Raw genomic sequence first — 144179 nt, 5'->3', positions numbered from 1 at the left:
AATGGGGCTGTAAATGCCATCTTTGGCTACTGCTACCTGACCATGCGAATCCCTTCAGATTGCCCCCTCTTCCTTCTCCTACCGTTTAGCACTGCGCTCTCATGATCTTGTTTAATCTCTGTTCTCAGTTCTTTCTGCTTTCTTTCTGATTGTTAGGCTTCTCCCGTGCCACTCACCTGGACCTCCTATCAGTATTTACTTCTCCTACTCTCTTCTTGGTACCTTCTTCCACGAGACTTCTTCCTCTATGCTTATTTGCCACATGATCTACTCTCCATTCAAATCACTCTATAAAATGCAGGCCTATGAAATCTTTAAATGATGATCCACAAAGTACTGAAATGTCATACTATGGCCCTTATGGATATAGCCTTAAAATATGGCTTGTCTTTACGCAGTACATAATGGGCCAAATCTTATGCCCATTGAAATCAAATGGCAAAATTCTCCTGGCCTTCCAGGGGAGCAGAAGTGGCTCAAATCTGAAATTTGTCCAATAGCCTTTGAGACTGTATGTATTCATGACATGCAGCTGGATAAAGGAATTTGTGCAAAAAGTTACAGTAGTGGCAGGAGCATGACATTTCAACTACAACCGTTATGGCACTCTTCCTCTGTTCTTTAATCAACACAGCAGCTGGCAGAACAGGTTTGTAGTGGAATAGACTGTGTTCAGAAAAGCAATAATGTATCTTGCATTAGGTATGATCACAAATTTAAAAAAAACACTTCAACACCAGGCTACCATTGACCTCCAAATTTTAATTGCACTACTTACCTTCCTTGTAACATTATATTTGGGAATAAAACATCCTAAAAAGGTGGTGTTATAATGAGATTTATCCTAGTGGGACACAACATTGTTGGGGCCAAGGTACAAGAGCCTTATATTAGACAGAAAAAGAGCGAGCATCTCTTTTTTGCCTTTATAATGAGGGTGAAATTCAATTTATCCATTGTGTAACCTCATTTAACCATAGAAAATGTTGTTGAGACCTAAAAGATAAAATATAGATCTACTGTTCTCCCCCCCCACACACTTGATCTTTTGTGTTTGATCATAAATGCACATTGTGAAAAGATGTCTTATACCTCCAAGCTAACACTGTTTGCTACTCATTAGTGATTTATAAATGATATTTTCTCCCTGGTGACATATCTTTTGATATGATTCTCTAATAATAACATCCACCAATATTAAAATAAGAACATCCCCATGTATTGTGATCACCTTCAACCACATTTCCTCACTAAAATTAAATTTTAGCATACCAACTGATATTGTATGCATATATTTGTCTACCATCATTATAAATCTCCTAAGGGTCTCTATAAAATGATAGTTTTGCCTCTTTGCAGTAATTCTACCTAATGCTCCAAAGCAAGAAACTAATTACATGCTGACTTTTCACTAACTTTGATCTTTCAAATACCATACTATGGAGTTTCTATAGGTAATCATATAATTACAATACACTAAGTGGGATGAAATTAGCCATCAACCTTTTTTATTATTATTTAAATTGCATTAACTACTTTTTATAAAAACATTTAATTTAAAAAGTATATTAATCATTTCTTCAGTAGTTTGCTATTTATGATGCCCTACGATATAAGTTTGCTGATATAAGGTTTCAACCTAAAATCTAATTATATGCACTAATGTTTATAACAAATGTCTCATTATAACACAAAGAGCTTTAATGGAAGAGACTATGGTAAGAATTCTTTAAAAATATGCTTAAGGAAGGGCAAGGATAAACGATAGTGGTGTTAGGAAATTACTAAGATTACTCAAGGGAATCTTTGAGTCTGTAGGAAAAAAATTACTTCATTTGTATTTTCCCAATGACTTGGTATGATATTTCCTGTAAGAAAAATGGAAACCAATAGTTGCTTTCAGTTGAACTCTGTTACTGTATAAAAAAATCTTGGATTTCCTCTTTACAAAATATGAGTTTCTTACTTCCCAAATTCAGATGTATTGGTAAGAAAGTTGGATTTTAAAGAAAACAAACTACTTTCAGTCTCTTTATGTTGTCTCAGAAATAACAGTGCTATTCCAGCGTCATACCCTTTGCATTTGAGTTGCTGTGTAAGTTCAGTAGTAAAGCCATAAAATCATCCCATCGAAAATACTGTGAGCTACCATCCTCCACTCTGACTGTATTTCTTTCACACAAACGCAAATGTGCAATGACAATACAGCTCTCTCGCTCTCGCTCTCTCATTAGGTTCCAGGCCGACATGTCCTGCACACCTAAACATCCCCTTGATTTCAATGAAAAGTCTAGGGGTGAAATCCTGGCCCCACTGCAGTGTCAAAGCTCCCATTGACTTCAGAATTTCATTCTACACATGCAGGGAAGGCAGAGTTAATTGCATTTTATACCATGCCTATATCTATTTTATATCTTCTTGGAGTAAAGTGCTACTCAGCATGAATAAGCGTGGCAGAATCAAGTTCTACATAAAAACAGCTGATTTCATGAGACAGCGTGAAGCATTTACAGTTACAGAAGGAGAAATCCAAAACGGTCTCTGGTATAAGGGATGGGTACATGGTCAGGGCAGAAATAGATACTAGTGAACAGTTAATACATAAATTCAGTAAAAAATTGTAACTTTAGGCCCAGCTTTGTATGAGGTGGCCTATAAGTTGCACCACTCCAGGGATAGCTCTAGCAGACATTGTGCTTGGGTGGTGCAATTCACTCATGACTCCCCCTGCTCTGAAGGAAGGAGGGGTAGTAATTTGTACCTGTACCAGCACGAAATTATAACACCCTCTGCTTTGAATGCAGCTGCACTGACTGGTGTATTGGAATGAGAGTGCCAATGATCTGCCCCTGGGTTGAGTAACCGGGCACCCACTTACTCCTGTGTGCTCAGACCCAAGGTCAAGGTACCCTATGCAGGGCCACAAGGAGGTGTTCTTACTCTCTGGTGTGGGTCACAATCTACCTCTTTGGGAATGCTTGATCTTAAACTCCCAAACCAGTGGAATATAATATGCCGTATTCTTATTGCCATGAAGTTCCTTGCCAATGCCTCAACGGTACGGAAAGGAAACGTTGTTTGGGAAACAGAGCTTTACCTTTCCCACATCCCATATGTGTACCTTGTTTGTCTAATAACATTCAAAACCACAGAAAAATCTGAGTACCACATTCACTTTAAAGCTGAATAAACAAAATTTGTTTTGACTTAGCATCAATCATGTCATGTGATCCCAGGGCATAGTGTGTGCAAACGGCAGTTGTTTTATCTGGAGCTTCCACCTTTAAAAAATTCAAAACAGTAAAGTTGTTTATTTGACCCAGGTCCTGACCCTCAGACTTCGGCACTGTATTCTGACAAAGTGAAAGAAAGAAAACACATTTTGCTTCTTAACTGTTGTGACATAAAGGAAACCTGGTTTCTTGAGAGACTTTTAACATATTCCTTGCATTTAAAATGTTACAATGGGAACCTTATTTTATTTTTAATTTTTTTACAGCTACTAAAGGAAGAAAAGTGCTTACTTGGTATTACACATGATAGTAACTCTCATTCTGAGGAGTTGCAGACACGGTATGTGCTTTCAACTTTGGGAATTGCATCACTTAAGAGCCCCGTGGTTAGAAAGATGAAGTCAGACAGACAATAAGGAATAACAGTGTGAAAGCGATGTATAAAAGACATTTGCACAGATCCTGTTAACAAATGATGGGCTTACGAATATTCTTTTCATGCACTGACATGAAAATTTATGACAACATGGTTTTTTTTTCACAGAGCACAACTTTTAAAAAAAAAAAAAATTCTTCCAGAGATAAATAGATGATGTGAACAATGTCCCAAAATAACACCACTTCACTTTGTATTTATACCCGTACAGATGTGGATCTTTGGTGCATTTTTATTTTCAAACATCAGGAATGTGGAAGCACACTTGATTGGGTGCCTAAATAACTTCAAGGATTCGGGCCTGAGAGATTGGGATTATTAAGCATCGTCATGAAAAATTCCTTTTTTAAAGCATGTATGTGTAATGTTCTGGAAAAAATTATTGTTCATCAGGAACTCCACTCTGCATACACATTTTTCTTTCATAAACTTACGGTTGTGATGACTTAACTTCATAATGTTGAGGACAAACTTTCCAAATTCAGCACCTATCCAGGAAGTCATAGGCTGGCTTTATGGCTAAGGTTGAGGCCTGGAAGTCAGGAGATATGGATTTTATTCCTAGCTCTGGCACAGAATTCCTCTTCATTTTGTGCAACTCATTAAATCTCTGTTTCCTCATATATTAAAGGAGATGATAATAATAACCTCATATCTAAAGATGGTGTGAAGCTAACCAACCTAATGTTATTAAAGTGCTTTGCAATCTACAGGCACAGAAACATAGGCACTGCCTTAATGAATCAGAGTTGCACGGTTTATCCAATCTAGTTCCCTGTTTCTGACAGTGACCGGTTCCAGATGCTTCAGAGGAAGGTGCAAGATTCCATGTCATGGACAATTTTGGAATAATGGGCCGAAAAGACAAAGGTTCTTCCTAACTGCTGTCATTTAGTGGTTGATTTAAGCAGGCTCATTTGAAATCTCTCCTCATAAATGTCAATGGCTCTATTCATTTGCTCTTCAAATTTCCTCTCAGTCTTTCAGTTTATCTTTTACCTGCCATTGTTTATACTCTCTTCAGTGGGAGTTAGATCTTCATTTTCGGAAAGATGACTGGATAGCTCCAATAACCTCTATCCATATGGTTTTGTTCTTGCCTTCCTGCTTCCTTGCTTTTATTTAGTAGTATGTGTGCCCTCTGTGATTCTGTTTTCATACCAAGTAGCTGCAACAGAAACAGAGCCTACCTATAATGAGAACACTGATAGGACATCATCAAGAAGTATACAGAAAGGACCCACATGAAAATGGGATGAGTGAAGACCCCCAGAAAAAAAATGGGGTCCATTTTCCTCAAGATCAAAGTGGATCTTAACTTCTTCCTTCCTGGTTTACATAGGGCTGGGAGGCTCATCTCTGCTATAGGTCGGAAGTAACGCCATTCACATTAATGGCGTGTCGTGGGTGTAAATTAGCTCAGGATCAGCCTGACGGAGTCTCTCCACCCCACCGATTGGTGTGCAGTTAATTATATTTGGATGAAGAATTCTAATAAAGCTGTGACCTTTAATGCCAATTGGTGGTTTTAATTTTGATTCAGTCACCTCGCTGTGAGCCCTTCTCATGTGCGAGCATCAAGCGAGGTCACTGTGCATATTTACACACAAAAAACAAATATGGGCACAGGGAAGCTTCCCGTGGGGTGAATGCATATATTGTAGATCTTAAAAAGAGATTTGTACATTACTGGATTCTGAAGTGAATAAAAGTGCATAAATTCCTAAGAATCAAAGATATGTCAAAGGGGAAAAAAAAAGGCATTCAGAAGTAGAAAGCAACCCCCACAGCTCATGAATAGCCTAATTATGTGAGAGCCCCACAGGCAAATGCAAAGTTACCAACACAATTGCCTTTGGAGCTCACGGAGGGGTCAGATGCTACCCTCAGAATATTATCTTCTGTAGCAAAACACCTGGGTCCTGTTCTTAGGGGTGCCATTCAAAAAACACAACAAGGGATAGTCCGAGGCAGTGAGAGCGCACAGGAGCTCCATGTGGATTTTTTTTAATGTTGGTATGTTTGAGACTCTTCTGTCTTTTCTCATTGTAACACTTCTGTTCTTAGCACAAACACGTTCTCGAAACTGATAGGACCACTTTGCCTTAACTCGCCACTCTCTGCATAGCTGTAAGAACTCCCTGTAGCTCCTGCATTCTTGTAGGATTAGAGACTAAATGTGAGAGGCACGGTGCTGAGACAGGAAACATTTATTAAAAATAGAAATAGTTCATGTAACGCGCTGGCCCGATGTGTCTGCGTCTTCTGCTTTGTGGCCCAGCGACAAAAAATAGCTGCCTGCCACTGTGTGCAGCTAACAAATCTAGTCCTCAAAGAGAACAGGAGGACTTGTGGCACCTTAGAGACTAACCCATTTATTTGAGCCTAAGCTTCCGTGGGCTACGGGTGCCACAAGTCCTCCTTTTCTTTTTGCGGATACAGACTAACACGGCTGCTGCTCTGAAACCTAGTCCTTTAACTCAAGTAATAGAGGTCTCTTTCTGGAGCTAGAAGGTCCAGGTTCAATCGACCCAATAGAGGGGTCACTAGCTTTAAGAAGATAGCCATGCTGTCCTGTGCTGCAATCCAGTCATATCTCACATGACATTTAGGGTTAGCTTAGGAAGGCAACTGGATAGGATTTTTCTGTATGCAGCCATCTTTCATCCGCTTGTTGTCTGTGAGGTAGAGACCTTGTCTTCTCATGTGTGTGTACAATGCCTAGTGTTTTCTTAGGTGCTATAAATACAGAGCACCACCAGGGCTAGAATCACAAGGGACTCAGCCATTGCAAGGTTCAGTGTTTAGGCACCTGTCCACCCAGTGGTAGCTATAAAGCCTGCGTTAGGCACATAGGCTCCCTATACAATGTATAGGAAGAGATAGGCACCTAAGGATGGGAGACACGAAAGCCAGCATGCTGAGTGGGGAGCCAATAGCAGACACCAAGGAGAGTGGGTCCTAAGCCCCACATTTCTCAGAGAGTTGGGTGCCTAGTTTCACTTGGGCTTTACAGCAGGGAAAACGTTCCTGGAGTCAGGGGCCTATGGTGTTTCTTGCAAGAAAGGCAGCAGCGAACGCCTAACTGCATATGAAAGGGCCAGAGGAGGATGTCTCCCTTATAACCTTTAGCCCATTGGTTAGGGCACTCAGCTGGAATGTGGCAGAACCCCCGTTCAATCCTCTGTTGCCTGTTAAAAAGGGATGTGAACATGGGACACCCACTTCTCAGGTGAGTGCCCTAACCACTGGACTATAGAGTTGTTCTCACCTACTTTGGCCTAGTGCATACTTACTGATTTAGGTATTTCACACACAGTGGAACAACTTCAACAGGAGAGACTGAAAACCCCACACCAAAATATCATAGACTCATGTAGGGCTAGGACAGACCTCAAGAGATAATCTAGTGTAGCCCACCGTGTTGAAGCATTACCACGTAAACCTGGACAGGTGATGTCCCAACTGTTCTAAAATACCTCCAGTGATCGGGGTTTCACAACTTCCTTTGGAAGCCTATCCCAGAGCTTAACTATCCTTCTAGTTAGAAAGTTTCCACCTAATAGCTAATCTAAATCTCCCTTGCTGCAGATTACTTTGGGTCCTATCTTCAGTGGACATGGAGAACAAGTGATCACAGTCCTCTTTATAACAGCCTTTGCCATATTTGAAGCCTAGCATTTCCCCCAACACCTCCCATGCTTCTTTTCTCAAGACTAAACATATGCAGCTTTTTTAACCTTTCCTCATAGGTCAGGTATTTTTAAACCTTTGATCATTTTTGTTGCACTTCTCTGGACTCTCTCCAATTTATACGCATCTTTCCTAAAGTATGGCACCCTGATTTGGACACAATAACCCATCTGAGACCTACCAGTGCCAAGTAAAGCGGGACAGTTACCTTCTGTGTGTTACATACAGCACTGCTGTTAATGCTAGTAGCCTTTTTAGCAACTGCATCACATTGTTGACTCGTATTCAATTTGTGCTCCACTATAACTACGTTTTAGTCACGTGTATTTTTAGTAAAAGTCATGGACAGGTCATCAGCTGTAAACAGAAATTTACGACCTGTGACCTGTCCATGACTTGTACTATATACCCCTGACTAAATCTTGGGTGCTTGGGGGGAGTGGCCAGATGCTGGAGGTGCTCTGGGAGCTGCCTGGGGGGGCCCCACGGGTATCTGGGGGCAGCCCGGGGATGCCATGGGTGCTCTGGGGGGAGGGGGTGGTGCGCGGCCTGGATGTGCCGAGGGTGTGGGGGAGGAGGGTGACGTACGGCCTGGGAGTGCTGTGGGTTCTGGGGTGGGAGGGAGGCCGGGTGGCGCCGTGCTGCCCAGGACCCCCACGGGTGCTTGGGGGGGGCGGGCCCGCGGGTGCTGGGGAGGGGGAGGCCAGGCGGTGGCACGCGGCCCAGGATGCTAGGGTGCTAGGAAAAGGGGAGGGGCAGGGTGGCGGCATGCAGCCAAGGACCCCACACAGGTACTGGGGGTGGGGAGCGGGCAGTGGCATGCAGCCTGGGACCCACGCAGCTGCTGCTGGGGAGTGGGGGTGTGCGGCAGCCCGAGACTTTTCCACCTGTGGCCCAGAGCCAGCCACACTGGCTGCTGAAGAAGTCAGGGAGGTCCCAGAAAGTCATGGAATCCATGTCCTCTGTGACAGACATGGAGCCTTAACTATAAACCCCAGATCCCTTTCAGTGGTACTACTGCCTAGCCACTTAATCCCTGTTTTGTTGCTTTGTATTTGATTTTTCCTTCTTAAATCAAGTACTTTGCACTTATCTTTATTGAATTTCGTCATGTTGATTTCACACCAATTCTCTAATTTGTCAAGGTCATTGTCCTCCAAAGTGCTTGCAGCCCCTGACATAGCTTAGGGGTTAGGGCACACACCTGAGGGATAATGGACCCTTGTTCAAATCTCTTATCCTCATTAGGCAAATGGGGGCAACTGAAATGGGGTCTCCCACATCCTGGTGAGTGAGTGTCCTAGCCACTAGGCTAAAGGTTATAAGGGAGGCTGGTTTGTGTGGAGCTGGGTAGACTCTGAGAACACCTACTGGATTGAGCCCCAGAAGCATGATAGTCCAGGGAATGCCTTGTCTGAGGATCCAGCTGGGGCTTTGGTGTGAGCCAGGCTGGGCGGGTAGCTATGTGTATGTGTACTCCGTGAAACATAGGCACCTTCAGGCTCAGACAGGTGTTTTGTGAATGCCCGTGCTGGTGCCTAAATTTGGGACTTGGGTGCCTTTGTTCCCTTCTCTTCATCCTTTCAAGTCTTGCTCTTCCATGTGGCTTCAATTCCCATCTCTACATGGCTGACCTGTCTCGCTCCATCTAAGACTGTATCTCAGCCTCTCTCTGTGGGTCTCTGTCTCTTCCTTTCCTTATCTTAACCAAACTGACCACCTTGTGCTGAATCCTCAGGTAGTGTAAATCAGCCTTATTCTCCTGAAGTCAATGGGGCTATCCTGATCTACACCAGCTGAGGATCTGGCTCCATGTCTTCCCACCATGCTCTCCCCATCTCCCTTTTATGTTGATAACACCACCATCTTCCCCATCAATCAAGCCTATAACCTGGGAGGAAACTTGATATCTTCTCACTCTTCACCCACATATCCAAGCTGTAGCTATACTTCCTCCTCCACAACATTTCTAAGTATCCAAAGAGCCAAAATTATTGTTCAGACCCCTATCATCTCCTGTAATAACTACTGCAGCATTCTCTCTCGCCTCAGACATGCACATTGTGCTATTCCATTCAAATGCTGGGGCTAAGATTATCTTCCTGGACCCTCATTCTGACCATTTCATTCTCCTGCTCTGAATCGTTTCACTGGCTTCCCCTGAACCACTGAATCAAGTTCAAAGCAATTTAACGTCCTCACCTTCAAAGCCATCCAGAGCTCTTGACTTACCCATTCTTCTCACTTACCTTATTGGCCTCCATATTGCTGCCCACTCTGCTCTGCTAATGAGGCTAATCTTGTCTATCCGCTTGGAAGCATCTCCGCCAAGCATATTGTTCCTTCTTCTATACTATCCTCCCTAAGTGTGGAACCATCCTCCCTAGATGCATATGTAAAGCCAAAATACTTCTTGAAAATCACTCTTCAAGACCCATTTCTTGTATGATGCCTACTAGTAATTAACAGCTAATTAAGGGTAGGTTATGAGATAGACAGATATGGCTGATGACCATTTGTTTATATTTTATAAAACAATGTCCAAAATACGTAATGGGTGTATATAATATTTAAGCTCCTTCAGTTTACACCGATTTTTACTGAAAAATGTCCAGATATTACAAAAAGTATTTCAGTTTTTTGTATCATTCAAATAGAAAAAAAATGTTTTATTAGGAAAACACAATACAGTGCATGAGATATATGTATTACGATAATACATTAATACATTAATCTGTGTGTATATGCAAAGCTGCCTGTTGAAATAAGGCGATGATACACACACACACAAGATACACACAATAAACAAACAGGCACGCACACAAGCTCTGAAGTGCATGCACATCTGAAGGTACTGATGAATCTCACACCTACCATGTACACATCTCAAGCTATATGACATACTAAAATGGGAAGAAAACGAAAATCTGTATCATAATACATTTCAGCAAACAAGGAAGTATTGGAAAGTTTAAAAAAAACAAAATCAGGAGAAAAGGAAGAAGTTGAGGGTATGCGCTGCAAATAGTGTGGCCCAATTATTAAATGTAAATATTTATAGGTTTATATACAGGGAACTGTTTATTCAAATGCAAAGTTTTATTTGGGGATTAGAGATATATTGTTTTCTTAAACTGAGAAGTGGCATTGTGTTTTGAGTTCTGTTTTAGTTCTTCAGCAAATCACACTGATGAACAGAATTCAAAGCATTAATCTACTGAATACTTTCCCCCCAGTCTTTCTGTCCACCAAAATAAGCCCTGGTATTTACCCAGAAAAATTATTAATAGTTGTTTGCACTGATTTTCACCTGTTTTTGTTGTTGTGGCAATAAACACAGATAAATTCCAAGGGAAAAATAAAATAAAAAACTGAAAACACAGGGCCCTATGAATATTGTGTAGATATCCCACTCCATATGGAATCTTCCCCAGTCCTGGTGGTGGTGTTGCTCATTGTCGGAGACTATGAGCGCCTTAGAACAAAGAGCGTCTCTTCTATTTGCTAATTCATGCCCTGAGCTTCATGTCGAAGCAGGAACACAAAGAGGAGCAACAACTCCCCATCCATCCCTATGTGAGCGAAACAGTTCTGTGTGCCCACTACTCCTGGGCAGGAGTGAACAGGGAATGCGTCTCCTGCTAGCTCCAGACTTCCCGTTCACTGATCAGTGTAGCTCCCCCAACACTAAGGGAGTAGTCATTTGTTGCTGGAGGAGGCCTCTAGAGAGAGAAGGGTGGAAATTGTGGCTCACTGATTGTGATACTCCTGGGGCAGTACAGCAACGTGCTGACCTTACTTTGGGATAGTAAAAAAAATGCACTGGGTAGATCTATATGTTTGTACAGCACCCGGAACAATGCTGATTGTGGTCTGTGGGCACTACCACAACAGAAATAACATGCTGAATAACGTAAGTGCAAAGTTGTCATCTTATTATTACTTAATAAAGAAGAGCCATTTATCCTATTAGACAGTAGCCTGTTTTTGTGTTTGCTGTGCTGGGATCTATGAATATCATATGGTTTTAGAATTTACAGTCTAATTTGATTCAAAATTCATTTCTCTCTGACAGAATCTAAAGTGATTCAGTATATGTGGTTTTAACTAAAATAATATTGTGTTAGACTCTAATATGATGTTAATACCCATATGAGACAGGGTAATACCATTCAGTGTTCATCTTAATTAACTAACATTAACTATCATTAGACTTTTATATGGTACAATGCACATTACTTCATAACTTCAACACAGATCACATGCAGCTAGATTATAATGCATAATATCAATCATGGCTTTCTCCAGGCTTTCCTAGCACCTAGCTTTCATTTTAAAAGTTAAGGTCAATCTTAAGTGTTACACTTCAGCTGAAAAAGTTAAAATCAATGTTAATTAACAATGTTAATTAAATGTTAATCAGTTAAATGAAAGCATTTTTCATCCATTTCCCCAATAAACTATGGCCAGGTAATCTTGCATACGTTGTGTGAGATGCCATATAAATATGTCATCACCCTTGGGATCCTAGTAGGATTGCTTCATATGCAAAATTATCTGTGCAACTGCCAGTCACAGAGTTAATCAGGCCTTATGGTCATTCAGGCCTTGTAACATTTTGGTTGGTTCATGTTAAAGTTTTACACTTCACATTGACTTCTTAGAATACCATATGAATGTATTACCTTCTTTAATACAGAACAAATAGCTTATATGTCTATATCTATTTACACACACACACACACACGCACACACACACACATCTTTGTTAAGATTAGTTGTATATATGTATATCTTAACCTTATGATACTGCATCCAATAGTTCAGGTTGATTTTCTATATCTCTATTACAAATGAATAGATGTACAGCATATAAAATAGAAGAAAAAGGTAAAAGAGGAAGTTACTTCACAACTTAGCAAGTGTTTGTGCTTAAGCTTAGCAAGTTAGCTGTAGTAGTTACTCAGCCTATGTGAAACACAGAAACAGCATCTGCTTTTTCATAGATTTTTAAGGCTCAAACCTAAATTATGCCAGGAATTCTGGGCTATGTGTGGATGTCTGTGACATTATTGTTGTTAATAAGCTCCATATTTTCTGTATCACCGCTAAATGTGTATAGGCTGGGCATTTCTCCATCCACCCAATGTAGGGATATTCATCTCATTCATAGATTGTCTGGAATATAGCTTTATGCTACACCCTACCCCAGGACCTGTACAATCAGAGTAGCATCAGGCTAAAATGCAAATGTGTACAATCTAAAGAGTATTGCTAAAGCTTATTCTCCCTCAAGTTCAGAAATGTTTTACGAGCTACAGGGTGTGCTGTGTCTCCTTGGCAGGTTGGGAGGTTTTTAAACAAGAGACAATTCTTCTAATTCTTTAAAAGTATTGCTTACAATCAATTATATCTGTAACCTATGCTCAAGCTGGCATTTGGTCAAAGCCATACTTCCTGGCATGTTACTGAGATGGTTCTTTTGGCTGAATGTTAGATACCTCTCCTGCCATGTAGAACGTCTATTAACAAAAATAAAATATAACAACACAGAGACATAATAGGCCTGGGGGAAGAGCATCCCACATGCTCATCTACTTTGAAAAGCGTCCATGTAAAAATGGCACCCTTCCTAGTCAACAGATCTGCCTGTGCGTGTATTCAGAGCCACAGCTACTGCTTTTATTGACAAAAATAAGTTATTTTCCTACCTTTTACTCTTCTTAGCACTGCAGGGCCAACTCAGCTCGGGGAGAGTGAGCTAGATTCTATACCAGTTTGTGCAGCATCAATAGTCTAATCAGTTACACTTATGCAAACGCATTGAGGGCAACGGTTCTTTATATATTACCAAGCACTTAACGTGACCTGCAGAAATTCTGTTACAGGTGTAAGGGTCAACAAGCAAAGCGCCCACATTGACTCTCAGATCCTAGGTTGAGTTTGCGGGGCTGGCAGCTCATATAAACATCTTACTTGTAAATGTGAGCATGGGTGATATGGAAATCCATGAGACACACTAAGTGCAGATGTCCACAGTGCCATTTTCACAGACGCAGAGAACTGCCGTTCCAGGGCTGAAGAAGCAGCTTCATTATTGAATGGATTTGCAGAGCGCCACAGAATAATCCCAACAGCATCTGAATGGGGTGAGGAGGGGTGGAGCCATAGCTCTGTCCCACCTACGTGCTGGCCAACAGAGCTGGTTGGCCACAGTGGAGGAGAGGAGAACTATTCTGGAGCCATGAAGATATTGCTTCATGCAGTTTGTGTTCTTATGTTAGCAGGTGTCCAGGTTGAGTCTCTTGGGCACCATGCAATGGGAAAGTGGTTCTTCAGCTCTCCCTTCCCATCTGTCTTCTGTCAGAGACTGGCTTCTCCTCTTCAGCTCTCCTCCCTTTTTGGTCTCCCAGACACCAGTCTGTCCAGAGAGGGAGAAGACATCTCTCTATTCCACGGTCTCCTTCTCTTGCTGAATCCTGCATGGAAAGTGCAGGAAATTGAAAGAGTAGTTCTCCTTTCTCCGGACGTGATTCTCCACTATCTTGTACTTTGTTACATTCGTTTAACCCCATAGAATGTGAGTGCATATGGTGCATGTCAAATGCTACCAACTCAAAATGGCAGGTGTAAATGGACTACACAAGGTGCAAGCAATGAAAGATCAAGCCTTCTGTCTCCTATTCCTCTTCTAACAAGTGCTGGGAATGACTCCAGAATGGCTTTTCACCTTCCCCTTGCTCAGGATTTGGGGAAGAATGAATCTCAGAGCAGCTCCTACACAACTGATTGGTGAATTTGCTCAGTGCTTCCTGTGTTGAATCAGGGCATTCTGGGAAAAGATCTTTGGACCAGCCTCTGCCTTGCAAAAAAGTACCTCAGAGCCATAGTTTCAGGATTACTACTTTATACAGCAATGCGTTTAAAAGCTTTGAACACCCAGAGTAGTTTTAATAAACCAGCCATTATAAATAATGGGTTGACCAGTATATCATGCAGTCAGAAAATGTGAGAAAGTATTTATAATCTATATAATCATTTCTAAACTGTCTTTAACATTGAATTATGCAGCATATACATGACTAAACATTAGGGAGTACAAAACAAGGTAATGCAATAAAATTATGGGACTTCTAATGCATTATTAGACTAAAAATACACCTTATAAAGTGCCAGCGCACTTTTGCTCATGAGTCTTCATAATAATCAAGACACACTTTTGGCCCAATCCTGCACAGATGCAGATGAGGGGGGGAAATTCACCTCAGTGCTGAGGGCCAGCCCAATGCCTGTGAATCTCTTAAAATCTGCTTAAACCCTCAAAATGAGGATTAAGGCACACCCTAGCACTTGCACTAGCCCCTTTGCACAGGGGTCAACTGCACCCTGTGAGAGAGCAATGCAAGTGCTGCTGGACGTGATTCTTTGCCATTCCCCATTTAATGAGGTGAAGAAAGTTGAGGGTAGCTGGTGCTGCCAGCTGGCGAGCTCCCGAGAGCACGGTGCCTAGCTGATATCATGAGGCACTGAGCAGCTGCCTGCAAGAGGCTCCTTTTGGTTAAAAATCACTGAAAGCATTTTTTGTGACTGTAGCTGGACCTTAATTATTGGGCCAGATTACAGCTGTGGGATTGGCCCTTAAAAATGGGAGGTCCGTAAGATGAACCAGAGTTGGTTGGAAAAGTTCTCATGAAACTCTGCTCCTTGAAGTCTTTAAACCACAATTTGAGGACTTCAATAGCTCAGACACAGGTGAGCGGTTTTTCGCAGGAGTGGTGGGTGAAATTCTGTGGCCTGCGTTGTGCAGGAGGTCAGACTAGATGATCCTAGTGGTCCCTTCTGACCTAAATATCTATGAATGGAATTTGCCCATTTGGCAAAATCAGAAACTTTTGCAGAGCGGTTCCAATGTTGCGAATTTCTAACAGAACCCAGGCAGTAAATGGCCAACTCCCATGCCTAGCTCCTTGACAGCCTGAGCTTCCCTGATCTGCAGACTGCCCTAGAGGGAGGCAGTGGGGATGGGGAGGGAGACCCCAGAGTTTCCCTGGTCCCTGGCTCTGAGTTAGCCAGCTAGGTGGATTGTCCCAGAGCTGGGACTCCATTCCCTTTCATAGAACATTTCGGAATTTTTGGTTTTCACTCCTAATCTCAATGAAGCCAAATTTCAAAATATTGGAATCCTCTGCAAAATGGAATCGCCTTTGTCCACACAGTTCTAAGAGGCAACACCCCAGAAATAACACCAGCAGACACTGTTCCTCAGATGCATCCCTCTGAGGGCACGTCTACACTGCAAAGAAAAACCTGCAGTTCTGAGTCTCAAAGCCCATGTAACCGGACTCGGACTCGGGCTTGAGGGGCTTGGGCTGCGGCGCTAAACATAGCAGTGTAGACATTCCGGTAGCGAGTATAAGGCTTGCAAATCTGTGTAGCCATTACAGGAGCCATCAAGGCTTCTTATTCCTGCACCTCCACTTCACTGTGCACCTGCCTTTGGACCTCAGTAATTAATAATAATGATGACTGAAAGTGTAACTACTACCAAATAATGAGAGACTTTAAGCTTTAAGACCAGCTTCTGAAAATGCATCCTTGAAAGTCAATCTGATTTAATCTTTGAACACATTTGAGTTTCCTCATTGTTACTCCTAGACCCGTAACGAGCTGTTCACCAGAATCCTGAACTCAACTAAGGGAGCCCCTTTAGCGTTCCAGTTCCTCACCACTGGGTGAGGGCGAAGGAATTTGTCGAGGGCTGGAACGAAGGAACAATCATTGAAATAGGGCAGGGGTGCTGGGCGGGGAGCTAGCGTTCTGATTGGTTATATGAGATGCATTCACTGGAGACAGCAGGAATGGGAGCTGTGTATTGCTTCTGGGAGTAGGGAGAAAAAAGGACGAGCAGGATCTGTAGTTTTAAATCATTTTGTTAACTGGGGATCTGAAGCTGTAAGAGGTGGGGAATGGTCAAGTAAAACAGCATTTTGTGTTTAAATTAGTGTATTAATCGGGGATCAGCATGGAATAATGCAGCTGGGACATGGAAGGCCAAAGGGAGAACAAGCTTTTTTTGGATCATCAATTTATAACATGCCTGTTTCAGAGTTCCTTTGGTTGAGACCAGTAAGGAGGGCATTTTTAAGACACAGCAAGTCAAAGCTGCTGTTAGGTTTAAGATGAACTTTTTGGTGCTTTAAGAACTGTTAAAATAAAGTGGACATCTTGCTCCTGGGGGGAAATTTTTTGAGGGAGGTGGGTTTTTTTTTCATTACATCCTCTTCCTCTCCGTACTGATGTACCATTGTATGATCTGTTACATTTGTCTCTTCATTTTGGAAATCTCCATCCTCTTTGATGGCAAAAGCTGTCATGTTCTCACATCCAGAGGGATAGGCATGGCAAATGAACTATCAATCCTCAAACCAGATAAAAATGGGGGTGAGTCAGTAAGAAGAAATTTAGTAGAAATGATAACATTTTGCAAAAATGAAAAAATTACGTTTACTATACATGATAACAGTAAAACAAAAACAACCCACATCTCTTTTATTGCTCTTGCAATTGAATAAGGAAGAGCTAACATTTTCACAATAGTATACAATATAATTCTTTGGACAGTTTGTTTTCCTTTTAAATGCAATTTGTTTTATATGTCTAAGAAATATATCAATATTTCTATCAAAGCCTTTGCATGGCCATTAGAACAATACCAATGTTTATTTTTATGTCTTTTCAAAACTGTTATACTCCACCATTCAGAGTTACCTTGTTTCTTTAAGGAAACTCTTAAACTTACTGCCTAACAGTAGCTGGCAGATTCTATTTTGCAATAATAAAATAAAATAAACAACAATAATAATAACATAAATAATAATAAAACATGGAAAATATATACAAAGTGTCTCAAACATCTTTTATGGTTGAGAATATACAAGACAGGATTTTTCTCCATTCAAGAAAACATATCTTAGTAATGTCCCTGTTTAAGACATCAAAGTTTAGTGTGTTAAATATAGGATTTCCCAATCCCAGTCTCAGCAGAACATACAAGGATGATGCATACAGCAAAAAATGCAGTTACCTTCACTTTAGTGTACTTTTTCATCTGTGGATTAAGTTGTCTTCTTGACTGTTTTTGCTATTTGATATGACTGGCATGCTGATGAAACCTATTTTTGGGTTACAGTGCATGAAACTTTTGGCTGCAGATATGGAGCTTTTCTATCTGATGCCACAATCTCAGCTAAAATAACAAAGAGATTCAGTAATATACTGGGTCAGTAATACCAAGGATCTCAGGGTAAAATTCACCCTTGGTCTGTAGAGGGCCAGCAAGGCCTATGTAACAATTCATAGTTTCAAAGATTTAAGGCCAGAAGTGACCAGTGTGATCACACAGCCTGACCGCCTGCATAACACAGCCTTTAGAATTTCACCCAGTCGTTCCAGCATCAAGGCCAATACTGTGTGATGGGGCTTACGTGGGGTTTAGGCCTTGTTTTGACACTCTGCGCAGATGAGAAACTCCCTCGCCCCCCTGAACTCAAACCCAAGGTCTATGAGTAAATCCAGTCATTGAGAAGGCTAAGCTTTCAATTTTTCTTCACTGGCAGGGAAACTCCACTCTTCAGATGTGCTACTTCCACACAAAAAATGTTGTGTTCCTTTTCATCAATGTAAATCACAAATCCAAGATGGCAAAACGTTTTGACTAAGGTTATGGAAGAATTTATTTCTGTAAAACAAATTAATCCTGAATCAAGATCAAGCTTTTTTCCTCATTTTTTTCTCCCCTTCCCAACCCCCACATTGGGACTTTCTCGTGCAATTTTTAAGGTCAGTGTCCAAGCTGCAAGCTCACTATTGATGGTGAACTTTACATGAGAAGATAAGATTTCCCATACTGAGTCATATCAGTGCTCCATCTAGCCCACTATCCTGTCTTCTGACAGTGGCCAGTGTGAGATTCTTCAGAGGGAATGAACAGAACTGTGAAATTTATTAAGTGATCCATCCCCTGTCATCCAGTCACAGCTTCTGGCAGTCAGATGTATAAGGACACCCAGAGGTGGGGTTGTCTCCCTGACCATCCTGGCTAATAGCCATTAATAGGCCTATCCTCCATGAACTTATCTAATTCTTTTTTTTTCCACCCAGTTATACTTTTGGCCTTCACAACATCCCCGGCAATGAGTTCCACAGACTGACTGTGTGTTGTGTGAAGAAATAGTTCCTTATATTTGTTTTAAACCAGCTGCCTATTAATTTCATTGAGTGACCCCTGTCTTTTGTGTTATGTGAATGGGCAAATAACTCTTCCCTTATTCTCTTTCTCCACAGCATTTTATAGACCTTTCTCATATTCCTATGTAGTCATCACTTTTCTAAGATGAACAGTCCCAGTCGTTCTAAGCTCTCCTCATACACAAGCTGTCCCATCGCCCTAATCATTTTTGTTGCCCTTCTCTGTACCTTGTCCAATTCTAATATATCTTTTTAAAGATGAGGTGTCCAAAACGGCACAGAGTATTCAAGATGTGGGCATATCATGGATTTGTACAGTGGCATTATGATATTTTCTGTCTTATTATCTATCCCTTTTCCAATGGTTCCTAACATTCTCTCAGCTTTCTTGGCTGCTGCTGCACATTGAACCGATGTTTTCAAAGAACCCTGCACAATGACTCCAAGATCTCTTTTTTGAGTGGCAAGAGGTAATTTAGACTCCATGTCTCTTTAGACTCTTCATTTATAGTAAGGCCCTCATGTTAAGGAGTATCCAGGATGAGAGCTGGCCATGCATTAGAATGGCATGTTCTGCTCTGCTGCCATGGAATAATGATGGGATTGTGGAGCAGTAGGGTCTAGCTTGGCAGAAGACTCAGAAGCATGGTGTGCTCAGAGTGATACAACAGATTTTAAATAATGTTGTGTAATCTCCTTTTGCCACATAAAGAGATGATCCTTCAGAAATGGTACCATTAAGAAAGGGGGAACATCTGGAATGGCGAGATTCCTTTCTGAGTAAACACAATCCTTAGGACAATGGCCCATTGACCAAGTCTCGTCTTATAGAAAATGTTTACAGTGGTATTGCATGACTCCCAGAAAGAAAGGAAACTACGAAGGGCAGAGAGTGATGATTTAAGGGACTAGTTAATCAAGCAAAAATATATGTCTAGGCTTTTCATTCTACCATTTGTTTTTCCTTTGCAGTGTTTTAATGGCATTTATTTCCCATAAATGAGTTCTGCAGAAGTTTAATTTTCAAATGGCAGAAACTGAACACACAAGTCAGAATTACTGCAAATAAGGGCCAGCTCCAGTGTGCAAGATACATTATAACATGTGAAAAGGGAGTGTTTGTTTTTAAAAGGTTTAAAATATTGTTTCTTTATTTTCCCCTCTAACTCTTGAGAACTTTGGCATTTGACTAATTTACCGTGCACTTAAGGCTGGTAGCAATATTGGAAAAGAAATATGATAATCACATGCTGCCACAAAGCATTCTATACCTCTCTCTGTTTTCCAGCTCTAGTTTCACATGTGTTGGTTCAATGGAATATTCAATAGACATTTATAGGAAATAAATTGAGAGATGAATGTAAACCATATGGCATCTGGAGGTTTATTTGTAAAGCCCCTGCATCAAAGCTCTCTCCAGATCACACCATATTAGCTATGTTTTTCCAGTCCAGCAGAATCAGGAAGGTAACCACAGACTTCCTTGATGGAAAACACATGAAAAACAGAGCAAATCTTAATATGTAGCTAGAGCAACTGTTCAAGTAGCATCATTTTAAAAAAATTTATTACTAATATGTAAGGAGTATTGTTTGGCAATGGATTCTAAACCAAAACCAAAAGTAAGTTAATTTGCTCAGCTTCCCCACCCACTCAATTTGTACAACACATAGACTATTAAGATGTACCAAACAATATATACCGGGGTAATTAGTGTTTGTATTTTTAAGGTATTTAGGGCAATTAGAACCTTTCTTGAAGCTGAAATGCTGCATTGGATTTATATAGAGAAACTTTTTCCACAGAAAACATTTTATAGGCACTCACATTTGTATAAGTAATAAAAGCTATTGATTCAACAGAATGAAAAATTTATTCTCAACCTTATTTATTTTTGAAGAAAAAAATTTCAACCTCGAATGCTCTCTGTTTTCTCAAGTTTGACACCAGCCAGCATTACATTTGAAATTAAATTAAATTGTATTCTCATACAATATGTTATATAAATCATTATGAAGTGCCAAGAGCGTGCACATATATTTTTTAAAAGTTTTCACTTACTTTCCAAAATAGTTTTCATTTTTCATTGTCAACCTTTTTCAGCCAGTCAGTTCAGCTGTAATGATTTTTGTGTTAAACTTCCTTGTCATTTGACTTTTTTAAAAAAAAATCACTCGTTTAATATTAAACCTTACACCTACTGGGCAGGTAAAGTACATGTAAGGTGCAATGCAAAGTACGCTTTAGCGCCCCCACTCCTGCTAACATCTATGCAAATGCTGACCTTGCTGCACTTCTCACAGTTCATGAAGCTTAGCACATGCCTAAGTCTCTGCAGCATGGTGGCCTTACATCAGTGATGGGTAACGTGCGGCCCGTGGCCCGCAGGTTGCCCACCACTGCCTTACGTTGTTCAATACAAGGTCCAGTTCAGGAAAACAACCCTGTTCAGGACAGCACTTAAGCTTAAACTTACCTTTGAAGTCAAAGGGACTTTAAGAACATGCTAAAAGTTAAACACTGAATCGAGGCCTCAGGGCCTGATTCAAAATGCATTGGTGTCAATATAAGTCTTTCCATTGACTTCAGTTGGCTTTGGATGACACTAACACCCAAGCTCAGGACAGCCTATTATTAGAATAATACATTACTTATAAAACCATTCCAGTCTTTTAAATCTCCTCCTTTGAATACACACATTTACACAATGACTACTTTAAAAATATGACGTTACAAAAGCACACCTTCGAGATAGTTCTTATCTTTATTCATAGCATTTAGTGAGAGATTTTCAGCCAGATATCTCAAAATCGCTATACAAATGTGGTTAAAAATTATTATCCACATTTTACAGCTGCGATAAATGAGGTATAGAGAGGCAATGGGCCTACTCCAATGCCCAGTTAGTCAGACTTTGATGGGCATTGGATCAGATGCTAAGAAACTTGCCCAGTGTTACACAGTGTGTAACATGAACTAGAACTGACATCTCCAATGCCGTTTCAATAGGGTCATTCTTCCTCTTTGTCCATTTAGTTATCTTGGTATGGAGAAGTGATTATATTCTAACATCTTAGTTCATGCTAGAAATGAGGTCAAGCACCCAGATTTAGAGCCACATCCAAATTTCAAATGCACCAAAGTTTTGGGAAGAAAACTGTAGCGTTTTTGTTTGATCCATTCCAAAGACAGATTTTAGGGAGCTGGGGGTTAATAGGCAGAGGGATTGGAGACTGATGGATGACTTAAATAGGACCTTATGATATAATGTGGTTAGGCAAAGTCTACTCACTTCTTTGATGGAAGCCTATTAACTGGAGAATTTGTAACTCGAAAATTGACGATCAAAACGGTTGTACTAATTGGGTGTTTTAAATTTGGTACTAAGCTCAGAATTCCAGATAGGCACCAGTGAAATCAGAAATAAAAAAATAATTTGTAAAATCCAAATTTAGAGGTTTGAATGTCAAATACCTTAACAGACCAGGAGTGCTTAGATCTCAGGTTTTAGTCTGAGCACTTTTCTATTTAAAACTTTCTTCTTCTCATCAATTTCTTTCATTCATCAATATACAGGTTAGCCTTTAAAGATATGGAAGTCAATGAATGCCACTCACAAACCTTAGAAAATAAGTATGCAAGCAACATCAGTTTAAAAATATGCAGCTAACTGCTGGAAGCTATTAAAACCCAAATAAACAAAAGAGATTATACTTCAAAGAAATGTCAACAGTTTTTCCTCTCTTAGAACAGAGCAGTTTTCTTTACTTCTATCCATAGCCACATCTGGAAAGTGCTTACTGCTTTACACATATCTAACAGTAAAATGCATTTATTGATTTTTTAAAAAAAATTCCTGACAGATTTAAGCAATTTCCAAAACAAAGGTAAACTCCTGTCCCAGCTAAAAAAATATTCTGGTAATAACAATAGAGAATTCATGAAATCATAAGATCATGATACTTATTTAGGCAAGCAAAAGCAGTCACTTGCCAAATAACATATCACCTTTGAGAGTCTTTTTAGGTAGCAAGAAATTGCCATTTAAATTACATCCTTCTAAGGAAATGAAAATAGATGTTGATTTCTTATGCCCTATTTCAAACAAGAACAGCCAATTCTCAGTAAAAAAAAAAAAAAAGGTGTGTAAGGCTGACATGAAGCTTGGATATTTTCTCCAAATGATCAGCAACAGACTTCAAAAGAAAACCAGCAGATTTCTATATAAAGGTTTCACAATAATTAAACAGACATAGAGTATGTCTACAGATTTTAGAGATTCCATACAAAATATTTAAATTATAGAGGTAGCTGGAGCTTCTATTGCTTTGAAATACTACCTGATTTTCATTATAGCTAAAGGGAGTCAGTTTAGGTGGTCCAAATACTGAATTTATAATTTGTTTAAGATTCCACATTTGTAGCAGCCAAAGCCTGCAAAGGCTGTTAATTTGATTTTGGTTTACAATTAACTAGGCAGTAGCAACTTGGCCCGTGCAGAAGACTGCCAAGAAAAATGCTATCTTTGGTAAATTCCCAAGTATCAAAATGTGGACAACAGATTTTTTCCCCCTGTTACAAACTATTTTTAACTAACAACAATGGTTTTGATATAGTAGCAGCATTTAATAGAAAATATAACAACAAGGTGCAAAATTTGAAAACCAGTCTATGATGATATAAAGAGCAGAATATGTTTAATATTAGACAAAAATACAATTTAAGCATTAAGCCTACAGTAAGCGCTCTGTAGTCAAATGAAAAGAAAATAAACTAACGGGACTGCTGCAGAATGGGAAAGCAGGTCCAGTTTGTTTATTTATAAATGGGTAACAAGCAGATTCTTTCACACTAACTAAACCAGACAGTAATTATAAACACAGATTGGTTAAATTCCCTGCACCCTATCAAAGGAAATGAGTTCCTCTCTTTTCCAAACATTGTCATTTGTTTATTGAGCCTCTTTTGGGCTTGATTTCATTAAAAACGATGTAAAAATCCACATCTGCAGTCCCCCCCCTCAAAAAAAAAACAACAAAAAAACCAATGTCAAGCTTGTTAAGCCAATCCAGAGTCCTCATTACACAAAAATTTGCAAGCAACATAACCAAAAGTAGCCACTGGAATACAGAGCAAAGAATTTGGATTATTTTTGTTCCATTACTTATATTACTGTGCAATAGAACAGGAAGCAAACAGTAACCGCCTCAGTAGTTCTGGATAATTAGTTACCTAAATTCTCTGAGGTGAACACAATGTACTTAGATGGGGGAACATTACTGCTTGTATTCTGAAATAACGGAATAATCTTAGTTAAAATGAAAATTATAAATATAGGCATAAAAAGTCACGTTTAAAATCATTAGACTTTATCAGCAGAGTACAACTGAGTTCCTCATTAAAGTAACAGTTTTATTAAAAAAGGGGATGATACTGCTTATATTAGCTAGTGTCAGATATCAGATTTCAACAAACTTTAACACAGTCAACGCTATTAAAATATAATTATTAGAGTTGTTATGCTTGGATGGTTTAACTAAAGTGAATTTCATGTATTTGTTGGAAGACAGCACTAATAAATCCTGGAGCTTGTAAGAACTGACTTAGAGTTTGCAGGGCTAAAGTTAAAGGAGTTTTGCCACCAAACTTCAGCAGAAACTAGATTAGTGAAATTCAGCCCTGTGCAGAGGGCCCAGGCAAGGCCTAAGCAGCATTGAAACCCTGTTTTAAGGGATTAAATAAGATTTAGGTGGTGTGGTCATGCTGCACAGGGGTAAATAAGCCATTAACACGACTTATGGTCTTCAGGTGAGAGTGGATTGGTGCAAAAGAGATATTGGGGGTATAACCTATTATAACAGAGTATAACATAATAGGATCCTTTCTAAGTGTGAGAAGTACTCACTGAGATCAGTTGGGGATACAGTCCAGGCATATATCAATTTGGGAATAAGCTAATGAGAAAGGGAGGAAGATCCAAAAGGGAAGAGGAACCAAAAGACAAGGGTGAATCAGCTAAAATGTTGCAGGGAAAGCAGAAGAACGTGAAAGTCCATAAAGGCTCTTCTGTGAAAAGATCAAGAGGCAATGGGAGGTATGTCAGGAGCAGCAGGAACAAGAGCATTTCTATCTCTCTAGCATTTATAGCTATATACCCCTATTTCATCCTGCTTTAATACCTTTTGGGTGTGTATAATAGCCCATGTGCACAGCAGGGCAAAAAAGGCAAGCAGTGGGCCTGAAGGAACCAGGAAGAGTGGGACTGCACATGGTAAACTTGCAAGTTTACTTCAATTTTTCAGAAAGCCTTTGACAAGGTCTCTCACCAAAGGCTCTTAAGCAAAGTAAGCTATCAGGGGATAAGAGGGAAGTTTCTCTTATGGATCAGTAACTGGTTAAAAGATAGGAAATAAAGGGTAGGAATAAATGGTCAGTTTTCAGAATGGAGAGAGAGGTAAAAAGTGGTGTCCCGCATGGGTTTGTACTGGGACCCAGTACTATTCCACATATTCATAAATCATCTGGAAAAAGGGGTAAACAGTGAGGTGGCAAAATTTGCAGATGATACAAAACTACTCAAGATAGTTAAGTCCAAAGACTGTGAAGAGTTACAAAGGGATCTCACAAAACTGGGTGACTGGGCAACAAAATGACAGATGAAATTCAGTGTTGATAAATGCAAAGTAATGCACATTGGAAAACATAATTCCAACTATACATATAAAATGATGGGGTCCTAATTAGCTGTTACCACTCAAGAAAGAGATCTTAGACTCATTGTGGTGGATAGTTCTCTGAAAACATTCACTCAATGTGCAGCAGCAGTCAAAATAAGCTAACAGTATGTTGGGAATCATTAAGAAAGAGAGAGATAATAAGACAGAAAATATCATATTGCCTCTGTTTAAATCCATGGTACGCCTACATCTTCAATATTGCGTACAGATGTGGTCGCCCCATCTCAAAAAAGATATATTGGAATTGGAAAAGGTTCAGAAAAGAGCAACAAAAATGATTAGGAGCATGGAATGGCTTCCGTCTGAGGAGAGATTAATAAAATTGGGACTTTTCAGCTTGGAAAACAAACAACAAAGGGGGGATATGATAGAGGCCTATAAAATCATGACTGGTGTAGAGTAAGTAAATAAGGAAGTGTTATTTACTCCTTCTCATACCATAAGAACTAGGAGTCACCAACTGAAATTAATAGGCAGCAGGTTTAAAACAAACAAAAGGAAGTATTTTTTCACACAATGCACAGTCAACCTGTGGAACTCTTTGCCAGAGGAGGTTGTGAAGGCCAAGACTATAACAGGGTTCAAAAAAGAACTAGATAAGTTCATGGAGGATATGTCCATCAATGGCTACTAGCCAGGATGGGCAGGGATTGTGTTCCTAGCCTCTGTTTGTCATATCAAGAATTCTGCATATCAAGAATTCTGAGGTCTCTTCCTCATCCTCCCACATGCACTTTGGAGTAACTGGAATAAAGGGGCCATAGATGTCAAAGTATTAATATTATTATACACTTCTTTATGGAAAATAAATGGAGCCAGATCACGCTGTCCTGCAACAAAACCCCATTGCTGAACCTGGAAGAGCCCTGGAGAACCACTGATATACTCCTGCTATGTGTCCTCCACTGGGCCTCTTCCTCTTGGCTCCAGTGGAAATACACTATCAAGAATGACCCCGGCTGAAGCTGCCCCAGGCATGCCTTTTAAAGGAGTATATCCACTTGCAGGGGGCTTTGTGGGACCAGGTAATAGAGCGGTATTATCTTTTCTGGGTAGGCTCAATGGGGCTGATGAGGGGACAGTGCACATCCCTACAGCAGTGTTCCAACCCTGACTAATATGATAAACTCATATGTTACCACAGTATATTGTGGTGTTTATTCACTGACCCATGGCATGAATGAATAATTTGCACCACCCTCTTGTCTGTAAACACTAGGTGGGAGATATCTCTCTATCAATGGTGATGGCTAATTCCAAAAGGACCAGCCATCTGGATACAGGAACAACACTTTCAACCCCCTCCCCTCCGCCAAAAAAACAACTTGGTCCCAGAAATGCTAATCCTCCCTGTGTGTCTTTGTCCCATGACTAGAACTGCCTCTCTCTTCCTGTAAAGCAGGTAACTTCCTTCTCCTAAAAGTCCTTCCTGAAAATCACATTTCTACTGGTTTGCTTTCAATCCAATCCAGGCTTTTATATGGCTCCATCACCCTAGTATCCGAACACCTTCCACAACTTACCAATTGCCACTCCTGCCCTCTGCCATCACTTTATGAAATTAAACAAAACACCTTTAATTTCTCAATATTATTTCAAATTTAAAACAATCAAGCAAGAATCATTGGAACCATCATGAAGCAGAACAAACCTAAACAGCTCAAATTGTGTTCTTTTGTGTCACATCCCTCCTTCCCACCCCATATTTATGATTATCTTGGAGTCTGATCCTGGACAAAACTTTCCCACTGAAGTCATCATTGCAAATTGAAGGGTACTCAACATCTCACAGGATTAGGCCATGGATACTTGTGGCTTTGTAGAAACACCAAGTCATAGTAGATCCTCAGCTGGTGCAAAATCAGCCTTGCTCCATTAATTTCAAAGGAGGTATGCTGATTTACACCAGATGAGGGAAGACCTGGCCCACAGTGTCCAGATTGACGTAAATCCTACATGCAAAGAAATAACTCAGTACATCCAGCTCTGCATTGAGGGTGAACATAAAAGGGATGGGTAGAAGAAAATCCATCCCTTTTTATTTTTAAACGCTCAAATGTTTACCAGCTGACCTTCCTCTTTACTGCAGATCTGGGAATCAAGGTGCATACAATAAAGTTCAAACCAATCAACTGCTTTCAGCTGTTCTTGTGCAATGAATTTTTAAGCATTTGGTCATTAAGACCAATCTATATGCAGGTCAGTTTTTTGAACAGGATGGGAACAGTTTGGGAGCAGATGCCAGGGCACTGACTCATGAAAAGGGGCTAGTTAAGAAACTCAGAGTACATTTATATTGGCCCACCTATCAGGTGCATGCTACTCGGCCTACCCCCCTCCTTAGACTGCTGTAATGATCAAGAACAGTTATTAATTTCTGCTACAGTTTCTGCATTAATTGAACAGTGGTGTAAAGCCATTGGAAAGTAATAACCAGAAGCATTAATAGAATTTGTCAAACCAGTTGAAATAAACAATTTATTGAGCAATTTTAGCCTTTTCCCCCTCCTATTTGCAGCTTGTCTGGAAACAGAGCACAATTTTTAGGAATGTATTTGTTCTGCAAAACTGTTTGCCAAATTGTTGGTGTGAACATACTTCAGCCGGTCTGTTCTCGAATTGTTCTCTGCAAACATCCAATATTCTGAATATGCATATAATATGTGACTGGTCACTTACATCACATGGTACTGCTTTTGCTCTCTTATTGGTTGAGCACACTTTTATCAACGACTCAGTGCCAGTATTCTACAGTCTGAATTTGCTCCCAGAACCATGCAGTTGGGCACTTAAGTCACACGGCATTATTTCTGTTTCATGATCAGTTTCCCCTCACATGTATGAACAGAAAAGGTGCCTGTGGTTTTGATTCTCTCAGGGAGATGTGGGAGAACTTTAGGGACAGAGATGTAACAAGAGATAATCAGGTCTAAGAAGGAAAACACACACACACACACACACACCCGTTTGAACAGATCCTCCTTTAACCAGGGAAAGGTGAAGAGCAGAAGACATGCACACACACATGTTTGAACAGATCCTCCTTTAACCAGGGAAAGGTGAAGACACACACACACACACAGCCGTTTGAACAGATCCTCCTTTAACCAGGGAAAGGGGAAGAGCAAAAGACACACACACACACACACACACACACACACACGTTTGAACAGATCCTCCTTTAACCAGGGAAAGGTGAAGAGCAAAAGACACACACACACACACACACACACACACACACACACACACGTTTGAACAGATCCTCCTTTAACCAGGGAAAGGTGAAGAGCAGAAGACTCGGTGAAGTTCATTAGAGATTCTCAATGCATAACTAACTTACCTGTGAAGTGCTTAACTGCTATGTGATGAATGCTATTGAAAACCTTAAAATCAGCAGAACATTATAAACCTTTTCTTTTCCTTCTTTCCACAATATGGAGTGTGATACTCTGGTAGCATAAAAATATCCAGCGACTTCCTAGTTTTTGAGAGAGAAAGTAAGACATAACTCCTTGAAATTTGGTTTTATTGATTGTTTTCATTTGATACTATAGTCCATATTCTCTTGTCACAGTAAGTTAAAGGTGTTTCTGATTTGTGAAGGAGACAATCACAGAACCTTGTCATCTTGTTTGATCAGTTGTCTCAGTAGCAGGCCTCTGATTGAGGAACTGCTGTGTTAAGTGTCCATCCCATATATGATAACATTTCATAATTTGCCAAGTATATTGGTTGAATGTACAGGTCTCCATTTTCTTCCAGCACGCCTACTTGGGATTGCACACAAAGATGCTTAGCTGTGTGTGAGCACACCTGTGTGCATGAATCTGAGCCCTGTTAAACATTAATATGAATAAAAGTTGCGGGCATCAGTGTCTACTGAAATGCGAATATAGATTGTAGCAGAGTAAAGGGATTGACATATCTGAAATGAAATGCAATTTAGAATTCACAAAAGCTTCACAAATAATTCCCATCATTTGCCCAGTTCTAAGCATAAGCATATTCTTCATGCAAGGTTTATGGTTGACTAATCATGCAAATAGATCTCTGAAGAAACTTTGCATTGTGTTCTGTTTGTAGGTAATGCATTACTTTGTTAGTGTTCAGGCTATCCATTCAGGATCTCCTGGACTGGAGTCTCCTATCCTTGAACTTCAGTGAGAAAATTAGCAAGACTTTTAAGTCATTTCCCTTTGCTGAATTCTGCCTATGTAGATGTAGGTATTTATATAGTACCTAGTCACCATAATATTCTGTCGACCATGCCTATGTGCGCTCATTGCACAGTGTTAGCCTTTAGTTCAAAACAGAGTTTAGATGGTATTATGTGGGATCATGAATTGACTGAAAAATGGATTTAAAACAGTGGGAGGCAACAACAGAGAATGGAAATCAGGAAGCCTGTGTTCTAGTCCTAATTCTGTCTCTGACTCAGCATGTGCCCTTCAGAAATCAACCTCTCTGTGCCTCAGTTTCTCCATCTGTAAAGCTGGGATAATAATAATAATGTATATTCACCTTTGTAAAGAGGTCAGAGAGTGTCAGCTGAAAGCTGCTGCAAGTGTAAAGTATGTATTATTATATTAAACAGATGGCCCAAAGCAGAGACCTACTTAAAATAATTGTGCAGTGTTATAAGGAACATCTTGCTGTGGCGTATGCACCTTGTGATGTGCATCCCCTCAGACAATGCGCGATGACTCGGCTGAAACAGTTTATGTTTTCGATTAGCACACACACATAAATAAATCTACATTTATGTGATTCCAACAAACAGGAGGCATGGACAGGAATGTCTAGCTGATGGAAAAATGAAACACCACAAACAAACCACAGCTTGACGATAAAAAAGCCTGAGATTTATATGGCACAGCTGGTTATGTGTAGAGCTTTTGTAAGCCTACAGCATCTGGTCACTTGTTTTAAATATCTGGATAGGTAGAATCCTGAACCTTGCACAATACATGTTCCAAAATACCCTTGCACTTATACGAAAGAAGTGGAATCCCTCCTTGCTCCCAGGAACAGATGCACAGGTGAGAAGTGCCAACAGATCTAATCCCCATACCAGGCATAGTTGTGTCAAGCGCAGGGTATAAGGGACATCTATCATATAGCCCATAAGCTAGGGTAGACTCTCCCCTGCCTGCCTCAAGGATTCAGCTTGCTCTGCTGAAGCCTCTCACCCTCCCCACTGCAAAGGGGACAGAAGGTACCAAAGAGGGACTCCAGTTTGCAAGGGCTTCAGGTCTCCCTTATGCCCATGGATCTGGAGTCCACCAGCAAAATCCCAAGTCTCTTTATTTTCTGTTTGTTGGACCTTTTATTCCCACTGGCCACTGGAAGCAGCAGCTAATAGCTTGGTTGCAACCCACCCACCTGCACTGCCTGGTATCTCATATCTACTTAATCTAAAACCTACCCAGTCCAGTCCCTTATGTTCTGATGACAGCTTGTGGATCCAACCAAGTTTCCCACCTGTTAAATTAGTGGGTAGCATTATTGTGCTGCTAAAACTGGCTTTGGGTATCTAATCTGATCTCCTGCATAACACAAGACATAAAACTTCACCCAATGATTCCTGCATCTAATATGTGTGATGGAGAATTTACCACATCGTTTCCAGAGCTTCAGTGAGTTCAGTGGAGCTATACTGACTTACCCCAGCTAAGCACCTGATCCATTGTCTTTTAGGGAAACTAAGAAGCCAGCTGAAAACTTCACAGAAATCATTTTTAGAACCAAAATGAAGGGTACTTCATCTACAAAGGGAACTAAATTGCAAAGCCTGTTAAAAAGAAAGGAGAAACTAAACTACCTTCATGCATTACTTGTAGGGTAATTTAGAGTAGCAGCCGTGTTAGTCTGTATCCTCAAAAAGAAAAGGAGGACTTGTGGCACCTTAGAGACTAACAAATTTATTTGATCATAAGCTTTCGAAAGCTTATGCTCAAATAAATTTGTTAGTCTCTAAGGTGCCACAAGTCCTCCTTTTCTTTTTGTAGGGTAATTGACTCTCCTGTTTCCAGCAGATGACTTTTTTATCCAAATGCTCAAAAGATACAGCATTTCACAATGAGTTCTGGGAAGTGCAGATTCAAAGTCTGAGTCACAGACAGGAATGTGAGTGTAGAATTTTATTGAACCTAAGAACAGCACAGTGGAGGTTAGTGGAGATGGTAGGAGCAAGAGGATAAGAATATAGCTAAAGTAAATGCTAGTATTGTATTTGAAGGGAGTCTACAAAAAGAATAAATGATGTAATACACTAAGCATCCAGGTTGCTCCAAAATAAGGAACAATCACTTCCAATAGAAGGCATGTAACTTTTTAAAAACAAATGTATCCTAGCTGTTATTATCTGATAGGGAAAGTCTGATTGGGAAAGTCTTTCAGAACCTAAACATCTAGATTGTTTTAAAATCTGTCACGCCATCACTGAGAAAATACAAAAATAAGATATTGTGTTTCCTTTAAGTCTCACAAAAAACCCCTAAAGGTTTGTGCTCCCTCTGTTGGCTTCTGAACAGAGTTAATTCACAAGGATTGTATCTAATTTTGTGTTGCCATCAATGGAAGAACAAAAATGTCTGCATAACAGGATACAATTTACACTGAAGTTTCTGTTGTTCAAACAAGAAAATGGACGTGTTAATTTCAGCTCCATCCCAATTGCAATGAAAATAAATAAAAGTTAATAAACTATCTGACAAACTGGAGAAAAAGAAATGTATTTCCACACTTCCGAAGGGAATATTCCAAGCAATGGAGAATAAAAAAATAACAAACACTATACAAAATTACCTTACAGTAAATAGTGCTATTGTTCCCAAGTGCACTGAAATCCATATCCCAAAATGTCTTCATTGCTCATCTTTTTTTGCAATTGCATCATCAGGCTTCACATTCAAGCTGAAGGGAAAATTAAGATGATGTGAGAAGAGCCAATGGCAAAAATAAGTTATCTGTAGTGTTATTGAAGCTGTGTTTGTCCCAGGATATTAAGAAGACAAGGTGGGTGAGATAATATCTTTTACTGGACCAATTTCTGTTGGTGAAAGACAAGTTTTTGAGCTATACAGACCTGAGCTCTGTGTAAGTTCAAAAGCTTGTCTCTTTCATCAAGAGATGCCGGTCCAATAAAAGATATTACCTTATCCACATTGCCTCAAGAATAAGGTAGGTGGTCTTGAGTCTGGTCTTCACTAGGGGAGATCAACGCTGCCCAGCAGGGATTGATTTAGCGGGTCTAGTGAAGACCTGTTAAATCGATGGCAGAGTGCTCTCCGGTTGACCCCGATACTCCACCTCTCCGAGAAGAGTAAGGGAAGTCGACCGGAGACCGTCTCCTGTCGACGCAGCTCAGTGAAGACACTGGAGTAAGTCGACCTAAGCTACGTTGACTCCAGCTACGTGAATAACGTAGCATAACTTAGGTTGACTTAACCTGGTAATGAAGACAAGCCCTGAGACAGTGTAAAACCTGAGTAGCCAGAAAAAGCATGCTGAAAGGATGGTCTTGTGATTAAGGCATTGCACTGAAACTCAGGTGCACCTGGTTCAGTTCCTGACTCTGCTACATACTGTGTGATTTTGGGCATGTCAATTAACCTCTGAGTACCTCATTCCCTGCTTTTAAAACAGGTATAACAATTCTGCCTTGACTATTTATACTGAAATCTGTTTGAGACATGGACTGCCTTGTACTCAGTCTTTGTTTAGCACTCAGCACAATGGGATCCTGATCTTGATTGGATCCTCTAGATTCTACTGTAATGAGAATAAATAAATATGAATATGCCATTGCATGTATTGGTCTGGTTGGGTCAGCTTAGGGACAGAGATCGAGGCCTTACTTACAAGAGCAGTCCCTTTGGCTTCAGTGGGACTATTGTTTCAGTAAGTGCAGAACAGACTGAGCAATGGCTCCACACTCTGGCCCGTAGTGGTAGGAGACAGTATTGATTATATTTAATCACATCTCCAAGTGCCCCACAAATTTTGCAGAGACCTTAAGGCCTGCTGGGAAATACTGATTTCTCTGTCTATCTAGGTAGCTATATGAGTGCTCAGAGTACCTCTGTTTATATCCTCACAATGCCCCTATGAGATAGGGAAGTGCTATCTTCATTTTATACATGAAGAACAGAGGACCAGAGTAGATTAAGTGACTTATCCAAGGTCATAAAAGAAGTCTGTGGCAGAACATCCTCCCTATCATTGCAGACACTGGAATTTGAGGGCATTCAACACATCCCAAGAGGTGCTCAGCACCACACAGGATCAGGTCCTAAGAGTATTCCACAACATGCTGATTGTGGGCAAAGAATCTCAAATGCAAAATTAAAGTTCCTGCATTTGCATTGTTTTCAGAGGTTTGCAAACCATTGCTGTCTCAATGGTCGATCATACATTTGCATCAGTGAAAATGGTGATTTTGCAGCTTACTTCTGCCACACCACCATCCAAAATACAAACTATTTGAATAAACTTTTGAGGAAGACCAAACTGCATTTATTATAGAATGCAACTGCAGAAGCATTAGCTTGGTAGATGACTTACCTGCAGACCTAATGTATCTGACAATAGTGCCAGTATGGCATATTTTCTAAATACTGGCAACACGCACACACACACATCTAGTTAAATCTTGTTAACCTTGCTTGTCACTGGCTTCCAGCCTGATAGCTGTGACATTTCAATTATACTGGGGTGGCATGTAGAATCTGTGGATACTTTAGCCACTTTGTCAAAGCTAGAAAAATCCCAAGTAAACTGGAGAGGAAAACAATCTGCTGAAGCATCACCTGAAGCAGGAAGTTATTAGATGCTTGAGTGACTTCTAGAACTGAAAACGGTGTATGAATATGTACACTAGGCAAAACAGATGTTGTCCTGACCTCTGCATACCGGAATCTTAAAGCTGCTTTGTTTACTTTCTTCTGTCCATAATGCATCTTTAAGCCAGGTGCTGCCACTTATCAGGTATCTACATCTCTTGTTTAAACAAACGCTAACTGAATTTGACAGCAAAGGGGACCCCTGCAGCAAAAATGGCAGAAGACAGCTTTAAAGCTACCTTCAGTTCTTACTCCTGAAATAACTGAAGTGTTGTGTGAATATGTAAGGGAGCAAGGTTAGTGAGTTGAACTCTTGACCCCATCTCAGTGGAATTTTATACACATTCTGCTTAGCTCTCTGCCTGTATATAAAGTTCAATTGCACAGGCAGGGATGACGACTAATCTTCAGGACATGTCGGGGTGCTGCTATGTACTCTGTAGCCTTTTTTATATTGTCCTCCTGGGACCTCTTGAAACTGTGGATTTCCTCTATCCACTTTCTCCCGCCTGCAAGGACCTGCTGTCATCACAACCACAATCTCTCTGGCAGTGAGGCGGGTACCTCCAAAGCCAGTCCATCCCTTGTATCCATCAGAGGGAGTTGCCAGAGAGTGACATCTGGTAAGCTGTGACTTTGGCAACATGTCCCTCTTCAAATGAGAATTTGAAGAAAAATGCCAGTGCAGACAAGGCCATAATGGTGTAATGCATGGTAGTCTATGGTGAAGTCGCTCTATAGCTTTATACTGTGCCTACTACCATAAAAATCTCAGCATCTTCACCAAGGGATCTTTGTTTCTCCATTCTGAGATCTACTGGGAAATCATTCAGTGTCCTGTGATATGTGAAATTAAACTGTGTCACCTTTTTGTTGAGGGCAGAACTGTAACTGTTCCTCCAGGAGGTGAAGACAACAGATGCTGAAAGGATGATCTGTAGAAAGCTTTTGAGCCTGACCCTTCTTCTCTTTCTCCTCCCATGTCTTGACACACACATCTGAGATAAAGGGTCTTCAGATCTGTGCAAGTTCCTGAAAAAGATCAAGTTGCAAGAGAAGCCTAGGAAACAACACCGACACTAGCAAGAAAGTTAATGAAAAACACTGATCGTGTGAAAGTTTTGTTATCAGCAGAGAGTAGGACAACACTATCAAAACAGAACCAATCTATAGTTATCATAACAGCGAATACACCTACATGATGAAAAATGCCTTGGCTCCAGTGCTATTTTGTAGCCTTTTGGTAGGCTCCAGTGAGGATCACTTAAGAGACCTCAGTATAGCTGTTTCATTCTTCACACATTTCTCAGGAAATCAACAACTTTCTTATCAAAGTGTAGTTTGAACTGGAATTTATTTTCTGATTGATTAATTAGTCTCAGTGTTCCTTGGGTGGTGGTATACATTAACTGCTCAAGACCGTAACTCCAGCTAGTCAGGACCCAAAATTCCTGTTCTGTGGAAAATTTTGAAATTTAAATTTTTTCCCTTCCAAATCAGAACAAAGTTCTGAAATTTTATTTTGGGAAAACATTTAACTTCAACTTCATTTAAACATTTTGCTTCAATAAAGTTGAAATGTTTAATTTTGATAATGTCAAAACATTTTGATTTTTGTATTATGGATAATAAAGTTAGTTTTGAGTAGAGCTGATCAAAAAAATTTTCTCACAAAAACTAATTTTGGGATGAAATTTCCCATGCTTGGTCTTAGTCCAATAGTGCACCACATTTGAAGTTGCCGCTACAGATCTGTTTTGCACATTCAGTGAATTGGGCCCGTAGCTGACTGTAGATGGAAAATTCAAAATAATTCTTTTAAAATTTGCCCATATCCAAGTTATAAGAGGAGAACCCCGGTTCTGGTTGCTGAAAGAAAAATGCAGAACACAACAGTGATGTTCTACAGATATTTTACCCCAAAGGGGCTCAAGTAAATCCTGAAACGATCATCTGAAGAAAAAGGCTACCAATTAACTTTAGTTTTCTTCCTCAACAGCATTCCCCAGCCACAACGTCAGCACCTCTGCACCCCATGTCTCTCCTTCACCTTGTGGAAGGGGAAGGAAATCTGGTCAAAAATATTACATATCACATTGCACTTTTTTTCCTAAGGTCTCTCCTGTCATTCCTTCATATCATGACGAAAGAAGTTCTAGCACCACCAGCCTTTGCTGCTTTTTTTTCAAGTATGGAATTTTTTTTTAAAAGATTTGAAGTATATCACTTGATCTCAAATATTATTTGTGAATAAAGTCATCTTCCTAAAAATTAACTGACTTCTAGAGTTGGTCAAATTTTTCTCAATTTCAATTTTTCAAGAAACATTTTCATCAAAAATTCAGAATTACTCACCTTTTACAACAAGCAGTTCCCTACCTAGTAATGCCTCTGATTCTGCAAACACTTACACACCTAAGTAGTCCCATTGAACTTAATGAATAGTTAATTTGTTTGCTTGCAAATTAGTCAGTAATGCTTGTAGCTCATCACCAACTGAGAAAAATGAAATGCGAGATGGGTTATACTAAGGCCTGAGTGAAATCTGCATGAGTGAAACTACATCCATGTAGTCACATGAGCACAAAACCCTAATGTAGACGTGCTGTGCTAGTACAAAACAGCACTATACTGGTGCAAACCCCTAATGCTACTAGATTAAGTTGCACTGGAATAAACCCTGGTTTGTGTTGGTGCAGGGCACCTACATTAGGGGTCTGCAATGAGGTGTAGCTTCACTGACGTAGCTAGACACTGGTGCAAATTTTCTGAATGTAGACTGGGCCTAAAAGTGAGACTGAGACATGAAGGATCTGGGAAAATACTGTATATTAACTCTAGTGGGAGAACCGGTACTTTTATAAAATGCCAGTTTAACTATTTCTCCTGATAAGTATGGAAGTATACAAGACAATAATAGGAAACTGGTGTGCATACCAGTGCTCTCAGCTAATACTGAGCTACGAAACTATACACTTTGAGCAAAATACCTTTGAAAAAAGGTTATGTTGACCATCTCAAAAAATCCTCATTCTGCACAGAACCAGGAAATATGTATTTAATGACCATAACATATACCCTAGCTAGTCACTGCTTTGAACCTCACAATGCCAGGCAGACGGAGGATGGAGATGTATGCCAAGGTAGGGATGCCTGTTGAAACCTGCAGCTGAGTATTATAGGGAGAATAGGAATGTGTTATGGGGAATTTATTAAACTATTTGAACATCACAGGTTTGAAATTTCCAGATGAAATTGAGCCTCATATGGTTCCATTTGCCGTACTTTCCATTTATGACTGGTTGAGAAGGAAGAGAGTTTAAGAGACAGTTTTCTCACCACAGCCCCCAGGCCACCTGACCAAATTGTGGGAGATGGTCTGAGTGGCACGTAAGAAGAAGATGAGAATAAGCAGGTAAGCAGCAGGGGCATATGGAGTGAGTGATCTAGTTGCAGTGGAATCAAGAATATAGTGTAGTTGACAAAGCGGGGACAAGAGGATACAGAGAAGGGACTGAAGGAAAATGTTTATATGGAGAAGAGGAAAGGGCATGCACCAGACAGAAAGGACCTTGATCAGAGAGAAGCACCTCAAAAGAGAGGTAGATGTAGAGCAGGCAGAGTAAATGTCTGGTGGGAGGTACGGGGGGCTAGGGAGGTATAGATTTCAAGCACAGCAGTCTGACTCTCACATGCAGAAAGATTAGTAGTCAGCAGAAGAGCTGCACTAGCTAGAGAAACAGAGAGTGTGTGCCTACCATTTATTCCACAGGCAGGAGAGCTCTTGTTCCAGTTGCAAGATGTGGGAACTCTAAGTGGTCTGAATAATTTCAGATTCTCTGAACGTATGGTTACCTGCCCAGCAGCAGACAGCACAGTTATCTTCTTGCCTGTGCACCACCTCCTTCCTTAGGAGCTTGCGGTGTTTGGAATAACAACATGCTTGATCAAACATCAAGAGGGAAAAAACCCCCAAACCAACAAACCCTCGCTGAAATGAATGTAACCACATATTTCAATGAAAGCAGGGCAGTGTTACTAGCTTCTATGAAGGTTCTAGCCGAGTTACACAGCACCTAAAATCATCACTGTTTCACTGCCAGCGTATGGCTCACCACCATTAGAGCCTCTTGTTAACATGGATTTTTTAACTCTAGCTGATTAGCTAATTAAAGTCTCTGGTCTGGCTTTTCCAGTCACAGTTGTGTTGGTGTTTGTGCGTGTATGCGTGCGTACGTGCATCCCAGGAGCCATGACAAGGAGAATGCCACCAGGGGCTCTGAGGGCAGCACATTCAGAAATGGCTTTATGCTCTGGCAAAACCTTCACAGCCCATTTGCATGTGGTATACATGTGGGTACGCTACCCAGCTTCTGTCACCCTATGGATACAAACTGCACGTGCAGCTTCCAAATTGTGTATCCTGCAAATAATCTGTTGCACAAGGTGATGGAGGTGATAGCTGCTGGAGACCTCATTCATCTATCTCCACTGTGGTTTCCTGACCTTAGACAATGGGGCCAGTGGGGTAGATCTGCCCAAATGTCACATTACGATATTTTAAGCAATAGTGTAAAGACTACCAAAACGTTGCAGAAAAGTGACACTTTCTGTGGGTACAATTCCCCAGGCAAAATTGTTTATGAAATAATTTCCACCAGTTTCAAAAGTCAAATACAAATTTAATTTTGGATCAGACTGAAAATGTAAAAAAAAAAAGTTTGGTGAATCACAAAGTTGAAAACCATTAACTTTGGGTAGAAAAAATGTTTTATTTTGACAAAATCAAATGTTTCTTTTCAATTTCAACAGTTTCTACAAGTTTTTTGATTAAAAAAAATTAAACGAAATGTTGAAACAAAAAGTAATTTCAAACCAAAAAAATAAAAATGTTTAATTTAAAAAATGTCAAAATGAAATTGTTTTTTTTTACTGAAATGAACAATTCAGTGAAACAAACACGAATCTGTGAAACTTAGCTGAACCTGCATTGGTCTCCAAAAAAGTTTTGGCCAAAATAGTTTTACACAGCTCTAAGGCCTGTCTGTCTTTGGAAGAGGACAACAATGACTTCGAGTACAGAGTTTCTTGGAGCAGCAAGTTTCTTTCAAATGCAGCTAGGCTTCTGTTGAATATGGGGGCATGTGCACACAGAACTTTGCCAGATCTACAAGGATCCAGTACCTCACTAGTCTGTGAATCTTAAACAACATCTATTACTTCACAGCTGTTCAGCATGTCTCTGAATGAACGCAAGAGAAAGTAGGATTTCACTGTTAGCAGGAAACAGCAAACAAAGAACTGGCTTGTCATCCCACACAGAATATAATCAACTGATTAGAAAACCTTGGCCATATTATTTCATATTGTGGCTAACTAACTGTCCTTTGGAATACATATTGGAAGGAATAAAATTGGACATTCTTTGGGACCTAGTTTGCTAAGCCAGCACTTACTTTGGCTTGCTACCAAGCAAATAAAATCAGTGCTTATAAAGTAAGAGATGAGGCAATTTTCTGATCTATAAGGTTATTCTAAGATACTCTGACAGCCTCTAATTTAGCTTTGGGTATAAATGGAAAATTTGTGCTTGAAATCCCTGTCTCAATTAGGAATTTTAGTTTTCAATTCTAAAATATCTTTATAGCTAAGAGAAATAATAGCACCCCTGAGAAAAGTTTTGGCTGTCTCCCAGAACAATATAGGGTTATGGTACATGACGGGGTTAGGTGAGGTAAAAGTTTCCCACTGCTCTTCCAAAAATAGAGAAAATTGTTGTTCTTTAAATAGAAATGGGCTAATTTACCAATTAAAAGAGCTTGGAACAAAGAAGATGAAGTGGTATGAAATGAAGATATTTCCAAATCTAGCAAAGGAGACCATTCTGCAGAAGGTTGGGGAGATAATTAAGAAAGCAATCTAAGTGGGAGTAAGATTTATGGATTTGAGGATAAAATATGAGTTGCTTTGCACTAGGATGTGGAACCTGTCAACTATCTAAGAGTGATAATTCTAGACCATAAATGTATATTGGACTTTATTCTCTTGCCAACAGAGTTTCCTTCTGCTTCAAGGCTGGCAAACCCACTGGAATCTCACCAAGGACAATGAAAGTTTTAAAATTGGGTTACTGAAATAAAGACTGTGTATTGTGGATAAATAAAGAATACATTTTGGGGGTATTTATAGCTAGTCCTGGCAGTTCACAAGTTACTCAACCATGAAAACATGACATACTAGAAGACCTAGTTTAACAATTTTTCTACAATTTTTAACCAAGAGTTTTAAAAATGTATTGGAACTGATATTGATCTCACCCAGGGGAGCCTCTGAAGTTAGTATGCCTACAGAGAGAAGGATAGAAAAATAAAATATCATCCCAATTTTTAAAACACTCTAAATATTTTTCTAAAATATGTGTCATAGCAAAAACATATTTAGGTAGATATTTTATGAGTAAGCAACAAAGTTATCCCAAAGAAATGTCAGTAAAAACTTAATACCACAACACACCTTCATGTGTGACATATGTAACATGATTGTTCATAAGAACAAAAGATTAATGTATAGGGAACAACAAATGTTTTATGAGCATAGGTTTAAATTTCTGCATTACTCACAAATGGCAACGCCTTAAGTAAATTATGTGGCTTATGCCAATTAAACCGTCATATGACCACACCAACATGTAGCCTCTCTCTCTTGCATGCTCTCATTTATGAACACATACTCACCCTTTAATTCAACGTATTATTAGTTCAGTGTATGCTTCTGCTATTCAAACAAGACAGAAAACATCTGCACAGACACATCCCTTCGTGGGTCTTTTGTCTGGTTTGACTACATGATTCAATCTAGAAAGCAACATGCAGTTCTTAGACTAAAGAAAGACCAGGGACTGCAGGTTCAAGCCCATAGGGATAAATTCTACTCCAACACCCATCCTGAGTAGCTGAGTTGGGTCTGGGGCACATGCATGTGTGAGGTGTCCAATGGCTAAAGTAGCCTCTGGGAAACATTACAGAGTCCTCTTCATGGTAGGAGAAAGACTGGAGGAGGATCTGTATAGTAGCATATACTCTGCCCCCTTCCCTCCTCCTGGCCCCGTCAGCCTGCCTATGCCCCACTCCCACCTGTAACTGCCTTGTAGGGACTTTCCATAGAGAAGGGCTCTGCACCATACAAGACATATGAAGATCCAAATTTCTGCCCTGCCCATGCATCTACACCATTTCAGCTGTCAGGGGACTTTTCGTGGCTGCAGAGCTGCCTTTCATTAAAATCACATGAGAAATAACACCTAGATGCAAGAACTGTGGCAGAAGAATTATGCGGTCCCATGAGAGATTGCAAGAGGAAAAATGCACCAGGTGATGCTGGAATTTTCAGTAAGGAGAATGGTTGGGACTAGTGGGAAACATAAATGAGGGCATTTATGAGCTCTCAAGATTTACAAATAGCCTTCTAGTAGAAGAACTAGGAAATGGCAACTCATATTGAATGTTTTGGAATTCGGAAAATTCTAGCTATGGGAAAGATATGTACACACATAAATAGGAAATAGATTATTAGCATATTATTAGTGGCCTTTTATTAAATATCCCGAAAAGATAAACTTTGTAGTTGCCAGACGCAGTAATATGATCTCATTCATTCCATCAGTATATCAAAGTGAGAGAATCAGGTGGGAAGGGGAAGAAAGGCCAACTAAGCTACAGTGCACCAAAGGAGGAAAGGCTCAAAGTATATGGGCCAAATCCTCCGTAGGTGTAAAGGGGCACAGTCTTATGGATTTCGTTGGAAAGTACTCCTTTATACTAGTTAAGAATCGGACCTAGTGAAGAGTGGTCTATAATTATAATATCATTTTTATTACTATTTGTCAAGAGATTTTACATGTGAAATTAATATTTTTGTTCTAAGAATACTGGGCTCAATTCTGATCTCACTTATCCTAGTATAGCACAGGGCTTCTGAGGGATAACACCACTGACATCAACAGTTACCCCCAATTTACACTATGTTAACTGAGATCTGATCAGATTCATAATATGTAACCTCAGTAATTAAGAAGAATGGTTTCTGCAATGTTCTTTTTAATTTTTAAGGAAAAACGGAGTAGTCAAAAAGAAAAACCGATATAACTGATTTTTATTACCATTATTATTAAATATTTATTGTAATAGTACTTAGAGTTCAATCCACTGTGCTAGGCATAGGACACATGTATAGAAAATGGCAGTTCCTGTCCCAAAAAGTCAACTTACCGTGTGTTGTGGTGGATTCTCCATCACTGGAAATTTTCACATGAAGGCCATGTCTTTTAGATTCTAGGCTCTTTGGGGTGGATAAGAGAAACATGCAGAGTATAGGGTGGGGGGCTGTGGCAGATGGGGTAGTAGAAAGTAATAGAACTTTTAACAGTCAAGAGCAATAATCATGACTTGTGATCTGTCTAGCCACATATGAGGGAATGGGTATCTCTCGTGCACTGAAACCTAATACAATACAGAGTGTCGCTGAGTGGGGATACACACTTGGAGTTCAGAGGTGTGGAGGTCCAGCAGGAATTCTCCCAAACCTTTATCAATTTAAGCTAGTGCAGTTCTTGAGTAGCCTGAAGCTTGATGGATGGCCAGGACCCTACAATATGTTGGGAGAGTTGCCAGCAATATGTTAGAACTGCTGATAAATATTTTCCTATCACTAGTCTAAATACAGCAAACATTTTTATTTCACTGGGAGGCAGTATGCCTTAGGGATAGTGCACTGGACTAGGACTCAGGAGATCCAGGTTCCATTTCAAGTTCTGCTACTGAGCTACTGGGTAAACTTGGACAAGTCACTTCACCTCTTTCTGCCTCAGTTTACTCCTCTGAGTGGTGATAATGGCTGGAAGTTGAAGCTAGACAAACTTAGACTAGAAATAAGATGCAAATTTGTAACTGTGGGCGTAATTAACCATTTGCTGTAACTTGAAGTCTTTAAATCATGATTTGAGGACTTCAGTAACCCAGCGAGAGTTTTGGGGTCTATTACAGGAGTGGGTGGGGGAGGTTCTGTAGCCTGCAATGTGCAGGAGGTCAGACTAGCATGATCATGTTTGGCCCTTAAAGTCTATGTCAAGATAAGGGCAATGAAAATGATGAGGGGTATGGAACAGCTTCAATTTGTGAGAGATTAAACAGATTGGGACTGTTCAGCTTAGAAAAGTGATGACTAATGGGGGATATGATAGAGCTTTATAATATCATTAACAATATGGTGAAAGTGAACAGGGAAGTATTATTTATCCCTTCATATAACACAAGAACTAGGGGTCACCCGATGAAATTAATAGGCAGCAGGTTTAAAAGAAACAAAAAGTTCTTCACACAACGTAGAATTAACTTGTGGAACTCATTGCTAGGGGATGCTGTTAAGGGCAAAAGTATAACTGGTTTAAAAAAGAATTAGATAACTTCATGGAGGATAGGTACATCAATGGCTATTAGCCAAGATGGTCAGGGATGAATCCCATGGTCCAGTTGTCCCTAAACCTCCAATTGCCAGGCTGGGACTGGATGACAGGAGATGGATCACTCAAAATTGTTCTGTTTCGTACATTCCCTCTGAAGCATCTGGCACGGACCACTGTTGGAAACACGATACTGGGCTAGATGGACCATAGGTCTGACCCAGTATGGCTGTTCCTATATTCTTATGTTTTAAAGAGCAAGCTTTGGTCCACTGTCAGGGTTAGCCAGTTTTATCAAAAAGAAAAATATTAATTTGTGGCTTTAGACAGGTGCAATCATTTTGTCATGAGAAAGTGGGAGTTAATATAAAATGTTGCCTTTTTCTAAAATCTTGTTATAACTTTATGAATGAGTCCTGCACATTCTTTTGGAAACAGAACAGTACAGTCATAGACTTTTCAATATTTTTTCTTTAGGGATTACTAAGCACAGAAATTTCTCCCACCTGAGGAAATTTATCACTGCATGCTGTAAAGCACCTACAATATACACAATCAGTGAGAGCCACCTTTCTTGTTTTCTTTTTCTGCCTTTGACTAAGTAATTCTTTACATGTAAAAATCAAATATAAACAGAGCTAAGACTAAAATAATACTTTCTTGGAACTTCACTTAAATTAGAGCTGTAAGAACTTGGGAATGTTTACATTTCATTCCTGAAGTCCTCATCTGTTTATATCTAAACTGCAATCTGAATTTAGACATAACTACACATCTCAGTAAAATAACAGAGTGTTCCCTAAAGCCAGAGTCCTGGAAATCCAGCATTTTTTCTTCATTAATATCTAATCCCTGTTAAATAAGCATTTAGCTACTTTTATCCTGATATGAAACTTAGAGGTTGCCTCTTTCACTCCACTGCCTGCTGCTTCTAAATAAAGCAGTGCTGATGGTGGAGGTGGTGTTTGTGAGTCATAAACACTCTGTCATTGTAACATGTCAGCTTTCTCCAAAAGAAACATTTGTATACATGAGATTATTTTATTATTAGTTTAAGAAGGTTCGTTTAGATCCCAGCAAAGCCATGAGGAAGAATTATGCACTTAAGCATTTCTAGCTCTGATGTGGAATGCCTTGCAGACATTTAACATGCTGAGACAAACAAGAGAATCCCCAGAGTCCTCATCTACTACGGGACTTATTTCATACTGCATCAATAATGTAAATTGAGATGTGAAGATAGCTCCCTGTTTTTGTAAGGTATGATTACGCTAGTGCAGACAACATCCACTCAGCTTTGCTGGAAATACTGAAGTCAGCTCCCTGGTAAAACACTAGGTAATTCTTTATTTTAATGTCAAAAATGTTTTTATAACGATGGCACTGGTGTGATCACACTCCTTTAGTATGATAAAATATTGACCTCTACATTTTCCAAGCATCATGTGGGGGTTTAGTCAAGTAACTCACTGATGTTAAAGAAAAGGAAAATGTAAAGGTTAATATCTTTTTACAATCCTGACTAACTAAAATAACCCCTGGTGCTAGTTATTTCTGTTATTATTGGGCTAAATTGTACAATCCTTAATCACTCTGATGAGCACTTATTCACATAAGTAATCTTCATACAAGTGACTTCAATAGGACTTCTTCTGTGAGTAACAAAAGGATTGCACAACCTAGCCCAATGTACTTTAGGGAGTAAGAAAACCACCAGAGAAATCACAGTTTCTGAGTCTGACCCTTTCCCTGCTCCAGTAAGATGTCAAGTTAGCTCTCCAGTGCCTGTATTTACTATAATGTACAGTACATGAGATAAATATAAAAGACATCTATCCAAAACCTCCAAATACCTTTTCCTGCCAAGATGCATAAATGTTTCCTTTCACCCATCAAATTACTTTAATTACAGCTGCTGAGCTTCATAATTATTTTTAGCTGGGCTGCCTCTTCTGCTGTTACTGAATGTATGATATGTACTGTATTGCATTTACTCATATTCCATTTACACATATTATTCTGTGTTTTATTATACAAGGCAAGTCCTTTAGCTACAATTGTGAAGTGTTTTTCCATTAGATACTACCCTCATATCCTTATGAAACATTCACATTTTGGGCAGTCATTTTCTATGTTTAGTCTTTGAGTAAAGGAAAAATTTTGTTTTGGGAAGAGGAGGGATTTTTGAGTTATTTTTGAGTTTTAGGAGAGAAAAAAGCAAATAGTTTTTTTTACAGTGCAAAATCTAACAACTGGGGGTGGAGGTGGGGGAGGCTACAGTAAAACCAGCTGAAATCTGAAAATTGAAACTTGGCATGAACACTGTCCTCACTGAGAACCAGGAGCCTTATTCTTCAACCCAAATCCCATTGGTTTCATAACTACATATAATGCAGGGCAACAGAGAATTGGGATCCTAATCTTTTCATGTCCTGACTTCTTGTGATTTTTAACAATACAACCTTAATTTTGCAATAATGCAGCAGTCTGCAGTTAATAAAGCATAAGGTAATTATCCAAAATGAAAAGCTGGCTGCAGATGACTAAAAACAATTGGAACTCAAATATACACCATTGAGAGGCACCTGTGTGTTTTTGAGTGCTTCTGAAACACATGCCATTTATAACACTACAATAGCGAGACTCTTCTGAAAGACACTGCTAAATGTGCAAGTCACTTACCCAGGAAGAATTTGTATTGCATTTGTGAAAGCAAAATTACAATAGCTGACAAAACATGAAAGTTTCATCATGGTGGATTAGAATGCTCACAAGGAATTCAAAGGAATTTATCATTATTCAACATTTCAGCTAGTGTTCTCTTAACATGTCTTCAGGGAGTAGATTTGTCTTTGCTCTCTGTAGGAAACCCATACTCATAAAAAGGTTAGATTGGAGGAACTTAGTAAATAATATAACAAACAGCTTCTATCTTGTTAGAATATAGAGCAAGAGAAGCAAATATGTGCTACTCTGAATCCTATACTATTGTGTCACCAAGAAAATATGCATGCTGCCTGATGTCTGATATAATTGTTTCCTTGCTAAAGAATCTTAATTGAGTGGGGGGAATGACAACTGACTTTAAGATGCCTTGCCCCCTCCCTCCCTTGCTAACCTGAACAGTGTTTGCAAAGTTCTCTTTCCCTTTTCATCTGCCATGATTTTGTGTTCTATTTCAGGTCATTGATAAAAATGCTAAATAGCTTAGGGCCAAGAACCCAAAGTGATTTAGATGGTCTAAAACTCAGCATCCCCTCTCCTTCTCCCTGAGTTTCAGGTAGAAGAAGCTCTCCCTGTGACTTCCTTAATCAGGGCCTCCAAAGATCTTTTCAAGGATGCTAAGCAAAATGCGCGAAATTAAGAGGTGATATTTCTTATGAGTAAAAAAGATGTTTGACTGTATGGAAGAAAGATCACCAATTGTTTTGGAGCAAGGGCAAGAACAAAGTGCAGCCTAGCATCCTTAGACATGTTTAGGGGAAAGAGGATCTACAGGTACCAAATAAGGAATCTTGGTTGCAGTGGATCAGTGCGAAAAATCCTAGTGGTGGCTATGGATTCTCTCTGTCCCAAATATACAGGAGTTGATTAATAAAGAATTAAAGAAGGATACAATAATCAATGCCAATCAACATGGATTTATGGAAAAGAGAACTTTTCAAACTAATTTGATTTTTTTTATGAGATTACACATTTGGTTGATAAAGATAACAGTGCTGATGTAATATACTTAGGCTTTGTACCGCACATTTTGATTAAGAAACTGGAACCATACAAAAGCAATATGGGGCACAGTAAATAGATTAAAAAGTAACTGTAAATGGGGAGTCAGCATCAAATGGGTGTGTTTTTAGTGGGGTTCTGCAGGGATTGGTTCTTGGCCCTAAGCTATTTAGCATTTTTATCAATGACCTGAAATAGAACACAAAATCATTACTAATAAAGTATGTAGCTCACACAAAATTGAGGGAGTGGTCAAGAATGAAGAGTAGAGGTCAGTGACACAGAACAATCTGGATCACTTGGTAAACTGGGTGAAAGCAAGCAATATGCATTTCAGTATGCTTAATGTAAAGTCATACAGCTAGGAACAAATAATGCAAGCCATTCTTACAGGATGGGGGATTGTATCTTGGGAAGCAGTGACTCTGAAAAACATATGATGGGTCATGGTGGATTATCTGCTGAACATGAGCTCCCAGTGCAATGGTGTGGCCAAAAGAACTAATATGATCCTTGGATATACAAGCAGGAGAATACAGAGTAGGGGTGAAAAGGTTTTATTACCTCTGTTTTTGGCATTGGTGCAACCACTACTGGAATGCTGTGTCCAGTTCTGATGCCCACACTTCAAGAAAAATGTAGAAAAACTAGAGAGACAGGCATCAGAGGAGGGCCACAAGAATGACTGAAGGATTGGAAAACGTGTTATAGTGAAATACTCAAAAGCTCAATCTATTTAACTTATCAAAGAGAAGGGTACGGGATGACTTGATCACAGTCTTTAAGTACCTACATAGGGAACAGAAATGTGATAGTAGAGGACTCCACAGTCTAACAGACAAAAGTATAACAAGTTCCAATGGTTGGAAGTTGAAACTAGACAAATTTAGATTAGAAATAAGGTGGACATTTTTAAGTGAGAACAATTAACCATTGGAACAACTTACCAAGGGCTGTGAAGGAATCTCCAATGTTAAACATTTCTAAATCAAGACAATGTATTTTTTTCTAAAAGATATGCTCTAGTTCAAACAGGAATCAATTCAGGCAAGTTCTCTGGCCTGTGTTATGCAGGAGGTCGGATTAGATGTTCACAATGGTCCCTTCTCGCTTTATAATCTATGAAGGGTCTTACCGACAGTGGTGAGAAGTTGCTCACTTGAGTAGTCCCATTAAAGACAATGGACTGCTCTGGTGAGCAGTTACTCACACATGTAGACCCATAATGAGAGTACTCACGTCACTATTCACCAATGTCAGCAAGGAGTTCACAACCCAGCTCCAAGTTTCAGAACATAAGCATTACTCAAAAACATACATACATAAAACATACATACAACATACATTCATACAACTCTGAAATAGTTGGCTTGAAATAGCGCCAATGCTGAGCCAATTCAATATTTTATTAAACAAACAAAAGCCAAAGAAGCTCTCTAATGGTACTTCCATGACATCAGAAGTATTCTTTGTTCTTACAGTAAAATTCATTCTGGATAATTCCAAACTAAGGACCATAGTTCCTATTATATAATGTTTTGTCTTATGTAAGCACAGTTTTCTTGCAACATGTCCACTGATTATTACTTTTATAAGGGAAGGTTCAGCAATATAGTTAGGCTTTTCCTAGAAAAGTGGAGACAGATGCACTATGGAAATGATATATTTAGCCTCCAGGAGCTACACCCTATCCCCTTATAAAAGCCATTGGCAAGCAACTCTACAGAATAGGTTTTGATTTAACTCTAAGGGATGAAAAAGAAATACTTGCCTGCTTCCAAAGTTTAAGCAAAGATGCTCACATTGCAGCTGCCGAGATGGGAGGCGGAAGAAAATGGGGGAATTGAACCAAGGGGGGAATAAGTAAAAAAAATATTTATACATTCTGTTGTTCAGCTCTAATTGCTTCAAAGATTATTTATTTTTCTTTTTTTTTTTTTTTTAAATAGCTTGCAGCTTCTTAACATATTTTTCAAAGAAGGTGCTGCAAGGCATAATAAAAAGCAAGTAGGGATATGCTTTTTTGAATAGACTGAAATAATTAATGTGAGAATGCTTCCGCTTGAGCACTGTTATTTATTTATTTTTTATGAACTAAAATACATTTTTGCTTTTAAAATTGAGCTAATGTGTCACACAGAAGTCATGGTTTCTTTAATCTTGAAGTAATGTTAATTTAGAATTGTATTTGGGAATCTGAATTTTAGAAAATCCATTCCATTGTTTGTAGCTGGCATCACAAGGCTGCCTACACACTTCACAACACCACCCCAGCTCACTGTTCTGTTGTCCAACCTAGGCTTCAGACCTCATAACTTTCTAGGTTTGATCATGTATGGTTTTCCTCTACTTTAGTTTATAGTCATTGCATCAGTATTATGCCATCTCTGACCAATGAGTAATCTTCACAAACACCACTCCTTCTTGGATAGCACTGTTTGCTGTAATAGCAAACCCTGAAAAACCAGGACCATCTTTCCACACAACACATCAGAAAGGCATATTTTCAGTAAGAGGTGTGAAGAATTAGCCAGGTAATATTAATGGGAATTTTATCACTACATCCTTATCTATTCAAATGAAATTTAGCCCATTTTTTTACTCCTTGGTATTGCAACAGTGCTTAGCTGCCCCAGTCATAGGTCCCTAATATGCTAGCTGCTGTACAAACACAGAACAAAAGGACAGTCTCTGCCCCAAAGAGTTTACTATGGAAGTAAGGCCCTGGTCAGGCACATGGATTCATTGGGGCAGACCCTGGCACCTATGTGGTATCATACTGAAGTCAATTTGACTTACCAAAGGACATGGGTCTGCCTGTGTAGATGTGATTGCAGGCTCCTGGTTTTATCTTGGACATTTGCCTTCTGATACCCCACAACATAGCTGTCTTCCTGAAAGATGGTTGTCATGGTCCAGGGAAGCTCTGAGAGATTCCATTAAGTTTAGGCATGTTCTAAAGAGTAGTTTCTCTTGGCAGAGGCACCAGTGCTCATCCACTAGGCAAGCCTGACATTCCCTCGGCTCTACTCAGGGTTGTGTACACAAACAGAAACAATCCACTGCAACTACATGCTCACTCTTAATGTTCCTTTCTTCAGGCATCTTTCATTATTCAGCATATTTTCACTGCTGAACAACAAGCGATTATTAGCGTAACAAGACAGGTACACTTGTTTGTAAATGACACTCCGCATGCAGACCCGAAAGCTACTCTGTTTAGCTGTAGCTCTCCAGTCTTTGATAACTTTGTCATGCAAATAATAGACCGAATGAACTAGAATTGATCACAGTGCACAAACAAACAGAGGCTCAGATCCTAGGCTGTGCTCCAATCACTTTGGTATAGCTGACAGTGGAAAGAATTCTCCAGCATAGGGGAATACTTTAATGGAGTACACCCAGCACAGTGGTATCTACACCAATACCCATGCCTATGGCTGACATAAAGAACTTGGCTGAGGCATCCCTGTGCCCAGGTGATCCCTAACCCATGTCAGCCTCATTAGGTTGTTAGACTGCTCTAACATGCCATGGGAGTGGAATTTCAGAATGACTTATTTTGTGAAGGTAGACCATCCTATGGATGTAGCACAGACATCAGTGCAAAAGTGGCTGGTTCTCACTGGCCTCTGACATTATTAAATGAATATGAAAGAACTCACAGGATGTAGGTTTTTACATCTGTGTATAAAGTGCTACATCTTGTGATTTGATTTTGAAATTTCTTCATCTTTGGAGAAAATTACAGATAACTATTCATCTAAATGAATTCACTCTCCTATGGGTGTTCAACTAGGGATGACTGGGAAATGGTCTTCCCATCCCACAAATATTTTTGACGGTTTGAATTATTTTCCGTCTCGAATCGGGACAAAAAAATTGCAATCTAGAAAATATTTGGGAACAATAAATAATATTTTTTTGTTTGGGTCAATCAAAATATTTAATTTTGATAATTTTGTGAAGTTTTCCTTTTAGGCCTTTTCCAGCTTAAATTCTGAAACAAAAATGTCATTTTGAACCAGAAAACCAGAATTTTTAGTTTGGAAAATGTCAAAACAAAACGTTTAGACAATTTTGAAAAAAATTCTCACAATTTTTTTGATTTGAGAAATCTGTGATACCCTACCCTGTATTGCAAACAGTTTCAGTTTCACTAAATCAGCATTTTTCAATGAAATAATGATTTGTTGAAAGATTCCTGATCAGCTCTAACTTGAGCTTCTATGGCATCTGAGGGTCAAAAAGAACTTTATGTTTTCTGTTATTAACAGCCTCTTTTGGTGTGTGAAATGTTCATAATGAAATTTCTCAATTATATTTACAAAGAAATATTGAAAACATCCAGTTTGAAATTTGAAGTGTGCCTGCTAACTAAAAAGAATGGTTCAATTAACATTTTTTTAAATCAAAAAGCAACCCAGTCTTTCAGAATTTCAGTCTTTTGGACAAAGATTAATTTTCATGAGAAAACATGAATTTTCAGTATAACACTATCTATTTCACAAAACATCCATATAAAAAACTAAGTTTCTGAGTTGTGAAATGCCCCAGAATATTTTTTTTGTATTTTTCACACACCACTTCTCCCACCAGATATTCAGATCAGCAACTCATTCTACTTGAGCAGAAGAGCCAACATTTTAGACTTCTTTATTCCTAACTCTTATCTACAGAAGTCTACTTCAATTGGCAACTCTTACTACTATGTAGTAATTTCCCCAGCTAGCACTGTCCCACCATGCCTTGTATTGTAGAACAGTGCAATCATTAGCTTCTACTCAAAAGTGGCAGGATATGACAGGGATTCTACGATCAAGGATGATATTGGTGTCAATGAACTGTGACACTCCATCAAATCCTGCATCTTTAATGTCATGGAGAGTTACATCCCTTCATGGGTGATAAAGCATGGGCATTCTGACAAGCCCTAGTTTAACTGTCCTCATTGGCCTCGCTAGGCTCATGTCACTTATTGTTTTATAGCTTAAATTGTCCTCACATTGAAAATAAGGATTCAATTGAAGATTTTATTGTTAACCTCTAAGGGCTTTGGAGCGCTAAGTCTACTCTATTTGCAAGAGTTAAGTGAAGTTTATGCTCCATTTCTTAATCTACCTTCAGTTACAGATTTCTGTATGCATACCATATGGTTTCCTGATAGCCATTCTAAACTTTGTTCAGTGGGAGGAAAAATGTGGGTGCAGATATTTAGCTCCTCAAGTGATGTTTTTAAGAGTAGGCTCATTTTTCTGTTTTTTTGTTTGCAAATTGGTACCTATGGGCCAGATTGTTAAAGGTCTATAGGAGTCTAGTGGGATTTTCAAAACCATCTAGGTGCTTCACACACATTGATTGAAATCAGTGGCTGATAGGTGCCCAGGTGATTTTGAAAATCCTTCTAGGAGCCTAATACCTTTAAAAAAATCTAGCCCTATGTTTCATTTTAATACTTTTAAAGCCAGATTTTCAAAAGGGATCAGCACTAGACCAGGTATGAAAATGAAGTTTTTCTTTGGAAAATGTTGACAAAAACATTTAAAAAAATGAAATTTTCACTGGAAAAAGTTATCAAAAAACCCCATTTTAAATTTTAGTTTTAAGGCAAAAATTTGCATTTTTGGGTGGTTGGTTTTCCTACAAAAAACTGAAACATTTCCAGGAAAGCAGATATTTCCTGTGAAAAATTTATTGTAGTCAACCCGCCAATTTTCTGTTAAGAAAGATTATCAATGTGAAATTTTTGACCACTGCTACTCAACACCCAATGGCTCCCATTTAGGCAACTAAATAAATGGCCAGATTTTCAAAATAACTCATCTCCCATTTAGGCACCTAAATGAAGTGTCTGAATGCTAACCACTTTTTAAAAATCAGGCCACTTATTTAGGTGCTGAAATGGGAGCTGAGCTTTTTTCAAGATCTGGCCACAATTGTGGGTGACGAGAACTTTTGAAAATCTGGCCCTGAAATTTTAGATTTTTAAATCCGTCTATATGACATGTATTTATATTGTTACAGCTTACTATATCATTGTCCGCAGGTTGCCAGTGTAAGTACTTCAAATATGGACCAAAGTGCTGTGTACGTGAATATATTATTAAGTGATAATCAGAATAGTGTGGAATTATTGCTGTTAAGAACATTTCTATGTGTGCACCTAGTTTCTATGTGTGTGGCTGAGATTTCTTGAGGCCATTGTGCTCTGCACTTAAAGAGTAATAAGAAAAGGAGGACTTGTGGCACCTTAGAGTCTAACAAATTTATCTGAGCATAAGCTTTCGTGAGCTACAGCTCACTTCATCGGATGCATTCAGTGCATGCAAAAATCACTCCTTTTCTGTAGCCATTGTCAAGTGGAGATCAGCAAGAGATAACCATTTCTGTACTAAATGCACATGTAAAGCCAGACTGGTAGGCTCAAGGACACTATGAAAGACATACCAGTCTTCCCCTGCCTCCATCCTCCCCATAGATCATATTATAAATTATACGTTAAAAAATTCCTGTCAATACAGATCAACTGGTGTAAACTGATTTACACCTGGTAAGGACTGGATCCACAATGCCAACAAAAACAGAAGGGATCAACAGATTATCATGCTACACCTCTGCTTTTAATGATTATGCAGCCGCAAACCCCTCCAGATCATCACCACTGGAGTGACAATATCTTCAAACTGAAATGGAAAAACACACACATGAAATTTGGAAAGATCTCTATACGTTCCATTCTAAAGGCAAATAAGTTACTTAGGATCTTCTAATTTCACTGATGGTCTGATGAGACACTTTGCTGAAAGCCTTTTGGAAATCTCAGTCCATTCTCCTTCATCTTACTCTAGCAACAATATCTTTTAAAATGAAAGACTTCTAACAAGATAGAAAAGCATGACTTTCTTAACCTTAAACCATTTTTACTATGCTTAATGAATCTGTGATTTCCAGATTTCAGAGTTCCCCACATGTATATAATTTTGTTTTCAGATAGTTTGGAGTATTTTATCTACTACTGACCACCTGACCATATTATAATTTCGACAGTGTTCTTAGGTGCCTTATTTAACGATGGCACTATGTTGGTCACTTTCCCAATTTTATAGCTCTTCCCTGAACTAATAACTCGCTCTATGTGGAAAAGATGAATCTGGAGATGAAAAGGACTGGCATGTCCTTTTTGATTATGGGTAGTGTTCAGTTATGATGGAATTAAGCTGACTCATTTGGATCATGCTGTAAGGGTGAAGGTACTTCCAGTGCAAACTAAGAAACATTTTGTTACATATAAATTTCTCTTCCTTCATACGGCTTGGAGAATAGCAATGAACCCATTGTGGATTGACTCATTCTGAGAGAAGGTATTCCTATTGTTGGCAGCTAAACTGTTGGTACACCTTAATACCATGCTATCAGGAGTTTTAAATGCTCAAAGCCAGGCAGACGTATAAACTAAGAGTTCACAACATTTTTGACAGCCAAGAAATCTTAAAAAAACCAGACCTGCAATATGCTACTGCATCTCTGCTCAAGAATGGAAATAATATAGATGCAGACAGATGGTTCAGATCCTCAGTTGGAGTAAAGAAGTCATTGGAGGATCACTGATTTACACCAGCTGAGGATCTGATCTCGAACATTAAACCTTCTTAGTACTCTTTGCAGATAATTTCACTATCATCACCTCAATACAAAGAAAGTTTTGCTGACTGCATTTATCTACAGTCCTTGGAAAATGAGGTATCACACTTACCTGGTCTATTATTCTTAAAAATAAAAAACGGGGTTCAGAAGTTTTAGCCCAGGGTCCTTCTGAGCCAGAGATCCTTCCCTGGGATGTTCCTGAGGTGTTCCAGCAAGGTGATTAGGGGGATGCATCCTTGTGGCAAATCTAGGTTTTGGAAAGTAAATAGTTTCCTATTTGGATTATTTTTCAGCTGAGATAATCACTCTCTTGTATTGCCTCTTTGTGAGTTTACTTTCACTTCAAATCAATATCTGTGTCTCATTTTAACTGTTAAAAGATAAGTGTACCATTTAAAAAACCATACCTGATTTACTTATCTTCCCATTGTTCCCTCTAATTGTGTTAATTTTTACCCTGTCTGCTTTTCCTTGGTAGCAAATGAGAAGTGAAACCAGCAGTCTGATCAACTGTCAACAATTCCTCCAGTATTTAAAATTCATTCTATTTTTATTTTTCATGGGCATAACACCTTCTAATCTACCAAGCAAAGCATTAAGAATTCATATAGACACTTGTAGAAAATCAAAAGTTTCCTAAGAATTTGAGCAGGTTAGTATAAAATGGCAACAGTTCAGAGAATCGGAGAAATCATAAAAGGAATGTAAACCTTAAAAAATTTTAAATTTTCTGAATTTTAGAACCAATTTGTGCTTGTCTTGTTCTATATAAACTTGTATTTGTAGATTACAATCTCTCATGAAGATTACATTAGTTTCAGGACCTTTTGTTTACTTTGGAAGATTATGTGCATATGTGATGCTATGTATGTGCTAAGTAAATAATGATTGTCTTACTATTATCAGTGGTATTAAAATAAACCGTACAAGTATTAATGGGGATCAGGACCGGATAGTAAGAGAGAATCCCTATTAGATGCTGAAGAATTTACAATAGACAAGATGTACAAAATCTGGAAGAAAGGAAATATTATTATCCCTATTTTATATGTAGGAAATGGAGGCACAGAGAGCTTAAGGGCTCTATCTTCATAAGTAATGGGTACCTACAACTCCAAACAAAGTCAACTGGAGCCACTTCTGGAAATCAGGTCCGAAATCACAAAATGTTCAAAATGTTGAAATTTCAGTTAAAAAAAAATTGACAAAAAGTTGTCTGTTTTAAAACTACTTGTAATTTACAGGTTTCCAGGCACAAAATTTAAGAGTAATAACAAGAGCCAGGAAAATCCCTTCAGTTAAATACAAAATATTTTAAGCCTTCTCTTTAAACTAGATATGTGTTAGAGTTAATTTTCTGTGTGAGTTTATTTTAATTTCTGTACAGCCTCTGCACTTCTGGGATGCATCTGGGACTGGAAGCAAAAACACCATTAGAAAAGCTGTTCTTTCTCGGTATTTCTAATCTGGTTGTAACTAAGAGGTATCTGAAACCTTATGGAAGAGCCTGTCCACACAAGATTTCCATCTACTTCCTGACCACAGAGGGATAGAAGAGTTCAGAAGCTTGGGATAAACTGTTGGATGCTTCTCTAAATGGCACTGAACAGCTAAATATTTTTGAGATCCATCAGTTACTGCAAATGAAAGAGTTTGAGCTGCTGTACATCAGAGATTCCTGGCTACTGCAACTGTCCTTTGGTGGCCAATGAAGCCACATGACGCTTAAAGAAGCTTTGAGGCTGCTCTTAATTGCACCAGGGGCTACACTAGCTCCTGGTCAGCTTCAGAATTAGGGGAAAAGGTGATATTAACCCATCTCTCCACACCCAATATCCTGAGTCCTGTGCTGAGCACAGCTCGGCCAAATGCAGTAATTCGGGGCAAGGTCTATAAGTCTGGTGCCTAACCCTACCACTCAACCATACTGCCTTGTATTACTCCTTTTCCTCTTCTTTTGGCTCTATAGCGGGCCCTGATCCTGCTCTACAGGAGCTCTATAGGCTGCCAGCATGGAACAACTTGTGCATTGGGACCTTGTCTTCTCTCTGTCTGTAAAAAGAAAAGGAGGACTTGTGGCACCTTAGAGACTAACCAATTTATTTGAGCATGAGCTTTCGTGAGCTACAGCTCACTTCATCGGATACGCATCCGATGAAGTGAGCTGTAGCTCACGAAAGCTCATGCTCAAATAAATTGGTTAGTCTCTAGGGTGCCACAAGTCCTCCTTTTCTTTTTGCGAATACAGACTAACACGGCTGTTACTCTGATCTCTGTCTGTAGTGCCTCTGAAACAACTTTAGCACTATACAAATGATAAATATATTATCATAATAACTAACAATAATAATTCGTTAGTCTTTTGCTCCGTAAGCAGTCTGGCATTCCTCTAGCAGGTATCTAAGAGGTGTTCCTAGTTGTGCCTAGCTGTGACTTAAAAGCTGCGTCCTTCTTGATAGGCACAAATGGACTGGAAATTTAATAGCAGATTTATTGTTAGAACTGATTATTATTTCTTTAGGAAATGACTGTTGAGTCAAAAGGCAAAGTGCAATATTCACAGCCATCAGTGCAAACTGAGGCTATTTTTAAACACTATAATAGCGCATACTGGCCCTGCTTCTCCTCTCATGCTGTTGTAAATCCGGAGCAGCTTCCTGGAAGTCAATAAGCCACAGTGTAAGTGGCAGGAGAATCAGTCCCTTTCTGTGTACCATATAAGTACATAAGGAGGTGTATTGGAAAGACTTCTAGTAACTAAAAGGTCAGAGGGACCGTGTGAGGGCATAATAAGCAGACGTGAGTTATTTACACAATATTTAGCAATGTTGTGATTCTAATTCTGTAAGCATAGAACTATGCTTAGAATAAATATAGTATAGATCTATTATATCTGTTTAGGAAACCATGCTAATTCACATCACCTTTGTCAGTTGTGAAAAGCAGAGTAGGAAGCTTTTGCTGTTCTGGCACTCAATGTTGTACCTAGTCTCTGGTCAAAGAGGACTTCAGCTTCCAATAATCTTAACCCATTTAGGAGTTCAAATTGATCACTTAACATTTTTTTTAAAAAGTCCATTTTACATCTGACCCATTCACCTTCATATGATGACATGACATCTTAAAATCATAGTAAGTATTAGAAAAATTATGTTTTAAATATGGGCCTTTGTATCTTTTACCACATTCTCTTCTGCAGTGGTTATTACCTAATAATTTTTGACATTGGTGATTAAACAAAGTTTTACATTTTATGATTCTATTTCAAATACACAGTTGCTAACATATATATCAAGGCAAAAAGTAAGCCTTCTTAAAGAATCTGTAATTATATTTATGCATTAAAGTGTCAGCTGGTAAAAATGAATGCTTTCAAACAATATTTTAATCTAATTGTTTTAAAATCAAACTATTAATCAAGATTTTATTGTCAATCCTAACTAATAGCTTTCATTTTAATAGCCCAAAGCACTGATGATGGTCTTTAATTTGAGAACACATTAGAATGAAAGTAATTTAAACAACTATTAATTGAACACCAGTCGTAGCTGCAGTGCTGAACACACCTGGTAAACAGAAAGCATCTCCTCCCCCTTGGCAGAACTTTTTCTATAACTTCCGCCACAGAGGACCCTTTAATAAATACAGCTCCATACAATGCTCAGAATTTATGCGGGAAAATACATTTTGAAGCCTTTTCTAATGAGAACTCAGCATAGAAGGCTTTTAAAGTTGCACCTGAACAGAAAAGAACACTTTGTTTTTCAGTGCTGCTGTTCAGAGGTATTGCCACACATGTTCTTAGGAAGTGAGAATTTGCCCAAGCACAAATGTACCAAAAACCTAGTTTAGAGCCAAATTCTGCCGTAACAGGGGTGTTGCTCCCACTTAGTATATACCAGAGAGCAAAATTTGGCCCTTAATCTGGTGTGAAAGCAAAAGAGGCCTATTGATATTTACATACATAAGTCTACTGATACACAAATCTAATATAAAAAGACTCTCCAGCTCTGCCTATGTTACTTTTTGCACTCTGGATTTAGCCACTGAATGGATAAAACAAAATTATGAGTGGATTTGCACATAAGTAGATTTAGTCTGTATGGTTTGCCTGTAGAACAAAAAATTGAAATATGGAAATTTAATAGATACATATGTTTTAATGTAACACATTTAGCTCAATCACAGCAACAGACTTTGTGAGCTGTAACTGCAATTTTTAATTCTGCTCTGACAACTTTATGTAAACTAAGTGACTGGCAGTGGGCAATCATTAGTGGCTTAGGTACCATTTATGTATTTTTGTTTGAGTTTTCTACTAGAGGCTATCTGCTGAGTGAAAGTGAATTATTGCTTGTGTTTATTTCACTGTTGAGTAGCACTCTAGGTAAGCACAATCGCTGCTTAAAAAAGAAATTGTCTTCATATGATGCAAAATGAAAGGGGTGGCCTTGTCACAGGAATTGCTCTGACAGCTCTTAAACAATGGTTTATTGCATATCTTCTCACTCCTAGAGATGTGTCTGATTCTGAGTGCTTGGTTGTAAACAATGCTTTAGTTAGTGTATATTGGGTGACATGAAGTCCAGTTTAAAGTAAAGATGTAAATCAGTTGATTTGGTATATAGACCTGCTTCCAGTTTGTATTATGAATACTTTTCAGAATATTTGGAAACATGAATTAAGGACCATTTGTAGCAGTCCCTATTTATATATTTGCACATCCAGTCATTTCAGATTCATCTTCAACTTGTTCACGAAATCCTCACATAAATGTCTGTGATAACTAGAATTCTCACATAGGACTAGATCCAATGTGTAAATGAAGTCAGTTGAAAGACTGCCATAGGTTGAAGTGGCCTTCAGATGCATAAATATGATAATTTCAGTATCCACATCCCTTCAATTCCAATTTAAGTTGTGGGTGTAAATTAATGCAAAAACCTAAAGCGGAACTCAACCAAAACTGCCAAGTTTCTCTTGGTTTCACATGATTTCTACCCAAAACTATATATCAGTCCAAGTTTGTTCAAAACTTGGCCTGGGTTTACTTGAAACTCAGCCCAGCGTTGCCAAAGGTTCATGAACCTCAGTGAACCTGGTTTAAGCTCTGGGTTTGTAACAAAAGCCCACATAAAGCAAGTTTCACCTTGTTGCAGGTTTTATTAAGGAAATCTTAGCACAGCTCTAGGGATAACGTTTAGAGGTTAACAAAAAGTTATTAAAATTGGAACTCATTCATTGTACAAATTAATCTGCCCAGGATTGGAAGAATTTTGGATGAAAATAGAGAATGTTGCAAATAACGTATTTCAGCAGTTTTAAATTTGACACAGAGATGACACTTTAGGTTCGATCGCAAGGCTTCAGTGGAAGTTGGAATGGGCCCCAAATATCCAAGGAAAAATTACAAAGGGGTTTTAAATGTATACATCTGGCACATTCAGAAAAGTGATTTATCGCTACAAATTTGGCTCAGTCACACAAAGTATAGCCTAGGGTAAAACAGAACACACCTTTAGTGCTACACTTTATGATGCTCTGCGGTACCATACAAAGGGACTATTGTCAATGTTAGGGATAACTACATTTTCTAATTGCTATCAGTGAGCTCCTTAACCTTTCTCAGGTAAAACTTATCAACGCCATGGAACAAAAATGCATAGCATGAGTGAATGAGAGAGAGAGAGAATCATGAGATATTCCTGTATTACTTATCACTGGACTCTTATTCTTTAGGCGGCTAATGCTTTCAGTACTTATTGATTCACTGTACTGATAATTACACTAGAATCGACCTGTCTCCCCTGTTTATGCATAGATGTGGAATATGTTGCAAAGGTAGAGTCCTGAATAGTAATCTGCAATATGTGAATGGTTCACATTTTTTCTCTCTCCAAACAATCATAGTTTATACATGGTATATACAGTCAACCTCATTGCTTTCTAAAGGTGCAGACAGTTGGCTTTACAACGTGTTTTCCTGACTTTAAAGGCTACATTCTTGTATTCAAGCTTGTTGTAATTTAAATGTATTGTTTGAATTTCCCTCTCCTTTTTGGAATAGTGTAATTTGCTTCATAAATTACATATGGTGGAAGCCTGTTGAATGAATAACCTTGTTGCACAGAAAATTAATTCTTTTGACGGGTTTATTCCTTTAATAGATATTTATTGGAGGATTTTACTGTATTATTATTATATACATTGTGGCTTGCTGCACAGAAAGTGTTTCACAGTATTTCAACGGATTTATTCTTTTAATTGAAGTAACTATTCCTGTCCTTTTACCGTTTGTTACCCAAGACAGGAATTTTTAAGTAATTCATTTTTCAAAGGAAGCTCACTTGTTTTCTTCATGTGTTTTGTTTGTGCACAGAGAAAATGTATTCTTTTCCCTTCAATCAGCATTCATCTAAATGAATGCTAATATATACAGTTGTAATGAACCATATTTTGTTTGATTATGGTAATCTGTAACAGTGTTAATTTCCTTATATATGTGTTTATGTGTTTTTGAAAACTTTTAACATTTTACCATACCGTACTGGAATCTCTTGGATTATTTGAGGCTCTGTTCACTTTTTTGTGTTAGAATTAAGTAGCACCAAAAGCACAATAACAGAAAACGAAATCAGATTGAATGGCCACATGGCCTGATTTGAGGCAGGCTAGTTGTATAATTAAGGCACAGAAACAGAAGCCAGAGGATCTGAATTGTCGTCCTAATTCTGCCCAGAACTTCCTGTGGCACTCTTGGCAAATCATTTAACCTTTCTGAGTCCCAATTTCTCCCTTTGTAAAATGGGCATAATAATATTCTAACTCCCTACATTATAGAAATATTTTGGGGCTTTTTCAGCATTTGCAATATGCTTTGAGATCTTCAGGATTAAGGTGCTAAAGAACTGCAAAGTATTGGTATCAAGGCTTGAGTTATTATTGTTTATTACTTTGTTGCTTTACACGGAAGTTTGGGTTGACTGTTCCTCTTACATTCTTTTCTTATTGTAAGTGTGAATAATTCAGGGAACTGAAATTACATTGCTCTGAGTTCTAGGATTGACATATGTAAAACTCTAGAACGCTGGTATTCTCAGCTTCTCAGTGGTGTATACCACAGCCTTGAGTTGGATTTTGAAACAGAAACAATAGACAAGAGGATAATAAGAATGATGTGACTTTAAGTTCTGAGTTCTCACAACCTAACAAGTCTGGTAACATTTTGGTACACCAGTACAAATGTTTGCAGGACCAGTAAACACTTCTAAGTAGTGTTTCTGGACTAGTGGTCCAAAAGAAAAAAATGTAGATCCTTGTAATCAATAATTTTCTTTCAGTATGGAAACTTCTTTAATGTTTCCCCTTTAACATATGTATATTTAAAATGTTTAGACTCCCATTGATTTCAGTGGCCATTGGTCCAGGTCCTAAATGAACAGGATTCTTGTAGTTTAGATAGCAGAATGATAAATGAAAAATGCCATATCTCAGTAGAGGGCAGTGAAATACATACAAGATTGCAATACATCACAAAGGAGGCTTCATTTTAAACTGACAAGTTTAATGATTTAATAGTTCGCAAAATTAAGGTGTTTTATACTAGATTTTGCTATCATATTATTCTAAAATTGCTTTTAATTACTTGGCATTAGACTATTTTTATGGTTATGATGTGGCATGGGTCAAAAATTACAAAATAATTGCATTATGAACATCAAATTAGACAGATGTCAATGTGACATGAATATAATAGGATTTCAGTATGACCCTGTGGGAAATATGGTATAAATATATACCATCTCATTCTGGATCACCCACAACTAAACATATTTTCCATACTGGAGTATTTCCACTTATCTATTCAGATAGTTTTCTTGCTCTAATCACAAAAAAAAAAAATCTCCAGTCTTCACCCAAAACATAAGCCTCAGAAAACCATGGATTTGGCACTACTCCAACAGATCAGAGGAAGAGAAGTTTGTCTAGGACAGAGAAATATTTTGGAGATGGGTGGGTGGGAAATTGTAATCCATAGCAAGTACATAAACGAGCTTCCTGTTGCCTTGCATAATTTAGCTGAAGCCAGTTTCATGTATATAGAAAATGTGCCCCCTTATATTTACAGATTATATTTCTTAACAGTTTTCAGAGTAGCAGCCGTGTTAGTCTGCATCCGCAAAAAGAAAAGGAGGACTTGTGGCACCTTAGAGACTAACAAATATATTTGAGCATAAGCTTTCGTGAGCTACAGAATGCATCCGATGAAGTGAGCTGTAGCTCACGAAAGCTCATGCTCAAATATATTTGTTAATTTCTTAACAGGTATCCATAGCAGTCTGGAAGCTGATTTGCAGCTACTAATCAGACATACAGAAAGCACTTTCAGAATGCGTATTTCTGTATCACCCTTATTTTCTGACATGGCAATAAAGAATATTCTTCCAATTAACAAGATCTATGAGGAAGCTATAAATTCTGCAGAATGGGTAGCCATGAAAAGATAGATATCCCAGACTGCGGAACCTTCTCTATCACAAAAATCTTAGACAGGAACTTCTCCAGGATATAATCCTTAAAGACAGAGGATCTGATTCATCACTGTGTAACTTCAGCTTTGTGCCGATTACATTCCACTGAGGTAAGATTTACCCTGGCATAAAATCAGAGTAACACAATAGTCAATTATTCCTAGAAATAGTCCCAGAGCTAGATTTTCAGAAATTTCTGTGTATTTTCATGACTAAACAACAGCCAAATAGTTTGGTGGGACTTCTGAGGCACAATTTAGGGAAAAAGGTGTGGAAAAAAGTTATTCAAAAGATCTTTAGTTACAGAAGTTCAAAGTATCATCGTTGTCATCAATGAAAAGTTAAAGCCATTCAATCTCCACCTGAAATTTCATCCATATCAAAAGACTTCATTTTTCTTGAATGATTGCCTACTAACTAAGGCCCCAATTCAGCAAAATATTTAAGCACATACTTAATTTGATCCCTAGTCAATGGGATTTATGGATGTTATTAAGTGGGGCGGACTGCTGACCCAGGCCCTAAAGGCCTGATTCTGCCAATCTTATTTTATGACATTCTTAGTCACAGCCCCAATCCTGCAAACACTTAGGCATGTGCTTAACTTTACTATTGTGAGCAGTCCCACTGAAACTAATAAGACTACTCATGGTAGTAAAGATAAGCATTGAGGCCTATATGAGTAGTGTCCACTGGTGTCAAGAAGAGTAAGGGTTGCAGAATCCAGTCTTATTCCTGGGTATGGCTGGTAATAAGGTTGCTAAAGTGTGGTGATATTGACGAGATAAACCTCAAGGTAGATTAAAAAATTGTGAATGAATTATGCAAAAATGGTTAAAACAATTATATTGTAATTATTACACCTGTAGAAATGCCCTGTACACATCAACTGAAACGGCAAAACTCATACAAAAATTCATATGCCTATATTCTCCTAGCCCTCCCCACCCTTTTAAATTGTCAGTCAAGTCAATGATATATATCTATTAGGTGAATTTCCTTGAGATTAATGAACAGCCCTGTAGGTGGTCATCAAATACTCCCAGACTTTCAATCTTCAGAGAATATCATGCATTTTAAATTGTTATTGTTTAATTGTAGTCTACTACAAAAAAAAATCCAAAACTCTTCGAGCGAGAAGCCAAGTGGATCTATGGAAAACATATGAATATGTCATTTTAACAGCTGAAACTATATCTATCTGGCAAGCCTTACCTAATGGTTTGCATTGTGTCCCCTTGGCAATTCTACTCCTGTGTTATTTGAACTGTTCCATTAGTTTGTTGCATATGTAGTAAGAGTAATATTGTATCCAAACTCCTAGGTAGCCTTTCCATTCACAGTAAGCCCAAAAGAGATCTTTGAAATGGAATAACCTGTTTTTGACAAAGCCTCTGGGTGTCTGCTCACAGACAATGATCATTGTTTGAATTTGTGGCCTTGAAAACCCAATGAAATCCCAATCACCCAGATACCAAGGTCTGGACTTTGGAATGATAGATTATATTTCTCCAACAGACCCACACTGGGCAATTTCACAGTTGGACTCGTTTGCTGTTACGCAAGCCAAATGCAGAGTTCTATGGTGAAAGATTTGAAAAAGCCTATGCTGCAATCACAGCAACACTTTGGAGTGTGCATGCATGTATGTGAGTCTAACCATCAAAGCGCTTCCATTTGCCTGTATTTTATTTCTATTTTCATCCAGCCGATATCTCTCATTTCCTGCATGATAACCAGAAGAGCAGAATTTTGTTGAGGGGGACACACAAAATCCATGAGGACATTTTAGTCATTATTTCAGATTAGAAAAAAATTCTCAAACCAACAGAAGATTCAGCAAGGAAACAAGCTGCCAGTAACACCATCTGAAGCAGATGGTTCCAACTACTTGGAATGCTCCTTTCTGCATACTTCAGTGACTCCTGAAATAACAGAGTGCTGTTAAATAAATGTGAAGGGAAGTAAAGTAGAAAACCCAGATATAATACTGAGTTCCACATAATAAGTTCTTACTAATAGTTTGGTCAGTGCTTCTGTGCCCATTTGAGAAAAATCTCTGGCTCATCATCACGAATGAAACATCTTTATCCCATGTTGCCATGTCAGAGATACTATTGTGCATCTTTCAGCCAGTATATGTCAAATCTGGAAAAGGATATTGCTGTAGTTTAGCAATGGAAGAAATACCATAAATTATAGGCCAGCTACAGATTACAGAATAATTGCAAATGTATTCTACACTGACAAACTTGTCAATAACATAAATGAGAATAAATGTTTTGCATTTATACAGCATGCTTTATCATCGGATCGCCAAACATTTTATAAAGGTAGGGAAGTTTTAGCAGTACCGGATTGGAAATAAGGCACACATTTTAACAAGGAGATTAGCCACTGGAATAATTTATCAGGGGTTGTGGTGGATTCTCCATCACTTGAAATCTTTAAATCAAGATGGGATGTTTTTCTAAAAGTACACTCTTGTTAACCAGAAGTTATTGGGCTCAGTGCAGTAATCACTAGATTAAATTCTATTGTCTGTGTTACGCAGGAGGTCAATTTGGATGACCATATGGGTTTCTTCTGCTCTTAAAAACGATGAATATACAAATTATTATCCCTGTTTTACAGATGAGAAAACTGAGGACAGGCAGTTTAATAATAAAAAAAACATTTTAGAAATGAAAAGTATCTAAGATCTCAAAGTACTTCATAAATATGAATGACACGCTAGTCCTGGGAGATAGTTTAACATGATCACCTCTGTTTTACAGATAAGGAAACTGAGGCACATAGAGGTTCAATGACTTGCCTAAGGTTACTCAGGAAGTTTGTGGAAGAGCTGGGAAAAGAACCTAGATCACCTGACTGCTAGTCCCCTTCTTTAACTAGAGGATGACACCGACTTGACTGGATACATACGTCGAGGAATGAATTTCCTACAGGTCTCAGATATTTGAAATGTTGGGAGGCTGTAGAGCACACTTAAGGTTATTCCATTCTCCTTCCCCCAAAACCCTCTCCTTTTTCTCTCATTTTCAGACTTCTATTCAACTGGTAAAAAGTTCTTGTTCTTGCTGCAGACTGACAGTTACAACAAAGAAGAAATAGAACAAATGGGATAGTGGGAAAGGGGATTTCAGATTTGAATATAGGGCAAACACAGTTCAGAAATCAGATAAAGAATGTCATTTGAGAACAGTGTAATAATACATATCAGTGGCAAACTCCTCTCCACCCAGGTTGGCATGTTTTAGGTGATAAACTAGTCTGCAATACATCAATGTATCAAGGATAGTAAAGATACAAGGCAAAAGGTTAATGACTACATTGCAGTGGTCAGATCGAGCTTCTGCAGGTGTGAAACTAAAAAGGGTGTTAAAGCAGCAGATGAATGTAAACAAGAAGAGAGGATGTTCAAGAAGTTTAGTATAGAAGAAGTAGTTGAATGATTGCAAGGCTGTGTAACTCAGAATAAAGATATGTTGGACTTATCTGTGCTGAACTCTTTCTGTTACAATTGGGGCTCAAGTGATCATCAGCTAGCTGGGCAACACCATGACGAGAAAGTTAGAGTTTACTATGGGAACAGACTATAAGAGTCCAGGACTTCAGTTCATGTAAGTCAGTGTAGATTCATTGAAGTCCATACAATTACATGAATCTACCTGCTGAGAATCTGGACCAATATTGTAATCCTGCTAAAAACTGCAGCAAGCAAAATCAGTCTCAACAGTGCTGAACAGGTTTTTCTACTAACTATGTTTCCTTGATCAATCAGACCTACGAAAGAATTAAAAACAAGGACGTTTTCATAACTACACTGAAAACACAGCATAAGAAACAAAAGGCAAATGAATGAAAACTATCAGCCATTAACACTAGTCAGAGATATACTGCAAAGGAAAAATGACTGACTTATCAACATTATTTTCCTTGTTCTTGATCTAGGTCATCAAGTAGATTAATATGTAGTTGCAAGCTGTTCATTCATTGTAGAGGAGCATGTACATAGCAGTAAATATCTCCCATGGCACTGATAAACTCTCAGAGGCTATAGGCCAAGGTGTTATGCTCCAATGGAGACATTTGTGCCAAGTACCTGCTCCCAGTGATATTGTTATAAGCATTAAACTCAAAATGTAACTTTAAAAATCTACTACGGTCTGTAGCTTTTATTATTTCCACAATGGACAACTGTATTGGTTATTATCAATATGTTGTAGCGGGGGCCTTGAGGATTGGAACTTGCAGGCGGGGGGAAGTAGGGGGGTGAGAACATTTAGAGCTTCTACAAATTTCTCCAATTTTAACAAAAAAAAATTATAAATTGTAAAAATGTTTTAAAGAAATGTTTTTTTCCCAAAGAAATCTGTCAGAATTCAGCACACATCCTACAAGAAGATACTGATCCATACTACTAAAGCCTAAGCTCTTGCTTTACCAGGGTCCCATGTCTCTCTTTTTTCTAGGACCCCATCTTCCTCAATCTTTATGCTTCAAGGGTCTTCACTCTGTGTCTCTCTCATGCTCCATTTATCTTTTATTTTGTCTGTTCAGCAGGCTGTAAACTGCTATTGATTTCAATGGCAGTTTTGCCTCAGCAAAGAGTGCTGAATAGGGCACTCACTCAGCTTGCAGGATACTAGTCTATTCTCCCTTTCTATTTCTTTATTCCCTGGATCTAACTCTGTCTTCTGCTTCAAGGTCCTGTCTCTTTCTCACTCTGTTACTGGGTCCTGTCTCAAATATAAAGCCATCAATTGGCTGTTGAATTCTTTCCCTCTACTATTGAACTCAACTTTCTGCTCTCAGGCATCTCTCATTATTTCAGACTCCCTCTTTGCTTCCAGGGACTTTTCTTGCTACTTCCTGACCTCATCTCTCAACTATAGCAGCTTAACATTCCACTGCTCAGCCCTACAAAGTTTCTGAGGCTGCTTCTGCCCACCTGCTAGTTTATTGTTGAGAGCCTTCTTAATGTACTCTTCCAACATGGTGATAAACTAGCCAGGCATGAGGGATGCATAAAATGGTTACAAAAATTCCCCACTCTCCACCAGCCTTAAAATGATAGTCTGATAGCAAAGTCTAATTGCTAAAATAAAATTCCATTGCACTGGGACATTTTAAACTCCGAATATATCTGACTGGTTTGAAATCCCTCAAACTGAATTTGTACTGTAATTGTGTTGAAGGTCAAGGACATAAAATGTAGGTCCATTAAGAGTTACTTATTGGACACTATGAGTCACTTATTTGAACCTATGGTGCCTCTGAGCTTCAGCCGCAATGGGAGGTTGGGCAGTTTATCAATAAAATTATTACTACGCTGTAGCTCATGTTATTTAATTAAACGTAATAGGCCCTTTGGAGGGAATTCTGGTGATATGAGATGTACCCTCACACTGGAAGGAAGAAGTTGTCCTTTATTATTTTGGAAACATAATACTGAAGAGGCCAGATAAGAACCCACCCTAGGACGGATGTTAATTCATCTCCCTGGAGGATTATTTTTATAGTTTTACAAGAAAAGACATGTCCCACGTCCTCTTCAAGAGGTGACAAACATCTCCATTGCTGCACATTTGGGTAGGAAACACATACACAGATGTATTTTTATTATCCAATACTTTTAAAACTGTGAATTTAGTTTCTTAAATTCATGAATATAACATTCTTTTGGTACAAAGGTAAAAATAGATGCCATCAACAAAACAGAGGAGTTTTTGTTGAATTTAAATAATTATACAATATTTATATTTTCTCATCTTAGAATTTTGATGATGAATATATATATATATATATATATATATGCCCTTCTGCTTCCTCAGTAAAAAGGCTGAATATATCAATATCTATATCTGTATCTAATCTATATAAAATGTTCACATTCCTTGCCTTCATCTACAGTACCCAGGTAAAGAACTGAGTTAAATAATTATCTAGTCTCCAGCTAAATAAACAAGTGAGCATTAAACTTCAAGCCCCCTGCAAGCAATCAACAATAAAGCACACTGTATAAAAATAAAGCAATGTTACAGACATAGGCAAAATTACTCTTTATTTCTTACCATGTTGTGACATTATGAGGAAAACAAAAATGAGAATGCAAGTTTTGATTTAAAAATCTGTCAGTCAACATGTAATTTAATATAGAGTGTCATATACTGCTAAAAGGTACATATTAGCATTAAAGACCAAAACTCCAATGATTAATATTACAGTGATGACAGAATGAGAGTGCCTAATTTTAATCCACTGTTTATCTACACGGTAATTTATAGATCACTCGACATGTTTTAATAGGAGGCATAAAGAAGATATCCTCTAATACCCACTTGCTTGCAAGAGCTGACATTTGCTGTTACGTATTCAGAAAATATCAGTGGTTGCATTTGTTGGACATTTATACAAATAGCTAGTCATCCTACATACAGTTTATAAAAAGTGATCTATTAATAACAAAACAGCTCCAGAGACATATGGTCGCTTAATATTCAGGTGGAATATCAAGTGTTTAACTTAAAATAAGGGCAGGAGCACAAAGAGTGGTCAACACATTGATTTGGCTGCCAAATATAGTTTTTACCATCATAAATCTCTGGCTGACAACTGCACAAAGCCTGCTTTACCTAAACACTGCCAAGTAAGGGTGTTTATTCACTGATTGGCTGATAGTCACTATGACAACTGATGCCACAATTAGACAAGTACAATCCCACTTTCAAACATGCACACAATTCATTAATTCAGCAGGACTTTTGTTGACAATATGGTATGAGGGAAATATTGAATACAATTCCAAGGCTGATATATTCTCCTGTTATCTATAGCAAAATAAATTACAAGAATTGATGAAAACAACCATTTAATTAGCCTAAAATAAGCCTGAGAAGCTACTCAGCAAATTTTAGTTTATTAAATAAATGCACAGGTGCACCATGCTGCTTGGAATGTGGAAAGGACTGATGAGTTTGACAACTAAGACTAGACTAAGAAAGAGAGATTATTTTCAGAAAAAGAAAGGTTTGTGTCTCCCAAATCTACAGTTCCAAATAATTTGCTACCAGCATCTTTCTAACAACTAGGAGGAAAAAGTTCACAATGGTATTAGCTAACTGGTCCAAGGAACTAATGTAGGTGGAAGCATTTACAGTGATCTCAACGATGATGGTAGATTTCCACATAGAGAGCAAAGTGGTCTGCCTATAATATTCTGTCCTCCATTGGACTAAGTTCTTGGCAGCAACAAAAAATTCAGGAGGAAGCTGAGAGTGGTGTAAATGCTGGAGAAGGAGGACATGAATAAGAGAGAGTGTCAGAGAGGCTTGGGGAAGCCAAAAGTGACAGAGAGATCAATTAAGTTACAAGAAAGGCTGGGAGGGACAACAACAGCTCAGAGAGGGCGTAGGAACAGAGAAAAAGCACTAGAAAAGCTGCATAGAAATACACATGGCAATCATCAGAAGTGCTCTGAGAACCCTAATAAAGACAAAGGACCAGAAGCTTATTGTGAATAACGCAAGTAAACTGCCTACTGCTTCCCCACTGTTGATAAACTGGGCAGGTTGGTGCTAAGTGATAAATAGCTAACTGACCAAGGATGCCATGGTGCCATCATTCTATAGGTGCCATCGTTCCATAGTGCCGAGTAAAGAATACGAAGGCAGAGAATATAAAGAGTAAATATTAAAATGTAGCTCAAATCTTAATGGTGAGATTTTGCAAAGCCACCTAGGAGATTTTATTGGGGAGAGGGAAACACATTCCTTGGTCACATCTAGTTATCTCAGTCTAAAAGACTTAAAACTGGAATATATTTTTTTTAAGATTAGCTTGTGATTTCCCCACTGAACTAGTCTTGGGTCTGGCATAACCACCCACGCAGGCCGTATTCAGAAGCCTACACAAACAGCAGAGGCTGAACCATTTCACTGCTGAAACTCCCTTTGAATTAGCAGCTCCTGCCATCTTTAATTAAATAATCAGTAGTAGTACTAAGCAATCCTGAGAATTATCTAGGGGGATGAAAGCAGTCTTCAAGCTGCCTAATAATTAAATTATACATTTTGTACTTGCATAGCACCTTCCATCTGAGGATTTTTTTTTAACTGTTATTTATTATTTGCTTTTAAACCCAACAGTGCCCTCAACAAAAGATACAGCCTCTGCCTTGAGGACTTACAATCCAGGGATGGACTGAGGATACGATTTTCAAAAGGACTTAAGTGACTTACGAGTTTATCTCATTGACTGTCAAAATGCCTAAAACTCTTTTGAAAATGGGACTTAGGTGCTTTCCAAAATTTTATCCTAAGCCCCTGAGCCAAGGCGAGTGCATAACTGTTGCATCTAAGGAGTAGACCCAGGAAGGAATTGTGCCTCAGACAGCTACAATTCCTTCCCTGCTTCCCTCTTCCTTGGGGTCAGTGGGGGAGATGTTTTACTGCAGCCTATGAAAGGCATAACATATGTCTCCCCCCTGCGCCGGGCCAGTAAGTGGGGGATAGGTTGGTGAGACAAGGCCCCACCCACTCCCTTCTGTGTCTCTTCCTCACCCAGTGGCTTCCAGAGGGGCATATCTGGCCAGCAAGGGCCGTGCTCCACACGAGCCCCAGATGCAAGGGCCGGGTAGGCTCAGCCAGGGTGTACGTGTATGAGGAGACGAAGACTTTACTTGAGGAAATAATTTTCCTGTCCCATGAACATTTTGAGATTTCAAAAATGTGTACTGTTCCACATCGGGGAAAATGAGAGCGCGAGATACCCCGGAACGGCCTGGTGGTAAGGGAACTAACTGGAGTAAGATAGAGGAGACACAGGTTCAAGTCCGTGATCAGAATCAGGCAGAGCAGGGACTTGAACCTAGGTCTCACACAATGACTGCTCTGGCTATTGGCTATTTTAGAGCGAGGTGTGCTCTCTCATTCTCTCCTTGAGATTTCATCCTGGCCCTGCTAAACCCTGAGCTGAAGCTAAAACTTTCCCACAAAGAAAGTTTCTTTGGAAGTTTCCTCACCAGCTCTCCTGTGCTTGGCTGTGTAAGACCAGGGCACGATCTAGCCCTAGATTCACAATGCTTTTAAACATGAATATAACGAGGCACAGAAGTAAAATAGCTTTTCTATGGTCAAAGTGAGTCAGTGGCAGGTGCCCTGAGGTCTGTCTGCACTGCAGTTGGGTGCTGTGATTGCAACGCAGGTAAGCATAACTGAGCTAGCTTCACTCAAGGTAGCTCACATAGGGATAGCAGTGAAGCACAACAGCACAGGCATCACCACAAACTGCGTGGGACCCTGGCTAATTACTCAGGCAGCTAGCCTGTGCTGAAGTCCATGCTGCAGCAGCTTCACTGCTGTGGGTGCATGAGCTGGCTTCCCGATGTCTACATGTGCTGCAATTACAGTTCCTGAATGCAATGCAGTGTTAATTTCCACTGCACTTATTCATTGTTATTTCAGTGTTTCTATTGAAGACCAAAGGTGTGCTAAGTACATCCCCAAACAGAAAAACCTGGTCCCTGCTTTAGAAGCGTTGAGACTAAGGCCCCAATCCTGCTTTGACAATCATGTGGGCCCAGGTGTGCACCCAGGCAGTTTTCAGTGTAGACTGGGGGCATAACATTAGAGACAACGTAGTGAGAGTATGACAAAGCCCTGCCTGGGATGAGTTAGTTGGTGTTGGTCCTGCTTTGAGCAGGGGATTGGACTAGCTGACCTCCCGAGCTCTCTTCCAACCCCAATCTTCTATGATTCTGTGACTGTGGATAGTTACTTAGCAGCGGTTAGTGTGCAGTATGATAAAATTAAGAAAGTTTTTTGATTGGTTGGCTTGGTTTATTCATTCACATGTGGTAATACTTCTTCCTATGCACCCTTATTATCCTTTGATGCTGTACGTTTTGTATATGCATACAGTGCACTGTAAAAAAAAGTAACAAGGGCAAGCCGGGTACGACATAATGCGGTGAAATAAAACACAGCCGCTGGGGATTCTAAAGACTCCTGACAATTATGGCCTAAATCAACCCACCCAATTTCAATTCTGTGTGAGATCCTTTTTTGAGGTTTGCGCATTTCATGCTGCCCAGAGCTTATTGCATGCAGAGGCATATTCAGTGCTGTGGTAAGTCTGGGCATGGTGACAGACCAAAGCACATAAGTGATGTTAATGTTGGCAGTGTGAAATGCTACACCTTTTAAAAAGTGGGTCTGGATAAATTCCCAGTTAATACACCCATGCATCTAATTTCAGCTTCAGAAGCTGAACAAACGGTATTGATGGTTTAGTGGGCTACTCTCTCCTTTTATATAACAAGTGGCTGTACTCTAACCTAAAAAACACCTGCATGACCAGCTAGAAGTATAGCCAGGAGACAGACAAGCCATTCTGTACCAGGCACTGATGCCCCTTATTTCTGAAGTTACTGAAGGGAAATACAGTTCTAAAGTAGGAGGCTAATAAAAATCACCCCTCTGGTTTTCATTAATCATTTCTCAAATAAACAATAGTCTCTCGTTATGATGGGTTGACACAATGCATGCAAAATGTTCCACATTACATTTTACTCTTGTCACAACCATAAACACATAGTCTGGTGTGTTGGAATAAACTCTGTTTTTAGAGTATGTGTATTGTGACTTACAAAGAACTCAAAGATAAAGATATTTGTATGGTCACCAAAGGGCAGGTTGTCTGTTTCACACTCAGCCCAAGTAACCAACAAAATAGGCACCAAACAGACATGTGGGAGGTAGGCAGAAGGATTTCTGTGTTACCCAGTTTAAGTTTTGCATTGCATCCATCACTGAGAACCCTTGGGCATTATCCAGAATCCACTGAAGCTGGTGGATAGGCTCAACAGCCTTTGATCAGTCCTCACTGAATCATCCTTCCCCGGGTCGCTAAACAGGCTGGAGTAAGACACCCTTTGCTGAGTGGAACTGGGAGTTAGATGGAAGGGCCTGTGTAGTGATGGAGTTCCTGGACATGGCTTTGCTTCTCCATTAACCTGCTCACACTCTGCCCCCTGTGTACAGCTGCACAGGGAGCATCTATCCAGCTGAGCTTCAGGCTGTGCAATGGGTGTGCAATTCTCTGGGTGGCTCTCTCAAAATCCTGCCCTCCCCATGAGCAATGGAACTGCACCAGTTTTGCTGCCAAGACAGGTTCAGTGGCTGTAGAGGCAGGCGCAGGATTTGCATTGAGAACCAGTTTCTAGACCCAGTTTTACTGCTGAAATCCTATGTACTTCAGTGAGGTGGCAACAGGCTAACTGGGTACAGCACTTGGTCCCAAGGATCTGTTTCCACATTTAGATGTTAATTACTGTTACTTTTCTTCCTCACTAATCTAAAAGCATATGACATTACTGTCAGTGAAGTTCAACACACATTGCATTGCTCAGTGTGCCTGACAGGCCAATGTTACATCATGACACACCTAAGTGTGACATGAATCTAGTGAGATATTTTTATACACTACAAACCAAGAGATTTTAGAATTTTCTATGGTTCTTATACATTATTTTCCCACCTCAATCATTATAATCACTAGTCCTATCAAATGCTTTAGTCTTCAAATGGTTATGGAAGCAGATTTTCAGTAGAATCAAGGAAACTCTCAAGATTCATTTTCAGAAAGGAAGACATTCACCCACTCTCTCACTAAGTAGAATTCTTCATTAATTAACAGTGTCATCTGCAGCCCTGTGCTACCTACATTTCTACAAAGCCCGGCATGAGAGCCCATTAAAAGAAATCACAGAAACGCTCTGCAGGAGTTGTTATAATCATGAGTACAAGAGTAATAAACCACAGATATAATTTTAGAGCGATACAGATTGATCACTGCCACTTTGGTACCATCACTTGTTGCATCACATCTAAAGTTAGAATGCAATTTTTTCTAGGCAAAGACTGAGTGGGTGAGATTCTCATCCCCTGCTCTGGCCCCTGTATGTCATGTAACAGGGCCAGAGTGGCACAAAGGGGCTCTAAAAGCCCTGTTTGTGATGGAGAAGTCCCCTCTTGCCGGTGCAGCTGAAGAGAGTCACCAGCAGTCTTCCCAGGACCTCCTGGCAAGCCCTGGCATAGCGGGCATGCCAGGGATGTGGCTGGTGGCAGGAGGAGTATGTTGTTGCTGGGGTCACAGTATGGAGTACTGCAGAGGTTCCATGCAAAGCTGCTGTCCATAGGTCAGTCTGGGGAAGCTGCTATATCGTAAAAGCCAACTTGGCCCCTTCTCCTCGGGCTGCGATTCCATCTGTGCTGTAGCTGGGAGCATGCTTCCTCGTGCAGGCAGACAGATGTGTTTGCGCCGCTCAAGTTAGAGCAGCGTAGCCGGGTGTAGCACCGGGGGCAGCATGGGCTGGCTACCGGCGTACAAATCCACTCAGATCTCCTGGTCAGACTCCGGGCTAGCCCTAGCTACCGCCTGTGCTACCTCTGGCTACACTGCCATTTTTAGTTTCATAGTTAGAGCAGAGCTACTTTGTGTCTGTCTGTATGCACTGGGCAGCATGCTCCCAGCTGCAGTGTAGACATACTCTTCCGGTCCATGGGGTGCAGGCTGGTTTGTACTTGGCCACTGCTCACTGTTGCCTCTGCTACTGTGGCTACCCTATTATTTTTATCAGGATATCTCAATGAGAGCTAGCGCGAGTCTGTCTACGCGAGCTAGGGAATCGCACTGGTGGCTCCTAGCGTAGCCAGCACAGGCATAGAATCTCAATCTGCGTCCATTTGTTTGGTAAACTTCCCAACACACTGCTGGGTACTGCACAATGTCCATTCCCCTCTCTCTTAGATCACACCCACCAGCAACACAGCTAGTGGGAAGGCAGAACCCTCTCACGGTATGTTGTGTATCTGAAGCCATTTTTTAACGTGTCAATAATTTGGCGTATGCCGTACCTAAAATCTCTTTCCATCTTGTTCTTGTAACGTAAAAGGGGCATCAAATATGCCACCGCTCCTGCTGCTGCTACAGTCTCCAAAATGTTGTGTGTTACCAAACACTGCAGGAATTTTTAAAAGGAAATTCACTAAGGGCCTGATCCAAAATCCATTATCGTTAATGTGAATCCTTCGAAAGACTTCAGTGGGTTTTGGACTAGCCCCTAAGAGGCCTCCCTATCATTCTGTCCCCCCTCACTTGACACTCACTCAAACGACTACAAATAATTCTATGGCTATTGTGAGAGGAAACACACAAAACAAAAGCTATTACGCTAAGACACATTTCCATGTTCTTATACCTCATGGCACTAACGGATTTCTGTCTGCAGGGATTGTTTTGACAGTTCTGAATTTAGGACCAGCTTTGCAGCGTGTATCTTATCTCTTGTCTTTTTCAATGGACTGCATTTCCCCCTTCTACAAACTCCTCTGGAGGTTGCTATCTCCAGCCAACACACAGACTGCAGTCTGCAGTCCTCCAGTAGATATATCATTGTTATATTTTTGACCATAACCCCAATATCGTATCATGGATAAGTGCAAGTATGTTAGCAGGAAGATATTATGGCCCATTCCAGCAAAGCCTGAAGTATGTGCTTAAAGCATGGGAGTAGTCTTATTGGCTTCGATTGGGTATATGGACTTCAATGGGACTAATTACATGTTTAAAGTTAGCATGTGCATAAGCGCCTTGCTGAATTGGGGCCCACCAGAATAATGCCCAGACTATACAGCATGTTTGCATTTTGAGAGTGCAAGATGATTCTGATGGATGTTGTTTGTAAAGTCACATTCATATTCACAATTCAGACGTGCTCCTACACTGTATTAAGGGGCCAAGTTTTCAATGTGCATCAACCTTGCTTCTAACGATGGCTTCAAAATAAATGGCATGCTCCAGTTTTTCCACTAGATCAGACATTTAAGGTATATACATTTAAACTTTCTGCCTTCAAATATTATACTTAAAAAAAAATCAGACACTGCAGCTGATGAAATACAAGAAAGCATACACAATATAATAGGGCAGGCATAGCTCAGTGGTTTGAGCAGTAGCCTTCTAAACCTGGGGTTGTGAGTTCAACCCTTAAGGGGGTCACATTTAGGGTTAGGGGCCAAAAATTGGTTGGATGAGTTAATTGGGGATTGGTCCTGCTTTGAGCAGGGGGTTGGACTAGATGATCTCCTGAGGTCCCTTCCAACCCTGAGATTCTATGATTAATTTTTTCTTCTATGAAAAGTGTTAATTTCCCCATTTTCCTGTAGAGCTGCTTCTTGTGAGATGGGTTTACTTCTTAAAAGGAACACATTATGGTGTTGTCACTCAGTGCTGAGTTATTATGAAACTGATACTATAGCATTTAAACAACAGTGTTTGAAAGCTAGTTGTATGCTTGAAATAGCTGGCTGATGGGTCTTGTAAACTCCTAAGCAAAACTAAGACATTTACCTGCCCTGAAAGCCATTTCTCATTTTTAAATGCTATTATTATTATACCAGAGAAGAAAATTAGAACTAATTAAACTAGTTTTTTTGTTCTAAAAATCTCTCTCTGACTTTTTGTGGCAGTCCAGTAGACCAGATCCAAAGTCACTGAAGCCAGTGGGGGTCTTTTCATTCATTTCAACAGATTTTGGGTAAGGCCCTTGGGGAGTAGCTAAGGTGAATGATAAAGTGATTATGGGGTTTCAGACCAAATAACGGACCAAAGACATAGCTTATGATGATAGAAATTATGTGCCTGGTGAGAAAGAACCCTCTTCTACAACCTTTACTTATGTGAGTAGTCCCATTCATTACCTGTCTGTTAGGGTTGCAATATCAGGCTTAGGGAAAATCAGTTGTGTGAAGGAATAATACTGTTTATTCCTGGACAATTACTTGCTCCTGGGATACTCTTCCTGTATCATTCAAGAACGTAAAAGCTGATCTTACATAAAATCTTGAGTTATGATGTGATAAATGTGGTGATAATTTATCATTTCCTGCCATACAACCACCACTCTAACATTACTCCTGTGATGTCACACTGGGAAAAGAGAGACTGTTAGTTACTGAGAACTTCTTAAAGGCATGAACATACCATATATTCTAGTGTTTACGGAAGGAATACATCAGTGTTCCTGTATTGCAATCCAACAAGCAGGAGCTATTAAAATATAATGTTCATGTTGCTTTTATTTTGCTCTATGAACAAATATATTCTGCAACCTATTTCCAAAACACGTGTCTTCTCTGGCTAGCCTTGCCATGTTATGTTGCATCTCTACACATTAAAAGGTAAAAAAATTATTTAGCCTGAATTGTTAAAATTTTCATTAATGGCAATTTATGTCACTCAAAGAAACCTCCTTGGGAAGAACATGGCATGCTTGTACAAACCTATTATGAGAGTTGTCAGAAACATTTGTCCTTATAAAATATAAATAGACAGTATGTTAGATGATTTAGTGTGGGATCTGTTATTTATTTAAAAACAAACATTTTTTTTTATTTCATCTTTCAGCAAACCAGGTCATGTAGCTAAGACAATGAGGTTCATAGACTAATGATAATGCACCTGTAACTATCACTAGCAACAATTTATTAATTTCTTAACGTGTCCTGTATTGATAAGCCAAAGAGGTATGGTAATCTCGACACAGCGATCTTCAACTGGTATAAAAGACTTCAGTCGAGCTATGCCAATTTATGCCAGCGGAGCATCTGGCTCAGCGTTCCCCAAGGTATGCAGCTCAGGCTCCATTTTGCTAGCCATGCTGCTATCTGTTTGAGGCAGGACCTGGGTGATGCTCATGGTTCCCTCATGCTCTCCATGGAAGTTCTCCAGGTAAGATAATAGAGCCTGCTGTGTATTACCTTTCCTGATGGGTCCCTTATGTGGTGGGGGATTGTAACACCTGAGCAGCAGAAAATAATGCACCATCTTCCCTCTGTCCACAAATTAGGTAATGTTGCTTCCCGCAAAAGCAGGAAATTAATTTGTCCTGCAAAATGATTTCAGGGGGCTTTCAGTCAGGGCCTTGAAGAGCAAATAAAGTCGATTCCCTTTGCTTTTTAAAGATCACATTATAGCAGATCCTCACATGGAACTTCCAGGGGGACATGAAGCCACGCTGAGGTTTATATCCAGAATCCATGTCAGGTGGACATAAAAATCCAGCCCGATATTTACTTGCCACTGGAGACACATGTTAGCTAGCGAAGTCTGCACAAGAGTCAGAGAGGTGGATAAATCCTTCAACTTTGTTAAATGTGGAATAAAGGAGAGAATAACTTGAATTAAATCCCCGTGCCCACTGGAAATGATGTCTGGCTGTGCCTCTGTACCTGTGCCTGGTTTTTGCATGAAAATATTCTCTTTGTCCCTCTCTGGTGTTCTCCTTCAAAAAGGAACCGAGGTTAAAAAGCAGGCAATAATGTAAGATTTTTAAGCAAACAGTTCAATATTTCCTTTAAAATGTTCTCTGTATTCAAGAGCACTTTGATTTATATCTTTTTTCAGGCTTTGAAACTGTACCTCTTTTCAAAAAAGATCATCCCTGATTTGGGTCTTTTGTTCCTTTATGAGCTTTGTCCCTGACTTCTTAATGTGGAGAGAGTTGAGAGACATGTTGCGAAAGGAGAGAAAATAAAATAAAAAAAAAATAGTAACAAAAACTTGCAAACTGTGTTAAATACACCTTTTGATCATTATGTTTCACATAAAGTTCGCTATGAAGATCAGTATTGAATTATACATTAATTTCAATGCTAAATAACTCTTCTATTAAAAAAAATCTTAGTTTTCATATAAAGTATGGTAATTAAAAGTGAACCAAAAGAGGCAGCAATAAATCAACGTGCACAATGCAGTAAAATATTATAATTAATATTTAACTTACATTTTGATTACTTTTAGAATAAGTACAAGAAATATCAATTAGACTATATATTCAAACTTTGCTGCCTTTTCCCCATTATACTGTGGAAAGGGGCTATTTTTAATTCTGGATATGGCATACAAAATAATACATGGTACCTAATTAAATATAAGGCTGCAATTCAATTGAGAGTTTCTGCTGATGTCATAAATAATAAGAGCACAGCTCAAGGTATCAATGAACGGCAGCCAAACCCTGAGATTGAATTACAACTTCAGCATTCAGTCTGTGGATCTGTATTGTTATTTGTAATAGATGGAAAATGATTATTATTATTTTTAAATACAGACAAAAAGGAGGAAATTTGAATTCAAAATCCGTGACTGGGTAGTACAAGATTAGAACTCATGTGATTATACGGAACACAGCCTACTGGAAATTGAAATGTACAAATGTGCCAGTGAGTAATTCCATACTATCAGTCTATATTCTGTATGTGAATTTAATGGGGTTTATTTATCAGTCTGTGGGCCAGAAGTCCCATTTGTGGGCACAGTTTTTGCCCACAAAATGAATTGTGGATGTCAGTCTAAAAATTTGTGTCTCTAACTATCTGATTTGTGCCTACAATCTTGGTGCTTGAAGATGCAAGTAATCAGATTTATACCCACAATTCATTTGTGGGCACAAAAATTTAGGCATAAATTTTGCAGACCAAACCTGCCACTATTCTCAAAAGGTGTGCAGGACTGAAGTCCTGCAACCTGTCCCAATTAGGCTGAAGGGAGTGGTGAACTTCCACCCACCTGCACTTCATCTGCTGAAAAACCAATTACTTGTGAATTTCATCCAGTGTGAATAAGCATTCTGCGTTCACAGGGACCTTTCCCACGACTAACAATACACATTTCTGGTTATAAAATATAACTTCAGAAATTATAACTTTTACCCCCAAATAAGTGAGCTTTTAATAACCAGAAATATTTTTATTTACCACATTGGATCTTGGTTACATTCTGCCAGTAAAGAGAAGGCAGTTTATCAACATGAAAGCTTCTTTTCAACAAATTTGCTATTGCTACCACATTGCAGGACAATAAGCCACTTGAAACAAACCTTGGGAAGGCCTATCCACAAGTTGGGGCGGAGCCAAGGTTCCACCTGCTGACCACACACCTGTGCAGGAGAGAGAGCGGTTGCTCTGTGTGAGCATCCGAAGAGTCACAAATTGGCCCTCATGTTTTCCTGTCTGTGAAAACGGTGCTCATCGTGTCACTCAAGCAAGTGCCTTGCTGCTTATAATTATCAGATTATCGCCGATGCAGATTTGCCACTCCAAAAACCAACAGGAATTTCAAGCAAAAAAGAAAGTTTCTATCTGGTTTATTCTAACAAGAAGAGACAGCCAAGCAACCCTAAATATATACAATTTATCTTCCTGTAAAATAGTGATTTATTTTTGTATGTGGGAAAAGAAGATTACTGTTAGCTTTCTTTTGGATGTTTTTATATGAGCTGGTGTTATTAAACAGACCAATTTAACAATCTTTGCTCTCAAAACACCTGTTTAGCAAAATAATATTTATGTTGTAAAGTAAGATGTGTCTGGATAATATTTTGCATGCCATTCATGCTGTGTTTTGAAGATGGGGAAAAATTCTTGACCCTCGCATATACATGTGGATACGTCTAAAGTGCTCATGGAAAAGTAGATGATCCAGCCTACATGGTAGCTAAAGAGAGCTACAGAAAGTGTTGGCTTTCACACCAGTTACCTGAAGATGACTGACTGGACTTATACCAAGTATTTTCTGATCAGCATTTAACAGAACTGCCAAAGTATGAAGGAGACCTTCAGAAGGTAGATACAAGAAGAACAATGAGAACAAATTGCAAAGTTATACTGTGAACTTGCATTATCTCCTATTCCATGGAATATATCTCAATATTCTACATCAAAACACAGGCCTGGAATATGTTCTGCTGATGAAACAACCCCGGCATAGATACAGCTGCTTCTATATAAGTGACAAATAGGTATTTAAATTTGTAAAATATATGCTTATATTGATAGGGGGAAATGTGGATCCCACAGTGATATTTAGAAAATGAAAGCAGCTGTCTATGTCCCGAGGCACAGATAACACTGTAATAATAATCTTGCTCCATGATAAACTACTGGAGATGCCTAAGAGATACCACTCTCCCATCCCTCCATTGATTCTGAGTTACTTCAAAATCTGTTTCTTTACTTTTTTTCCCAACGGGCTGGCAGATTGTTTCATAAGGAATGAGATGGCATAATTGTGGCACCTGCTGCAACAGCTTTTGAGCTTGATCTTTCTTAGCTCTTTAAGTGGAAGAGGGGAAGGTCATGAACATCCTTCACCATTATCACCATTTTTTCTCAGACTGGCAATCAGTTGACTTTGCATGGATGTAGGGCTAGCAGATGGAGCACAAGTCTAGCTGTTTCAGCATGGGTTTTAGCCTAACCATTGCTTCAGTTTATGCTGCTGATAGAGCAAATATAGCTTTCAATATACAGGGTGAAATTCTGGGCCCACTGAAATCAATAGGTATTTTGCCATTGACTTCAATATATTGGTATATTTCATCCACAATATTTATCAGTAAGAAAGAGAAGGTTCCATGCATCGGGTGATGTTGACTTCTGAAGCTGTTCCACCTCCAGGTGAACATAACACTTCAGATGGACCATCGACACACAAAAACCTTCTCACAAAATGCGGGGGACAAGGGTTCATCTATCTCCTTCTCATAAAGTCACGGAGGTATATTAGGAACAGCACTGCCTTCCCACTGATTTGGTGCTGGGCAAGGGATACCTTTCTAAGCTCTACACCAGGGCAGAATAGAGGGTCAGTGGAGAACACAGCATTTGTCCCCTTATCTCTGACTTCAGAAAGCAAGCAGAGAATGGGCAGTAGCGTAAGAAGTAGCTCACTCTCAATGTGAAATACCCCTAGTTGTATAGCAGAGAGTGGAGAAGCAGCCATGTAGACTCCCCTTATTCTGTCTGTTCTCAGACCAGAGGGGGCAGAGTAAGCAGAGACCAGATCTATGCTCTAACTTAGCCGAAGTCCTCCAACCCATGGAAGGAACTGACCACCAGACAAAAGCCTGGGTTCCCAGCAGCCTGATCTAAGCCTGGGATAGACAGTGTGATTAGTTTGTCTCTAATTATTCATTGCTGTACACTTTGGTGACCTGTTGCTTTGTACAACTTAGCATTCTTATGAAATGCACACAGCCGTTCTGTGATTCTTATATCACATATTGGAGACACAGGAATTTTGCACATTTGTGAACACCGCAGTATTTTTCACAGCCCCAGAGCTCCAGTAAGCCATGCCAATGATTGAGATTTTGCTTTGTCTATGTACATTTTTCCAGAAGTCCTTGCTGGTTCTGAGAAGCTAAAAATCTGATTCTCTGTTCTTGTCAAACACATTTTTTTCTTTCTTTTCCCCCTTTCTGCTGCCAACATTAGGAATGAATTCCACTTTTTGTAGCCAACAAAGGGGCTAACAGGTACAGAAATTTACATTGATCAGATAGTTTTTCGTAGGCTGTCACATTAAAATACTATTGTTCTCGTGACAAGAAGTTTACTATCATGAGTTAGGAGAGACTCATTCAATTTTTTTCCTGTGATTTAAGGCTAATAGCCTATACATGTCGCTATTCAGGAAGAACTAGAACTGGTATCAAATGCAGAAAATGACGTTTTAGGTTCACATGAAGAGGTCAAAAGAAATCATAAAGATCCTTTACGCTACAGGATGGAACTTTTTGAAAGCGACACAGTTGTGTATGAAATCTAACCCACCCCCTGGAAATTCCAACATAAAATGGAAGTGAGAAAAGCAGATCTTTTTTTCGAGAGCTGTATTTTTCTAACACAGAAGACAGCAAAGTATAATCAGTCATGGTCAAAACCCTGCCAGTGAGTATTACTTATTTAGCCTCATATTCCAGGTGACTCACAACTTGTCTACCTGCCAACATCTGAAAATAATAAGTTATAGTAAAGTTATTAACTAGAACTATGTGAACTTTGAAGTAGCTACATTTAAATTAAATATAAACACACAAAACAGCCTGAGGCTAACGAATTTAATTCAGGCTCAGTCACTTAACTCCATCTTTGTTTGTTTGTAGTTTTTTTCTCCTCTCCTCCTCCTCCTATGTGGTCTTCTAAGACGAATACCTAGATGTTGTTTGGGGGCAAAGATTGTATCTCTCTGCTCTTTCAATCAAAATCACATAGTCACTTTTCCAAGGAAACAACTCTCAGTGCAGGGCTGGCTTGTAATGGATACGGTGTAAAATCAATTCTCACCTGGTGTAAATCAGCATCTCTCTGTTGAAGCTGATTTGCACCACCTGAGGATCTGGCTTTAGAAAGTCCTATCCCCATGCAACATTTGTAGCTGTATGGAGAACCCCTTCATATTCCTCACTGTCAGAAATAAATTGCTTACTGGCTGCTTTAATGACAACATGGTGCTCCCTACAGGAGTTTTCTGCTCATTCTAAAGAAACTTAGAAGCCCAGTTCTAAAAGAAGGAATTGAGGAATCATCTCTTGCTAGATTTTTAAAAAGCAGTAAGCTACTTTACCACTGACTGAGCTCGTCAGCTGGTCTTGATGGATTGAAAATGTCTCCAAAAATTATATAACACTTCAATGAGCTTGTTTAGAGAGGCCAGCTCATTTTTAGCATTTTATAGTGTTGAAACTTCCAAGAGCTTTGAAAATGGAATCAAAGAGAAATATACTAAAAATAAAATTCGTGCCTGGGAGTGGAAAGAGGGAAGAAGCAAGGAGTCCCCAGAATTGGACCCCAGCACAAGGTAACAATAGACACAAAATATGAAAAGTATCAGTTAGCTAGCTTGCAAAAAGAAAAGAATGCACAATAGCACAACAGCGAGTTCACCTATTATATAATTGGAGGTTGCGTGTACATGTGCAGACAAGAAGACAGAATGAAAAGCCTCCTCGAGGAAATCCAAAACTTGGCAGGTTTGGCCAGGTACGGTATGAGGCTGGTAGTGTCTAACAACAAAAAGAAACAGTCTATAGCTAGGGTTTGAATCAGGCTGATGATCTCCTTGCTAAACAGCAGCTGGTTTTATTGCTGCAGAACCGATGCAAAAATACAAGGGAGAAATAAGGCATAGAGAGGATAAGAACAAAAAGACTGAGAGTGTTGAACGTTGCATGGCAGAGCCATGCATCTGACTTCATACAAGGATGATCTGGAGAACTGTGCTAAGGCTGCAGGGTTTGGTGCTTGATGGGTTTGCAGGAGTATGGAGTTCATTTCCCGAGGGATTGGAAGGAACCCAACCTGTGTAGGCTGACCTTATCTCTACCCCCCTCAGCTTGTCCCTAATTAACTTCGATGTCTTGGTGTAAGGAATGGCCTGCCCAGCAACCTACTCATTTCTTCCTGGGAACGGGTGGCCCCATCTTATGTCATTAGTGGGATCATATGGGTTTCATGTGAAGGCCAAGATTATAACAGGGTTCAAAAAAGAACTAGATACGTTCGTGGAGGATAGGTCCATCAATGGCTGTTAGCCAGGATGGGCAGGGATGGTGTCTCTAGCCTCTGTTTGCCAGAGGCTGGGAATGAGTGACAGGGAATGGATCATTTGATGATTACCTGTTCTGCTCATTCCCTCTGGGGCACCTGGCATTGGTCACTGTTGGAAGACAGGATTAGGGTTGCCAACTTTCTAATCGCAGAAAGACGAACACCCTAGCCCCGCCCCTTCCTCGAGGCCCCACCCCCGCTCACTACGTTCCCCCTCCCTCGGTGACTCGCTCTCCCCACCCTCACTCACTTTCACTGGGCTGCGGCAGCGGGTTGGGGTGTGGGAGGGGAGTGAGGATTCTAACTGGGATGTGGGCTCTGGGGTGGGGCCAGAAATGAGGGGTTCAGGATGTGGGAGGGGACTCTGGGCTGGGGCAGGGAGTTCGGGTGCGGGAGGGGGTATGGGCTCTGGGGTGGGGAGGTGGGGCCAAGGGATTTGAAGTGTGGGGGCAGGCTGTGAGTTGAGGTAGGGGGTTGGGGTGCAGGAGGGGTATGGGCTCTGGGGTGGGGCCAGGGATGAGGGGTTCAGGGTGTGGGAGGGGGCTCTGGGATGGAGCATGGGGTTGGGATGCAGGGAGGGGTGAGGGCTCTGGCTGGGGGTACAGGCTCGGGGATGGGCCTGGGGATGAGAGGCTTGGGGTTCAGGAGGGGGTTCTGAGTTTGGGGGGAGGAGTTCAGGGCTGAAGCAGGGGTTGGGGCGTGGGCTTACCTTGGGCGGCTCCTGGTCAGCAGTGCAGTGGGGCTAAGCCAGGCTCCCTGCCTGTCCTGGCTCCACGCTGCACCCTGGAAGCAGCCAGCAGGTCCAGCTCCTAGGCAGAGGTGCAGCAGGTGCCTCTGCGCACTTCTCTCACCTGCAGGCACCGCCCCCACAGCTCCCAGCCAATGGGAGTGTGGAGCTGGTGCTCAGGGCTGGAACAGTGCTCAGAGCCCCATGGCCTCCTCCACTTAGGAGCCGGACCTGCTGGCGACTTCTGGGGTGCAGCGCGGTGCCAGGACAGGTAGGGACTAACCTGCCGTAGACCTGTAGCACCGCCGACCGGATTTTTAAGCGCCCGGTCGGTGGTGCTGACTGCAGCCACCAGGGTCTGTTTTTGATTGAGTGTTCTCTCCCCAAGCTAGTGCACCAAAAACAGCAGTGTAGATGGGGGCAGCATGGGCAGAGGCTGTAGCTAGCCACCTGGGTACCAACAGCCCAGACCCCCTCGGAATGTACTCAGATGGCTAGCCCAAACCACGGCCCATGCTTCCCCAAGCTACACTATTATTTTTAGTGCAATAGCTCAAGTAGTGCTAGTGAATGTCCGTCTACCTGCACTGGAAAGCATGCTCCCAGCTGCAGTGTAGATGTACACTGAGTGTACCAACATTAAGTGCTGGAGAAGTGAACTACAAAATATGCTCTGTTTGTTATTCTACAGAGGATATGCTAAATTTGTGTCATGGAGAATTTTTTTAATATGGGTGAGGAGAGATGACTGGAAAAATTCTCCCCTAACACGAATTTAGCAGTTAACACATTAGCAAGACCTTCCTGGACACTACTTATTCCCACTCCGTCAAACTGCTAAGTCTGTTTGAGCTCCCTTGTGTCTGGTGAAGGAACCATGTCACGCCAGCCAGTCTTAGCAGAGATGTGAATGTTAGTGAGCTCTGGAGCAACAGCCAGAGCAATTTTTACTGATGCTTCCTAGGGAGATGGTTGCTTTGATTTGCAGACTTCTCCTCCAGTGGAATTTCCATCCTCTTCAGTGGGAGTTCTGCCAGGCGATGGTTTGCTGGATTGGGCTTGTGGGGAAAGCAGAGCGTATGGAAAGATGGGTAGGGAAGTACAGGGTAATGTTTGTGGACAGTACCAATCACCCAGTTCGGTGAATCATCTGAACACACGTTCACTCACCACTGAAATGCAGTCACTTCTGGGATGAAACATAGCACCTGTCAAATGCAAACAGCAATGCTGCCTAACAGTTTAGGATCAGAAGTGATAAATATCTTTTCCCGTTGAAACTGCAGTGGAGGGGGTTTTGGTAGGCAAAGTGTAATCACTCAAGGTAGAACTTAGTCAAGGCACCGGGTTTCAACACCCCGTTCTTCTGAAAATGACATTATGGAATCTTTAATGAATGTGGGTGGTCAGGGCTTCAGTATTACATCTCATCTGAAAGTAAAATTCTTTACATGCCAACGCTTTCTTGAGAGAAAATGTGGGGAAAAAAATAAATCCCACCCCTTTCAGTGATTATAAACTGCAGCCTGGGACTCTAACCTCTAGTACATGTCGCTTTTAAAACCTTGACAACTTTGATTTAGTTCTTCAGCAGACACCCAATTTATTCACTGCTTAATTTCAACACGGATTTGCTGTGTACATATACAACCCCATTATTTAATAAAGTATTGTATTGTCAGGACTTGGCCAATCACCCCTCTCACCCCCCGGCCAATGTACTTTTTTCTTCTTCTCCTTTTCCATACCCTCGCTCTCTGTCTGGTTGTTTTCTCTTCATAGAATATGAGCTCTTTGGGGAAGGGACTGAGCCTTCATTTGTGTTTGTATAGCACTTAGCAAATAGTGGGTGCTACTGGAAACAGAAAAACTGCATCATTGTTATGCCTTTTTATTTGCCAATTTAATACAATTCTCATAATCTGCAGAAGTTTCCAGCTCATCTGATAAATGTAACCATGATTGTGATTTCGGCCCCAAACCCGCAAAGAAGTCAATGGCGATCTGCACAAGCACAGGACTTCACCCACATGGAGTTCCTCACAAGATCACCCCACATCTGTAAATATTTCCAGATTATTTTAAAGCTAAATATTGGTAGGTACAGCATTAACTCTCAGGTTACTGTTCTATGTAGGCAAGTTTCTCTCTCACTGTATTTCATATTAAATCGTACTTGAAAGGAAAATGCTTCTGTGCCAGTTCTTTTCATTTTAAAATATAAAGTATATTAAACCTCATGACTTATATTTATTGTACAATGGATGCACATAAAATAATTGACTTCATTAGGTGTTTGTCCATAAAGGACTTCAGGATCCGGCCCATTATTTTTGAAGATGCATTTGCTCCTTGAAAGCAAGATTTCAGACTCAATGTTTAATTTGTATTTATTTATGTGGATTTTATTACATAAGCTATGCAAAACAAAGCTTTGCTCACCACTATCCAGAACCATAAATTTTGATAAGAGAAAATTGATAAGCTCAATGCTTATGCTCAAATAAATTTGTTAGTCTCTAAGGTGCCACAAGTACTCCTTTTCTTTTTGCGGATACAGACTAACACGGCTGCTACTCTGAAACCTGTCATAAATTTTGATGTACGTGTTGACTCTTGAATTAGATTTTTGTTACCAAACCAGATGACAGAGACACACAAGCACAAAAAAGCATCCTGAAAAAAATCCCAAACAGCTCACAGCCAGTTCCTTGTAAACAAACAAACAAACCAACCAAGCAATACATGGCATGAAAAGTGATAATTTATGATTGTGTCCAAGTGGTGTCTGAGATACTGTGTGTCATTTCAGTTTTAGCATTAGGCTTTATAGCCACCAGGGAAGAAACAAACCATTCAGAGTACAATATTCAGGGTGTCAAGCAAATAAGGCAAAAACAATTTAAAGGGTCTTGTAGAATGGGTTCAACCAACACAACTGAACTTTGGTGAACTTCTGACCCAGTTCCCAATCTAAATTTTCTCTCTCTGAACCACACACCCAAAACCAACCGCCTCTGAACTTGGGTGAGGTTCAGGTCCAGATCTGGATCCAAACTTGTCAGCTCAATCTCATTTCCATGAAATATTGTCATTTTGAGGCCCAATTCCACAAGCATGTATGTACTTCACTTTACTCACATGAGTAGTCCCACTGACTACTCATATGCATAGAGGTAAGCACCTGGGTAGGTGTGTTCAGAACTAGAGCCTGAGGGCCACATTTACAAAAGGATTTAGATGCCTAAAGATGGAGATGGGCACCTAGTGGGATTAACAAAAGCATCAATGGGAGTTAGGTGGCTAACCTTTTTTGGTGTTTTTTAAATCCCACTAAGGCGCCTACCTGCATCTTTATACCCTAAATACTAATGGCCAGATTTACAAGGTAACTAAAGTTTAATAAACTTCAGGGGCAAATCTCAAGAACAACATTCTTAGATCCATCTGCAAAGATACTGAAGTTTTCAAGAGAGTTATTAAAGTCCTAGCAAAGAACAGGTGCAGAATACAAATCTCTCTCAGTGAGGGGTAGATATCAGTTCATTCCTATTCATGAACTGTGTATTATTTATACAATGTTTGTGGGCTTAGCAGTTCAGTGGAGTTTTTTTAAACAAATGTTCATGCTCAAATAACTTTGTTAGAACCTTATCCATCCTATCTTTATCATCTCAAGTACTGTAGGTAATTTTAAAGGTTTGCCAGACAGCCTCTCAATCTGCTTTCAAAACATTTGGTCTAGCATGGAACATAGAATTCTCTCTTAAGGAAGTAATCATTATAAAATGTATGAAAACTAGAGTCTGCATGATGGAATCCTCCGTACCTTTTCTATCCAATTTGCTGATGAGATGAAAATACACAACAGCAATTGCCATACTAAATCCATCCAGTCCAATAGCCTCTTTCCAACAGTGGCCAATATCAGAAGCTATCTGTCTAAGGTACTTGTACAGCCCCCAATACCATAGCACCTGAGCACCACCTTCCCATTTTCAATGTATTTATCTTCCCACCCCCTACGGCACGGATGTGCTTTTATCCTGTTTATATAGAGGGGAATTGAGGCACAAAGAAAGGCAGGCAGGAAGGTTATGGGAAAACAGGGCACTGAACTTGAGTCTTCCCCGGCTAGCACCCTAACCGTTACACCAAACTTCCTCTCAGTAATCAGTTATGGAACAACTCTCCCATGGGGAAAGTCTTTCCTAATCCTCCCTACTTCTAGAGGTTGCCTTATGTCCTAAAACATGAGGGCATATTTCCTTCCAAGACTCTTTATTTTTACAAACTTTATTTTTGTAAACAATTCCAGATATTCCCTTTATCCATACGAATGTCCAATCAGTTTCTTGAATCCTGCTAAGCTCTTGGCCTGAAAGAGTTCCACAGATTAACTGTGCACTGTGGGGAAAAGAATTAGCATTGTAACCACAGCCGAGAATAGGAAAACTACAGTAACTGTCTCTGTCTAGTTTTCTTAAAAAACTCATAAGACATTACTATGCAGCTCTCCTCAACCCTATCCACACCTCCCAAAATTATAGAAAGTCTAAATTACAAGAAGCACTAAACATCTACAACCTTTAATTTGTCTTAGTTACTCTTGTTTGAGGGAAACCAGCTTGGAACCGGATCAGAATTCTAGTATGTGTGGAGGACTGCTGTTGCTGGTTGGGTTTTTTTGGGGGGGGGGAGTGGTGTTGTCTATGCTTTTTGGGTGCCAACTCACATGACAAGTTTCACTTGACATTGTCTGATTATGGTAAAAATATTAAACGCCAACAGCTGGAGTTTATAACAGAAATGCCCACAACCTTAACTGTAGCACCAGCAATTGTATCAGCTTAATACGCCATCATTGGACCCACTTAAGCTGCATTTTGATGATCTGGCTCACTTCTAACATGCTGCCTTTAGTGATAGCCAAGTATTAGAGCTCTCTTGATTGTTAAAATGTTTTGTCTGAGCACAGCTTAAATCTGCTCATCTCATGAATGCCCTCTGAGGACTACTTAAAAGAGGGAGGGCTTTAAAATTTTTGTTAAAAGCCACAGTAACTACACAATGGTTGTGTGGTGAAGGTTTGTGAATGTGTAGTCTATGAATAACAGACGGTGGTAGTGTTCTCTTAACTTGTTATATATAGTGAAATTCATTCACTATTACCTCCATTTTACAAATAGGGAACTGAAGCACAGAGAGATTATGTGACTTGCCTAAAGTCACATAAAGAAGTATGTGGTAGAACGGCATATGAAACCCAGGTCTGGGTTGTAATGTCTTCAGGGCAGGGACCACCTTTTGTTATATGTTGGTACACTACTCAAAGCAATGACCTTGTTCTATGACTGGGGCATGAAGGCACTAGCCCCATACAAATAGCATCTAATAAATAATAAAATAATAATAATAATAGTAATAATGAAGAGTAATGTCACCTCGCTCAAAGTCTTGGGTCTTAACCACAATACCATTCCTGCCTTTGCTAGTATAAGTACAAATGGAAGTTTATATCCATAGGGTGAGATTCACCCAAGGTGATGCAGGTGCAATTAACATGCTCTTGTGCTAGCTGATTTCCTTACATTCCAAAGGGGAATTCAATATGAGGAAACAGCAGGTGATATTGCCACCTGCCCTTGCTCAGGGTTTTTGCCATCTTAGAGCAGGCTTTAAGTCAGCTTAGGCTACACAGAAGCTCCAGCAGTGAAGTCAGAGGGAAGCCACTGAGGGCATGTCTACACTACCGGCCAGATTGACAGGCAGCGATCGATCCAGCGGGGGTTGATTTATCGTGTCTACTATAGACACGATAAATCAACCACCGATCTCAATAGCGTTGACTCCGGTACTCCACCTCAACAAGAAGCGCAAGGGGAATTGACGGGAGTGCTTCTCCCGTCGACACATTGCGGTGAAGATACCGCAGAAAGCAGATCTAAATACGTTGACTTCAGCTATGTTATTTGCGTAGCTGAAGTTGAGTAATTTAGATCGATCTCCCCCCATTGTGTAGACCAGCCCTTAGTCACTGTATCCCAGATGCCCTGACCACGTCCCCTACTGAGCCAGCATTGCCCTTTTTTGGGCAAACCTATTTCTTTTGGTTCCCCTGTTTTCTCCCCCACTCCCTGCAACAGAGGAAATTATGACTATCTTCCATTGCAGAATCCACACAATTAATTTTCTGCCACCAGGGGTCATTTCTCTTTACATCGCTCTACTGGCTCCCTCTTCTCTGTCACATCAAACAAACTGCTTGTGTTCAGTTTCAAGGCCTTTCATGGCCTATCCCTACCCTGTCATCGCTTGTTCACTATCAAGATGTTGACTACCTCCTCTAGTTGACCAATGAATAGGTCACTTTGTTGTGATGCCTACAAAAAACTTGAGAACAGTTAGGTCATTGGTGCACTGATACCCCCGTCGATCAGACTGACCAATATTCTCTCATTGTTTCCTTCTGCTCCCCCATTTATTTGTCTGTATCCAACTGTTCTCTCTTGGTTTCGACTGTCAGCTGTTTGGGTCAAGGACCATCTTTTTCTTCTGTTTGTACAATACCTAGCACAATGGGGTCCTGGTCCTAGACTAGGGCTTCTAGGTGTTCTAGTTCTATGGTTATAACAATAATAATACTAGGTACAGCAGCATGACTGGGGCCTGTGTATATAAGTCTCACTCTCTTACATATACAATGAGAGAACAAAACACATATCCACAGACACGCATATTAGACAGACACACTATCTTCTATACACAAACACAAACACACACTGATCAACATGAATAGCTTTACAATTTTCCCTCTGCAAAAAATTATATACATAAAATTGAGAGAGAGGTGAAGAAAAAGATATATTTACTCAAGATCCACATCTTACAATAATACCTAACTTAAATTGTTCAAATTATCCTGTAATGACTTTTTTTTTTCAATTGGTTAAAATTTCCATTGTAATATTTATCTGTGAACAAAGTACAAAAATGACGGGCTTTGAATTGTTTCAAATTAACAGCTATAAAGTGTGATTTAAATGCTTTTATTCAAAATTAATTATTTGAGAGCAGGTATTCGAATACTTCTTTAACAGCAGGATGCAACATCTTTAGTATTATGAACAAGGAGCTTTTGCCATGTAAACTCATGGAGTGAAATCTCATCCTTGATCTTCAAAGTGTGACAAAGAGCTATTGATTGGGAGCATATTGTCATTTAAATTACAATTAGGGATGGGTGAAAGGTGGTTATTCAACAATTCAAACCTTTTTTTTTTTTTTTTCAAAATGCTGTCAAGGGCAACTTAACCTTAACCCAAACACACACTTTTGAAAACTTCTGAGAGTTTCAAATATTTCAACAACCAATGTGGTGTGTTTAGAGCAACAAATCAGTACACTGCTATAAGGTACATGTTGAATTCTATCAGCGATGTAATTATGAATCTAATAAAAACCGCTGTTGAAAGCCTTCACTCTCAGTTACAGGGAAATCTACCTTTGATCATGAATTGGGGGAGATTTGCAGTTTAATATCAAATTATGTCATGCAAGTCATTTAGCTAGAATAGCTAATTACATGGTCTAAGGTCCTGATCCAACTCCCATTAAAGTTAGAGGAAATCTTGAGTTAATGGAAGTGGGAATGGGCCTTTAAAGTGGATAGTGGCACCAGACTAAGAGCCAGAGGACTTGGATTCTAATCCTGGGTTAGCCACTGACCTGTTCTGTGACCTTGGGCCGATCACTTTACCTCTCTTGACCCTTGTTTCCTCTTCCACCCTTGTTTGTTGTCCATTTATATTATATGTCCTTCAGGACAGGTACTGTGTTTGTATTGCATCTAGCATTAAGGGGCCTGAACTTTCACAGAATCATAGACATGTAGAGCTAGAAGGGATGCTGAAAGGTCATGAAGTCCAGCCTGCTATGTTGAGGCAGGACAAAGTAAACTAGACCATCCCTGACAGGTATTTGTCCAACCTGTTCTTAAAAACCTCCAATGATGGGAATTCCACAACCTCCGTTGGAAGCCTATTCCAGAGCTTAACTACCTTTATGGTTAGAAAGCTTTTCATAATATCAAACCTAAATCTGCCTTGCTATAGATTAAGTTGATTAAGTCTTATCCTATCTCCAGTGGATGTGGAGAACAAATGACCACAATCCCCTTTATAATAGCCCTCAATATAACTGAAGACTTATCAGGTCCCCGTCCCCACCCAGCCCCAGTCTTCTTTTTTCAAGACTAAACATGCCCAGTTTTTTTATCCTTTCCTCAGAGGTCAGGTTTTCTAAACCTTTTGTCATTTTTGTTGCTCTTCTCTGGACTTTCTCCAATTTACACACACCCTTCCTAAAATGTGGCACCGAGAATTGGACACAGTACTCTAGCTGAAGCCTCACGGGCACCAAGTAGAGCAAGACAATTACCTCTCGTGTCTTACAAACCACACTCATGTTAATACACCCCAGAATAATATTAGACATTTTTAACTGCATCACATTGTTGATTCCTATTCAATTTGTGAACCTGTGTAACACCCAGATCCTTTTCAGCAGTACTAAAACCTAGCTAGTTATTTGTAGTTGTGCATTAGATTGTTCCTTCCTAAATGGAGTACTTTGCACTTGTCTTTATTGAATTTCATTTGTTGATTTCAGACCAATTCTCCAATTTGCCAAGGTAATTTTGAATTCTAATCCTGTCCTCCACAGTGCTTGCACTCCCTCCCATCTTGGTGTCATCCACAAATTTTAAAAGCATCCTCTCCACTCCATTATCCAAGTCATTATCCAAAGCCAGGTGCCCCCGAAGGAGTGATTACCTGTTCTGTTCATTCCCTCCGGGGCACCTGGCTTTAGCCACTGTAAGAAGTCAGGACACTGGGCTAGATGGACCTTTGTTCTGACCCAGTATGGCCATTCTTACGTTCTTATTAAGGAAAAATGTTCAATAGTACCAGACTCAGGACATACCCTTTTGGGATCCCACTAGATATGTCCTTCCAGTTTGACAGAGAACCATTGATATTTACTCTTTGAGTACAGTCTTTCAACCAGTTGTGCACCCACTTTATAGTAATTTAATCTAGGTTAATTTCACCTAGGTGGCATTTCCCTTTGTTGGTGTCTCTAGATGCTACCTGAAAGCACATATAAAGATGACAAATTGGAAGAAACACAGTGAGAACATCTATCTCCGTGTCATTAGATAGTGTTCCGGCAGAAGAGAGAAACGCAGAAGTCACTTCAGATGGGTTTTTTCCCCCATCCTTCCTAGCGGATTTGAACTCAAACAGCTCTCCCCTTTCACAGAGGGAACAGATTACCCAGCCAAAGTAGGGAGAGCATTCTTAGCCTTGCAGGACAAACAGTTTCACTAGTCCTCCCTGGTTTGTTTTCTTAGATGGCATATGTAATCCATTGTGTGATTAAGCAGCAGAATGGTGTTCACAAAGAAGTATATCCCAGTATGCATTGGACTCAGGCCAATGTTCAGGTTGGAATGGAATTTTTTCCTTCACTATAGACTAGTGAATGTATCGGAGTTTTTAGGCAGTTTTTTACTTTCCCTTTCACAGCAGGTAGAATAAGACCCCTTTTGCCAGGTATGGTATGTTAGGTTTTATTTTTGAAGATTTATTACAAATTTAGGTCCTGATCCAAATTCCAATGACGTCAATAGAAAGACTCTCTGGACATCAGTAGGCTTTGGATCTGACCTTTGGTGGGCAAGAATCCCTTGTAGTACTAGGCAATTATCGGGCCATAGCATATCCCAATCTTCAACAAAGGGCCAGGAGTGTGTAGTATTCCTGAGGAAATGAGGAATTTCAGGCTTTTACTTAACTGTTACATCAATGTTCAGTATACATGAGAACACAAGAATAGCAACATTGGGTCAGACCAAAGGTCCATCTAGCCCAATATCCTGTCTTCTGATAGATGCTTCAGATGGAATGAACAGAACTGAGCAATGTATCAAGTGATCCATCTCCTGTTGTCCAGTCCCAGCTTCTGGCAGTCAGAGGTTCAGGGACACTCAGAGCATGGGGCAGTATGCCTGACCATCTTGGCTAATAGCCATTGATGGACCTACCTTCCTTGAAGTTATCTAATTCTTTTTTAAACCCAGGTATACTTCTGGCCTTCACAACATCCCCTGAATGAGACTGGATTCTAAGTTTCACTCAGAGATTGCCTGTCTGTTATGCGTTTCTCTAGCCTCTATACTTCCTGTTAGATACCTGAAAAGTCCACAGGACGGCCCTATGCCACAGCATATGAGAGTTCAGGGAGTGTTGGGGAAAGGTGGAATAGAGGACGGACTTTACCACTACATTCAAAATAAGTCACCTTTCATCAGAGCCCAAGCATTCACAAGAAAGGGGAGGTTTGGACTGACTTTCACAGAGGTTTTTTGAGAGAGGTGATAATTGGAAGCCCCTGTTTAACTTGTGGCCATAGACCAAAGGAAAAGGCCACAATGGACAAGTTTTTTACTACTGGGTAATAAAAAAGGGAATGTTTGGTTAAAATAAAATAACTTCAGTAAAATTTACAGCTATTCAATTTGTCCAAAGACCAGTGTGTGGAGTCTTTATTTTCTGGTTTCATGGTGGCCATGCCAATGCTGGTGTTTAACACTTAAACAATGTTTATCTCCAAAGCGATTTTGTAGATCGTGTTTCTTAAATTTAATGGGATATTTAAAAAGCTCTATTAAATTAAAATCTCGCTCTAAAATGGCAACACATGCTCTGGTGCATACTGTATGCTCTACATTGTTCATTGCCATTTTAGGTGGCTTATTCTACATACATTTTTATTATGTGAATAGACCATTCAGGCAATTCCTTCTCTTCTTACTCATACAAGTAGTCCTGTTCACTGCAGTGACACTACTTGCAGTTTTCAGAGTAGCAGCCGTGTTAGTCTGTATTCACAAAAAGAAAAGGAGTACTTGTGGCATTGTTAATCTCTAAGGTGCCACAAGTACTCCCTTTTTTTTTTGCAACTACTTGCAGTGTAAATTGGAAAGGATTTGAACCAACAGGTAATTTTTACTGATGCTAGCACAAATGTAATGAGATGGCTGATGCAGTCACTGGACTGGGTTATATGCCTGACTGTGATTTTGACTAGGTGACCTTGAGCAAGTCACTTCATCTATCTCTGCCCCTGTTTCCCTTCTACCCATTGTATGTCTTGTTTATTTGAAGCATAAGCTCTTCAGGGCAATGTGGTGTCCACCCCACACAAGGCCTGAAGTGGAACAGTAGGCCAATTAACCTATAGGCTCCACATGGAGGAAAGCCAGGAAGCGCTAAGGCCTGATTTCTGATGGAATTCAGCTGAGGGGAGGAGCTGCGCCGGGTTGATAAAGACAGGAAGTTGGGAGCAGAAAGGAGCTGCAGGGGAAGTAGTCTGCAGGCCCTTCCTTGGAGAAAGGAGATGTGTTTGGGGCTACAGTGCCAGACAGCCTGCAGTCACTCCGTGGTAAGAGGGAGCTTGGGCTGGTAAACCTAGAGTGAGGGAGCCAGGAGGTAGAGCTGAGCAGCACGAAGGAGTCCAGGGGAAGAACAACATAGGCTGGGAGAAAGCAGGCCAGTATTCCTAAAGACAGGATCCCTGGACTGGAACCACCCAAGTTCCCCTACCAGCCCCAGGAGGAGTGGCATGGTCATGGCAGTGAAGGGAAGACTGTCATTTTGTATAGAGGGACTTTGATACTCCAGAAGGAGAGGACTGTAGCGACCTGGCTGGAGGGCTGAGTCTCGAAGGAGCACCCCAAGTCCCAGAGAAAGAGAGAAACCATGAGGAAAGGAACTGAGAGAAGGGGGCGATGGACTGTGAAGAGCTAATCCCCAGACTAACCAGGAGGAGGTGCCTAGCAGTGAGTGGACCCCATGACAGACAGGAACTGTCTTTCACTAAGTATTTGCATAGTGCTTAGCACAGTGGGGCCCGGATCTTGGTTGGGCTTCCAAGGCACCACTGAAATACAACTAATAGATAATAAAATATTTATAACACAAAAAGATCTATGCTTAATATGAAAATTCAGATGCTCTTCTTGAGCATTTCACTCACATAACATTTGTGCGTACAGGGTCTTAGTAACTTGTGTAGTTTCCATGTCAGTTTAGGTTTTTAGCTAATGTGAACAAACTGTAGTCTATACGAGGCAGTTGGCTCTACCTACTAACATGACCTTTGCATATTGGGCCCAAGTTAAAATCTTCTATTTTGCATAGAATAAAATATTAAATTACTAGATTAGCCTTTTAGAAATACATATTTGTTAAACTAAATACCTGTATATTAGGAAATACCAGATAACGTGCCCAGGTTGGCAAAGATCAGAAATGGTTTCATTTGATTTACAAATCATGATCATTACAAGAAACAACTGTACATGCTGCTCTGCTATACAAACCACAGATAGTCTGGTTGCCCCTAGAAGTTAAAGAAACTTTTCTCTAAATTTTTCACACCACACAAAGATAGTCTTGGGATGGCAAGTATAAGCAGCAACTGCATGCATACCAGGAAATTTACAAGTCACTAAAATACTGGAAAAAGAGTAAAGGAATATTGTTTGTCAGTGCAAATAGGCAATTTATATTATCATTGCTCTAAAGCTTCCAGAACACATAATACCTATTGTATAGGAAATTGCTAAAGGCGCCTATCGTGGTTAACTCCTATTTTGTTAACCTGGCGCTTTCCAAGGTAACATGAAAATTTACAGGCAGAACAGGTTTTTGATAAAACGCATGCAAATATAATTTCCAAATGTTTGGAAAATGAGTTCTTACTAGTCAAAGATAACTCAGGGATGCAAGATGTTTTACTGCCGCCTTGTGGACAATTTAAAAGTCTAGCAAGATGCTGTTTATTCGGGTTAATGATTCATTTACAAAAGCTCCCCGTTGCAGGCTACTTTTGTAACATTTGTACAAAGTATTTCTACAAATTAAAAATAAAGTGTGAGAGAGAGGGAGACTGCATTTCACTTGGGGAATAATTCTGAGTTAGGGCAAGATGCATCACTGGTTCTCACAGCTGCGAGAGAGGATATTTCATGCAGTCATCTGGATTTCTAGATCCTTTTGTATCACACGGAGAAAAATCTTTCCAGTGGCTACCACCTATAAAAGCAGTTATGAAAGTTCAGACGTTTGGTGCAGTATCAACAAGTTTAGATCCTTAATGTCTGTTGTGGCCTAGTTATTGTGCAGGTTAACAGGAACGGAAGGAGGTTTTCTTGTCATTTCCCCAATCCTTTCTGGTTTTGCCTAGATCAGAAACACCATTAGAATAGCCTCTCTCACTGCAATTTTTTTCCTGACCCAGCTAAAACCAGAAAGGGCAGGTGGATAGGAACATAATTTTGAAAGCATTATTAAATTAATTATTAATTATTATTATTAAAGGGGAAAATACACAAAATGTTTTCAACCTCTACAAAATTTTGGCTTCAGATAAGATTTTGTGCAAAGGTCCTGTTCAGTTCTTATTTTACCTTAATCTGTCCCTCCACAGCAGGTCTGGGCAATTCCAGCAATACTCCTCACGCAGTCTTTTTGATCATAAATGGGCTTATGCCAAAGTATTTGGATCTAGTTTTCAAAAAAAAGGTAGGAGTTTGGTTTCAAGATCAGGGTTCAGTGCAATCTCTGATACTGAGAAAGCCGTAACAAATAGCCTTCCAATGTGTATCTTTTGTGTAGCACACAACAGGGAAAAGAGGTATTTATAACTCTTATGGGCTGTGATTCCTATTGATAAGCGAAGTAGCAGCAATTGTATAGTTAACATTTTCAATCACTAATTTTCCTGGAGTAGCAATTTCAATGTTTCCTTAACAACTACTTGTTGCTCTTAGATCTTTTTCAGAGCACGGAATGTATTCTCAGTGGGACAAACTGCCTAACCAGCAACCAGAGGGCTTCAGAAATATTACACTCATGTACAGTACATTTTGCTAAAATTATAACCACAAATTAAAATGCTTATTTAAACGGTAAAATATTCTCAGCTCCAAACCCACGAATGAAAGAGCTTTGAATCAACTCTGACAACTATATGGTAACCATGCTGGGCAAAACAGACACTATACTCTATTCAAACCTATCAGAGTTGTGAAAAAGTTCAAATGACCTCCCTGCCATCGTTCTTACATGCTTTGCACTTTCTGATTTTGGTGCAGACTGGAATCGGGCTTAGTAATACGCTCTTGATAATACCTGTTCTTGCAAAGCTTCTGGCCCAATATTTTTGGATTTAATAGGTTTATGCAGGTCTCATAAGGTTGCCTTAAGCATCTGAAGTTTTGGTGCTTATCCAAATCAAAACCAAAATATGAAGCTTTTGAGGTTAGTCCTTCACTAATTATGACAAGATGCTATCATTATTTGTATAGTGATAGAATGTAGAGCCCCTCCCTTGTGTTACACACCAGACACATATATAGCAAAAAGGGTCCCTTTCCAAAAGATCTAAGTATAAGATGCAAGGTGGCTAGATACATGCTCAACAGGCTTTTTTTTTAAACTGGTTATGCTGACTCCCCAGGTTCAGAGATGAGAGGAGCTGCTTTAGTAAGGCATTTCTTGACATAACTGCAAGTCTAGCAGTTCACGAGGTACTCCTGAACATTGGGGGAACCTCCAGAAGCTGGCCACATCTCTCTGCCTAACAGGCAAAAGTTCTGGGATGGACATTTTGTTTGAAACAACTGTTTCACATGGCTGAGATTCACTCAAACATTGTATTAGGTTACAGTCAGCCTCAGCAAACTCTATGCAACACTCAGTTAAAACTGCAGAGTTCCAGCCTGCTTTCACACTGAAAACCAGAGAAGCTGTGACAACACCATAAAATTAGCCCAGCTTTACCTGGAAGATCTGTGAACCTTACGGGACCTTTCATCAAACACTGTAGTGATTCTAAGCTGGTAACCTAACCCAAATTCTAGGGAGTTTCATGCATTTTCCAGTATTGTTACAAACATTTCTCAAAGTGTTTGGATTTTTAATACCTATATTTAATATCTTAAAACAATAGAGAAAAGAGATAGGGAAAGAGAGAAACATGAGAGGTAACATTTTTAAAAGCTACCATTTTGTTCCAATTTAGAATATTAAAAAGTCAATTGAAATTTTTATAAGAAGTCATGTACGGGGTAGAGTGAAGTTACATGCTGGAGAAATGTACATTCAGTTTCTTGCTTAAAAGGTTACATGCAGAAAAAACACACTCAGCTAGCCTTAAATCTGAGAGACTTTCACAATGAATCCAATTGTACTATATTAGTTGTATATCACAGGTGTGTACCACACGGGCAAGTGAAAAAGTCTGAAAGATATATTATACTCATTCTGAATCCATGATCTATGTAACTAGTATGATAACTTGGTGTGTTTTATATAGGTAGTTTTCTAGTAATCAGCCATTTGATCATGTTTTATTTCTTCTCAAAACAAGGGACCACACCTGGTGTAGTCATTTACATCAGTGCAGGGTATAAAATACGACCATTCTCATTTAGCAGTGTTTTATGCCAACTTTGAACCAGTGCAAATGATTGAGTAAGGGTGCAGGGCAATGGAGAATAAGTCTCAAGAGAGTTAAAAGGAAACAACAGTATTTTACTTTTACTTCAATAAGTTTAATAAGGAGCCAAATATTTGCAGTCACTCAACATCCACAGATATGGGAGCCAGCTTTGTTCCCATTGTTTAGAAAAGGATCCAACACTGGGGTCTTGTGTTCATTTCTTAATTAAAATGAATGCAGTTTGATTAAGTTGTGACATAAAATTAATGGGTAAGAGTACTTAATCTCAAACATCCCATTAAACCACATTCCCAGGAATGCATTTTTGACCTTAAAATGTTTTCTTTGGTTACACATACGATTTTTAAAAGGACCCCCCAGTTTTATTTGTCCTGACACCAGAAAAAGATGATAACAGAAGGAAAAAAAGGGACACAGATGAGAATAATTAGATTCTTCCTTTTTAACAAAATATAAAAAGGTATATTACAGGATTTAGGACCATATACGATCCTAAACCTCAGAGGAGCGTTCATAAAAACAGCCGCAGCAAAACTTGGGACAAAGAAATGGTAGATTCAAGGTAGGATTGTTTAGGAATAAAAACAAAGGACTTTGCATAAGTGCTCACATTTGAGAAAAACGTTACATTTTTCCTATCCTAACTGAATTTGAGTCATCAAAATGAAGTTCCTGTAAGAAAACAATTTTTTTCAATCATCTAACCTGCTGAGTTACTACAAGTTGGTTTGAATTGGTCATTTTCAAGAAAGCCACTATAGATTTTTTGACTCCCAGAGTGTCCTAATCCACAGTGCTTTGAATTGAGAGAAAAAGAATGTGTGAGATAATCTTAAAGAAAAATGTTTCCGATTTGTTTCTCTGTTGTTTTTGTCTGCCTTTCTGTAGGTATTAATGTGAGGGATAATAACATAGGTTTGGCTCAGCCATATGCAATATACTAGCATATATTTGGAACACTCATCAATGAATTCCATAACTGCAATATTAAGCTCATTTTATGGAGAATTCATTTCACTGATTTCTAATCGCAGTGCCCCGAGATTATCACTTGTTGACAGACTTCTACAGCCAAAGCCTCTAAAAACTGATGTGCTTTCACTAAAATAATAAACACTTTTCACGTCCTTTATAACAAGTAGCATTTCTGTGAGAATTAGAATAATTAGTCTCAAATGTTGGCACAGGTAAAGAATTGTTAGCATGCACTATCTTTCCGGGGCTGGTTAAATGTAGTCCTATACACCCTCTTTCTTACCTACACCAGGACTAAAGATGACTGCTGTGAGAAACTCAGCAGCTGAAGGACCAGGTGCTCACCTCTAGGATAATTATTTTGTAGCTCTCACAATTGGCTGTTAACACTTCTTCCCTGGCCTTTCAACCCTATGTAGAGTTGACTGCACTGTTTTATTCTCTTAGATGTATTTCCCCCCCCCCTCCCATTTTGATTCCTGCTGTATAGTTCTCCATGGTGGGAAACACGAGTTCCTGGAGGGTTGTATATACAATGCTCTTTTAAGGTTCAGAAAGCCTTCCCTGTTGGCCATGTATGATGTCTGAAGATGGTACTAAAATACACACAAGATGAGAAACAACATGCATCTTTTGCGCACATTCAGTTTACTACAAGGTCAGGAAAAATGTACAGTCGACGCTCTATCAGGGAATTGTTTTTGTTATCAAGTATATACTTAAATACGAGTCCTAGAATATTAGGCCCCCGTCTTCCAAACAGTTATACACATGAGTAACTCTGCTCACAGAATAGCCCTGTTGACATCAGTGACATGTAGTCCAACTACGTGTCAGCAAAGTTAAACACATGGTTAATTCTTTGCAGGATAGGGGACTTAAATGAGACAGTAATCATCAACTGTCTAAGAAAGTGATTTATAGGCATAAAAAAGTATGATGAGAAGGACATTTGGAAAGCCACTAAGTCTGAACAAAACCAATACTAACCAACCCACAGACTACATAGGGAATATTCCTTATGTGGTTTTACCAGTATTTTCCATATAAAAACATACGAATTAGCCCAATAGGCAAGCCTAACCCATAAGCAGAGATAGGTTATCGATTTTTCACAGGTACTTTCTGTAATCAACAGGTTTTTAAGAAGAAGAAATATTGCAGCTTTTTAACATCACTCAAAGCTGCATTCAGTTGGGTAGCTTAAAAAGGTTTAGCAAATTCAGCACTCAGGCAGTTAGGGTTTTAGCAATGCCCCAACATAATGTCATGAAATGTTCAACAATGACTGTAAAATAAGTAGCTTTTGGAAGTTATATGTCTTTGAAGTTTCATTAATTAGTCATATCATCGGGAATGTATGGCTAAAGTAAATTACCGTGTTTAAAATATCTACTCTTTCAATGTGAAAAATGAAAGGATCCAGCTACCTTGTCTTTATACTAATGAAGATATTATTAATTGGTTTAGCAAAAACATAGATCTAACCATAATGTGCAACAGTTATTAAAGATAATTAACCACAGATCATTGGTTTGAAACATCTAGTCCAAAATGATTTCTGAAGGGCACATTATTCTATGAGATAAAATAATTAAATTTCTAACTGCTGCATAAGACAACTGTGGCATATCTAGTGTTTTAATTTCTTTTGTTCTATTCTCATGGTACTCCTCTGTTTTAGATTTTGAAAATGCTCCTAGTGTTTCACTGTGAGCACTCTGTGCAGCATGTTAGACTGAAATATTTCATGTCTGCGGAAAAATGATGATTGAAAGAAAAGGATTAAAAATGACAGCACCGTTAATAATACACACGTGCCTGCGCGCACTCACAAAATCAGCTCCTTCTCTTCTGAGGGGAAAGGGAGAGGAATGGAAATGAAATAAGTAGAGGATTAAATAAGTTCCTATCCTAACATTAGCCACACATTTTACCCCAAACTTAAAACTGCACATTTGCAAAAGGAAGAAAGAAAACCACAAATCTGAACCAATGCCAAATACTTGTAGATTAATGAATAATAGAATCCCACACAGCCACATAAAATAAAATTAAGCAAGTACAGTAAAAACAAATTGAGGCACTGGAACAGAAGGCTGTTTATTAAAAGCTATGGATTTTAGGCTTATAATTTCTGAGCCTGTCCCGTCTCTAGTCCCACTTCCCAAAATGTCTGTGGTCAGCGTTTATCATACACATCAAAGGTCAATTTGTTTATTATTAATTTTTGGATCACATGTTTGATAATTATAGCCTACAAATGTGTACAATAGCCCAGATCTATACCAATTAAACAATCCTGTTTGCTTACAGCAGCATTAGGTTCCCCCAGTGTTTTGTAAGAAAATTCATGTCCCCAAATATTCCTCCTTTGCAGCAAATTCCAGCTGTTTCACCAGAGAGCAGGGTTTAGACAGGAAAGGCAGGGAGGGAGGAAATAGCATAGTTCAGTCAAGATTAGGTACATTGGCTAGTTAATGTTGATTTAGCAAAATAAATACTGAAAAAGGTTTGTTACCCAGTGCTGTTGAGTTTGCATTGTGTGAACACCAATGACATAAGACAATATCTTATTTTATTTTCCATTCCATATTGGACTTCTAGAGTAAGATTTTATCTGGTGTGATCAAGGTATAGAATTCTGTGATTTGGTAAAAAAAATTCCTGAGAACCAGTTATGCTTTAAAAACAAAAAAGTTAGTCCCTAATACACTCAACCTGATTTTCATTCACATGAGCTCCATTTTGCACTGCTCTTGTTACATACGAGGGCTTTAAATTGGGAGTAAATATCATTTAGTCCCAGTTTAAGTCTCTTTTATACTATCCGAGTGGTGTAAAGTTACCTTAGTTTAAATGAGAATCAGGTTGATTACACATTCATCTCTGGAGATATGTGTTATCATTTGTTATTTACCAAGCAGGGCAATGAATTTGGTGTCAAAATGTATGACCTGATCTTGCAAAAACTTATACTTAGTGTTTATTAAAGGAAATGATGTTCATAAGTCTTTACAGCATTAGGGCATCAGTCCTCTGTATTTTTTGTCTACATAGCAAAAAATATGGAACAATTTAACCATTTCTGGATCTGATTCTCTACTGCCTTTCTCCTTGTATAATTTGTGTCAACCCTAACCCATTTTGCATAGGTGCAGATGACTACACAAAATTCAGGGCAATAGAAAATATGAGGTCCTCAATCTTTGCAATGTCTAGAACAAGATATCTAAAAGACAGCCTAAAGAACTATAGATCATCACAAACCTCACCACCTTCTCTTCCAGGTGCAAGGTTACCTACTTCCTCTACCATATATACATAGCAACATATATTTAAAAAATGATAACCCCCGAAGACAAAACAACAACAACAAAAGACAAGCTGCCAAAACAAGACACTCCACGGCACATAGTTCTTTCTCGGCGGAATGGATGACAGAACACACAACACGTAACAGAAGTTAAGCATGTTGCTTAATGAGCTACTAGCAAAAGCACTCCGAAACTATGGAGATGAACATGATATAATATCCATGATATAACAAAAGAATAGACTTAAAGTGCATTGAGAAAACTGAGTGGGGAAGTTTACACAGCATCTGCCTGCATTGCAATTTGTTGCAAGTCCCCTTCTTTCACCAAACATGAAATTTACCCTACCGATGATAACAAGAAACCCAGTATCTCCAGGCTAACAAATTTTACAGTGATCTTAAGTCAAGGGAGGCTTTTAGAATGAAGAAAATAATACTGCAACAAGGGAGGGGGGGAGTCACCTCTTCCTTAGCTGTGCTATAGACTCTCTCATATGCAGGTACTGCCGAAACCTAGCTTGCACCACTATTTTATCTGACCTATATGTTGATGTAGTTCAGGTCACCAGATGCCCCACTGCTCCAGGAATGCACAAGAAAATTATATTCAAGTGTTTGTCCTGGTTTCAATATAATCACCCACTTGGCCATCTGCTGCTGTGCTCTAGTTGTCCCTCCCCCTGCCACAAACCTCCAGGTCACTTTCTACCCAGCCCCCCAGCACATCCCTCCCTACCTTCAAAGATGAACTTGATATCAGCTACATCTGTGCTGAGCTCTCTTGTTGTGTTCTCTGGCACACAATGAATGTGGGGCACTCTAAATCTCAGAGCATGCCAGCTGATGCACATTGAGATTTAGAGCATCACAGATTTCATTGCACAAACAAATGCTCAACGATTTGACAGGGGAGCCACCATTTTTAGAAATAGTGAAAGATTGGAAAAAAACAAGGGCGTGGGGGGTGGGAGGGGAAGAATTAGCTCCAGGTTAGGAGCAGATAGAGAAAAAAGGTTGCTGGAGAAGGCTTCTGAGGCAGTGGTTGGATAAGAGAAGAAGGAGGGAAACTCATCAGCTAGTCCTCCATAACAAAGATGTCCAGTCTAATCCCCTAGCTGCCTAGGCCTTCCTGCATGCCTGCTCCCAGAGAAAAAGTAATCCAACCACACCCTCAGCTGCCAAACTGCACCTCTCCTGCTGATGAAACTCTCCCTCACCCCATGACAAACACCCTCACCTGATCCCCAGAGCAGATGTGGTGCCAAAATTTGAAAAATGGCTTCCTCAAAAACTGTCTGTCACAGCTAGCAATACTCAAATTTCCCAGGTAATACACCCCTCACATCAACAAATCAATCATACTCACACTCCCAAATATAAAATTCATTCCATATATGTGCCCTCCCCACAAAACCAACATGTCCGTATCCTTCTCGCTCCCAAATTCATCAGTCCTTCCAACCCTGTACCTCTTGGCCTAGTCCCTGCTTCCCCCTGCACATTACCTCAACAAGGCTACTGTAAATGGCATCTCCTCATAGCCTCTGTTCCACACAGCAATTGCAATGGCAGATGGATTGTCCCATGGTCTCTGCTTGTGTAACCCCTTTGTGCTCTGTCCCATCTAGTGGCACTGAGACCACTTAGAGACAGAGAGAGAGAGACAGATTAATGAGTCTGCTCTAGAGCCTTAGCTAACCATCATGTGGCATTTAGCTCATGGAGTAGAGGCTCATGCATTTAGCTCCAGAGATCCCAGGTTTGATGCCGCCGCTGATGACTGGGGTCTGTTGGCATTCCACTTGCAGCAGTGGTTTGAGGAAAGTTGGCCTGATTTCTCTGGCTTTGCGGTGGTTGGTCAGGTGGTGTATGGAGTGGGCAAGTCTCTCTTGAATGCTGGTGATCTCCCTTGACTGGTGTGGTGTGTGTGGGAGCAGTTTTTGCCAGGATGGTAGGTGTTTGGAGGGGTGTCCATCTCCCCTGCCGCTGAGTGAGAGTAAAATGTTCCATTCCTGCTCTTGGTGTCGTCTCTAAGGACTCCAAGCTGGGGCTGGGAGGGTGGAGATCAACGGGGAAAGAGGAGACTCAGTGCAGCAGCAGTTGGCCCCGTCTTCTCTCGTTACTTGTGTACTGCTGCGGCAGCTGATGGTGACTGTGAAGGGCTGAAGATAGTGAGTGTTTTGGCTGAGTAAAAATTGGATTAGTACCTCAGACTTTGTCCCCTTAGGAAGAGGCATATTGTAGAGTGGTGCCAGCTGTGGCTTATGTGTAACTGTGAATAAATGACACAAAGACTAGTAAACCACTAAAAGCAAGACTTTTGGGAGAGCGTGGTAACTACCGCCCCCATTTGTTTTAAGCAGAAGGAGGACAAGTACCATGTACTAATACTTCTCTTCTACAACAGCCTCACTGTTTGAGACAAAGCTACTGTTCTCCAGTCCAATCCCATAAACCTCAGACATTATCAGATTCTCAGCCTTACTTCATAACTATGGACATTTGGGAAAATGACTCTGCTGTAATCAGGAAGGTGACAAGATTGCTGCAACAGTCTTTTGTTATTGTCTCTACAGTGACTTTGGGTCCTTGTTTTCTGTTGGGTTTTTACAGTAACTTCACTGCTGCTTTCCTCAACATTTTGCCATAAGCGGTTCCTGGATGGTCACCGGCAGGGGTGATTCATCATTTAGATCAATGGCACCCCATGGGAAAGTTGTTTTGGCTGGAGAATGCCCTAGTGATACTAGTAGTAGCAACTACTACAACAGAGATGGCACACATCACTCATCCAAATATTGCAGCTGTGTAAGAGCTCAAATCAATGAGAATTTTGCGAGAGTAGTAAGAACTGGAAGTGCCCCTGAAAAGGAATTTAACAATCTCCCTGTGTTTTAAAAACTCTGTTTTCCAGTGGTGTAGGCTGCTGGCCTGATTCTCCCAGCCCAGAAAGGACTAACTGCATACCCAAAGTCTGTTCAGGCCCTTCCTTCAGTGCAGTTTTATTCTTCAAACATAAAACTCACAAAATGAAACTCACAAAGCAACAAGGAAACAAAGCTTTTTCTCTGACCTAGCCATGCTGCAGGGGTCCAAAGATCTTTCACCTTGAACAGACACAACAGCCCATCTGCTGCTCACAGCTCCCCTCCTCAACTGAGCCACTTGCTGGCTTTTACAATGACTTGATCAGTTTCAGCCAGGAGGTAATTGATTAGTTACAGGTGAGGCTGGGCCCAGCTCTCCTTAAAAGGACAGAAACCCTGTGCGTGACACCTGGATTTTTTTTAATTTATTTTTTTGGCAGATTGGGGATTGGTTGGAAGAAATACTCCATTTCTTTCTTTCTTTCTTTCTTTCTTTCTTTCACAGTTACCAGTAACAAGTCCAGCCTTACCTCTTTCTCTCACACGCAAATCAAATTATGTTTAGATCAAGACCACCATGAATCGATTACATTGTTGTTATGATCATTTCCTAAAAGGGGGTGGTATAGTATGATTATGTATAGGAGCTTAGAGTACTTTTAGGAAAGGCTTGAGGAGAGAGAATCATATATGTGGAAGTAGAAATAAAGCCAGAATGTTGGACTGTTTTTTATCTTTCTCTTTCTACTCACATGCAGGACATGATGGTCACGTCAGAAGCAAGTCAGGTACGTGAAATCAGAAGCTAAGGATATTTTTTTTAAAACAAAAATGAAGAGAGAACAATAACCATGGCAGCATACCAGAAGCCTGTCTCTAAGCAGATGGACATGAAAGGGGACATGTTCAGCAATTGGACATTCTTTAGATAACAATGGGAAAACTGTGAAATTGCTTGATAAAAAAGAAAACTAAATAAAAGCGGCCACACTATTAGCGATAATGGGAAAGAGCTGCCAAATGCGCCAACAGCATCTGGATGTGTCAGAAACAGACCAGGAGGATCCATGTAAAATCCTAAGTACTCCAAAAGCATTTTCAAACCACAAAAAATGTCATATACAAACAACATATTTTCAACAATTATAATCAAGAATCTACAGAAACAATAGATCAGCATATTCCCAAACTGCACAAAATGGATGACAGGTGCAATTATCAAATCTTAAAAGATGAACTAATTCGTGATAGATTTGGTAATAAGAATGAAAAACACAGGCGCTCAAATGAGAATGCTCAGAGAGCTCACACTAACTCTGCCAAGAGCTATAGACATGTACAAAGCTAGTGAACAAGTTCATACCCAAATACAGAGCATAAATGAAGCAGATGCAGAGATAATGCTCCAAGTAGCACAAGGAAAACATGAAAATAAGAAGTACAAGGTAGTACAGACAACACAGAATCATTGGTTTTAGCTAGAACAAGTGAATACATGCATCCAATGAAGTGAGCTGTAGCTCACGAAAGCTTATGCTCAAATAAATTGGTTAGTCTCTAAGGTGCCGCTAGTACTCCTTTTCTTTACACGAACCTAGTGACACTAAACCTGGAGCAAACTATATAAGACAAAACTTTACAAGTGCTTGTGTCTATCATTTTGTTAGGATAGCCAGACACCTGGGCAGAATCCCCATCTGCCTCTCAACAACACTGGAACTATCAAGACAAGTAGAGCACACAAGATAGTATCATATTATATATAAAGGTAGTTGAATCATAATACCCAGATCATTGAGGTCAGCAATTCTCATAAGAATACATCAGAACCATTGTGGAATAGAATCCTTTATCTGGGAACCAGACACTGGCCAAACATGACCATGGATATTAGAGACCTGGTGAGCAGTTGTGACACGTGGGAAAATGGAAGCCACGTAGCAAAAAGAGACAAAGAAAATATATAGTGGTCCCAACAGACTGGGAACAATTTAAGAACGGACTTTTTCACCACAAAGCACACAGACTATCTCCTTATTGTAGGGTACTATTCATACTTCTGAAAGCTAGAGAAACTGTCAGAAATTACCACAGTGACCATCATAAAAAAGTCATGAAGCATTTCAGCAGGCATAGGATCCCAGACTGTATAGTTTCAGACAACAGACCCCAGTTTATCTGCAGTGAGTTTGTGCGATTTACCCAGGAATGGGAATTCAGTCATATCACATCACCACCATGCCACAACCAAGCAAATGGTGAAGTGAATTGGCAGTTAAAATTGCTCTATTAAATTCTATTAGTCTCTATTAAAGAAAACTGCAAAAAGCAAAGAAAATAGATGGTAAGCCATTCTTGAGTAGAGAAACACTCCCACAGAAGACATTAACAGCTGCACAGTTAAAAAAACACATGACGTCAAGCAGCATACGTACGCTGGTGCTGATAGCCCCAAAATTACTGCAAACAGCAGTGGTAGAAGGAGTAACAGACAAAAAGAAAGAATGATACACAAAGGCCAATCCCTTTATGACCAACAACCTAAAAGACCTCCCAGAACTACAACCAGGAGAATCTGTCAGGATCAAATTATTTCCTTAGGATGAATCATGCACTTGGAAGTCAGTTACATGTGTTGAACAGATAAATCCTTATTTCTATAATGTAGCAGTGGATGGACATATATTTCACAAAAACTACAAACACAAGACAAAACAATGAACACAGAAGACAGTTCACTCCACTGAGACTTGGTCAGCAGGACATGAAGGAACAGGGCTGATGAGAGACCAATAAGATATCAGAACAGACTCTCAAAAGACCACACCTTCAGAAAAACCAAGTGCAAAGCAGTCTCCTGTCATCACAAGAAAGATTTGCACTCGCTCCAACATCAAACTGCCTGAATGGTATACACAAGACTTCGTACCATACTAAGGCTTGAAATATCCCAGATCCAGAGGAAAATACCTTAGTTGCCATGCAAAGTTAAGAATTAGTTCATTAAAAAAGAAGTTGGTGTTAAGTTATATAGATGATGATGATACCTACTTTATGATATTTTAGAGTGTTAAGTTATAGTATGAATATAGTTGTAGGTCAAAGTATTCGGGTTTAATTTTGTTATCTAAAGTAAATAAGGCACAAGGGATGGTATGCTAAACATCCCCCAATTGGGGATGCTATACTATTAAGTATAGGAACTTCGGCTACGTCTACACTTGGAGCTAGCGGTGTGACTCCCAGCTCAAGGGAACATACTTGCATTAGCTCTCATCAAGCTAGTAAGCTAAAAATAGTAGCGTAGCTGCAAGCGCACAGGAAGTGGCTTGGGCTAGCTACCCAAGTACATAGCACGGGGCACATGCAGGGTTTGTACTTGGGGGGCCAGCCCCTCCCACTGTTGGCTGATGCCCATGTTTCTGCAGTACATTGCTTGATAACAGCTAGTATGAGTGTCTCCAAGCTGGGAATCAATCCCCCAGCTCCATATGTAGACGTACCCTTTCTAGTCCTCCACTTTCAGGAAGTGCTTGATGAGAGAGGACAGTACATGTGGAAGACATGGAGACTCCATGCACTGAAACTAGTTACACCAGTTTGAACTCCACTGAAGTGAGCAAGAGTGCAGGGGTACAACTGAGGGCAGGATTTGGCCCTGGATCTCCCAGTCCAAAGATCATGCATTAATAGTAAGGAAACCCTCTTGACACTTCTAATTCCGGCTGTTTAGAAGCTATTCTTTTAATCACTTCACGTGGGCTACAGCATCTTTTATTAAAAGAGGCCTTAATTTTCTGATGCCTCCAGGATAGATTGTGCCTTTGTCTTAGTTGGTCAAGCAAGAGAGTAAGACTCCTTGAACTTCATATCCCCGTCCTTGGCCTACTTGATTTGTGGGTCTGAGTCTGATGTAGAATGCAATACCCAATCTCCGGATGTTCAGCCCTGTGAACAAGTGGGCAGAAAGGAGGAGGGAATGGGTGGAGCTCTACTTTCACTCCCCCTACTCACTGGGCAGGAAAAGTTGGAGGAATAATCTGCACCTTTTCAAGAAGTGCAGAGCAAGAGGGGAGAAGTACAGGAATTGTGAGTCTCTGAGGCCCTGGGACAGAACCATTACATGATGCATACCACCTTCTCAGGGCTGAGCCCCCTGGGCTGAATCTAGCCTTATGTGATCAACAGTAATTTTAGTCAATTACAGTATTATGCTCCAAACCACAATGCAAATGGTCAGTGCATTGAATGACGAATCTGGATAGCTCATTTTTAGAAGGAGTGCAATTATTTTAAAATGTACGGATTTCCTACCCTGAGACCTTGTAGAATAAGGTGGGCACTCTTTTATAAGTAAACAGAAATAGACATCCTTCTGCATGTTAGTTCATCACAAATTATTGAAAAGAAATGACACTTTTGTTATTTAAAATGAAAAAAAAATGTTACTTACATGTGTACATTTGAATGATATCCCTTTGGATCAGGGCTTGCTGGGTGAGCATAAAACTACAACTAGCATTTTATCTTTCCCTCTTCTTAATAGCAAGTTAACTGCTTCATCTTCACATTGCTCACTCCTTAAGTAGCTTAAACTTACTTTTAACTGTTACATGCCAGCAAAACAGGTTGCTTAATTGATTTGACCTTTCACAGTATTTTTTAATTTTCAATCTTAGTTTCATTGTTCCATCTGGCACTTTAAAACGACATCTGGTTAACTGTACTTAACCAGCTGATCACTGTACAGTTATTTTTAAATGTAATGTATGCTTAAACAGATGTTATTTTTATAGATGTAGATCTAAACTGCACTTGTATACGTGCTATGTCTGCATAAGTTCTTTCTGCAATTCAAATGTTGACACCAAAAATTACAAGCCAGAATGCTTATGAACTCCACTATTATGTTACTGCACTTTTTTGCAGCTTGTTAGGTAAACATCAATTCAAGTTCTTTTTTCTCTCTTCATTGCACATAAATAAAACATTAGCATTTAGTTTATAAAGTGATGAACATTTTGCCGTGTTGGATTTAGCTTTATAAATACAACTGCTGTCAGCAAGAAAAAAGGATTTATTGAATAAATAATAAGAAAGCTAAAGGAAAATGAAAAAAAAAATATATTATGCAAAACATGGTGTCTGTCAACAGGTCACATAAGGTTCCAGTTCCATTCCAGTGGTATTGGTATGCCCGTGTGAGATTACTTCATAGATACTCCACCCTTTTCAAGGTAAAGTTAATCTCCTGAATCAATATATAGACGGTGGAATACCTCAAGACCTTTAATCCATGCAGTAAAACACTGAAACCTGTAACTGTCACAAATAACTTGGGGCTAGATTGTGGACCTCCTAGGGTGAGCACTCACTTCCACCAGAAATCCCACTGAAGTAAATCGGAATACTCACATAAGTAAATGATCAAAATGGTGAGTAAGGGTTGCACAATCTAGCCCTTACTGCTTCTGCATATGGCATATAACAAATTAATCCAGAATGGTGCCTTATTCTCAGAAGGCCAGCTTCTGCCACCCTTATATCAAGTAGTACCTTAGTCCTCCAATGATCCCATTGAAATCTTAAACCCTGCTTAATTTCAAGTTTACCAAATAAAAAATGTTCTGCACCTGGCAGACTTTTTCCAACAGATTAATGGGTTCTTCAGCATACAGTGCTTCCTCCCCAAAATAAAGTCTGTACATGTCATAAGGTAACACAATATTAAGGCTGTATGTTACTTTACACAAAGGAAGTGGTCACAGTCTCAAATATTTTGCAGAGAACTTTAAAGTATCATTCTCAAGGTTAAAAATTGCTGTTATACATAATACCTCAGTAATTGATAGACATTTTCTCTCTCCAGAGTCCATTTTCTGTGAAAAACACCACATAACATCTGTTCATAAACAGTCCTTCTGTGAGAACACTGACACAGGTCTTGAGCTTCTACCGGCTCAATTCCCCTGCCAAATACAGATGGCACAATGTATTTATACAGCTGAATTTTTTGTAATACAAGCCCAACTATATCTTCAGGTAAGACTATGGGCAAACATGTGCTCATGCTATTCCAGTGACTTACCTCAAGTCATTTAAACTATTCCCTCTGACACAAAGACAAATTGTATCACAGTTATGTAAGTGTTTTCTCTCAAAATCACCTTCAGCAATCAGCACAGAACTCTACAGAGATAAGGACATTTTGGGCAGTAAAGGAATTCCAAGTCTCATATTAATGAACTAACAATTATATTAAGATTCAGGACTTGGGGCTAGTCAAGATGATGTGATGTACGTATTTGTCCTTGTATGGAAAATATTCAGGTTAGCAGTTTAATTTATTGTTCTTTCAAAACAGAAATGTTAAACAAAATGAGACAGAGATACTGCCATTCAACCTCTGAGTAGGCAGTGATGGAGGGGGTAGGTTAATCACATTTTATTGCATATTATGACAGGTATCCCCCTAATGCAATTCTAAATGAATACTTCCAAATAATGCATTCAGAAATCACTTCTCTGTGTAGTTACATAAGAATATTGCAGACCTTTCCGGTATTTATGAGATTTCTTTTGCTACTTCAAATCTGACTTCTCCTTCCAATGTAGGTTGTTGGCCCTTTGATATCCTCTACCGCTGTCTGATCCTGCAGATAGAAACTTATAGGGGTGCTGGAACAATTTTTATTGTGGGGGTGCTGAGAGCCATTGTACCAAACTGTAAACCCTGTATAGGATGGAAACCACTTCAAGCCAGGGGGTGCCACACCCGTAGTTTCAGCACCTATGGAAACTTATGCAGATACCTCACTTACAAACTTCAATGGGACTAAATATGCATTTAAAGTAAAGCAGCAGGATTGGAGCCCTTGAATCTAGACTAATTCCAAAAACAAGAACAACCAAAGGAGGAACAAACTTTCAGCAATGCACCATTGAGAGTCTCCCACCTGCTCAGTTTTAGATACTCTGAAGCTCACCCAAATAAATACATCAAGGAACACTTACACAAATACATGTCACTAGTTTATTTCTCTGTCTATATTATAGACTGGAATTACGTATGGCAGACACATGATCAGGAACACATCCACAACACACACTTACATTATGTAAACCACTTAGGCTCTATCCACCAGAGATGCTGCCAACAGGCCTATGTTATATTCCTCCATCTGAGTTCAGGAGCACACATGTAACATCTGCAGTCTAATGTAGGCTAACCCTTCTTTCTCTAATGCCCTGGAGATGATTTCTGCACCGTCATTCTGTGATAGTGTCATGATCTCATTCCACAATAGATACCACTCCCCGTAGGCTTATTACATGTGAGAGAGGGGGCCAAAAAGTGAAAATTATTTGCTGAGAAAAAGTTTAACCTCCATTCTCCTTTCCTATATTTGTGTTGCACAGACGTAACACAATGCTTGTAATTTTTTTTTTTTATAAACACTAAGATATTTAGTTGGGTGATATTTTTTTCGGGGAGGAGGGGAAGTGAGGGAAGGGTAAAATCTTACCCCAAATCTCAAATATACCAAATTGGAACTTCTTTAAAGGGGTTTTCCATTCCATTAATGAAGTCCATTTTGGGAATTAAGGGGGATTTAATCTACATAAAAACTTGGAAAAAAATCAGAATTCCTGCTTAAAAAAATCCTGTAATGATGATGCGCACGGACCAATCAGTAAGAAACACATACACTTAGGTCAGATTTTTAAAGAAAGGAAATGTATGTTTGTGTGGGTACAAGCAACCCATAACCAGACATTGATACTTCCTTTTAACTATGGTACCTTTAACAAAAAAGGTATTCCTTGAAGCCTCTCATCCTCCAAAATGAATCAGAAGTGCTTTTTAAGGGTGACATCCACCCTATGCAGGGCAAGCATAAAACTATGCTCCACTTAATTCTTACTTATGTCCTGTTTTATATGGACTTAAATTGTAGATATGCCTTATGATGGCTCTCTGTACTGGGTGGATTTCACCCTAAAAACTCTCTATGAGTTCAGTGGGGCCAGGACTTCACCAATATCCATAATAAATCTAAGCTAAAACCAAAAGACACATATAAGTAGAAATATCAGCAATTATGTCTTTCTTGGTGTCTTTTAATTATTTAAAGGAAATTCAGATACTGCAGTGATGGATGCCCATATATGTACCTGAATGGACAGACAGATTTAACAGGGAAAGAAAGTGGTTTTGAGGTTAAAATAGTAGAATGGGACTCAGGAGATCTGGTTCTGTTCTTAACCCTGCCATAAACTTCCTGTTTCACCTTGGGCACGATACTAGGCCCAGATCCTCAAAGACACTTAGGCACCTAACTCACATTGAAATCCTCGATTGAGGATCTGGGTCTTCATCTGCATATGCTTCTTAGGTTCCCATCTGTAAATGGGCATAATACTTTCCAACCTCACAAAGGTGTTGTGAAAATAAACCCATCAAAGTTTGTGAAGTGCTCAGATATGACAGTGATGCATGCCACAAAAATAGACAATAAATAATATACTCCTCTGTAAAGACCTTTGCAATTCCTTCTTTGGATTTGGGAGGTTGTCAGTTATACTTTTTTTTTTATAAGCTGACAAGAAAAACTTGTTAAATAAACACACGTTAAAAAAGAGATTACGTGGGAAAGGATGCTGCTTGCTTTTTCATATAAGTATTAACAAGGAATGATACAAAATGCATTATTCCATTTAGATATTGTGCTAGCTCATGGCCTGTAATTTGGTTTGATGCATTGTAAGCAATGTCTTGACACGGTGTATGCGATAAATACAACTCAATGTATCAGACATTGAGTGTACTAAATCCACAGTAATGCCTCCTTTTTGTAAGTAGTTTATGCTCTAATACTTTCCATTTTTGTTGTGTCAAGTATCTATTGAAAACAAACCAAGGACACTGATAACCAAGTACTTGCTGCTAGAGAACTCTATTATTTATTTCTGATACAGCTAAAATGTTGCAGCGTGAATAAATGATGGAATAATTTCACCGTTCAGCACATTAAAATGATTATAAACAAATATCTCCTTCTAAACACTCACAATTGCATCTACTCCTCTCAGCATTTTTTTCATTTTATGGCCCCCTTTAAGTCCCCAGCAGTATTTTACTTAAATGATGTTTCAACGGCACTTAACACATATTATAATGATCATGTCTTCAGTTTCATTTTTCTGAAGTTCTTTTTAATTACCAAATAATATCCTATTTGAAGAGCACATCTTTGATATTCTCCTCTGAATTTGGTCATCATAATAGTTTGTTCTCATTATCAATATATTTTTAATCAGGTCATAAATGTGTTTCATTTTCATGGTTTTGTTTTCTACAAACTGTTGTCTAAAGATGATCAGACCAAGACAGGGAATTGATACATCCATTGTATCACGCAGCAAATGGTAGATGTCCAAGTGTCATTCAGACTATTCTCTTTGGGCTAGGTTATGACATGGACTATGCACTGACACAAAGGACAATGTGTAGGGATGTAAAGGTGAGGACCAGACTACCTGGAGCTTGGGTCCATGTGCACAGGAGTAAGTGGGGCTACTTGTCCGTGTGGATCCTTGGTTCCATATCTGACCCACAGGCTAGAGAAGATGAGCCAGCACAGAGATATAGTTATTAATGCCAAGCATAGCCCCAGAAGTATATTACTACTCTCCCCACCCCAAGGAGGAAACAAGAGGGCACTGACAGTCAGAAGGTGTACTGCTGAGCCACAGTTCCTCCTGGGAGTATTCCTGGGGTGTTAGAGTAGCAGCCGTGTTAGTCTGTATTCGCAAAAAGAAAAGGAGGACTTGTGGCACCTTAGAGACTAACAAATTTATCTGAGCATAAGCTTTCGTGAGCTACAGCTCACATCCGATGAAGTGAGCTGTAGTTCACGAAAGCTTATGCGCAAATAAATTTGTTAGTCTCTAAGGTGCCACAAGTACTCCTTTTCTTTTTCCTGTAATTCATGGATTCACCTAAAGTCAAAATCCTAATATAAACAATGGGAAAGTTCATCTGAGATACACCTAACTTAGCAGAATTTTGTTTTGAGATGTATCTCATGTGATCATTACTGAGTGCTGTTCATTGGCTCTGATCAGCACATTTTCCCCTGTGAATATTAAGTTGTCACTAGCTTCTCCTAAGATAAACTCTTTTGGATATGGATAGGGCATAAAAAGCTCAGAGCATACGCATCAGCCGCCAGAGCTTGTTTCATAACGATAAAATGGCAGCGTCAGAGATGGATTAAGAGTAAATGGAGCCCACGTCTGTCATAATTCCTCCCAAACTTCCTCACAGTATCTCCCTGCTCTCAGATGAGCTGCTGAGGCCCAGGCCCCTGCTCAGTTTGGGAACAGGAAGATCTCTCTGGCATCTTCCTGAAGCCTCCCTCAGCATCAACCAGTTTGCACAGAATTGGGGCAGACAGGTGCTTCGTATGAGCTGATGCTACTATACTGTGTATGCTGGATGCTAAGAGCTTGGTCCTCTCTGTACCCAAATTCACAAGTCCCATGTGACCAGGGGATAGGGACCCTACTTTAGTATGCCACTGGAAAAGCATCTCTCTGCGACTAAAACAGCATGCCTGCTATAGAGAACAGTGCTGTGTGTCTGCCAACTAGAGGTTAGACACTAGGGCCCACCTGAGCTGGAGCTGAGGAGCTCATAGCATGACTCAGTAATGGAGCTGGTTGGTGCACAAGTCACCTCTGTGCCCCCTGGTCCTGGGAAGACTGGGAACCTGACCAGTCCTGCCATGTAAGCTGGAGCAACTCGAAGGCTGTTCTAATTCATTTTGGCTGCCAATGGCCATAAGAGGCTATTATACCAACCATGAATTACTGGGGCACAGGGAAGCCCTGATCACACTCCATATTCCAGAAGCAGGGTGGTTTTATGGTTAAGAGATAGTCCTGGGAGTCCTGAGGGAAAGCTTACCTCAGGTTGTCCACAAGTCCTATTGAACTCATCCACAGATCACGATATTACTTTAGATGCCACCCGACAGTGGATACCCCAAAATGGACCCCCCCAGAATTTGAGGCAATTTTTTTTAAAAGTGTGTTCACCTCCCTATGCATTAGTCTCTGTAACTGAAAAATGGGAACAATCCTTCTCAATGTACCCACCTCCCAAAGATGTGAGCCTTAAATAATTAATGTTTGTTAAGATCTTTGGCATCTTTGGACACGAGGTGTAACATGTACAAACTATTATGACTTTAAATAGTGTGCAATAAACAAGAATGCCTTTTTAGATGGTCTATAATGGTGTACAATTTAAGTCCCAGCATTGCTTTCTCTGAGCTGTCCTGCACCTATATAGTACCAGTAGCACTGTCTATTGGGAAATTCATAAGAGTTTAATTAGATGTTTGTTTTAATAAGATTATTTAACAAAATATCAGCTCTTCCAGTACGATAATAAATGAGCTGCAAATACAGTTTAGGAAAATTACATTTTTATTAGCGGGAATTAAAAAATCATGTTATTAGAGTTCTTATAATAAAACCTGTGTATATTTAAAAGGCATTTAATGCATTGAGGTCTGGAGCCTTACCCCAGATATGTAGGCCACACAGCACTGCTTATCTTGTAAAATTAGCCTTTCTGCAGCAAACACAGTAGGAGATTTCACAAGAAATGTATGTACTCATATGAGCTTATGTAAGTGAGGGTGAGATAGAGCCAGAAATAACATATTATATATATGAAGTGTTGTTGTAGCCATGATGGTCCCAGGATATTAGATAGACAAGGTGGGTAAGGTAATATCTTTTATTGGACCAACTTCTGCTGGTCAGAGAGACAAGCTTTCGACCTTACACAGAACTCTTCTTCTGGTCACCTCGTACAGAACCTGAAGAAGAGCTCTGTGTAAGCGCAAAAGCTTGTCTCTTGCACCAGCAGAAGTTGGTCCAATGAAAGATATTGCCTCACCCACCTTGTCTCTGTATATTACATATGAGCACACAAGGCCAGATTTTCAGAGGTGCTGAATATCCACAGTTCCCATTGACTTCAGCTGGACTTCTGAATGCTCAGCGCTTCTGAAAATCAGGCTCAAATTGTACCAGCATATATACGCAATACATATTGTGTATATACACACACCATTCTGGGTGAAATTCATACCACACTTACCTCACCCACCTTGTTTATCTAATGTCCTGGGACCACACTTCACTCCTGCTCACAATGCTCAAATCTGTGCAGGGAACTCTCTAAGAGCTGGAGGGGCACAGCATATACTGCCTCAGAGCAGGTCATGTGTGAGATTGCAATGCAGCCCTATTCTGGGGTTTTGGACAACTGGACCTGGTGTCCAGTGCAAGGCATAATTGGTGTAGAGGGTCCTATATGGACTGTCCATACCTAGGAGAATTTCACCTCAGGTAAGTGAGCCAGAAACAGATTCTCTCTGGGACTACTTATGTGACTATAGTTAATCACCTGAATAAGTGTTTGCAGAATCAACCACTTAGATTGAAGCCACTCCAGGACAAGGACCTTGACTTCATACTAGTGCCCAATGCACCTAGCACACTGTAAGTGCTATCATAAATAATAATGTGTTGGCATTACATTGGCATCTCCTGCATGATCAATTTCCTGCTGTTGAAGAAGTGTGAGTGTTAGAGGACTTTGATCATTCTGAGATTTTATGTTTCTATCATAAGAGAATCATAGCACATAAGCACTTTTTTACTAATGCAGTAAGTAAGGTGGCAATATATAGTGCATGGACATAAAATGAATATTAAAAGGGACTGAAAACCATTCCTACACCATGAGAAAAAAACCCTGAAAAATACATATACAGTAGCTATTCTACACAGACTCCACTTTTCACCCTCTTTATAGATTAAAAAAAGTAGAATCTGTTAGGAAGAGATCTCAGTGCTAAAAATATGTTAAGAATATTTTAGCATATGCATTTACTAATATTGAGAGTGGTGGAGGTCGGTTGTTTTTTGCCGTTTCCAAGTCTGTTTCACCTACTGCCTATCTCTCTCTCTCTCTCACACACACACACACACTCAGTTAAAAATCTCAGATAAAGCATTTATGTGTCTACATAAAAACAGGCATGCATTTATGGGAAAAGAGAATGCAAAACATTCTTTGCATAATTTGTTGGAGGGCAACAGTTTATACACATTGCACACTTATAATTTACGGATGTTTCATTTTTTTACATCTCTCCAGAAACCTGTATTAAATTAGGGATCAAACTAGATAGTTCTCTTTTCCTCCTAGTTTATTGCATCCTGCAAATTCAAAGTTTTCCAGTTTTCTGACATAATATTGCTCCTGTCCTTAGAAGTCATGAAGCTATTTCTACTGGAAAAGTACTGTAACCATTGTAAAGCAATGATCAAAGGATTGCTACAAATTCTGAGGATGAAAAACTTGAATCCTTCTATTATCAAAATATTTTCAAAGGTTTCCCTTTTGTATGCATATCAATTGCTGACATGCATAATGAGATCATGCGGGAAATACACAGCTGACCTGAACTTTTAGGAATAAAAGTATAAAAAGTAAAATGAGCAAGCTAATAAAACCAGTGCATGACCCCTTGTGTTTCTGGGGCATAAAATGACTGAACTTTCTTGAGAGTGGAATGAATGCTTTGCACATTCCTCCCCTTCCCCCTCCCTCAAAGCATGACTGAGTGTAGATTTACTAATAATGGTTTTAGCTGTCTATATACTACATAATGTTGTATGTCATGGACAACTTTAGCATATTTCAATTTGACTTCAACTTCACTGACACAAAATCTTGACATTGTCTTGCCATAAACAATGCACAGATTATGCAGTGCATATAATGCATGGTATGTACAAAGATATCTGTTTGCAGAAACCTTGCTTGAAGAGACATTCGTTACACCTCAGTTGCTATATTTATAGAGTTCTGTATACAGCATGACTCACCCTATTTGAGAGAGAATTTAAGAGCTCTTTAAGAGCCATATGCTGCCCTTATTCCACACGCGGAACTTCCACTCTGATGGAAGTTGCATAGGTGAATGAAGGACAACATATGACCCTAAAACCGTAAATTGTAGAAAATCAGAATAGTGTGTAAACCCTTAGGACCAAAATCTGAATTATTTTGGTGCTTAAAATTTAAAGAACTGAAGTGCTCAACTCCCAGGGAAAACTCGGGTGTCTATGATTGTTACCGAACTAGAAATGTTCAAATATTCACATATAGAAGATATATTATTTTTACATCAATAGAAAGTTACTTATCCAGTCTCCCACTCCCCAAACTGCACAACTGATATTATTAAATTAGGAGCAAGAAAGCTAATAAGTCTGATACTAAAAACAGATTCAAACACTACATTTAGAATCGCAATGTACCATGACATTGTCAAATTACCCTAATACGTCTATTTGAGGAATAGTAATCAAAATTCTCTGTGATTTTAGTTTGTGGAGATTTATTTTTATATTTAGGTTATTCTCTTGTTTTTGTGTATCTATCTTAAATTTCCTATTCAACTATAAATAAAACTGTGTGTTGATAGCTGGAAATATAAACATCTTAAATGTTTATTTCTTTTAAAGTCTTACCAGTATACTTTGCTTCAATTAAATTAACGTAGGACAGTAAGATAAAATATAAATCAACATCTTAAATTCTAAAGTATAACTAAGTTATAGATTTTGAATCATGGAAAATTCTTCTCAGCACTATTTTAGATGGGAAATTCACTCAACATTTTACCATTGTTTATTCTTTAATAACTAATCATCCGTCTTGGTCTTTCAAAAGTTCCTGGCATTTCACTAGTTTACACATTGATTGAATACTGTTCCCAGAACTGCAGGTGGCACCGTGCCAAATGCTGTGCTAATCAGCTGGAAGATTTATTCCAGTCGAGAAGTGTTATAAACATAAGGATTCATAAGGCACAGTGTTGAAAATGAATACTGATGCTTTCTTTGAGATGGTTGAAAACTTTTTTTGTGAGCCTTCGATAAGAAACAATGACAGTCTTTACGGTCTCCTATCTGTGGGCTTTGATTTGAAAAAACATGTTCATTAATACTTAAATCAGGTTTAATAACTATCTGCCGTTTTAACAAATTCAAATATAATTGTACAGTGGCATATGCAGAGCAAATTGCACGTGAAAAAATACATGAGGAAATTCATGGATTAACTACTGTGCATTTGAACAGATACATTTGCTGCAACAGGATATATTATTATACTAGTAGATGGGTGGAGAGAGAATACAAAGGAAGCTGAAAAAATTCAAAGGGAAGCAGCTGGCAGGTAAATGCACTGAGCCAGAAAGGAATAATAAGGAGAGCGGCAGTGAGTGGAAAACGGAAAGGATAGTAATTTTTTAAATAAAGAAACAAAAAGTAGAGAGAAATGTATGCTGCAGTTTGGAGTACTATGAAACATAGATTACAGAACAGCAAACACGTGTACTTAAAACAGAACAAGAGGTAATTTGCTTACTTGAATATGACTGTAATAGGAAACCTCCCTTACGTGGAATCTATTGAAAGAGGAGAGGCTAAAACTAAGAGCCAGAAGTGTGGCAATGTCAGAGAAGCCATAGATAATGACTGAAAGAGGCTTGTACAATGGCTACTAGAGTAACAAGAACATATGCTGAAGTTAAAGAAACAGCAAAACGCATGCAGCAATTCCATCCCTGGTGTGACTGCTGCAGTCAATGGAGTCATGCCAGGGATGAGTTTGGTCCATGATCAATACCAAGGCCAAGATTTTAAAAACTCACTAGTAATAATTGGTGTCTCTGTTTTGGGCGCCCAACTTGAGAGGCGCCTCAAAGGAGCCTTATTTTCACCAAATTTTTTAGGCTTTTGACTTTCTTCTCCCATCTTTTTTTTGTAACATCAAAAGGCACGGTCTTAGCCCAGACAAAATATTGCCTTTCTACTCTCTGAAAACAGTTTTGGGAGGGTCTGAGGGGACATCTACACTGAAGCAGGAATGTGTGATTTCCAGCTTGAGCAGACATGCCCACACTAACTCTGAGATAGCACAGTAAAACTAGAAGTGTTGCCGCAGGACGGGCTAGCTTCCCTGAGTACAATCCCGTCCATGACTCTAGGTATGTATTTGGGTGGCTAGCCCATCCTGCCATTCAAACAACCAATTCTTTCTTTCTTTCTTGGAAACTTTTTATTAAAGCAAAGTTACAGTAAATCGTTAACATATTACATCGGACATTACTTATTACTTATTCAGGATCAGGTTAATATTAAAAGAACCTGGCTAAAGATTCTGTCTTGCTGGCTGGGAAGCTCTCCTCCTATGGGTATGCTCTTTTTGGTGCTTCTCTTGTATATGTATTTACTTTGTGTTTCAAATCGGACTAGATCAAAGCACACTAATAAATTGTTAATGCTCGTCAGCAGGGTGCACACAGACAGTTAGTCCATGGCAAGCTAGTGCAGAATAGATTCATACTCCAGCTTTCTGCAAATTAATTGTTTGTTTTGATAAGCCCTCAGTAATTCAGTTTACCAAGTAATCTGCAATGTCAGACCCTTAGTTTCATCCTTGACAGTGAGTGAGAATGGTTAAAAGAAGGAGCCCTATTTATGATGTTCAGAGAGTACCATTCACTGCAATATTGAGATGCAATCTTGAACATCGTCTTGTTTGAAATATGATACCAGGCAGATAAATTCAACAATCCAAATTGGATGTAAAAAGAGAACTCTAATACTCCATTTCCCCCCCTTTTATGAATCATTCCGGTTTGGTTTTTAATCTGACATGAAATGCAGAGAATGACAAACTTCTGACATATTCAACAGTGATGTCTATTATGTATGGCTAGATACAGTACTCACAATATCAGGTCATACATTGCACTCAGCTTATATTAGTAAGAGAAAAGAGTTAAATATTAAGCACAATCTCCCAAGGATGGTTATGCTAATGGAATTCTTTTTACTGACCAAACAAAACAAGCACATTATCATCATGACATCTCACTCTTCCAAAATCTTGGGAAAAATTGTGCCAGGGATTGTTTGGCAGAACTTTCCATTGATTTTGATGAAAACTTCTACTTTAAAACCAATGGCACACTGCTCATGATGATGGTAATATAGGAAAGCTTGTGCTTTCCTCTCTGGTGCACAACAGCAGACTCCCCAGTGCCAATGTTTCCAGGGGTCAATGGTAATACTAACGTGCAGGTGGCGGTACTGGCCCATTAAAATCAGAGACACGTTTCATTATTTTCCTTGAATAAGATAGGGCTTTTTGCACAGTCATTTCCTAATGTTTGTTAAGGGTGAAAAATTTCCATAATTTATAACAACATTTACAAGAATGTACAGGGCAAGGTTACAGGGTCCTGCCCCAGAGTGAACCCCATGTGCACAGAAGTGAGTCACTGGCCTGCTCCCTCTTGACACTGGATGCAGGATTGCTGGGCTTTCCCGTTGATCATTTCCTTCAGATGGTCACCTCTGTCTGGGTCTTCTGTGGCCTAACCCTCCGGCCAGGCCACTGAAAAGGTTAATCCCCTACTGGAGGACTCAAAGTCCCAAAATGAAGACCACCTTCAACAATTGTCCCAAGTTAACATAAAAAAGGGAGTTTGCCCCCTCTGGGTTCAACTCACAGTTCTTTTCACTCTTATCAGGGCACTGGACATCTTCTCAGTTCCCCTTTTCCTCTTGAGGAACACTGGCTCCAGGACTGCATCCCTAGAGCCAGGCCCCTGGAACAAGGAGTTAGCTCCACTCCTCTGGCTCAGCTCTCTAGCCACAACCCAGCTCAGCTGCTTTCCACTACAGACAGGCCCTAACTACTGGGTTTCCTCCTTTTTAAAGTCCTATACCCAGCACAGGTGTGGCAGGAACAACTTGCATTTCCATAAGAATGTAGATGCTCAAAGCTCCCAGTGTTTTGCAATAGCAAGATGGAATTATGGCTATTGTGAGGTGGCTGTAGGAAGCTGTTATGTGCCAGCAAGATCTAAGATTCATCTACAGGTCCCCTTTCGTAACCAATCATTGTTCACAGTTTTACGATTTTTACCCAAAGCAATCAACTGCAAAGTAAATCTTAGTAAAAGCAGCGAGAAAAGATCTGAAGAGAGAAATCCATTCAAAATTTATTCAGCAAATAGTAAAAAGCATTTTAACAAACAAACATTTTCAATCACTTGAAGACACGGGACACAAGCATCAAAGACGTGAATGTGCTAGATGAGTATATCTGCTTGGAAAGCAGCTGTACATTTAATGCAATAAAGGGAAGTGGAAAGGGGATGAGGCAACATGACTTACACTCTTGTGTTTATAAGAAAAAAGCATTTGTTGGCAGTATTTCACCATGGTTTTAAAATGATTGTGACAAGAATGAACGGATGTCCTTCCATTAAAAAGGAATAAGATAGTTTAAAATGCAAAAAAGGTTGATATGCATAGATATTTCAATATTATGTACCTGAATTATCTTCATCACAGATTACTAAGGGTATAACAAATGAATAGGGTAATAGCTGAATAAGCAAATACTGAAGAGCGAAAAAGGTCAAAGCAGCACAATAAACTATTATTTTTCTAAGTGTGCATGAAGCACTGAAATAGTGATACCTTATTCTCACGGCAAAGATTGTAATGAGAACAGGAAATGACACACCATGAATCTATTGTCTTGACAATGATGTAATGAGAATGGGAAATGGGAAGAGCATAACTAATTTGCCTTCTGATCCTAAAGTTGTCATCTTGTGGGTCTGTTCAGATGACAAAGAATGAAGGATGTTGGACATCAGTGGGAAAGCGTAGGGAAAATCACAAGTAGAATGATATTGTATTGTCTAAAAGTAGAGTGCATTACAGGAATAGACTACAAACATTAGGGTTTGTCTGCTAAATTAGTAAAGATGGATGCATTAAATAAAGATTATGAAGCCTTTGCTCAGTTGGGATTCTCACAAATAAAGCAAAAGTTGAAATGGCGGGATGAGAAATCAAAAAGTCTCCCACAGATGGAGACGTGAGAATGATCGAACAAATCAAATATAGAAATTCAAGATGAATCCAAGCCACATGTTGGGCTCCAGATCCAAAGTTCAGGCCCGTACCCTGAGGGAAATATAGCTGGGGAGATCGTGGTACTTATGACCGATTCTGAGATTCATATGACTTTTATCTGCTTCTTGAGTTGAGCAGTAATTCTTTTGTGGCATTCAGGTGCTCCTTTTTTAAATTCGTTTAAGTTTTGCACCCAGACCACTAACTGAAAGAAATGAATATTATTTTCATTCCTTACTGTTTAGATCAGGGTCATTGGATTAAAGTGGTCAGTGTGAGATAAACAGGCTTCATGCTAAAAACTGAACATATTACAAAAAAGGGTTCAAATCATTCACAATTTAAAACATTATATATTCACTGCCCCCAGTCCTCAGGCAGCCAGAGGATTGCCATGGATATGGCTAGAGATGCCAAGATAGCTTGAAACCAAGTTTGCATCAGGCCACTCTATTCTGAGCTGTGTGAAGTGCAGCCTGGATGGAACCCAGAATCTGGGCCATTGTTTGAAAACACATTTTTTGGCAAGGTCAGGGGGTGCAGATGCATTAGTCAGAGCTTACTGTACCCTTTTTGTTCCTAAACACCTTTCAGAAGTATACAGTATGTTTTGTAGGGTTAACAAAAGCACATACCAATACCAGTAATTCTACAGACTATCCAGCATGTATTGATGCGTTGGTGTAGTCTGTCTATGGCTGTATTGCTACCATTCAAATTGCCACTTATGAATGACACCAAAGCTTTAGGGGTGAAATGTATGGCAAAGTTATGAATGTCTAAGGGTCCTGATTTCCATTTTGATTTATATTTAAAATATTGATTCCATCAAAGGGAGAAATAGAGGAAGATCATAAAGAAAATGACATCTTCAAAGGGACAATGCAAACAGCAGATTGATTGATTGATTTGAAGATGGGGAGGAGTCACATTTTTCATTTTCATCGTCACCTACCTAATGTATTTTATTAATCTCATTTTGCTGAAGTACAACAGGCTGCATCTATTGATGTCATTCAATACTTTGTAATAAAACAGATCACTAAAGTGCTTAAGGATTCTCAGTTAACGATCATGAGTCATTATAGTTAACCATGATGGATATTTTTCTAACATCATCCTTTTCAATACAATAAGATGGTAGCGCAAAGTTACCATTTTCAAAGATGAGGTGGGACAAGGATTTCCTTAAATGCTGATCTGTGGATATAGTAACAACAGTATCTGGTGATAGGGTACCAAATTGTCTACATTACAAACTACCTTCAAATACAGTAGCACAGGAAACTGTGCTTTGGATACAAGTTACAATTTTTTCCCTATGAATGCTTTTTAATATGGATTACAGAGTACCCTTATTAGTATCAACTACAAATTGACATAGGACATCACTGCATCTACTTGAAAGAGACACTTAGTTATGTCTCCAAACTAGGGATCGACACAATACATCATAATGGCTCCAAAACTGTTGTCAGCACTATGTATTATTAATATTTTCAGGCACCTATATTTCAGCCCACGTCATGTTCATTATGGATTGAAGCTAAGGCAGCAAGCTGCAGTTAGGAAGCAAATAACATTTACTTTATTTTATTGTTGTGCCTTTCTGTATCATTAGAAAACGAGATAGCATGACAGGTGTTTTACCCGCCTTTTCCTGTGGACTCTTAATATTAAGTGATGTCCTTCATCATCTCCCTGTTTTTCCAAAGGTAGCGGATCACCCCAGCAGAGTCTACAGGGTGTCTGCCCAGTATGCGCGTGTGGGCACTCACACACACACACACACACACACAGACAGTAGCCACAGTAAAGATCACGGCACACTTCTTAATCTGGGAATTTGTTGCAGAGGAACTGGGAGAATTTTCCTGTTGCCTCTTAGCTTATGTGGGATGGTGACTGGGGGAGTCAGTAACCATAGCAGGCAGCCCTTCAAATACCCTGCTGAAGGGAACGGGAAAAGGCCAGATGGTGCATACTGAAAACCTGGTAGCAGAGGGGAAGAGGAGTGGGTAGTCGACTGGGCCCCCATTGGAGAACAATAAAAATTAAGGAAAGGGTCACTCCGAATTCCAGTAGTTTATTTTTAAAGATAGTGAGATGCGCACAATATGAGGGAGGATTATTCCTTAAAATTAGGGTCTTTTTTTTTAACTGCCTGCTGCAACCACTTATAAGTCAGTGGAACTATTCATTACTCAAAGAAACCCAATAACCTTCTTGAAGAAAACATTTTGAGAACTATCAGATTATCAGTACTAGTGATGACTGAGCCAGTTTGGGCAACTGAAGAATTGACCCACAACTTGCCTAAAAGTTTAAATAAACACAAACCGATCTTTGAGGTTTGAAAACAGTTGGTTGGTGTTTTGTTTGGTTTCCATTTACCTCTGTCTAGGGTTGGGCTGAATTTGTCTTTTTTAGTTTTCCTTTGGTTGACATTCCCTGTTCTCTTTCTCCCTCTTCTGAGAGCAAGCAGACTCGTTTTGTTTTGGTTTTTTTTTAATCTCCAGGCTGGTACAGAAGACTGTGCGAGAAGGGAAGGTTGGGTCAAATAAGTGGGCCTTGCATTTTGACTTGAACATGGTAAGGATAATTTTCTCACTCAGCACAACTGACAGATGTCTCCTGCTTCCTTCCTGTCTTGAAATTTTCCACTGTCCTTGGGTGCTGCAGATAATTGCTTTGGAGGGAGAGGGAGTCCCTAGATGGTCCCAACATATTGAGAGCCCTGAAGATCAAAACTAGGGCTTTGAAGTTGATTGTGGGTTTGATGGGCAGCTTGTGGAGCGATCTGAGCACTGGGACACATTTTCTATATTTCTTAGCAGGTGGGTTGGTGCATTCTGCACCAGCTTCAGGCTTTAGAATCAATGGATGCATTCCCAAATACAGTGGGTTACAACAGTCTAGCCTGGAGGACATGTCTTGAGAGGATGAAACAGAGTCTTCTGCCCAGCTGAAGATGCAATGTTTTCCTTGCTGTAGTTGCTACTTGGATGTCTAATATCAAGGCGGACTCTAGGAAGACTGCAGAGCACTTTTTGGTGGAATAGGCACCCTCTCCTGAAAATGATAGGGTGGGGTTGGTTATGTCTTCAAAATGTCTTTCTCTACCTTTTAGTGCAGAGGTAGGCAAACTTTTTGGCCCGTGGGTCACATCGGGAATAGAAATTGTATGGCGGGCCATGAATGCTCACAAAATTGGGTTTGGGGTGCGGGACGGGGTGCAGGCTCTGGGGTGGGGCTGGGGATGAGGAGCTGGGGGTGTAGGAGGGTGCTCTGGGCTGGGATCAAAGGATTTGGAGAGAGGGTGGGGGATCAGGGTTCGGGGCAGGTGGTTGGGGCGAGGGGAAAGGCTCAGGGGGTGCAGGCTCCAAGCAGCGCTTACCTCAAGTGGCTCCTGGAAGCAGTGGCATGTCCCTTCTGTGGCTCCTATGTGGAGACACAGCCAGGTGGCTCTGCATGCTGCCCCATCCGCAGGCACCACCCTGCAGCTCCCATTGGAGCGCGTAGGAGCTGGAGCGGGGCCATGCCACAGCTTCTGGGAGCCATGTGGTGCGGCCCCGACCCTGCGCCCCTGCCGGAGCACCAGAGCAGGGCCGAGCCGCGTGATGCGGCCCCGACCCAGTGCCCCGGCCGGAGCGGGGCCGAGCCACGTGGTGCAGCTTATGAGCTGGATCTGGCCCGTGGGCCATAGTTTGCCCACCTCTGTTCTAGTGGTACTTCCATCTTCCCAACTGAACTACAGTTTGCTGATTCTGATCCAGGAGTTTATATTGTTCAGTCTCTGGGATAGCATGCTTTGCATCTGAGGGCCATTTAAGGAGGTGAAGTCTGACAGTCAAGCTGTAAATGTTGAATTAGGGTCAGAGAGAGAATGGACTTTTATAGTTAATTTCCCCTCCTTTCCAAACCTCTTAAACAACATGAGTTTGAAAGGTCAACGCTAACTCTGACCATATAGCAGTAATATATAGTCAACCAATTATGGCACTGTATTGATTAGTTGAATATTTAATATCTGGTAAAAAGATGCCTCAGACCAATGTATTGGACTCTCCCATCCTAAGCCAAATTCTCTGCTGATGTAAAGGGGCAAAATCAGTTGAAATCAATAGAGCTGAGTCCATCTACACGGCCACAGAATTGGCCATGCAGACTGGACATTGTTTAAAAACATCTACTTTTATTAGGAAAAAAAGTCTTTACAAGTGTGGTAGAAAATTCTTTCTAACCCAGTGACATTTTAGGAGATCTACAGTATAACTGAATGTCTTGTTTGCATTCCGACTGAAGATAAGTGTGAGCTTTGCTTTTTATTCGTCTACCTACTAGAAGCACTACATAATTCAATTATAAGTACCTCCAGGAACCTTCTAATTATATGTTAGCAGGTCAGGAATGAAATAGCCATGCAACCCTTTAGTCTGGAATAACTGACTTAAAACACTGGACAGAAAAGTTCATCTGTTCATTAAGAGGCCAAGTGTAATGTAGTTAAGAGCTGCAATGAGCTGTTTTGTTGGCGATCTGAATGTCTGGGGAACAAGCCCCTCCAAAAATGGGGGAAGTTAGTGATCTCACTTGTTACTGATTGATTAACCAAATAATGAGAAGTTGGTTAAACACATGGGAATCGTTTGTTGTTTTATTGGCTTTATCTCGGACGGAATTCACATGAGGAAGGAGAATAAGTTTGCAAGAGCAGAATAAAAATAACTCCCACAATAGAGACATGAGAATGGTATTTTTTTCATAGAGGTTTCTGCACTGGTCTTAATTAAATCTTCCCCAGGCTTGCACAGCTTTAAAAAAAAGTTACAAAACAAGAACCTGTCCATCAGGCCGGTTTTTCTAAGCTCTGACAGCTCTAAACGCAGGCAGCTGCAATACAAGCTTCTCCTCAAATCCTTGAAAATGACCTTAACCTCAGGGTGAAAGATAATGTAGTTGCTATGCTCGCTCCGCACAGAGTGTCTAGTGATCAGAGGCTCGTGGCAAAATATGTATATTTTTTCTTATGATATAGACCATTGTTCGCTGGTAACTCATGTGATACCACAACATTATCTCTATGACAGTTTGATTTTTTTAAAATGTGAAGGAATGGCATGAATTCAAACAGACCGTCACTTCAGCATCTAGACAAATGACTTTGTAATGCCTTCTGAGTTAACTCCTCCAGAGCCACACAGATGCACCATTAAAAAAACTATTTAGGCTCCCAGTCTTCTTTAAATTAAACCAAGGATGGGGTGGGCTAACACAGTTCCCAGCATACAGTGCAGCACAGCGTTATGTAGGGGCAGGTTCCTCAGCCGGTATAAATGTCATCACTTAACTTCAGTGGAACTGCGACAGTTTACACCAGCTGAGGATCTGCCCCTGGAAGTGTTATTTAGGGGCAAGTAGAGGCTTGAATGCCTATAAAAGAGACACAATTATCTGGTAGCACTATAATCAAAGCTGTTCATAATAATTAACAATAATCATTAACAACAGCCACCACCACCTCACAGAAAAAACAATCCTGCATTAAAAGAACATTATTAAACTTGCAAAGTCATGCCCTCAAAAGTTAGGAAACACCAGAATTAAGGTTTCCTGTTCCATCCAGAAGGATCCCAACATACTTTTGTACATGGTTTCTCTGAAATCAGCCACCAGCCAGGTGTTCAATGCCCAAAAATCAGTGCATACACACCAGAAGGAGGCTTTAGGAGAATTTTGAACAAGGACACCCTGGCACAACCTCAGGTGAATCTCAAACTACAGTAGTATTCATGGTCCTCAATTTCCTTGGAAGGATGGAGGGCTAAGTTAACCCTAGTGGGCTCTGAATTTGGGTTCTCAGGGAATCTAGCTCTCCCACACTGGATGCTTAGACCACTAAGACATGCCCCCAGGTATAGAAAACTCCAGAAATGAAATGTACCCATTGTCATGAAGGATCCTCCTGAATTTTGAAGCATCTCCAGGGTAGCTTCATGTTAGGAGAACAGATCCAAACATTTTCTAGCAGGGCATATAAAAATAGCAAAGTGTTATTTAAAACAATTGATCAGGAAATTCTCACTGAGAATTCTCATTTATTTTGCAAGAGTATCCTGAACCAGAATGGCAAGCGACACAGCCATCACAATGTGCGCTCACAACTGAATTTAACATGAACAGGATTGTAGTTAGCAATAAGATATATACATGTGTGTAATCATAGTCTTATAACCTTAACCATTAACGGACATATTTTCAAAGCAGTCTCCACAACAGGCCTGCAAAGTGTCAGATCAAACCCATTGGCATGAACTGAACCATGCATTTTACACACACAAACACAGTATACACAATGGTGCATTTTTCATGTACAAATATGAAACAGGTTTCAGAGTAGCAGCCGTGTTAGTCTGTATCTGCAAAAAGAAAAGGAGGACTTGTGGCACCTTAGAGACTAACAAATTTATTTGAGCATAAGCTTTCGTGAGCTTCAGCTCACTTCATCGGATGCATTCAGTGGAAAATACAGTGGGGAGATTTATATACACAGAGAACATGAAACAATGCGTGTTACCATACACACTGTAACAAGAGGGATCAGGTAAGGTGAGCTATTACCGGCAGGAGAGCGGGGGGTGGGACAGGGGGGGAAACCTTTTGTAGTGATAATCAAGGTGGGCCATTTCCAGCAGTTGACAAGAACGTCTGAGGAACAGCGGGGCGAGGGGAGGTGGGGGAGGAATAAACATGGGAAAATAGTTTTACTTTGTATAATGACCCATCCACTCTCAGTCTTCATTCAAGCCTAAGTTAATTGTATCCAGTTTGCAAATTAATTCCAATTAAGCAGTCTCTCACTGGAGTCTGTTTTTGAAGTTTTTTTGTTGTAATATTGCGACTTTTAGGTCTGTAATCGAGTGACCAAAGAGATTGAAGTGTTCTCCGACTGGTTTTTGAAGGTTATAATTCTTGACGTCTGATTTGTGTCCATTTATTCTTTTACGCAGAGACTGTCCAGTTTGGCCAATGTACGTGGCAGAGGGGCATTGCTGGCACATGATGGCATATATCACGTTGGTAGATGTGCAGGTGAACAAGCCTCTGATAGTGTGGCTGATGTGATTAGGCCAAGAGCTCTACGATACAACCGCATTTGCTCCCCCCCTCGGTCCTTCCCCGCTCTCCTGCTGGTAATAGCTCACCTTACCTGATCACTCTCCTTACAGTGTGTATGGTAACATGCATTGTTTCATGTTCTCTGTGTATATAAATCTCCCCACTGTATTTTCCACTGAAGGCATCCGATGAAGTGAGCTGTAGCTCACGAAAGCTTATGCTCAAATAAATTTGTTAGTCTCTAAGGTGCCACAAGTCCTCCTTTCTTTTTGCAAATATGAAGCAGTTACACGTACAAAGCTATGCATTCACAAATTTTGTGTGAACATTTTTGAAGGCTGCTTTGACAATTTGGCCCAAAGAGACCAAATCATGAAATAGAATAGAGTTCAGAGAATACTTTGAAATGTGTATAACTGAAACCAGTTAAGACACTTTATGCTTGCTATAAATTCTGTGGTCTCAATCAGCAGGATTACTAACTGTAAAAGTACAGGCTCACTTTGCAACCAGAAGAGCTAGAAAGTTAGCTTGAAGATACAATTTTAGGCCCTCTTCCCACCCATACCTACCCACAAGAATAACTTTAGATATGTCAGTAATCTCTGTTTCCAGGATCAGGGCCTTAGATTCAGAAGAATTCTGTGGAAATCTACAGGAAGACTATTCACAGAAATCTCACGTTTTTGCATCCACATACTTCTACTGTCTCATCCATTACCATTTCACTCTTAGGTACTCTTCCAATTTTGCTAACAAAATATTATTTGTTGGGTTCTTGGGGTGTTTTTTTATTTATGTGTTGAAAAGTCAACTCCCTGCATCCCATCTATATATTTTCTCCCTACCTCGGGTCTGATTCTCACCGGAGCAGTTAGAAGATCTTTAGTTCTATAGCAGAGCAGCTGTATCAATGTAAATTATTTGTTCTAATATTGTTTATCTTTATCTATTACTTAAATTGTAACTGTAGCATTAAAATAGGGAGCAAAATAGAAATCAAAACAGAAAACAATTTTCAACTAGAAAAGTGTATTGAAAGTGTTAACAGAAGAGACTGTCAGGCAAATTTTATAAACTTCTACCAATGAACTTTGAATTACCCTGCCCCTTTCATATTTTCCAGTTAACATACATACATCTGCTCCTGCCATGTAATCAACTGATTGTTACACAAGCATTTTCTAAAGCTATGACAAACTCAGATTTATGAGGTCAAAAAGTTCAGACTTAATCCATTCAATAGCTGCAATTTATCGTCTGATGATAATTGTATACACAAACATTGTAATGATTTAGATGACATAGTGTAAAGATGAAATCCGTTTATTTTAAAAGGGTTTCTAACCTCTAAAATATGTTGCCATGAACACCTTTCTAGGTCCGCTTTTAACAACATGGTTATTATTGTTTTATTGATCAGGATTTTATTAGTGATTTGACACTTATATTTCATGTTAATCGAAAAAGGTGTAATTTTTCTACAAGAATATGACTGTAATTAATTATATCATTATTATGTTTTCAGTGCATTCCATTTAAAGAGGTCTAGAAAGTAGTGCTTAATTTATCATACATGTATTATAAGGAATATGTAAACCTCTTTTAAACAGACAGAGAGCATGATCCTTTTGGAGATGATGGGATATGACATAGGCACTATATTTATAGATTCCTGCCTCTATAGTGACCTGATTTTATAGTGCCAGCTATTTTGAAATGGGATTGTAAATTAGCAATTTAGAAAGCCTGGACTGCTCACAATATTACCATCGGTTAGTCTTATAACGCTAATTACTGGTCATCCCATAATGCCTTCAATAGATCAAGAAAACAATCTGCCGGCAGGGCAAAGAATGGTGTGTCAGAATAACACTGCATTACATATATGACTCCTTCAACTTACAAGTTCTGCAAATGATTAAATATTGCTGCAAACAGACTTTGGTATAGACAATAGTTGTGTTCATTTACCTTTTCTAAACATGAAGCAATGCTTGTTGTTGTAAACTTTGTACAGACTCTAAAACATTTAGCTAAATGTGAAATTTAAATTGATCTTCAGTTTATTGCCATTGATCTTTTCACTTTTCTAAATGTAACAATATTCACCACTGGGAATAGAAACCTGTATATACATCAGCAGAATTTATGCTTTCAACCAACATAAACTTCACAGGGGGAACTACTATATATAACCAAATGCTCAAGAAATGAAGGATTATCTTGTGTTATCACATGCTGTACATTGTGCAATATCATGTTTGCAAACTTGTCACATAAATTCAAATTCCATTAGCAATATCCCTTGCCTATAGTCAATTCAATTGCCTTACTATACATTTGCACTAGTACTCTGCGGTAATGGTTTTAATCCATACAATCTAACATCATGTGTGCAATAAAACATTATCAGTGCTCGTAAAAACAAGCCTTTCAAATTACACCTTTGTTTTATAAATACATCAGTATAAATAATAACTATATTCAAAACGTGCAGATATTTGTATAATGCTAATTATTGTTTTGCCAGTTAAAATACTTTAGGTTTACAACATTTAAAGGACAAAGCGTAGACACTCAGGCCCCAATTGTGAAAACATTTATGCCTGTAACTTCACACATGAGTAGAATTAACCACATCCTTAAGCTTTGGTAGGCTCATGGCCTGATGGTCCAATTCTGCCTCCCTTACTGATGCTGAGCATTACCTTACCCATTGATACCACAGAAATCAGTGGAGCTCCATGTGGGCTCAGGAATCCACTTTCAGAGACTAGTTTGAAGGATTGGTGCTTAAGATACTACTCAGCATGATGGTAGCAGAATGGAGCCCTAAATATTTGAAACCACTTATTTCATGCTGACTACTTGAATATCGTGTGTTTCAGTTGGGGGAAAACCAAAACATACAACCCATTATAAAATATTAAATGAATAGCTGAGCTTGTTCTGTGGTAATGATATGCAGATGCCTTTGTTGCTTCGTTGTTCTTAAGCAACACTAAACTGGCTCACATTTGTCACCCTTTAGATTGCTAATAAACAATAATGTTCCTATATTTTTGACAGTAAGGAGATCTGATCAGTACTGTTTGAAATGATCAGTATAAGGAAAGATTTGGCTTAACAAATGATATAGTTTATCCTAATATTGTAATGGAATGGGCAAGGAAGACAAGCACCTTGCTATATTTTAATATGTGCTGAATAAATCAACAGTCATTCTGCTGGAAAGTTTGTTCTTTTGCTTGGAAAGTTGTCATGGAACGAAATTATGAGTCCCAGTTTGTTTTATAATGTTTAAACAGATACTCAGCTTGCTGCAGAGGCAAGAGAACTGTGTGAAATACACAACATTTTTTATTGTTGAAATATGCATAGCAGTAGGAAGGGCTCTTGTCTATGGCAGAGCAACCAGGGCCATATGTCCATCAAAGCTTGGTCATGAACAGGCTGCTCCAACTTATGGAAAGCTGGCAGCTGATAGCTTCCTTGCAGCTTCTATGCCTTGACCTTTTGGTCTGACCGGTGAACCACACTTACCCACTGAGGCTCTTTGTCTCCCTCTAGTGGCTGAACCACATATACAGGTTTATAAGTCTGTTCCCATGAGGCTAATGGATAGAGCTTGTTAGAAAAATTGCCAGAAACATTTTTGGCTGGAATTTTCCAATTTATCAAAATCAAAATGTTTTGTAGAGACAGTTCAATTCTGACAAAGTTCCACTGGCAGCTTCGGGGCAGCTTGCTGTGCAGACAGCCTCAGAGTCAGGAGTCCCATGGCTTCCAGGGACCATAGCTCCAGAACAGCCAGCCTGGGAGGCTGCCTCGAAGCCATGGCCCCATTCCCTTTAATGAATAATTCCTACAGTTTTGTTTGGTTCTAAACTGGAGCGAATTCAAAATTTCAAAATTGCAAAATCCTGGAAAACAGAATTACTTTTCTCAGCCCTGCTCTACTAATGGACTTGGCCCTTTAGCTCAAGCAGTAGAAGCTCATGCTTTTAGACCAAAAGGGGTCAGGTCATTACACACACTATTGAGGATCTCTAAGCCACAGGACCCTGGAGAGACCCTTGGACATTTCTGCAGGTGAAACTAGAACAGGCCCTGGCCTCTTCTACATCTGCCTACAGCCAAAATTGCCACAAATCTCTGCCACCACTCTTCTACATGCTACCGTGAAAGGGCAAAACCACAGCTTTTCTAGATGGGGATGGAGTTTGCAAATGGAAATGCAACAGAAACAAAACAAAAAGGTTTGAGCTTTTCCAAGGCGGGGTACAAAATGCTTTAGAATGTGTCTATGTTGCTGCTATCTACTTAAATTGACCGTCTCACAGCAACAGGGAGAAGAGAGTCCCAAAAGACAAAAATGTTTCATGTAAATGGACTTGTGCTCTGGTAGGGCAAAGAGACCATACTGTTATTTCTGTTTCCTTGGGTGGACAATACCAGCCTCCCCCGCCTTCTTCATTCTACTTTAATGAGCAAAGCACCCACTAGCATGGTTTACATGTTAGTTACTGAGGAAGCCTGTCTTCCTGGAGCTTTGTCTTGATCTCTGGTGTGCTGATTGTCAGAGGGGATGGTTTCAGTGCAATGAGACAATAACCCAGGCATATTTCTTGTTTTAGTTCCTGAACTAGTGTTATCAGAAGAAACGATGACATTTGGTTGGAGCTCTCGGTTTTACACACTCTTTCTATTACGCTTTTCTGATAAGAAACCTCAGTGACAGAAATGAACCTCTGAGACTGACAAGAAAACACAAACATCATCAACAGCCTCATTCTCCTCTTACGCCCATTTTACACTGGTGTAGGTGTTACTCCTGATTTGCACCAGCATATACGTAAGGGGAGAATCAGTTCCAACATTTTAAAGTGAACTTTAAGGACTCTGATGTGTGGGATCAGCAGTCACAAGAGGTTCTGGTTTCTCATACTGAAACAACCGTATACTATTCTTTTCTTGGTGCCCAGATGCCACAAAGGTAAGCACAGAATAAGTACCTAGATAGCTACAGTCCCCTCGCCCCTGCTCCAAAAAAAGCACAGGACTGTGACTCACATTCTCCACCAATAAAATACAACATTGAGGGAATGGGTCTATGTGCTCAAAATCAGTGGAGTAGCAGCTTGTGGTGATGGTGTCCATCATGTGTGTGAGTGTATATGTTAAGGATGGACACATAATGTAGCAATTGGATGAGATGCAGATATTTGGACATTTCCGATCTGGACCTTGTTCACTCGAGGCACTGGGAATTACCTTTGATGTCTTTTTGGCAGAGGTGGGAATATGGACCAGGGGCCAGCAAAGATCTTCATGGCAGGGGACTGCTCCTATTTTCCACTCCAGCTTTTTGGTCAAGTGACCATTCAATCAGAAGCCACCTGGAAGAGATTACCTGATAAAACTGTTCTCTCCTATCCCAAATCCAGAAGATGTGGGGCAGAGAGAAACAGCTCCCACCGGCTATACTGTCAAAGAGAGAGCAAGAATGACCCCTACAACACTGCACTGATTTCCTGGGGCCAGGGACGCTCTAGTCTTCTTCATGGTATTCCTACTGCTCAGGGCCTCAAGCAGAGCATTATGCTGCTATCGCCAAAGGACCTGGGTTGTCTCAGGCCAATGCAGTCTATGCAGTGGCACAGGAGCAGGAAAGAACCCCTTCCTTCCTTCTGTTGTTGCTACAGTAATAGGGTCTCACTGTTTCGAGGCACCCCCTACACCCTGAAGTCCCTTTTCTAGATCTAAGGAGGCAACAGCCTCAGCAGGCTCCCCTAAAGATTGTTGTCTGGAGAAGCTCCATTGAGCAGGGGTCTTTAGACCCCTGGAGGCAAAGGTTGATCATCAAACATGTAGAGCGGAAGTGGGATCCTGGAGTCGGGCAGGGAAGGAAAGCCTGAGAGGGACTGCGGAGAAGGGATGCTACATTATTTAGAATATTTAGATTCTCAAATAAGGGCTGGTACTTGAGCTAGTTAGGAAATATCTTTAGATAGGTTGCACATAACTGATATGTGTACCACTGCCCTCTGCTGGAACATAGCTAACCTGAGGCCCTTCTGCTAGCTGAATCACTGGAGATGGTATTTGTTTAGGTGACTAAGCAGAGGCTATTGTTTAACATGCCAAGTCAAGATGTTGCACCAGAAGAAAACGGGATGGAGATAGGGCACAAATCACAGCTGTTTGGTCCCCTGTTTTAATCCCCTCTTCCAAAGAGTATTGTGTGATAAGGTCAATTTGTACTGTGCTTACCTGGAACTCATGTTAGTAGAAGGGAAAATGCCAATTACTTTCATTTAAAAATAGACCCAGAGAACATGTTCTATTTTTTTCCCCTGCTGATTGCCTGGTGGTTTTATGGCACTTATTGCTGAGAAGAAAATCAAAATACCATCACTGATTAGGCCTGCAATACTTGTTTTTGTTTGGATAGCAATCTCAAAACAGAATAAGCTTTCTGGTAGGGAAGAGATATGTACACCCTATTTTATACTGTGTGCAATGCATGCATACCCCATTTCATAGAGAAAGGCTTCTGGAACTGAAATGTTAAACTTAATGAACTAACATTCTTCTAGGGAAAATGCTGAAAAAAGTCCCAGATGCATTAGTCCAGAGATCTCTCAATCCCCCCTAACAGTCAGTGTCCTTAATGTAAGAAATAGCAACGAAACAGAATTCACACCATCCCTGCAGCTCATTATGCAACTTGCCACAATGAAGTAGCCTTGACTTGTTTGAGAAGGAGTTCAAATGTTAGTTATTCACACTGCCTAACGAATATTTTACAAACCACGTAAGAGAGGATTGCATCTGCAGTGATGGATAACAACTGTGAAGCAAAGGATGGCAATGAACAAGGAGGAGTTAAGAACAGCTGGTGATTCATCTCAAACTTTGACTCTCATGAGAAAAGCATTCTTTATATAGTATAGAACTTTATTTGTGTAAAGTATTTAGTGTCTTCCTAGGGACTGGGATGTTTGGAACAGGATGCTGGGCTACTTGGTTGGTATTAACTGGAAACCCTTTGGGTTCAGTATTTCATATATTACAAGTGGATGATTCAGAGACAAAAATCTGGATTCCATTTCATTTTGCTTCAGCTTTTTAAGCACATTTGAACAGTTCATTTTTATAGTACAGTAGTAGAGGAATACAAAGAGACAACCATGCTCGCTAAAATCTTCAAATCTTCATATGTATTTTAGGGTAAGGGAAATTCTATCAAGGAATTCATAACTCGACAAAAGAGAGACACTGATGGACTTCACAGCCAATATGTCAGGGTTTTTAAATTATGCTTTGTTATCTTCTTCACACATGGTAGAAACTTTATGAATTATTCTCATCGAGATGATTCCTCGTTATAATGTCTGAAAACTCTAGAGTTAGAGGACACTTTGATTACTGATTTCACTATGTATTAACAATATGTCTTCTTCTCAAGAAAATGAATATTCACATATTCCGCCCAAAACCAGCCTCCCCAGACTTGAAAGATAACATCAGTCATAAGTTGCATGTCTTCAATTTCAAAGGCCACTCATGACCCATCAGAGCACATTCATTATTGAAATGTTGACCACAGCCCCGACTACCCATAATGCCAACCTCCATTGCCCATTTGTTTAATTTTCAAACAAGCACCTTTGTACTTTCTCCGATGCTGTCCCCCAGGTATGGGAGGAGCTCCCTGTAAATATCCACAAAGCTACCTCATTATCCTCCTTCAAAAACTCCCTTAAAATTCTCCTTTGCTGTAATGCTTACAAAAAACTTGATGACAGTTAGGTCACTGGTCCACTGATACCAGTGTCTGTCATTCTGACTGTGATGCATGGCCAGAAAGGGTTAAGCATCCTGCAGGATAAATGACCCAAATTCAACTCTTAGAGAGATTTTGGTAGAAATTTGTGGTTGTATGTGTTTATGTAAATATTGTTAGACGTTAACAATGTAATCAAACAGTCCCTGTCTATGCTGTATTCTGTTAATTCAGAGATCAAAAGGAGATCCTAACATTTAAATGAACTGTAAAAATAGTGATATCACTGTATTCATCTCCCTTTGAAATGTATAGGAAATCACCTGTGAATGGTGGAAAACAGGCAATTGCCTTATGTTAATCCCTATAGCTAATTACCAGTGATGCTTAGGAAATAGGTCTACTTCAAAGTCTCCAGGATTGCCTATTGGTCGCCTAAGGACTCTGAGCTTTCAAAAGAAGGCCTGGAACTGTATAAAGATGTCTTGGGTCCTGATCCTTTTTATCTCAGATCTGCTTGATGCTTCATGCAGGGGAAGCTTATATCGTAAGATTGAGACCTCCAGTCCCATCTGGAATACCCTGAATATGAACATTGGATTATAACCTATGGACTAATTCTGAAAGAACTCTTTGCAACTACAAAGCTCACCATCTCTACTATGAATCTGATCTCAGAAC

The sequence above is a fragment of the Chelonia mydas genome, chromosome 7 (assembly GCF_015237465.2).
Source record: "Chelonia mydas isolate rCheMyd1 chromosome 7, rCheMyd1.pri.v2, whole genome shotgun sequence".
NCBI classification, from domain to species: domain Eukaryota; kingdom Metazoa; phylum Chordata; order Testudines; family Cheloniidae; genus Chelonia; species Chelonia mydas.
This window is presented reverse-complemented; position numbering follows the sequence as displayed.